Genomic DNA, 144,179 nt, shown 5'->3' with positions numbered 1-144,179 from the left:
TCTGATGTCGTGAGAATGAGTAATATTCGTTCTCTCAAACTTGAGGATATTTGCAGATTTACCAAAGAATCTGGAAAATTTTCACACGACTAACTATCTCTATCTCTGTCTCTATTCTTTCCTATCTCTTTCTCTGATACTTTTCTTCTTCCCTCCTTGACTACCTATCCTCTTTCCAGAGCTCTAAATACAATGGGCTTTTAGCCTGAGAGTGTTTTAGGAGCCACCAAATCTCTTGGCCGTAGCCGAATGGGTTGGTGTGTGACTACCATTCACAGAGAGAACTTAGGTTCGAATCTCGGTGAAACACCAAAGTTAAGGAAAACATTTTTCTAATAGCGGTTGCCTCTCAGCAGGCAATGGCAAACCTTCGGCTTGAAACTGTAGGTCCCTCCATTTGTGGAACAACACCAAGACGCATACCACAAATAGGAGGAGGAGCTCGACCAAACACCCAAAAAGGTCGTACACGCCAATAATATATACAATATATTGGTGCTCCTTGGTTCGACCTATTCAAATTTCAACTTCATTTTCAAAGGAAGTATAGCACAAAATGAAAGCCCTTATATCCTTTATTCATTCATTTTCTTAATTTTCATGGTTACAAAATGATCGAAAAATGGTGCAACTAACGAGTGGATTACATTCTGAATCAGCAGGAATGGAGTCACGGCTTACTGAGCTCTATTTCTATAAATATCTCAAACCCAGCGTCACCTAGCGGAAACAAGTAACTCAAATTAACTTTGTATTTAGTAAAATCCATTTTTCAAAAAGAAAATTCCACTATTAATTTTGCGCCACCTTGTAGGTATATAAATAATATATAATCTGTAGCTGCATGCTCTTACTTATTATTTTAACTGTAAATTTATGTATGTAAATGCATTCTGTCCTTAAATGCCTGCAGGCTGCAGTAGCACTGCTCACTGAAGCTCATAATGCGGAATTTATATTCATTCTCGGATGGATGTATTTTTTTCGCGGTCGGCTGCGAATTTACTCTCTTTTCCTTTTTTATTTGGATTTGGTAGTTTGGTACTTTCTTTTTGCAGAAATACTTCATTTACCGTAATCTTTCACATTTACACATCCATTGAATTAGATATGCATATATTTATGTATGTATATATATGTGTGTGTGTTTTTTTTTTTTCTTGCATTCATCCAAATCCCTGAGATTTCATTCTAATAAGATGATAAATGAGATTTTGGAAATTGAGTTCTCGATTTAATTGAAAAAGTATGACAGCAATGGCAGCAATTATCTTCATCATACACCGTTATGTACGAATGTGATTGTGTGTGTGTGTGTGTAAGTATGCACTGGCATTACGTAAAAAGGAGTGAAAAGTGCTTTGCAGCTGCTATGAGATTATTGCAAGCTACTTTGTCAGCATGACATGTTGGCAATTAGTCGCCAGATTGAATGAGCGGGAATTTAAAGAATTTGGGAAATATGAAATGGGGAACAAGTAATGGCATTTTTGGTAGATAAGAGGAGTGTGTAGGGCTTTTTGTGCACTTTTTCAATGTGAAATAATTCTAATGAAAGCCAATCCGATGTTAATCACTTTAAGCTATTCAAAGCATCAACATAATTTTTGAGTTTATACTGGACGCAGGAAAAGATTGCGGAATTCATATTTATTCAACATTTTTTTCGCAACTTAAATTGACAGAGTTCAGAAAGTCCTCAGCAGGTTTCTAAAGCACACAATCGAGTACATAGAAGGCGTTTGAAATTATTAAATGACAAATTACTTCCGAAATTCGTAGGATGTCTTTGCGGCCTCCACTGGTTTTTCAAATGAATACTATTATAAATTGAAGCTTTTGAAGCACAAAGAGGGTACCTTTGTTCTCCAGCATAAAATATAAATTTTTGCCGTCAGTCTTTCGGCTGTTCTGCTTAAAAATTGTTTTTCGCTTTCCTATTCTCCCCAGTATTGGTATTCAACAAATCATCCATCATGATCATCATTGTTTGATTGAGTTCCTAGCGGGACATATGGCATCAACAGCTCCTTCGCGCCATCTCGTCCGTATACTGGATAACGCCTTCATCTGCTTCCAGTTTATCCCGAGTTGAGCCATCACGTGATCCACAGTTCTCTTTCAGGTATACTTAGGCCTGCTCGGCGCGCTTTGCTGTGAGTGGCTTCCACTGCCTTCTTCGCAATGTTACCGCCTTCATCTGCTTCCAGTTAGCCCGAGTTGAGCCATCTCGCGATGCCCAATTCTTTTTCTGGTATACTTAGGCCTGCCCGGCGCGCTTTGCTGTGAGTGGGTTCCATTGCCTTCTTCGCTATGTTACCGCCTTCCTTCACCCACTGCCATCTCTAGCTTCTAATCTAAATGTCTAGCGGCTCTGTGTTTGGTTTTTCGAGTAATTTCTTGATTGGCATTATTTTTGGTTAGCAAATTTTGAATATAATTCTTACACAGCGGTTGACAAAAACTTGTAAGCGACTGATTATAGTAATGGTGATTTTCCAGGTAGAGCTACTGTACAACAGAACCGACAGCACACTCGACTTGAAGAGCCTAAACTTTAGACTGGAACTCAGGTTGTTGTTTCTTCACACAGCGTACAACATCCCGAATGGCCCCTTGGTTTTTTCGATTCGGGAGCGTATGTTTACATACAGCGGTGCCACCGCTCGGAGCAACTTTGGGAAATAGATTCTTCCCCTCTTTCGATAAGGTTACCTGCAATCTCCACACACCCACCCATCTTATTTGCCAGGCTCATCAGCTTCGTCTTTTTTCAAGGCTGGCTCAGAACAGACTGCAAATCTTCTTCAGCTTCTTTTCAATGCAATCTGTGAGGATGAAGAGCTCCACGATGACTGGTTACGAGACATATTAGTCGTCATTTGTAGTCAAAGAGAGGTGACCTATCACTCTGCAAAACTACAGAGGAATTATGCGGCTGTCAATAGCGTCTAGGAGCTTGTCCAGTGCGCTGTAAAGGGTTCTTTTTGATATTCAAAGAAAAATTCTATTTTTTTAATATAAATGATCGGATGTTTATTTCATTATAAAGAGGAAGATATGCCGTTAATAGTGGAAAATAATATCAGGTAAATGACCACCACGTCCACGCTTACAAGCCGATATCCTTTTCATGAAATTTTCCATAACATAATCGCAAAGTGGCGACCCTACGTCCTCGATACCTCACAAATTCCACCTTTTAGGTCTTGAATCGACCCTGAGCTGTTGGCGTAGACCTTCTCTTTCACGTGGCCTCAAAGAAAAAAGTCACAAGGTGTTAAATCACAAGATCTCTGGGGCCAATTGTGATCACCTCTTCGAGAGATAACACGTTTCGCAAACTTTTCTCGTAAAAGATCAATGGTTTTGTTGCTTGTGTGGCACCGTAGCGGCGTCTTGTTGAAAATAAACGTTGTCCAGATCAATACCATCCAATTCCGGTCATAAAAAATCGTTAATCATCTCTCGATAGCGCAATCCATTCACCTGTAACACTTCTTATTCGAAAACCATTTATTAAAATCACTACCGATATCTCCTTGGGAAATGAGCAACCGTTCCTGTGTAGATCAAATTAACACCCTACGTATCATTGTGGAGTAAGTACAGGAATGGTAGACAACCCTCCGACTAAAATTCTTAGATTACAGTACAGCTTTTGATTGCATTTCTGGGAACAGCATATGGGATGCGTTACACGCTCGAAGGATCCCGGCGAAGCTAATAGCTCGCGTACGCGCACATTACAACAACTTTAAATGCAGGATTTTCTACAATTATAATCTGTCGGCAAGCATTCCCAGCGGTGCCGACGTACGACAAGGCTGACTATTGTCTTCGACATTGTAGGCGCTTTGTTCGATATCCTCGAAAATTTCGGAAAGGTATGTCGGCATACGCGATTGTTGGGTCTGATCTACTAAAAAACTTTCCCGATTTTACTTCGTTTTTTATAGCAAAATGGAATGACAAGTTGAAGACTGACCAGATGTGTAGAGCTTCGGGGATTTTCCAGCGGTTAGTGTTATCAGAAGTTTACTTGAATTGCAGAAAGAGCATGCGGGCTTCGATCTTGTGTTCACTTCATTTGCCCAGATTCGTCGTTGATCGATTGGCCTGAAAACTCTCCTGGTATTCGCTTAAAATTTATTCCGCGGCCTGACGGCTGGAATGCTCAAGAAGATTTTGTATATGGTGGTTTTCCTCGTGTTACTTCCTGGTAGTTTCGCAAAGAGTTTTGTGCCCTTCTTTAAATATAGGAATTACGAGGGGTGTCTTTTATTTGGCAACCCTGGTGTTGCAATCTGGCAACTGACAGCTGTATCGCAAAGTTTGACATTTTTTGGCTTTTACGTACTCAGAACGTTTTGAAATACCAGCGCTATTTGTGTTGTTTAGAGTAACTTAAAAGATTCATCTCGGTCCAAAAATGGAATTAAATCGTGAACATTTTCGTGCGATTACTTTTTACAACTTTCGACGTGGATTAACTCAGCAACATTGCATGGATGAACTTAATTCATTTTTTGGCGATGAAGCTCCATCAAGGACCAGTGTTTATCGATGGTATGGTGAATTCAATCGTGGTCGTAGTTCACTCCAAGACGAATTTCGTGAAGGTCGTCCAAAATCAGTTGTTGTTCCGAAAACCATTGATGCTGTGCGCGAACTGATATTGCAAGATTGTCAGGTCATATGAGATTGAGACAATCTTAGGCATTAGTGGGACTCACATACATTCAATATTGCATAAACATTTGACTGTCAAAAAAATTTGTTCGCGTTGGATCCCACACAATTTGTCAATCGCTCAAAAAAAGGCTCGTGTCGATTGGTCGAAGGAAATGCTCAAAAAATACGATCGCGGGGCTTCGAAACACGTCTATGACATCGTGACAGGTGATGAATCATGGATTTACGCGTATGAGCCTGAAAGTAAACAGCAGTCGACTGTATGGGTGTTTCAAGATGAGCCAAATCCAACAAAAGTTGTTCGCGCACGAAGCACTTCCAAGCAAATGGTCGCCTGTTTTTTCGAAAAAACTGGACATGTCGCAACCGTACCACTAGAACAACGCAGAACAGTAAATTCTGAGTGGCACACAACCATTTGTTTGCCAGTTGTCTTTCAAGAAATTAGGAAAACCAATCGGCAAAGACGGATCACTCTTCACCAGGACAATGCGAGCTCTCATACATCGGCTCAACCAACTGTATTTTTGAGCACCCAAAACATCGAATTAATGGGTCATCCGCCGTATAGTCCTGACTTGGCACCGAATGACTTCTTTTATTCCCGTACGTAAAAAACGAACTGAGAGGTCAACGTTTTTCGACACCTGAAGAAGCGGTTGCGGCATTCACAATGCATGTTTTGGAGGTACCTCATTCAGAGTGGCAAAAGTGCTTCGACAATTGGTTCAAACGCATGCAAAAGTGTATAGATCTTCATGGAGAATATTTTGAAAAACAATAAAGTGATTTTCGATGATCAAAATTTGTTTTTGTTCTCTAATCCCGAAATATAAAAGGTACCCCTCGTACTAGTCCCACTCACCAAGCTTCTGGTATACAATCTTGCCATCAAATACGCAATATGTAGCGAAGGATAACTTGCAACACATCGTCACATAATGCTTTTAGTAACTCAGTAGTAAGACCGACCTCTCCGGGAGCCTTGTCACTTTTCATGTGTTTAAGTGTTTTACGCAGTTCTTCTAAAATTGGCTCAGATTCCACTTCATCCGTTCCAGGAGGGTGTCCATGTGTCGACTCGGGGTTGTACAGTTCACTGAAAAATTCCTTCCAGCCTTCGTCAGTGCTGTTCTGCTCACTGAGAAGGACGTCGTTCTTATAGTTACACATATCAAATCGGAGTTGCCATCTTCTTGTTTCCTGACACTTTTTGTTTACCACTCCATGGTTTATGGAAGCCCATCACGCAAAATCTCGCTTTTTCAGGAATCTGAAACTATTTTCGACCATTCAGCATTATTAACTTAATAAAAAAAAGTCTCACGATCGCCACTTAAATTTCAATGTTTAATTACTAGCATTAACTACTACCAACTCATAAACAATAATCAATCACAATATCTACAAGTCCCTATTGGGTACATCTGCGTCAGTCGTGCCTACCTGCCTTGGCGTACGCATCTGCAATTGTGCGAGAATCTCGCGCCAGCTTTAATTGTAAGCCATGAATTTAAAACAAGCGTCATTAAAATGTAATTAATAGTAGTTAACTCACAACCTTACACGTGCCACACGTCCACCTGCTTCATGCCGCCATTCTGATTTGGCTCCACCTCACGCTCGCAGGCTGCACGAAGTCACGGGTGACTGGTGACAAGCCTGCCTTCATTGTTTGTAATGCCGCAGGGTGGCATTGTCATTGCATAAATTCCTGCCCTTAGTTACTATGTTTGTGGTAGTGTAACTGTAATTGCAATGTTCAACTGTCGCAACAGGACTGCCACATTTATAGCCAGGTTGGCATTTTCTTTTGCCAATTTATGCCGCTGATATGGCTTTTTTATGGTCAGTCAATATTTGCAAGGCTCAGAATGTTTTATCAAATTATATCTGACTACAAACAGCAAAAACGGCGGTAAGTGGAAATCCTTTTTATTGTAGCTTCTTAAATGAAAAATCTGCGACATGCCAAAGTCTGATGATTCGTTAATTAAATTACTTTGTTGTCATTTATTGTTTTTTATACAAACTTTATACACACGTCAAAGAAATAAATGAGGAATGCAAATAAGTGCCTGAACACTTTTTGATGTCAGCAGACGCAAGGGGCTCCTTTTTTAATGCTTGGCGTACTGCGTACGTGCAACGCACGATTTGATTTATGCGGGTACCTCTCGATGCCGGCCTTCCCAGCGGTGCTCAAAAACACAAAAGCAGATGAAATCAATGCATTGATCAGCGCATCCAAAACACACACTTACGGTACCAATTGGTAGTGTAGAATAAACACACTGGCCTTTTTTGAGGTGGCCTATTGATGCCTATCTAAACCTCTGCCATACTTTGGGTTCGGTACTCGGTTGCAATGCAGCTTAATATCAAGCCGAAAACGGCTCTACCCACAACCAACGCGATACTTCCCGACCACATGAAAAGATCGGAGCGAGTTCCGCGCACTCCTCTTCACCGTGGCACCAGATTTAAGCCTCCGGCCAGAGTTCATAGTCAAGATTACTACCAGTTGAGCTTTCATACACCTCTGGGCTGATGGCTTGGGCAAAAATACTTCATACCCAAGAAAATAAAAATATACAACCCTATTCAATACTCCATCCCACAATACTCAGCGCGTTTATGGAAGGAGCTTTGAGTTTACTCAGCAATTGAGCCCCAGACTGCAGTTTAAGGGTAAGCTCAAGAGAAGCAGAACTGCTGCTATTCACTAAGAAAACCAAGATACTAGACAGCAACAACAAGCAAAATACTTATGTAGGCTCCCGGTCACAGGAATATAGAGGGTAATGAGAAAGCAGACGAGCTAGCAAGAAAAGGTTCGACACTAGACATAATAGAGGCGGTTGCAGTCGCCATCCCATTCAATATAATAAAAAACATCCATTCCGTCACACTGCTATGCTTTAGCCGAAAAAAGGTGGAAGTAATTAAGGCACTACATCAAGGAAAACATGGACTGGCCGTCGTACAACATCCAGAGGACGAATTACCTGTTCGGTTGCTCTCGCTCAAACATATCACATATTACTGCAACTCTTACAAGCCATTCGGATGCAGGGGATCATGCAGCCAGACTCAACCTTCCTTTCAATCCAATCTGCCGAAGCTGTCAGGCGGAGGGGGTATAAAGGAGTCTTTTCCACTATTTATGCGAATGTCCAGGTTTAGTCAGAACAAAACTTCGCTCCTACAGCAAATTAATGAAATCTCAGACATAGAGATAAAAAATGACTGTCATATCTGGATCTCATCTGACTCATACAAAGAAGAAAATGCATCACACGAGAACAGTGGTAACAAAACGGCGCTAGTCGCTAATAAGTACAAATACTCAACCACCTCAACAAAAACAACGACAACATCGAATACAACTACTAACTAATCAACTGGGCGCTCAAAATATCTTCGTCGTCTATACTCTTAACTCGCTTACTGACCTACCATTTCGACATCCCGATAGTTGGAGGCATCCCTACACCACTACAAATGCAGTATATACGGTTTTATGCCACATCCAAAAGCCAGAGAGTTTTTAAAAGGAGAAATATACGTAGAAATGGAATCAGATATTTGTCATTACCTGCCGAAGGGCCCCTTTTTCTGTCGAGGGGCGACCACTATTAGAAAATACGTAAATTTTGGTGTATCGTTTCGGGCGTTTTTTCTATTGGCCAGCATGCAAAGCTCCTCGTACTCACGTATTTCGGCCTCTCGCTTCTTCATAAGTCTCATAAAACGTCCCTTCATCTTTTTATTCTCCCGGTAGTGATTCCACATGGCCCGCGTTGCGCCCGATGGCAGTGTGCGTCCTTTCTTTGGGCGACAACCTAACATTCCTCGTCGTACCGATATTTTTTCGTGCTCGCCCAAAATCCGATTTCTTCTTCGGTTCTTGGTACGCAAAGAACGTGAAATGCTGCTTTTCTTCTAGGGCATGCCGGTTTGCTGGTCAGTATTCTCTGAGAGCAGAAGTGAGAGCATCATCCGAGCTGGAAGTTTCAAGGACATCCGTCCTCATTTCCCATCCAAAGTAGCCAGCTTGACAAACTAGCGTGACCACCTACGCCAGGCCGATCCCGGGAATCCCCACATAAGGGATCTCAATTTGGAGATCCGGCAACTGGTAGATTAACGCAACCGGACTAAATGGGTTGAGCACTTGAAGACCTTTAACTTCACCTCTGGGGCGAGTAAGCTCTGGTCCACCGTTAGGTCCCTGTCGAACCCGACGAAGTTCAACGACAAGGTGGCCATCACCTTCAACGGTTGTACTTCGTTGGACCCGAAGAGATGCGCGAGCTATTTTAGCTGGCTTTTTATACTGCATCCTCTGGCCGACAGATCCAACGGTCGTGCTACCAGAAGGCTGTACAAACTGACGAACGACAGTGTGCCACTTACTTTCTCCGGTGATGAGGTTCAGGGGGCCATCAACAAAGCAAAAACATCTAAAGCCATTGGCCTTGACGGACTAAACGCGCTGATGCTGAAGCACCTGGGACCATTGGGAGTAGGATTTCTCTCAAGGGTCTTCAATCTGTCCTTGGCCACTCTCATCATCCCTGACAAGTGGAAAGCAGGGAGAGTGGTCCCACTACTGAAACCTGGGAAACCCGCCAACCAAGGGGAGTCCTATCAACCGATAACTCTTCTTTCCCCAGTAGTGAAGACACTTGAAGCCCTCCTACTCCCACTCTTCACGAAACACCTGCACTCCTGCACTCGGTTGCCTCCTGATGTCTCCGGTTCAACACCTACATAACGAGGCACAAATGCTTCCAATAATGGAGCATAACAAACTGCTCAGCAAGCAGTTTCTGCTGGGATGTTACCGCAGGTTTCACCCCTGGAGACACCTGCTTGAGCCTGAGCCGCCTCCCAGGCACGTCAGGAGACATCTCTTAGACTACGCGGGCGAAATCCAGGACAAAACTGACCGAAATCTACTGCAGATGAAGAGCTCCAACTTCCTCGTGAGACACGTGTAACACTGGCACAATTACGTTCTGGATACTGTAGCAGGTTAAGCTCCTACTTATCCAGAATCGACCCCGACATTGCATGTGAAGGCACCCCGCACGACACTAACCACCTTTTCACATGCCCCGTCAAACCTACTCATCTAACACCCCTCTCCCTCCGGACCCATCCCATCGAAACAGCATGTTTCCTGGGCCTACCTCTAGATGAGCTAGACGAAGACGACCGGTGATATGCCCGATACTGGCGGGGCTACTATTACTGTTAACAAACAAACAAACAGCAGAAGTGAGAGTGGAGGTGCACATTTTTTACTGCACAGAGACGAGAGTGTCTTTCAGCTGCAACAATATAATGATCAGTGTCACTGTTGCAAAACTCGGAAAACAAGCGTCTCTTACATCCATCTCAACATAACCGATCTGATTTATCGTTTTTCTATAAGTGTTTTTATGCTGGAATCTGATGCTGCAAACTGCCATATTTCGGGCTCCGGCGAAGTCGACCAGCCTCAGTGCGTTACCGGAAGTTTCGTTATGTAGGCTGAATTTTTCGACTGTGAGATCAGAAACTCCCTCGTTGCCCACACTGGTATTGAAGTCGCCAAACACGATTTTTATATCGTGGCGGGGGCAGCGCTTATAGGAACGTTAAAGGCGGTAATAGAAGTAATCTTTTGGATGCATGGACCTGTTCTCCCGTCGCGCGTGGGAGCAAATGCGACGAAGTCTCTCTCCCACAACAAATCCAACACCGAATTTGCGCAACTTTACATGGCAGCTGTAATATACGTCGCAAGGTCCTATGTTTTTCTTGCCTTGCCCCGTCCATCGCATCTCTTGAATGGCAATGATGCCAGCCTTTACTCTCACGAGGACATCAACCAGCAGGGCAGAGGCACCTTTCCCCCGGACATTGGAGGTGCATGCCTTAAAATCATAGTCCTTAGTTTGTTTGCAGGGGTCGTCAACAGTATAGGAAGTTCTCATCCGAGACTTTGTACACCTTTTCATTGGGGGGGATTTTTAAGTGGCGTTTACCAAACCCAGCGCACAACCAGGTATTAAGGGGTTTTTCGCCTTCTCACATATTCAAAAGTTATACAGAACAGATGATGCTTGAGCGAAGTCTGGGAGTTGTAAACTGCTTGAATCGTATGCAGTAGAATCGTCGTGGCGACTCCCAAGGGAATGGCGATCAGTGAATGGGGATCCCCACTTGCATGAATGAAATGACTGCATCCATCATAGTCGAGATCTATGATCACAATTGCATGAATTGCTGAGGTTGCAGCTCCCACTTATCCAGCTATCCAGAGACGATATCACTAAAGTCATAAAATTCGAAAAGAAATTCAGAATTGAACTGGATGATAAGTTAAACTGGAGTAGGCCTACATTTGAAAGGAAACTCCATGAGTTTACTCTGTGTGCTGATACATACATAGATGGCTCGAAGACCTCACAAGGCATAGGCGCTGGAATATATGGGCTCAGAACCAAGGGTTCTGAGCTGATGGGTTGTTTTCCAAGCGCCTTTCAAGCGGAGGCGTACGCCATCTGTCTGTGTGTGCAGGTATCAACTTAAACAGAAATTTCCGGAATAAGTGAATTGTCATTCTGAGCAGCAGTCGGACGGCACTCAAGGCTCTATCATTTTGTGAGGTTTAGTACACGCTGGCTCTTGAGTGTATCCGAAAATTTAGTATCTAGGACACAGGGGTATAACTAGGAATGAGGTAGCAGACGCATTGGCGAGAGCGGCTGGGGCCTCGCCTTTAATACGAATTCAGCCCTTCTTTGCTATGAGAAAACACACTACCAAGGAGAAGGGGCTGTGCCAGGAGAAATCCTTATTGGGAGGGTACAACCAAAAGAGGTTTTAAAGACTCAAGATCCTCTCCGAGGATAAACTGAGAGTGCTCACGGGCATTCTTTCACGTATTCTGCGTATTTATCTACACACTATCGGGATATGGGCCGCCGTAGCCGAATGGGTTGGGTGCGTGATTACCATTCGGAATTCACAGAGAGGTCGTTGGTTCGAATCTCGGTGAAAGCAAAGTTAATAAAAACATTTTTCTAATAGCGGTCGCCCCTCGGCAGGCAATGGCAAACCTCCGAGTGTATTTCTGCCATGAAAAAGCTCCTCATAAAAATATCTGCCGTTCGGAGTCGGCTTGAAACTGTAGGTCCCTCCAATTGTGGAACAACATCGAGACGCACACCACAAATAGGAGGAGGAGCTCGGCCAAACACCTAACAGAAGTGTACGCGCCAATTATTTACTTTTTTATTTTTTTTATCGGGATATGGTACACTGATTCTTGCCGTTTCTACGATCAATCCCAGGAGACTACAATGCACCTTCTCCATGTATGTAGCGCTATAGCGCGGAGAAGGTTGAGACATCTCGGCAAACTACAGCCAGAAGAAAGGCCATAAGCTCAGTCTAACCCAGCTCTATGCTGAGTTTAATATGTGAACTAGGTCCAGATGAGGTACTGTGATAAGTAGCGGGCATAAACGACCATGACGTCAAAGTGCAAACCTCGTAGAAAATCTATCTATCTATGTATGACCACAAATATTGACGTTCCTAGTAAATACAAATTGCTCCTAATGTTTTGCGTCATCTGGTGGTGATATATACATTTATTGTTGGTGTATAAATATAAATTAGAATTAACCATCACATTTGCATAGAGCGAAGTGCAGAACAGTAGGTAGTTACTGGACCCCCACTGATATGCGTCAAGTTTGAATTAAAAGTTGTAATCGTTAAAGCAACGTTTTTGTTTTTTTTGCTTAGATGTGCGGACAGATGTATGAATTTTGCTGCATAAAAAGTGGCGAAGAAAAATGTCCTGTTTGCATGCAAATTATGTGTCAAACAAATCAAAGGAGAATGAAGGTAACGGAAACATCAGCGCAGGCGCTGGAAGTCAAGACATTTGCTACATTGTTGTTGTTGGCAACGTTTTCTTTCTTTTGTGGTGGTAAATCAATTGACTTTGGTTGGAGAAGTTTAAAAGCTGAATCATAAGCCAATACTAACTTCGTACTTTGGCCCTCATCCTCACTCACACACTTTGTTGCGTTCAGCATTGATGCCAAGGTAAATATTTGCATATTTTAATTATTAACAGAATGCTAAGGAAAAAAGCAAAATATTCCGGACGTAGCTGGTATAGCTGGTGTAGCTGGCACAGCTAAATACATACACACATGCTAATGCAACACATACCACAATAATTCACACAAAGAGTACACACACACACACACGCGCACTTCACCTTCTAAGGTAGCTATGCAAAACGAGAGTGCTATGAATTTCAGCTGGCGACGGTACGAGGAAACCAGCGCTGCTGCAAAGTGTGTACAACTTTCTTAAAGTTTCGGCATCGTCTCATTTCATTTCTATCTATATTACGCACGCACACTCATACACGCCTGTTGACTGTGACTCTGACTCTTTTCAATGTCTCAATAGCTGGCACAAGGGGGCAGCATATACCTGCGTATGTATGTGTGAGTATATATGTATGTATAGCTAAGGTTGCTGGCATTGATTGCATTTGTGTTCGAGCTGGCTGACTGCTTGCTTGCACACAATCGGGCGATGTCGTGGAGCAATGTCCCTTTGCCTTTCTAAGGACCTTCCATCGCTGACGTTTAACCAATTTCTTCGTACTAGCAGGATAAAGTCAGCTATTCTCCTTGCCAGTTAGTTCAGTTGTCTGTGCTTGTGTTGCTTTTATATATTTAATTTTCCATCGTTTGGATATTTTTACTTTATTTATTTGAATTCCTCACATTCATGCGAGTATTAGGTGCATGCCACATTAGAGCTATCCATTGTATGGCTTATACAACTGTAGCATCAGCTTCTTCGCTAACTTCGCTAATGCCCACGATTGTGGGGTATCTAAGTGTTTCTTTTCTTACATAAGTTTGTATAACTGTACATATGTTGCTGCCATCTGCTGCATGTTGCAGTGGTTGCTTATTATTTTATATCTCTTTAACCTCCCTCACTGCCACACCTGATCGGGCGTACGCCCTTCGGATTGTCAGCTGCTAGAATGTTTGCCAAGCCACGCAGTAATACTTTCATATGTGTGTGTGTATACATTGGAAGTACTTACCCACACACATTTTCATACGTATGTTTGCTGCAAGTCTTAAGGTCTTGCCCTTTTCTTGTCTTAAAAATTTTAAATAAAATATGTCAGTCTAAAAGTGTGAACATAAATGTATAAAATATTAGCTTGACTAGAAAAGTATGCGCAAACAAATTGTAAATACACGGCTTTAAATTCGAATAGATAGATCGATTTGAGCCTTACAATTCGACCTCATGGTCGTTTGTGCTCTCTACTCATCACACCCTTGGGGGAACCTGTTATCCTTATAGGGCGCATCCCCAGGTGGTGGATAGGGGAACGCCTCCCAGATATGGAAGGTAAGAGAGTAGGTCTCTCGCGAACCACACAGGTCGAAGACGTAAACTTCGTTAAAAAAACTCCCTCAACCCAAGGTGTGATGCGACCCGTGCCTATTAGGTGGGTTTGGCAGCCGGAGGACTAAATAAGGCTGTCTTCGTACGGAGCCCTCCTGATATCAGGGCGCCTCAGGTTGTAACGGTGGCCTTGCCATGGTATGGGGCGCTGCCATGGTCGACCGGATATTTCCCCTTTATCTTCTTTGGTCACCGCGCATGGCGACATGCGCAGCTCCCTTGGCGGGGCAGGTGACCGTACGAACCAGATGAAATGCTGAAACAAAAACTTAAAAATTCGGATGACAGGAAAACAAACACGGAACAAACGGACAAAATGACGGGAAAACATACTGACGCATCGACAGCACGGACTGATAAAAAACCAAACACGCGGACAGAACTACAGACAGACAGGAGGAAGTGGCGGACGCACTTAAAAAACAGTCAGACAATTGGACAAGACGTACGAGCAAGGACGAACTGAGGATGACGGGGTCACCCTCAGAGGATGAGCTCTTGGCCTCCAGCCAAGAAACAGTTGAGGGCAAAGCTGTGGGCCACAGTACGCCAACAACTATAAATGAACCAACAACATCCGCTAAAGCCATGGGGCAAAAGCGTGGCAATAAAGGTCCCTCGAGGTATAAACTTTACCAGAGGTCTCTCGCTATCCTTGGCAGGATTCGGAAAAACGAGACCGAAGGTAAAGTTCATTCCAAAGATGAGACCGACAAGGCAAGATGCCAAAAGGTGGTTGATGAATACTTGGCATTCCAAGCCGCCAACAGGACAGATGCCAAAAAACGAAACCGCTCGCATGACGAAACTGGGAAGGCAATAAAGAAGCACAAGATATCGGATCAGGGTGCAGTTGCCTCCAAACCTATCAAGCGATTTAGTAGGGTGGCCGTATTAAACTTAGGATAGAGCTGGATTGGGCTGAGCACATATGCTTTTCTTCTGGCTGCAATGGGCCCGAGATGTCTCAACCTGCTCCACATTATACCGCCACATTCAAGGAGAAGGTGTATTGGAGTCTATGGCGATTAGTCGCACGCAGTCAGTGGACCATATCTGTACTCGGCGCAGATGACTGCACAACCTGTAATGGCCTGTGCGAATGCCCATGAGTATTCTCAGTTTATCCTTACAGGAGGTTACGAGTTTCCTAAACCCAAGAATCCCTATTGGATACAGTAAGTAACATTTTTTAACGTATCATATAACAGGTGGCGCTAAAGTAATCCTCCTATCAGAAAATGCTATAAATTTTGCGTTTGGCCCCTAATGTCAGTTCTGTTTTGACATTTGTGTAGTAAACACATGCGAAATACACGTTAATAAACAATGTTACGCTACACTGCTACAGAACGCGGAATATTGCTGACTATTTATTTGACCAATAATCGGTCGGTGACTTTGGCACAACGTGAATTTCGTCGCAGATTTCCTCGCCGTCCAACGCCTACTGGTGAAACACTGGGACGTTTAGCCGCTCGCCTCAAAGAGACTGGCACAACACGAGATGGTGCCAGGCGTGGCAGACCCCGGAGTAGCCGTTCTGCAGAGAATATTGCTGCTGTAGCCGAGGATGTCATGGAAGTGCCGTCGACATCGACCAGATGGGTATCAGTCGACGGTCTTTACAGCGAATTTTGGTACAAGATTTGAAGATGTTTCCGTACAAAGTCCAGACGGTGCATCACCTGTTAGCTGCTGACCGCCAATCCCGTCTAATATACACTCAAGCCACCACCAAGAGGAAGATGATTTTTCATTAAAAATAATCATGAGTGATGAGGGCCCTTTCCATCTTAGCGGGTACGTAAATAAGCAAAATTTACCCTTCTGGGGTACTGAAAATCCGCGTGTAACCCACGAAGAGCCATTACACCCGCTCAAAGTCACTGTATGGTGTGCTGTTTTCGCTGGAGGAGTCATCGGACGTTTTTTCTTCGAAGACGCCGCGGGCCAAACGATTACTGTGAATGGTGAGCGCTACAGAGCAATGATCAACGAGTTCTTTTTGCCGCAACTTGATGAATTGAGATTGGAAAACATGTGGTTCCAACAGAACGGTGCAACGGCACACAATGCACGTGCCACAACCGATATGCTGAAGGATGCATTTCCCGGGCGCCTAATCTCCCGTTTTGGCGATTTGCACTAGCCAGCAAGATTGCCTGATTCGACCGCCCCAGACTTCTTTTTGTGGGGCTTTTTGCAGTCGCGGGTTTATCTCAACAAGCCTCAGACTCTTGCGGCTCTTAAAGACAATATCCGTCAAGAATGTGAGGACCTATCGCCGGAAGTTCTGGCCAAAAGGGCTCAAATGACAATCAACTGTGGCGGCGGCCATTTACATGACATCATATTCTCGACTTGATGTAAAAAAAAATTAAAAGACCAAATAAAAATAATCCACAAGAAGAATCAAAGTTTTTCTTTTTTTTAAATTACAGCCAAAAAACATCGGAAGGTTACTTTTGCGCCGCTGCGCCTCTTTTCCGGTTACTTATGATTGCCAGCAGGAGAATAAAGAAAGCCCCACGGGCCCTCTACTATGCAGTTTATTTTCTGACGAGCAAGGTCAACCGTCACAAATATTGCTCGGCAAAGTATCAGCGCGGGAAGCACCTTCATGAAATATTGCGCAGGCATCACATTGGATGTAAAAAAATGCTTTCAATTCCGTAAAATAGTTCAACATACTTCTTCTTCTTAATTGGCGCGATAACCGCTAACGCGATTTTGGTCGAGTTTAACAAAGCGCGCCAGTCGTTTCTTTCTCGCGCTAACCGGCGCCAATTGGACACACCAATTGAAGCCAAGTCCTTCTCCAACTGATCTTTCCAACGCAGAGGAGGCCTTCCTCTTCCTCTACTACCACCAGCTGATACCGCATCGAATACTTTCAGAGCCGGAGCGTTTGTATCCATCCGGACGACATGACCCAGCCAACGTAGCCACTGGGTCTTTATTTGCTGCGCTATGTCTATGTCGTCGTAAAGCTCATACAGCTCATCGTTCCATCGCCTGCGATATTCGCCGTTGTCAACGTGCAAAGGTCCAAAAATCTTACGCAAAATCTTTCTCTCGAACACTCCAAGCGTCGCTTCATCGGATGTTGTCATCGTCCACGCTTCTGCCCCATACGTTAGGACGGGCATGATGAGAGTCTTGTAGAGTGTTAGTTTTGTTCGTCGAGAGAGGAATTTACTACTCAATTGCCTACTTAGTCCAAAGTAGCAAGTTCAACATACTAGGGACCTTAAAACACTTGACGAAACCATGCTATCTTTTGCGCTTCATCAGAAGCAATCGTGTTTTACAGTACGATACCGGGAATGGGCCAAAGGAGTGAGAAGTGCTGGTGCGGTTCCGCAAGCATCGGTTCTGGCGCCAACACTTCAACTTCCAGATAAGGCAGAGATCGTGGGATATGCAGATGGGATTGCGCTGGTAGCTGTACCCAAATGGCTAGATCATCTGGATGCAAAATGTAACGATGCAGCAGCGATGGCTCTGTAATTGGTAGCTCTGAAAACGGAGGCGTTGATGGTGTACGCAAGAAAAAATAGTTATGAGGATTACGGCTGGTCGACCCGAAATATTTTCGCGGAAGGCGATTAAATATACCGGAGTTATGCTCGGCACGAGGCTAAGCTTCAAGCATTATCTGGCATCAGTTAATTGCCAAGCAGCGGCTGTCAATGGTACACTTACAAGAGTCCTGCCTAATATAGGTGGTCCGCAAGGAGAAAAGAGACGACTCATACCAATACGCAGCGCCGATATGGGCTGAGGCTAAACATAGCGATATGCGTGAAGTGGTCTGTAGCCACGGACGTGCTTCATGCGCTTCTAGAATGGTATCAGACGACAAAATATGCCATCCCTATCGGATGGAAGCAGAAAAAGCTGCAGAAAGAACGTGATTGATGGCAGAATGACCAAGATGATGGGATGAATCAACCAAAGACCGGTGGATATTGAAATTAATACCAAATCTTGAAGGGCGGCTGAGTAGGAAGCATGGCGGTATTGACTACTACCTAACGCTGATATTCATCGGTTACGGCTACTTTTTGGAAAACCTACATCCTTTCCAGCTGGCTGACAACCCTTTTTGCTTCTGTTGCTCGAATATAGTGGTTGAGAGCGCAGAACTCGTGGTCTTTCACTGCAAACGTTTTAGTGTTCGAGCAGTGCTGGAGAAGGCATCCGCCGTCTCTCACAAGACCTGTTGTGGATATGTGCTCGTGCATCCCTCAATGGGACGTCGTAAAAACGTTCGGGGCTACAGTCGTGATGAGGCTCAACCAAATTGACTGGGAGAGGGAATCCTAGAAATGGCAACAAGAGTTGCAACTCCAGCAGCAACAACAACGGCAGAAGCAGTCGATGAGGTGACAAGGCCAACCAGGATAATTTTATTGAAGTTTTATTGAGCATATTTTGCTTCAGTTCCGCTGGATATTTTTGCAAAAAAACTATATCTTTTTTTTGAAGTTTTGTAAGCACCTTTGTCAGCAGCTTGGCAGTGGAGGTGAACTGTTTTGTACAAACCGTCGACAGCTACAGACGATTGAGTCAAATACTCACAACAGCATCAAACAAAAGACAAGGCAATAGTTTGAAAGTATCGAACTAGTGCACATTCTCCGATGTTTCATTTCCTCCACATACACGCTTATGGATGCAGTGGGAGGAGTGGATACTATCGATGGTGTAAAGTCTACATAAGCCCAAAAAAGTGGAACCTGGACGCAAGAACCTGTTGTGTCAATAGATATAAGCGCGGCTCCAGCTCGAAGAAATGCTAACGCGGTTCCAGGGTGGAAATCAGCCGAGGACGAGGGATATTATAATGTTAGTGGAAGCATACCCCAAATGCCATTAGTGTCGTGGGGCGCTCGATGGTACTTCGACCACTGTTGGTCGTCATACTCTAATCCAAACCCCCATTCTTTCTATCATATTTCCACTTGTTTGGTTCTTTTCCTTCTGATTTTTTTTTTGGGGTGAGGAGGGTTCAAAATGCCTTCGCACTTATACCGAACGTCGTCAAATGCGTCGAATGGTGTAGCCACTACAAAAATCCCTCCTCTTCTTCTAGGGAGACTCCTAGCTAGAAACTACCTTGCATTACTTCGGGCAGGCCCACAACAGTGTCCATTAAGTGGACCAATACTATTCACCCACGTCTGGGTCCTCCATATTTGTAGCCCGCTTCATGCTATAGGCTCGTCTTCTAATGTCTTTGTGCCGTCATACCAATGGTATGTGTGGCATGTTCTCAGGTTCCTCTCACATGAGCGTATGGAGGTTATACGCTATCGATGTTTCTTTTGCATTTGTAGCAAAGAAGATGCTGCGGTAATAGTATACCGTCGTATGCCGTCGTGAGCTCATGACTCGACCATCTTTGATTTGTCGTCAGGTCGTAGACAGTGCACCTCTTGTCGAGAGTTGATTTGTTTTTCTCTGAGTTTTACGCGGCCACTCCGCACGTTGCAGGTGCAGCATAATCCTCTTTGCAAAACTTTTAACTGCGTTCCAACAGTCATGCGATGCACACATGTTATTGATTAAGCTGTCTGGGCTCAGCTGTTCGTCCAAGACTAACTCAAGCGTCCGGCGTTCTTCGTTGAAACGATCACAGAAGAAGAACACGTGCTTCGCGCTTTCTATTGCATTGCTGCAGTTTGGACAGAACGAAGTGTCCTCCATGTGGAAACGATGGAGGTACTCCAAGAAACATCCGTGACCGCTCAATATTTGGGTTAAATAGTGGTCTACGTCACCGTGCCTTCTGGTCACCCATTCGCTATTTTTGGGGATAAGTCTATAGGTTCAACGGCCGTTAACAGACGAGCCCCATCTGCCTCGCCACTTTTCTAACGTATGCAGACGTTCTGCAGCTATCTATTGGGAGCTTTCGAGCGATTGTCTAATAAGATCTTGTATGCGCACGCGACTCTTAGTGCATTTCGTCGCTGCACTTGATCTACAAGTGTAACATGCGATGGCTTAGCTCCTGCCCATATAGGAGCAGCATATAAGAGGACTGATTGCACCAACCTTGGTAGGAGGTTGCTTCTGGCGCCTTGCGGTCCGTCTGTGCTTGGAAGAATTCTTGTAAGGGCACCGTTGACTGCCGCTGCTTTGGAATCCACAGTTGCTGAGTGTTGTTTAAAGCAGAGCCGTGCATCTGCATCTACTTTATTGCCTCTTGCGACAGTATTTCATGGCCACCTATCCGCAATTTCATGAACTGTTTTTGCCTTTGCGCAGTTAAGAGGACGAGGCGTCTGTGTTTTGTACTGCCCACTTTAGCCCCGCTGCGGAGAGCCATAGTTGGACTCTAGCTGCTGTAACATTGCACTTCTCCTGCAGGTGGTCTAGCTTCTTGTCCGTGACCACAAGAGCGATGTCATTGGCATAGCCTACCAGTATTGCTCTATCCGGAAATTTTAACCTGAGTACTCTATCGTACATGGCCTTTCACAGTGAGGGTCCAAGGAAAGATCCCTGAAGGACGCCACCAGTGATTTTATATGTTTTTAGACCTGTCACACTGCAAGATTCTATCGCTAAAGTAGTTTCGTATTATGCGTATTATATATCCAGGGACTTGGAGATTTCCTAGAGACAGCAACATGTTTGACCACCTCGCCGAATTGAAGGCATTTTTGACATTTAGCGTGATAATACCGTTCTTTCTGCTTTCCATCCCTTAAGCTGGAGGTACGTGAAGATCAAAAGTAAGGTTTCCATCCAGCAAATGGCAACTGTTTTCCAAACGGAAGTTTTTGCCATCCTGAATGTAGCCGAATGGATAATCGAGAGGAGAGGAAGCGGGAAACAGATTGGAGTTTTCAGTGACAGTCAGGCTGCACTGGAGGCCCTGAAGAACGCGAATCAAACCTCAAAGATTGTTCAAGAATGTAAGAAGAAGCTTAATTCTGCCGCAAGACAAAGCAGGCTTGTACTTACATGGGTTCAAGGACACTCCGGCGTTCAAGGAAACGAGATTTCCGATGAATTGGCCAACGGTGGATCAGCGGTTCCCCCACAAGGACCAGAGGCAATAATCGGAATCAGTTCCGCAGGAATCGTGACATGGATCAGTGATTATGTAGGCGATCTACATAAAGAGCGATGGTCCGGTCTAGAACGCTGCAGAACTGCAAAGTGTTTTGTGACAAGTCCGAACAGAAAACTGTCAAACTTTCTACTAAAACTTGGAAGGAAAGACGTTCGGTTGATGGTTGGTATCATTACAGGACACAACCTATGGGGTCAGCATATGACCACCATTGGCATCATTGAGTGCCCAAAGTGCCTGTCTTGCTTGGAGGAGGCGGATAGCACTAAGCACTTTCTCTGTGAGTGTACTGTCTTTGCTAGGGCACGGCTACGAGTTTTGAGTAATATTCGTTTTCTAAAACTGGAGGTTATTTACAGATTCGCCAAAATTCTCACAGTACTAACTATCTCTATCTCTGTCTATATTCTTTCTTATCTCTTTCTCTGATACTTTTCTTCTTCCCTCCTTGACTATCTACCCCCTTTCCAGAGCTTTAAATATACAATGGGCTTTATAGCCTGAGTTCTTTAGGAGCCACCAAGTCTCCTGGTGCTCCTTGGCTCGACCTTTTCAAATTTCAATTTCTATTTCAAAGGTTCCATCACTCAAAATCATGTTTTTTCTTTTAGTAAAAAAGTGATTCAAAAACTGTACTCTCTTCTTCTTAATTGCCGCTATAACCGCTTACGCGATTTTGGCCGAGTTTAACAAAGCGCGCCAGTCGTTTCTTTCTCGGCTTAACCGGCGCCAATTGGACACACCAAGTGAAGCCAAGTCCTTCTCCACCTGATCTTTCCAACCCAGAGGAGGCCTTCCTCTTCCTCTACTACCACCAGCTGGTATTGCATCGAATACTTTCTGAGCCGGAGCGTTTGTATCCATTCGGACGACATGACCCAGCCAGCGTTGCCGCTGGATCTTTATTCACTGCGCTATGTTCATGTCGTCATAAAGCTCATACAGCTCAATGTTCCATCGCCTGCGACATTCGTCGTTTCCAACGTGCAAAGGTCCAAAAATCTTACGCAGAGTCCTTCTCTCAAACACTCCAATCGTCGCTTCATCGGATGTTGTCATCGTCCACGCTTTTGCGCCATACGTTAGGACTGGCATGATGAGAGTCTTGCAGAGTGTTAGTTTTGTTCGTCGAGAGAGGACTTTACTGCTCAGTTGTCTACTTAGTCCAAAGTAGCACTTTTTGGCAAGAGAGATTCTGCGCTGGATTTCAAGGCTGACATTGTTTTCGGTGTTAATGCTGGTTCCTGAATACACGAAGTCTTTTACAACCTCGAAATTATAACTGTCAACAGTGACGTGGGTGCCGATAAGCGAGTGCGCCGACTGTTTGTTTGAAGACAGGAGGTACTTCGTTTTGTCCTCGTTCACCCCCAGAGGATGGTTCCATATGCAGAAGTCCACGCAAGTGGACAAAGTTACTGATCGCCATGCACTTGGAAGTAGCCAGGACGATTCTTCTGCATGTGGTTCAAGCAGCTCGCAACGTCCGGGATTAGCCTACGTATCCTCTGAGTAGCTTCCGAATATCCGTTGGAATTGGATGATTAATTTTGCGCCACCTTGCTCTATTCTTCTAAATCCACCCTCGTGAAGATCAAAATTATGGTTTCCATCACTCAAAATCATGATTTTGCTCTTAGTAAAAAAGTGATTCAAAAACTGAATTGGATGATTAATTTTGCGCCACCTTGCTCTGTACTGTACTACTTCTAAATCCACCCTCGTAGTTCCTTCTCCTCTTACCTCATATACCACCTGGTGTCCTTTACAACCCAATATATACAGCACAATTATTTGACACAAATCGTTTGCGTTTTATTTCAATTATCGAAATGTTACAATTTCTTGCAATAAATAAATAAATAAATATTTTTTTTTGTTTTTAATAAATAAATAAGTTATGGAATAAATAATCGATTGTTCGACAATAAATAAGTAAGTAAATAAATAGTGAGCAAAAAACAAATCTTTGTTCGCTTTTTGTTTTTGTTTTGAGTACACTTTTAATTTCCCATTGAGTTATTTGTTATAAATATCCCAGAAATATGTGGCAACGCTCGTCGCACTTTGTGTTTTCTGAAATACTTAAAGTTACTTTAAGGCGCCAAATTGGCCGTTCCGCAAATTGAATAAATAAATTAGTAGGTAGTTAAAATTACCAAAAAACATTAATTTTCAACTAAATACTAAAATAAATAAATAAATTAAGTATTTCGTTGTTAAAACGAATTTTTCAAATGGCATTTGTTCTTGGGCTGATTGACTGAGACATATTTGTGGACCCTTGGCAAAAGAACGTGCATGGACTTGACACTTTCCAACTATTGGCCAGCACTAAACTCGTAAGTTTCAATGCAATTTAACTTGCACTGGTAACTATGTATACACAGCTGTGAATGTAGTAATCCTACTAAGGCGGAAAATAAATTGAAATAATTTATATTTATTTTTTTTTTCGGTTCTGCAAATTCAAAATGTATGCATCTAAGCGCCAGAACTGTAAAAGTCACATAAGTTATTTGACCAAAAGTCCACAGCTATGTGCCTACAAGTCAACTCCTTCCTCGTTTTTGCTACCGAGAGCTTTATTTTGCGTTATTTTGATTCTTTTTTTTTTTGATTTTTTTTTTTGTATGCAAATAAATAAATTAATAAATACGTAAATAAATATGCTTAATCGCTAACGAGTGGCATCAAATGGTTCATTGTCTTAGTTTTGTATTTTTTTTGCTATCAAACTTTAATAAATAAATAGTTAAATAAATAAATAAATTATTACACTTTTATGACAACTGGTTTGTTCGCTTAAACAATCTACAATAAATAAATAAATAAATAAATAATTATAAAAATATTTATAATATTTAATATTGTTTTGTTGTTTGTTTTTTTGTTGCTGAAATGGCAAACACATTGCTTCGATTATAAAAAAACGTCATTAAATAAATAAATAAATAAATAAATATTTTCTGCTTTGTCTTTGACACTTACACTTTGCAGTTCCTCTAAGCTATCGTATAATAAATGACCCACACCAAAAACATATCCATTTACAATTCGAATTTCCTAAAAGCTAATTAATTAACACATCAGCGTGCATATAAATATTTATATTTTTTATAAATAAATTACCAACTCCTTATTGCTGACAGAAGCTTTGCAGAAAATCAAGATGTTCATCAAAAATTTTTTTTACATTTTAATATTCATAAAATTTGTGTATCAAAAAATTTTCAAGGCAGCATTTCTTAACTTTTTGGTTTTCAATTAACTTTGAAATTGCTATATCTACTATTTTTTCTGTAAAGCGCGCACTGCCTTTTAAAGGACTATGCATGTATATGTAGACCCATATTGAATATTTTTTCTTTAAATTTTTCGCCTCAAAACTTAAAACTAAATTCTTTTGTTCATAGAACTTAAACTGATATATCATAGATATATGGCTTTCCAGTGTTACCGCTACACATAAACAGGTGCATACATTTGTAATATGAAACAGGCATGTGTTGGTGTGAGTGTTAACGAGCATATCTTGCAATAAAACTGACTGACATATGAGTTGTCATCTAATCAATAGCCCTGATGCAGTTTGGTGATATTTTAGATTACTACTTTTAGCAAATTTTTGCGAGTATTTCGCAGAATTTTATTTATATTTTTGTGTGTACAAGTTATTTCTGATGCTTTGCCAACTTACAAACCTCCTTAAAGTACTTACATATACTACATGCACTCCTACATATGCATGCGTGCATGTAAAAAGGCACTCAGGCATAAAATTGCATACTCATTACACTCTAATCGACTGTTGCTGTCATTGGTTAGATTTAGTTGTTGCAAATATTTCTGTATGAATTTGATTCTTATATGAATTTATTGTTGTTTCGTTCAGTCAGTTGCGTTTGTCTCACTATCTCATATCTTGCTCTGTTACACTTACACTTAGTTTATAAACGGTAATTTACATGACAATAAGTACAAAAATAAAAAAACCGTTATTTCGTTTGACTCTCATCGAGGGTTCGAAAGAAGAGTATTTAGTCACTGGACATTTCAGAGATTCAAGAATTACAAAAACATTACAACTCAATTGTTAGGCTCTGAGCGCAATGCTGTTGTGTTACTGTGTAATATAACAACAACCATAATTGATCAAGAATTATAAGTACATAGAATACAAGATTGCGCCCATCAAGGTGGCATAATTTTTTTGTGACATTACACCGATATAGCAATGTGAAAAAGCGAAAAGAAATGAGAGAAGAGCACGAAATTACAGAAAAAAAAAAAAAAACAAAGGAAATCACTGTGGTGCAATTGTTGAGATTTGTTGGTATAGCGGTATGAGATGAGCGCAATTTTTGTATTCTGTGTTCATCGTGATCATCGATTTGTGTTGGCTTATGAAGTATTTGTAGGCACTTTCTTCATTATCAATAAATAAATAATTTAATAAATAAATAAGTTAATAAATAAATAAATAATTGGGCTTCTCAACATCTGCGCATTCTCGCAATATCTCTTCATAATAAATATGTATATATATGTATATGCATATGCAATAAATAAATAAATAAATAAATAAATAGCAATAAATTATCGATTACTCAATAAGGCCATTCCGGTGGCTGTCATTTCGCTACTTTTTCGCTCTTTGTGCTCGCACTCTAAATTTGCACTTCCATTCTCCATTCTCTATTCTCCATTTCAGTTAAGCAGTCATCTCTCTGCTCAACTCACTACCACTCCACTCCGCTATGTTGTATGGTTCACTTACAACTGATATGGATGACAGAATTGATAGACCAGACGCTGTGAGCGCTCCGTCTTCTTCATGATACCTTTTTTATAGTATTGTCTTATCGAACGTGACAATTTATCATAATTCATGGCAGGACGATTTTTACGCCCGCCCCATAATTTCGCCACTCGTACAGAATCTTCTATTTTGAATATGCCGCGATTACGATCAATCCAACGTATGGCAGTTCCATGTAGTTGTGGTTCAGCCAAGAGTTCCTTCAGGAATTGCCACAAATGTATGTGTGAGCCACCGCTGCGGCCAGAACGCTTAGTTTCTGTTGTTTTTGCAACAGCTAAAGCGCTCGTAGTGGGCAGCATTTCTTCGTCGTCTAAAAGAGTTTAGATGAAAATTTAGCATAAAAATAAACCAAATTTAACTTTTTACTCTTACCATCGCTGTCCGGTGCATTACTGTTGAAGTGATAGCGCCACACCTCCAGTTGGGCATATAAGTCGGACCCACCCTGCGAGACAAAAAAAAAAAAAGTAAATGGTTATAAATATTTCTTAGTGCGCATTTGTATTTATTATTTAATTAAAAAAAAGGTGTTTTAATTCCTGTTGGTGAAGCTATGTAGACACATACAGCTTTGTTGACAACAACAAATACGGAAAACATCTCCTAACGGTGACCTCTATTAGCTGGACAATTCTCTTGAGCAAACATTTTTTTCTTTACCAAATCTAATGTATCAGCAGAAAATACTCTCTTTTGAGTGCACACCTCTCTTGAATGGACAAAAGCTGACTGACGAAGAGAGGTTTTACTCTATCTGAATTTTTGTATGCATTCATATGTCAAGAATCGCAGAAAACTATTTTTTAAATATAGACAACAAAGCGTTTATTAATGATTTGCCACTAAATTTACAACAAATTGAGCAACTGCTCTTCTCGGGATGCGGAGAGCAGATCTCTTATTATTTTTATGTGTAAGTTAAAAATGTGCACAACGCTTCTATAGAAACTCAGTTCAACATCAAGTCATTTTAGTCGTCTAACCATGAACTGGTTTAAAAGTCACGGGGTAAATATTGTTCGAAAGAACCACAACCCACCAAACTGTCCACAAGTGCGACCCATTGAAAAATATTGGGCAATTGCTAAAAAACAAAATTGCTGAAACTGAGAGAAGAGATTAAAAATGAGCGTCATTTTCAAATGAGTTGGCAGAGAGTGGCAGATACCGTAACAAAAACGAATGTCCATCGCCTAATGAGAGAAGTCAAATCTTAATTGCGTCATTTCGTTTATAACAAAGAGAATTGAATTGAGTTTTTTGTTTAGGTGTCGGATACCAAGCACAGAAAAAGAGGTCCCTCTAGCTTTTTAAATTTGACCTATCGATCCCTGCTTACTCATTTCGAAAGAAATAAGTCCGATGAGGGCGCCAGTGCTCTATGAATGGCGCAAACTAATTTATTTTGGAACACAGGAACTGGAAAACAATTGGAATTTTTGAAAATTTCTGAGCTTTTAATAATCAGCCAATGCGGAGATGCGATTCTATTAGACTATTTTCTGTGGGACGCCGTTAAGGATAAATGTTACATCAATCTGAGAGAAATGTTTCGACAGTTGACACATGAAATCGAAAATGCCAAATGTGCAGGATAGAAGAAGAAAGGGGGAAAAAATATTTCGAACTTTGCTGCGCTCAGATAAAATTGCTTAGGCGGTTACAGCGCCAAACATAACAAAAAATTCAGTTATTGTTCTGGGATTACTATTTCGGTCTTAAAGGCCATTTTTATAAGCGTAGCCAAATGGATTGTGCGTGACTACCACTCGGGAGTGCGTAGGTTCGAATCTCCGTGCATGAACATCAAATAATAGAAAACGTGTTTTCTAATAGCGGTGCCGTCTCGGTAGGCAGTGGAAAATCTCCGAGTGTGTTTTTGCGATGAAAAGGCTTACACCTCTGCATTCACTGACGGTTCCAAGATCGAATCGGGAGTCGGAGCAGGGGTTTTCTCTAAATCAGCCAAGTGTTTTTCAAGCAGAAGTCTTTGCGATCCTGCAGGCATGCAAAATGCTTAGGGAACACGGGAGCAAGGGAGATATTAACATTTTCTCTGATAGTCAAGCCTCTCGGGTGTACAGGTCACATTGCTCTGATCTGGGTTCCAGGACATAGGAACATAGAGGGAAATGAAATAGCTGATGAGCTTACCAGGAAGGGGGCTGGATTGGCCTCAGAGACCTCCTACCCGGTCACCGGCATCCTCCTGTCAGTTGTCAAAGGGGAACCGCACAAATTATTTCTCAGGAAAGCGCGGAAAAGATGGAGCTCCATTCCCTCATGTGCTATTTCCAAAACCCTTTGGCCCCAATACGATATAGGAAGGACTCAGAAAGTCGTTTGGACTTCTCGTCATTCACTTTCCAGACTCGTAGCTGTGTTTACCGGTCATTGGATGATCGGCACAAACGCGAAAAAACTAGGGTTACCATTTAATCCCCATAGTAGAAACTGTGGGGACCTTTCAGAGAAGGAGACTGTAGGGCACTTCCTCTGTAAATCTGTAAATGTCTGGGCTTGGTAGCTAGACGACTTAGATCACTGGGCGCTCCTTTCTTCGACAGCCTGTGGGCGCACTGCCCCTAAATCCTATCAATCTCCTCCATTATATCAACAGCTCTGGCTGGCTGTAGATATTTGCCCATTAGAGGTCTCATAATGGTATCAAAACGACGCTTTAGTGCTACTTGAGAAGTGGCAGATTGGGTCTTCAACCATTTCACCTACCTACCTACCTACCATTTGTGGAACAACATCAAGACTCACGTCACAAATAGGAAAAGGAGGAGCTCGGCGAAAAATCTAACAGAAGTTTAGGCATCAATTATTAATTATTTTTATTTTATTTACAAAGTTTGCCCTATCCGAGTTCTTGCCACCTATGCGGATTCTTTGAATATTACTGAGTTTGTGCGTCTTTCTTCTTTATTGATCTTTGCTACAGATCTAATAAGTTTCGCTTCAAGTATTTTGTTTCATTTCATAGTTCTGCATTTTTAAAGGAATATCTTTTCAATATTCAAGTATTCATTTAACTGCGTTAACGGCATTATTATTAAAAAATATTTTATATTTTTTTTGCTACATAATTTTTTTTAATGAAATTTTTTTTTAAATTATACTAAGAAATACCTAAAACCAATTAATTTCATTAAACGGCTAAGCGTTTATACCTAGTTGTTTCGCTATAGCCGCTCAGTTAGTCGCTGGCTTTTGTTTTGTGTCGAAATTCGGCCTTGCCGCGTCGAAAGCCAGCAGCATTCATTTACATAAATTTCATTCGAGACTTAGTCACTCATTACTTATTTGGGGCCATCATTACAGTTTCTGTTTTTGTCTTTCATTTTCTAAAAATTATGTAAGCCCAACAAAAAAAAAAAAATGTTTTAAAAGAAATGGTGTTATTATACAATACGACCACAACTGGATTTTAATTTAAATTTGAAATGCGATTGCCCATATACAAAGATGAAATTGAAAACTAAATAATTTCTGTGGATTTTTTACAAAGCAACGTGAATTTAGCCTTTTTTCTCTTTGACCAATAGGTGAATATGAAAATCTTGAAAATTTTGATTAAACTTTTATTAAAATGAATGATTATTTTCTTGTTATTGGAATGATTACAACATTTGCTTAAGATCTGCGGACTTAGTACTGAGCAGGCAAGGCAATGCAGATCGTTTTGTTAAGAATCCACAGGTTTATTTTAAGTGATACTCAAAGTGTTTTGTTTTGTTTGGAACTATAAACGCCGTTTCATTGGGGCCAAAAGAGATGTATATCCTTGTAGGCATACTGGTCTCTAACACCATCACACAGAGGCTACAATCCTTCATCAACAAATGCCTCCGCATCATTTGCAGAATATTCTGGCCAAACACCATCAGCAACGATGCGCTGAGGAGATAAACGAATGAGGAGCCCATCCTTAGGCAAATCAAACGCAGAAAGTGGCGATGGACAAGTCACACATTGAGAAAACCGCCAGATAGCATCACGCGAATGGCACTGATCGCGGTCGACCAAAAACACTTGGAGAAGGTTGGTGCTGTGGGAACTAGCAGATGCCGACATCTCATGGGACGGTGCAAAAACAACAGCACAGAACCGTGTACGATGGAAGAGTCGTGGCGAGGCCCTATGCTCACGAGAGGAGTGAACAAGGAAAAAAAATACATACCTACACATACATATGTATGTATTGCACATGTATATAGTATGTATGTATATAAGTATATATGTGTGGCAGCTTCTCACTGCCTGCTGGAGAGCCACTGCTATGGAAGAAAAAACTGTCAATCATCTGATGTTTCATGCTCCAACTCTGGATCAACTTATTGGAAGTCACGAACAAATTTATTGGGTCATGGGCGTTGTAGAGTCTTTACAGAAGTATCGAATGAACTGGTTTTTTTAACTTTTAGTTTCAATTTTCTTTAGACTACAAAGGCGCCTTCCGATCTGGGCTATAAGTAGCTGCTGACTAATCGTTAAAAAATCTCTCTTCAATCAATCAAGGCGAATCTATTAAAGCTGGTATCGGTAAATCAGCTGATTTGTTTTTTTCTTTCGTCGTGTCCATGTGGCTATCAGCTCAGAATGAAATAAGGCGGATTATTTTTTTGTTTTCTACTTTGCCAGAACTTTTCTTTGACAATCAAACGTACAAAACATTCTTGTTGCTCTTCAACCAAATAAAGGGTTTGTCAATTGGCGCGGGTCGATTTTGGCGCCCTGTGGCAGCCATTTTGTTTTGTTGACATCTGTCATATCTTTGTTTTATTATTCAGTTGTTCATGCCAAATCATCATGGCAAGTTACACGATTGAACAGCACGTTCAAATGATGAAACTTTATTATTAAAATGAGTGTTCATTAACGCAAACGTTGCGCGCATTGCGCCCATTTTTCGGTAGACGCGGTGGCCCTTCCAATTTCTTATGGCCCATATTGAACCATGTGGACCTAGACGAACTGTGGTTCCAGCAGGACGGCGCTACGTGCCACACAGCAAACGCCATTTTATTCCATTTCAACATCTACCCGCCTTTATTGAAAAACATTATATTTATGATACAGCCCTGCTTTTCCTTGACGTTAATGTCGCAAAAACGATTTCAAAATAAGATTTTGTAGTAATGGCAGGTCTCCTGGGCCAGTTCATAAATTCATACTCGAAGAAATTTTAAATAAAGGCAGGTATAATAAAAGTTACGTAGTCTTTTAAGTGGCGTCCTTGCATCTTTTTTTTCATTTTGTTTATTTATATTAAATTTTTCTTAATTTTTTTCCACATCCACATAAATTTCTGTTTCGATTTCGTTTACTTTTTTCCTTTTACCCAAATCAAAGTGCGAATTGGAATAAAAAAAAAAAGTAACACAATCTCTAACAGTAATAACAACAACTACTAATAAATGTAACGCAAAACACAACGCCGGCGTAGCCGTTCAGTTGAGCTGCACTGATGGAATATTTTCATTTACAACTGACACGGTAACCAACAACAGTCTTAAACTGCAACAGCAAATGCAGACACAATAAACAATAACAATAATAACAACAACAAACCAAAAACCCAAACCAAAACCATTAGCATTGTGATATTTATAGACAAGAGCACAAGAGTACGTCTGCTGGCCGACCAACTGCGCCGAATTCAGTGAGCGGCGGTGAGTGATGGGAAGGAGAGCAGAGGATGTAAGAGCGGCAATAAATTGGCCCAACAACATGGATTGGCGCACAAGCAGCTAAACTTCCAAAAGACACGCAATACAATGCAGTACGGGATAGTTGAAGCACAAACAAAAAAAAAAAACAAAAAAACAACAACATAGTATAACTACAACAAACACATTGACAAAATCGGCTCACTTTCACCTTGCAATGTCGTTGCTGGTCGTTGGCTCAGTTACTTTATTTCCACATCGTCATGCGAGATCTTTTGTTGTTGCTGTTGTTGTTACTCTTGTTGCTGGTGCTGTAGCTACTGTCATTCATTGCATTATTGTTGTTTCTGTTGCCATTCGGCAACTAGCCATGCAGCCGTTGCTCTGTTGCTGCATTGAATTATTATTGTTGATAGCTTCTCGTGTTATGCACATCGCATAAGCTTTGGTAAATTATCACAATTCGGCGCATAATAATTTTCCAGCTGGTTCGCAGCAGCAAAGCAGCAAAAAGCAACAAAGTAACAGCAATGAACGGCCTTTGTGCTGCCAGCACTTCTGGCCAAACCACCGTCCCGCGCCAATAAATGACACCGCCATCAACGACAGTCCGAGCACGGGTAGCAGGGGGGTTCACTATAGCGGCAGCTACAATTTCACTAAACAACCTTCACACTCGCATTCTTTTTCACCTTCGTCCATGACCACGGTTACTGATTTTTTCGTTTCGCTTTTTCATCGATTACATTTCTTCTTGCCGCTCCGTGCGCATGCTTTCGTTTGGCTGAGTGGCTTTGACGTGATCGCGGTCAATCTGTCGTTGTCTGCGGAGCTACCGTGCGATGTACTCTTCCTCTTTTCCACTGCCAAAACATTATCGATGTGTTGTTGCTATTGTCGTTGTCGTTCTTGTTACGATTGTTTTGATTGTTGTGAGAGGTGGTTTTTGCATTTTAGTGCCTTTGCCGGTTTTGTCTGTTTGTTTCTGTTTTTGTTGGTTCTCATTTTTTGTTAGCATTTTTTGCAGTAAAGTCTTTAGTTTTTTATATTTAACTTTATTGCGTATGGTTAATGACAGTGTTGCTTTGTTGTGTATGAAACAGTTTTTAATTTATTTTTAGGTGTAATCAATTTTATTTTGATAAAATTCCAAAATGTATATTTAATTTTTATTTCGTAGTTCAGGTTTTAAGGAAAGGTGGGCAAAGCTGATGCCAAAACAGTAGAAGAGTAAAAAGAAACAAGAGAAGTATTTCGTGCTTCTTACGTACACCCTTTTTGGGTGTTTGGCCGAACTCCTCCTCCTATTTGTGGTGTGTGTCTTGATGTTGTTCCACAAATGGAGGGACCTACAGTTTCAAGCCGACTCCGAACGGCAGATATTTTTATGAGGAGCTTTTTCATGGCAGAAATACACTCGGAGGTTTGCCTTTTGTCTTTAGCCAATGAAAAATTCCGGAGCTGCATGGCGCGCTTGAGGCTCCCTATGCAGCTATCACAGTCTAGTCACATCTTAATTGCATCACATCTGCTTCAAATAATTTAAGTCTAAGGCTTGGGTAATCCCAAAAGGGCCTCCTATTCTGCCTACTCCACCAATCGCTGTTGAGTTGAGTTGTACATAAAAGAGAGACTCCCTGAATTGAATAGATAGAAAAGTAAGGTGACACACGCAGTTGCCAGGTAACTTCTAGGAATTCTTTGGCGTCACACTATTATGATGGACTGCCTAAGGCCTATCAGTCGGATAAAAATGCATTAATGGAAAAGCTTCCGCCAATTGGCTGAAGTAGTCGGGCGCCTGAGCTTGTTTCTGAGGACTACTATTCGGTTGGTCTCAGGTTTGATGCCCACTACGAACATGACAAATTTTATCGAGAAAATGTGTCGAATAGTAGACGGTCTTCAACAGACAATATGAAACCTTGCCATGAAAAAAAAAATTTCTAAAAAAAAAAAACTGCTGCCGCCCATAAAACGTCCAATACAAAGATAAAAGCAGATTCTCGGGCAAACTAAATGTACGCGTGAATTAGGTATATGTTTATATGGATGTACAGGGTGGGCCAAATATGACCTACTAAAGTTAAGCACAAATAACTTTTTTTTTTGACATATTTCTTTTTCTCTTTTTGTAGGTTATAATTGAATTGTTGGAAATTTATTATGGAACTCTACCACAAGACCACCAACAACGACTACAATACGCGTTTTACACAATTAGCCACACAAATCGGTTTTTTAAATAATGTTTTGAGGTCGAATGAAGCGCATTTCCATTTAAATGGTTATGTGAACAAACAAAACTGTAGATTGTGGGGCTCTGAAAATCCAAGAGCAACACACCAAACATCAGTTGCACCCGTCTAAATGTACTGTTTGGTGCGGTGTTATGGCCACTAGAGTTATCGGTCCATATTTCTTCGAAAATGAGCATGAAACGCCGGAATCGATTTCAGGAGCTTCTTACAGAACATTGATTGAAAACTTTTTGCGGCCAGTGGCGGAGCAGTATCCTAATTTGTGGTTTCAACAAGATGGAGCAACTGCGCATACTGCTAAGCAAACTATGGATCTGCCGCGTAGTAGTAGTAGGTCTTATTTGGCCCACCCTGCACATATGTATAATGGCCTGAGGATGGTCAACTTTACTGAAACACAAAAATGATTGCTCGTAGCACTTGATTTGCAATCCATAAGCAAATCGATCAGATTTGACGTTGATGTAGCATTAACTCGGATTATTTCCAGGATTTGGACATAGTCCACATGCGGAGGATTAATCATCTAGTAATGCATTGAAAGCTAGTTGTTAAGAGGCTGTAATAGCTCTCTGCTGCAAACACGCTGCATTATGCCATCATAAACAACCTCTAGATAAGTTCTTGGATTTGATTGTGCGTGAAAAATGAATTGGTTAACACAAAATTTCATGAAAATAAGCCCGTTTTAGGTCCATGCTTCTCTGCGTCACGAGATGTTCAAAGGTCAATAGGTCTCACAGGCCTTACCGTAAACTAGAGACAGTTTCAAAATATGCAGAGAGAGGCCGAGAGCCAAGGTTGCGCAGACAGCAAAGGAAATATGGCCAATAATTAATTTGAAAATGATTATTTTTCTTAGTTCGTAGTTACTACTTAAATGATGTTGCTGAAACGCAACAAAGCACCGTCACGACGTTACTTTTTTCTCTGGCTAACTGACGCCACTCACTCAAATCTTTCTCCACTTGCTACTGTTGCACTTATTTGTAAAACAGTCTGCGGTGCTCATTTACTTTCGTTTGCATACTCGTTTATAGAACAAAAAAAACAAAACAAACAAAAAAATCAACAAAAAATCACAACAAAAATTAAAAAAAAATGATAGCAGCGAGGAGAAGTAGTTGAATTGTTGCCGCTATTCAACTGCTTCTCCAAAGCTCATTTGACGCTTTTGCCTACTCTCTCTCTCTCACTCTCTCTCTAGCACGCTCTTCCTAAATCTCTGCCTAGCTAACCGCTTTGCAGTTAATATATACTTTTTCTTCTAGTTGTCCTTATTTACTTTTGATCTTCCATTTTGCCGTTCCAAAAATAAAAATTTAACACATATCTGTTATGTGCCTCTCCTCTAGCCGGTGTCCAAGCCACTTGTGGTGCGTTAAAAGCTTACTAATGGCTGATTTGTTGTTGGCAGCGTTTGCAGCACCTTGCCATTTAACTCTTGCTGTTGTTGTTGTTGTTGTGGTTTAGTTATGCCTTTTTGCCGCACGCGCTGCTTCTTCGTTGAGAGCGCATGCGTGTGTGTGTGTGTGTATGCCGCGCGGCTCAGCGTTGTAAATGACGTCAACGCAGTTACGAAACTTGTTTCTTTGATTTTCTCGCCTCCTCTTCGTTTATATGTATTATATGTGTGCATGTGTATTTTTTTTACCTTCAACAAATTTAGCTATACCTTTTTGTAATTGTACGCTTTTCAACTATCCATTTTTGTGCAAATTTTAATTTCGGTTTTTTGATTTTGTAACTCTTTCGTATTTACATATACGAGCTAATTTATTGGTTATTTTTTATGGTCGATTTAACAAATTTTTTTTTCATTTTCTTTACCTTTTTTCTACTAAATGCTCAAACCACTTTCAATGCACATTCATTTGTGGGTCTCTTATTGATAACCGATTTTCGTGTTTTTGTCTGCCGCCACCATTCATTATTTTCCGCTCATTTCTTACCCGCCCCTGACTTTGGTAAGCCGCCAATTAACTGTATTTTTGGGGCAAATGCATCTTGAAGCTTACGAAACGTTTGTATAATGGAAAAGCTTGTTTGTATGTTGTATTATTTTCATTTGATCTACTTGGCAAACGAGGTGCTGTTGCATAATATGAATTTACCATGAATTTGTAGGTAATCATTCGTAGACACAGAAATGCTCAAAAGCCTACTTTTAAGCTTTCTTTCACACACTAAAGCAGTTTTCGTTTTTCGTCACTTACCTCTGGTACTCTTCGCTTGAATTCTTCCTCGCTCAGCAAAATCAGTGCTGCGCCATTTTCCGGAAATTTCGTCTCCAAATCCTCGATTTCCGGTAATTTAAACTGCTCTACGGTGAAACGTAGCCAGGCGTGCACTTGAGCAACTGACCAATCGCAGGAATCTAAAAAAGATGGAAAAATTTCATTTTACTGTTCCAAGTGAAGGATTCTTGAGCGGTTGACTAGAGAAATGGTAGAAATTTCCAAAGAACTATTTCTTTAAAATACGGCTTAAAATACGTCGCAAAACTCTGAAAATGATATTGAAATACTCAAAGGATTAAGGCAGAGGAAATACTTCTATTTTGAATTTTGGTGAGTCTTCTCTTACAGGGTTTGATTGAAAAGTAATGAGCCTTATTTTTTTTAAGCAGTTTTATGAAACCTTTTGGCTTATACAACTAATATTCTTCAAAATAGGACCCTTGAGCGTCAATACACCGCTGGTAGCGGTCCTTCCACTGCAGGCAACATTTTTTAAACTCATCCGCCGGAATCGCGTTCAATTCGGCTGTCACAGTTTTTTCGATCGCCTCGATGGAGTCGAAACGCCTCCCCTCCAGCTTTCTTTTCAGGCGCGGGAACAAGAAGAATTGCGGAGAGGACAGGTCTGGGTTGTAGGCAGGGTTGGGAAGCACCGGAACCCCCATCTTGGCCAATGCAGAGGTGCAGAGGAAGGCGGTGTGCGCCGGCGCATTGCCATGATGAAGGGTGCAATTGTTGACGAGGTCGGGCCGAACCCGGGCGACGTGGTTTTTCAGCCGAAAGAGCACTTCTTTGTAAAATGACGGCCAATGTTCAAAAATTCACGAACTCGGTTCACATATTCATCTGTTTGCGCCGTCGAAGGCTTTCCAGATCGCTGTTCGTCTTCGACGTCCTCCCGGTCTTCCTCGAACGACTTGTGCCACCGTTTTTCCTGGGCACTGGACAGAGATTGGTCCCCGTAAGCCTCCTTGAGTAGCCCTATGGTTTCGGTACTCGTTTTGTTTAGCTTTACGCAAAATATGATCGAGTAACGTTGCTCCAACGATCGCTGCATTTTCGCCACTGCAAAATCCTAAAACACTTTTAAAAAAACCTTTCACGCGCGGAGCGATGTTGACTTCACCGCTGTTGCCAGCGAACTGGGACCGGTTTCTAGTGGAAGGGGAAGATCCAGCGATCATTTTCCCCCACCAGCCGATTCGGTTGATCGCTTGGCAGACGCTCCGCGCGGAAAGGCTCATTACTTTTCAATCAAGCCCATGAACGCTTTAAACACACTTTGCTCGAAACTAAATTTTTCAGGTCGAACAAACTCATAACGCGAATTGTCCGATTAGCTTGAAATTTATGTATAATCTCATTTTTAACAATTTTCGTACATTTTTTTTTGCAAATTTCGGATTTTGGACTAAAATTTATACACAAAACCCTGCGTCTTTTCATAGCCATTCCCATATAATATATAATCGAAACAAAATTTCATTCACCATTAATTAGAGCTTGCAAGCGTAGTAGGCCGCGGATATAAAGAAAATAGGCTTCACCGAATAAAAACTCCGTTGATGCCATTTTTTATCATAGTAAAAAATAGTAACTTTTTTTTATAAATTTTGTGATATGTGGGATATAAGGGACCATATACAGAATTATGATTTACTCGATTATCTCGTAGAAAAAAGTCTCAAAGTTTGTCTATTTCTCCTACCGCTACAGTGGCTTAATTATATCATAGATTTATGGAGGGTTGGACAAGTCCAAAACTCTCTCTCTCTCTCTCCATTGTACTATACACGCATAGGCTACGGTTGATGTGGTAGAACAGAGAGACTGGATAGCTATTATATGGATGGAGAGACGGAACAGTTTTCTTTCAGGTCACTCTTCCGCATATTTTTTTGATTCATTGATGGATCTTAAGAGCCTTATCCATACTCAGTACATTGCAACCCAGCAGCCTAAGTCTGATTCTAGACGCCGGATAGCTACAGAGAAAATGCTCTGCAGAGTCCTTATTTTCAAGACTGGATAGGCATATTGGGTCGCCAATGATTTCCAGAGTAGTCATATGCTGACCACAGGCGTTCTGCCCTGTGATTACATCCACCAGTACTCTCAAGTTTTAGAAGAAAGCTCGCTTATTTCTTGTTGTTTGGTTTTTTCACAAAGCACTTGGCTACTCTGCACGAGTCCAACTCAGACCAACGTCTTCTATGGTTAGACTCCATGAAGTCGTCAATCTATAGTAGAATTGATGCAGAATTGACACCCTGAAAGCTGAAAGGGTTCAGGGCCTGGTGGTATGCCTGCATAATCTTCTATAGTCAGTTTGTCAGCCAACTCGTTCCCTGGAATACTATAATGTCTAGCCACCCAAATAGAGACAAACTTTGTTGTGTTTTGTAACACTGTTCAGTTTTGTCTTACATTCACCGATTAATTTCGAAGAGCAGCGTGGGTTAGCAAGGGCTTTCAGTGCCGCGTGATTGTCGCTACAAATTCCAATACTACTACTCCGCCACTTTTTCTCAATGTGGGCTAACTTCTTAGAATTATCTACGATGAGAGAAATTTCGGGTCAAGACGAAATTGGTATCCAAAAGAAATTGAAACGTATGCAACAGGCTTTGCTACTTCAGATTTTCTATAAAAGGCTAATGGTTAGTTTATAACTTTTGCTGGTATTTCGAGGCGAAATAGAAGTATCATTCAAGTAGTAACAGCAGCACTTTATAAAGGGCCATTACGGTTAACAGAGTCCCTTTTGAGCTGTGGCGGAAAGACTCATAATCACAATCGATTGAAGTCTTTCCTCTTCAATTAGAAGGGACTTTCTTCGGAATACCTAAGAAGACATCTAACGCCATTTATACACTCGTACAAAGTGGCGCAAAATTAATCACCTTATCGAAAGATTTGTAATTTTTGCAAATTGCGTCGTACGTCAATCATATTCGCAGCATACAAACGGACAAGCAATGGAGAGCGAAAAGGTCAAAAAAAAAAAAAGATTTCCGGTATTCAAAATCTTGTTTTGTATTTAGCAAAAAAGTAATTAAATTGAAAAATGTATGATTAATTTTGCGCCACCTTTCATGTATATATCTAAAAAACAAAAAAATAAATAGTTGGCGCGTACTTTTCTGTTAGCTGTTTGGCCGAGCTCCTCCTCCTATTTGTGGTGTGCGTCTTGATGTTGTTCCACAAATGGAGGGACCTACAGTTTCAAGCCGACTCCGAATGGCAGATATTTTTATGAAGAGCTTTTTCATGGCAGAAATACACTCGGAGGTTTGCCATTGCCTGCCGAGGGGCGACCGCTATTAGAAAAATGTTTTTATTAATTTTGCTTTCACCGAGATTCGAACCAACGATCTCTCTGTGAAATCCGAATGGTAATCACGCACCAACCCATTCGGCTACGGCGGCCGCCTCATGTATATATCTACTTATGCTAAAAAATGTTCTGCCAAAACTGAAAGCATTTCTGGAAAACTGGAGGAGTTACCTCTTTACTCGTCAATCTTAAGGGAGCTGAAAGTAATTGCCACAATCCTGAGGAGCGTGTCTATGAAAACTTTATGCTCTCTATGGGACAATAGTCCCCTCAAATGAGGATTTATTCGATTTCACATAAGATGTTTAGCTCATCCTTACGGAAATAATCTGGATTTTTATTTAGCCAAAGTTTGTTATATTGACAGTTTTATCCGCACAATAACGTCAATAAGTTAACTTTGGCTGGGGTAGAATGAACTAAATTTGCTTTAAAAAATAGGGAATGCTATAGTTGATATTTCGAACTTGGTATCAATTGATCAACCCGTATTCCTATTCCGTTTGCTAATTTATCTCTTACAAATGAATACCAATGCAAAGGTCCCCTATCAAAGAATGATTGCCGGTTATCAGCAAGAAATCAGCACCGGTCGCTAAGCACAGTACTCACCTTGAGATATTCGCAATTTGGCACAGGTCTCCACTGCCTGACTCTTCGTATCCTCGAGAGCCATTGAGATCACTTGTTCGATATTGCCGCTAACTTCGTCCATGCTACAACCCATTGGAAAACGATTCTCTTCGAAAAACTGCCGAAGCATTTGATGATCTTGACTTTGCTGATTATGCTTTTGCTGCTGCTGCTGTTGTTGTTGTTGTTGCTGTTGCTGCTGTTGTATAGGCATCGTTGTGTGTTGTTTTAACTGGCACTCGGTTTTATCCAGCAACATATTCAAGTCTATTAACGCCTCAACATCAGCATCAATGGGCTCCGACTTGATATCGGGCCACGATGAATGCGGCGATGGCGTTTCGCAATTGGACTCTGGCGGTGAGGGAGGCAGGATGTGCAACTCTTGCTTGATATTGCAGGCATCTAACAAAGGATACGGCGAAGCGGGATGCAGCGTTGAACGCGATGAGCTCACTGACTCGTAGCAACTGGCAAATTGTGATAGTGGAAAACCGTATTCCGATTGAGCAGGACTCGATTGAGGTGACGGATAGATGTGCGGATATGGAGGTGGTGGTATCAGCTGATTGGGCGACTTTAGCATCGGCTGCTGTTGCGGCTCCCGCTTAATCTCCTCCGGCAGGGAGATAGAGGAGCCGAACGACCAAGCTTGTTCGATTTTAATTTCAGGTGGCGTTAAGAGTGCGCTAATCGGCACAGGAGTTGTTGGAGTGGCTGCTAGGGGCGGCGATGTTGGCGTTGGTAAATTGGTCGTATTGCAACCAAACTGATAGACAATGGTGGGTATATTCCCGGTTGTTGTTGGAGCGCAATCTTGAGGTAGTAGTGATAGATCAAAGTTGTTCGCGTAGGCTGCGAAAGGATCGCTGAAGGAAGATGACGCCGAAGCCGAAGACGAAGGTGCTGGCTCGAGAAATGCGTTTGCGGAAATTGCTTGTTCCACCTTGAGTGAAAGCGATAGCTGGGCAGAGGATTGCATCGGCGTTGCTGGGTTTGTGGCAGACGTCAGATGAGGTAGAGTCAAGCAATTGCTTTGAGATAACTGAAAGGAGAAGGATAGAAAAAAATAGATGTAAATCGTTTTCAACATTTCAAGCACACATTTCATTAACCATATTTTGATGTATTTTTTGTTTTGCAGTTTGATTTGAGTAACTTAATTCGTCTTTCACACTGCCTATTTGCGTGAGGAATTTGTTGCTGTTTGGCATTCAGACTCTATTTCGACAAATGAGCCAAGTATTAACTCACATTTGTTTCGCACTATTCAAATAAAACTTTATTGAAACTTTTAAGTTGTTGTTATTTTTAACTTCTTTAATTTGCTTTTATCACAACCACAGCCTTGACTTCCGCGTACGTTTCCATCGAAATCAGATCAATCATAAAATCTGATCGCTGGCGGAGCGAATGCCGCTAAACACACCGCCAACAAAGCGCGTCATTCTAAAACTAGTCACTCCAGCTTCCATGACAGTGCTAAATATTTCTGCTATGCCGCTAAAAAGCAAAGCGATTGTTGATTTTGCCTCACCCGTTGCTTCTACATATTTCCCAAACGCTTGTGAGCAATGCCAATCGAAGTGTTTGCGCGCTTGTCTGTATGACGCCAGCAACACAACAGTGACACCAACCTACGGTACGTAGGGCGACTAAGAGAAAAATCCCAAATGCAATATTTCGTAAACTGTAAAAGCCCGCATTTGGTCTAGCACAAACACCCCCTTGCCAGCGATAAAACCCTCGACGATGCACGCAAACACGACAACCCCGCCGTACACGAAGAAGGGTTCACAAAAGGGTGCAGTGTGCGGCGCTGATGCGGCGGGAAAAGCTCAAATCCCGAGCAACAGAGACCAACTGCTGCGATACGAGTCATGCTGGCCATTCGATCTTTGTGTCTCAATTATGGGTGTATTTTTAGAATTTCCCCGTAGTAGTGCAGTAGAAAAGTTTTTGACTAGAAAAATTGCATTTCATTTTAGAACTTGTTTCGCCGTTGAGCGCTTTTAAGCTGCCTTTCGCTGTCGACTGCTAGTTATGCAAAACTACTTATCGCTTCGTTCTTAAGAGACTTAACGGAAAAGTGCTCAACTTTAGCGCAGCTCAAGCTTAAGTGCAAAGCTGAGCAGAAAGCCAAAATCGAGCTGTTGTTGGTCAAATAATTTATTCTATCTATTTTGTTTAGAATTTATAAAATAAATTATTTTATTTATATTTTCAGTCCATTCGCTAGCACAGAAGCGTGTCGAGCGAGCCGCACAGTGGGCCGTCATCACATGGGAGTACATTTTTTTACATACATTTGCAGATACAAATTTGAAATTTAATACCATTGACTTTTATATCTTTGGACAAAATCATATAACTGCAACACTCAATCAAACAGAACTCAAAATAAAATAAAATTAAAATATTCCAGTAAAAAAAAAAAAGATTCCTCTAATTCCATTCCTCAAACCCAAAAACTTATACTTTCCATCCTTATGCCCGCCCAAACAAGTCATAGCATTACTTGCATTGTGGCTGCTAAAACAAGCAAAAAAAAAAAAGAAAACAGACACAGTGACACTTTGCAACAGTGGCGCCAACAAGAGGAAGCGGGCAGCCGCGGTAATAGCGCAAACACACCATTCTAGCGAAGTTCTCAACCATCTGTGTGACCCTTCTGGTAGAAAAATGTGAGACACAGATGGCGCTCCAAGCAGTGAGAAGGCTTTGTACCTAAACAATGACAGGTGCTCATTCCCACTACTCAGGACTGGTAGCGGCAGGCTAATCACCTGGACTGGGTCTTGTCAAAGCCCTATGTTCCCGAGAGGAATGAACAAGGAAAAAAAACACCATTTAAAACAGCAAGCAAAACTTTATCATTCGCATTATATCTCGATGGAGCGCATTTTTTAGTGTCGTGAAGTATACTTTCTGTTCAAAAAATATGTGATATTTATCATCTAAATTAATCTTATTTGAGCCCTCAAAAAAATATAGTTTTTCTGCTTCTGAGTTGGTACACCTGGCAATTTGTTAAAATTTGTGTGTGTAAGACATTTTTCTGGCGGCCGCCGTAGCCGAATGGGTTGGTGCGTGATCACCATTCGGAATTCACTGAGAGGTCGTTGGTTCGAATCTCGGTGAAAGCAAAATTAATAAAAACATTTTTCTAATAGCGGTCGCCCCTCGGCAGACAATGGCAAACCTCTGAGTGTATTTCTGCCATGAAAAAGCTCCTCATAAAAATATCTGCCGTTCGGAGTCAGCTTGAAACTGTAGGTCCCTGCATTTGTGGAACAACATCAACACCGCCATTCGACTATGAATATGTGACTTTTGACTCATTAATATAAAAATTACTCAATAATAGTAGAAACAAAAATGCGCCCATCAGTGAATGCGTGACGTCACATCGGTGTAGTTGCATGAGAGAGATGTGAGAATGCGACCAAGAATGTAAGTAGAAGAGAGAATTACATTAACAACACAGGAATAAATTGCAAAAGTGCGACGTCCCACACACGCCGATTCTACCAAAGTCGATGAGAGCAAAGTAGCGGATCGAGAGGAAAATCTGCACCGAAGCTTGCACCTCTGTCTTCACTGACGGTTCCAAGATGGAATCAGGAGTCGGAGCAGGGGTTTTCTCTAAATCAGCCAATTTCTTTATCGCCTTTAAACTGCCGAATAATGCTAGCGTTTTTTAAACAGAAGTCTTTGCGACCCTGCAGGCATGCAAAATGCTTAGGGAGCTCGTGAGCAAGCGAGATATTAATATTTTTTCTGTACTCAAGCCGCGATTAAGGCTCTGATGACGCCATGGTGCATAATGAAATTAGGAAACTCCTGTAAGGAGGAGGAGATCAAATCTCTTAGGTGTACAGGTAACATTTCTCTGATCTGTGTTCCAGGACATAGGAACTTTGAGGAAAATGAAGTTGTTGATGAGCTTGCCAGAAAGGGGACTGAATTGGCCTGAGAGACCTCCTACCCGGTCACCGGCATCCTCCTGTCAGTTGTAAAAGAGGAACTGCACAAATTATTTCTCAGGAAAGCGCAAAAAAGATGGAGCTCCATTTCTTCATGTGCTATATCCAAAACCCTTTGGTCCCAATATGATATACGAAGGACTCAGAAAGCCCTTTGGACTTCTCGTCATTCACTTTCCAAACTCATAGCTGTGTCACCGGTTAACCCCCATAGCAGAAGCTGTGGGACATTTCAGAGAAGGAGACTGTAAGGCACTTCCTCTGTAAATGTCCGGGCTTGACAGCTAGAAGAGTAAGGTCACTGGGCGCTCATTTTTTCGACAGCCTGTTGGCGCACTGCTCCTAAATCCTATCAATCTCCTCCATTATATCAACAGCTCTGGTGGGCTATAGATATTTGCCTGTCAGAGGTCTCACAATGGTATCAAAACCAAGCTTTAGTGCTACTTGAGGAGTGCCAGACCGCCACTTCAACCATTTTACATACCTACCTAAAGTAGCGGTACCACGATCGGTGCCCCCTCATTATTATCTTCATGGTGGAAACTATCAGCTTGATTTAGACTTAAAAAATTGCAGAGCTTTATTGCAACGAAACGTTTCAGAAGGGATATCAGGTAGACAACACTTATACTCACTTCTCGAAAGCCCTTGATACAGTCTCACATACAATTCCACAGCACAAGGTTGAATGCTTGGGATTCCATTAAAATGTTTCTACGGACGTGTTGGTAAAGAAGCTTCCTAGGAGAAGCTTCCTATCAATATCGAACTCAGGCTACCGAGCCACTGCAGAGTGTTCCAAGGAAAGTACGCATTTACTCTGACACCTAAGCTTCAATTACAGCCTCGGGCTCGATGATGGTTCATATGAAACTAGTCGAGAAGTACCTGACTTACCTTTCGACCACATCCAAGTATGCTTCGATATTCGGCTCATTTGGGCACCTGGACATTGCTGGAAATTTCTGGGCATTTGAGATATTTAAACAGCGGATCCGTGAGGTGTTTTCACCGAGAAATTTGAGAATTGAGATTCCTTTGAAAATCTGCGATCATCTCCTGGAAAGGTGGAATTCACGTCCCCTTAGCGTCCTCTGAGCTAACCAATGTGAAAAACCATGAAATCCTTTTGGCTACAAATAAATCGGAATAGCTCAGTGAAACTTATAAGACTAACAAAGTCAGAGTTATTGAATTTTGTCAGTGTTCTTTCCGGACAATTGGGCGTTAGGTATCCATGCGGTGAGACTTGGTATTACTTTGCGTTCTTTCTACTGCGACTATCAGTTGTGCGATTCTTACGGTGCTGAGATTTAAGCACTTCACTCCAATTTTTTACTGACCGTGCGGATTTTGCTGGTTTAGATATTAGCCAACTTTATGACTTTCATCAGTGAGTATTGTGAAGCGACTAACACAACCGTAAATAGACGTCGTTTGGTCTTCTCCATAACAATCCTAATTTTCCTGTCATTTTCCCTTTTAGCCTTGAAATAGTATCCTAAGGGCAAGTTTTTGATTGCTCGTCCAAGTGGCTCTCTCATGGGCAACCATATAAACCAGCCTAACCTAACAAAACCGCATCATTACGTTGGGATTTACTTTATCCTACCAAGGCACATAGGCCATTTAGGTTAGATAAGGTTGTAGCGGTTGCCCACTATAGGGTAGGTACACTCGGTGTTATAGCCCCTTGAGATGCCACAAATGGGAACTGGTGCTGATCTCTACTAAAACCAATGGATTAAAAAGTTTGGTATATCTCTGATTTCCGCAGTGCTGCGACCCTTCACACGCTGCTCTTACAATTCCTTCAAAAATACCATAAGTAGTTTACAAGTCTGTAAGGGTATGCCTATATCATTGCCTGTGTACGCATTAGTCAACTTGGTGCCGAGTCTCGCTAGTTCATCGGCTCTACAGTTACCCTCAATGGCACAATGGCCAGGAAACCATGTTAGCTTTAGCTAAAATAGCGCAGCCATCTCTTTAAGAGATGTGCGGCATTTCATGTCTACCTTCTAGGTTGCCAACTCTTTTGTGTTTAGTAAAAACGTTTCCCTCATTCGATTATCAGTTGGCATATAATTTTCTCACTCATTTATGCAAACTCCACTCACTGTGCGAGTGTTCATATTGTTGCTATTTTTTTTTTTTTTTGTTTGCGTGCATTATTTTGCTGGCTAGCAGTTGCCAGCGGCTGATTTTTAAACTGATTTGGGGCTTTCCAACTCAAAGCCAGTTTTCGCGCTACGCGGCTGCCGCCGCCAAGCCAAGTCTTGCCTTTGCTGCTAAGTTCTAAGCACACACATATGTATGCATTTATGTGTTCACACATACGTATGCGCATATGTATGTGTGCAATGCTGTTGGCACTGGCAATTTCATTTAAATATTGTTTGGAGCTCATATGCGCGAGTTCACTTACAGATTGGATAATATGTGTGCATGTGTGTGTGCGTGCGTGTGTGTGTGTGTATGTAAATATCTAATAAAATGCAGATATAAATATGTAAATGCTAACTAGTCACGAAGTTATTACATTTTTTATTGTGCCAATAAATAAATACAAAAAACGAGAAAATTAAATAAAGAGAACAAAAACACAAAATCTGGGGAATGTAGAATAACCCAAGCGCAGGGAAAGGCTTACGCTGGGGCTTTACAACAACACGTCAACTGCTGGCAGCTGGCAAATGGCAATTCGACCTGGAGTATTGTTTGTTGTGGGCAGATAAGGTATGCCATGAACTGTAGCTATAACAATATATTTATTTTTGTAGAAAAAAGGCAGCCAGCAAGTTGTTAAACAAATAAATACAACAACAAAGCGTGAAATATAAAATTGAAAACAGAAACAAGAAAGAAGAAAAACGAAAAAAGAAAAACAACACAACTATCAGAACTTGTCAATTGTGCAGGCCAATTAATTGATTTAAATTATCTAAAAATAGCTGGCTGGCTACACGACTGTCCGGCCAAAAGGCGTTTGCATGGCGAGCCCGTCAGCCACTAAGTCACTCAGTCTGTCTGTCAGTTGTTGAACACATTTCATACAACCAAATGAATTGTGTTTCTCGCGCGAAAATTCCAATTCGATTTATGACGTTTCCAAGCTGAATTTAAAATTTATTAGCAGCAACATTAGCAGGTGTTAAGAGAAGTAGCGAAGAAGAAGAAGAAGCAGAAGCACAAGCAGAAGCAGAAAGATAGAAAAACCAAAGCAACAATCGCTTTTGTGCCGAAGCTTACAATTGTTTATGCCTTATTTTCTGTGTGCAATTCACTTTTTTCCCAACCATTCGATTTACCAGAGATTTGGAATATTGCTGCGATTGTACGAATGTTCAGAAAACGTGAATTGAGTTGGGTTTTCTGTTTCGCTTGTTTGCCCATGTATAAGTGCCTCTAAGTATGTGGAAATAATGTGGCAAAGTAATAACAAACGCGGCATTTGTGCGAAATTGGAATAGATAAACAGGAAGTCTTATGGAATTTCCATCGTGATCTAATTTTATGCGCAAAACAGTACACCAGGACAAGGCCTAACTAACGTGGGATCAATGCGTATTCATATACACATACATGCTACTGTGGGCAAAAAGTAAGGTGAATTTATTTGTCAAACTTCGCGAGACTAAAATTTCGCTCTAGTTACTTTTTTAATGAGTTGACAGCACTGTTAGTAACATCTGGGCCAACTTTCATGTGAATGTCATTATCAGTAATATATTTACGCTTGTGTTTACCAAATGACCAAGAATGCATTTTTCGATTTTTGCAATGTCTGACTTGATTGAGCAGAGAAGTGCCATCAAATTTTGTTTGCGGAATGAAATTTCAGCTACGGAAACGTTTAGCATATTGCAGAAGGCATTTGGTGATTCGACCATGTCGCAGAAAAATGTTTATAAGTGGTACAAAGACTTCAAAGAGGGTTGAGAACGTGTTGATGACTTGGAGCGCTCCGGACGACCATCGACGTCAACAGATGACCAACACGTCAATAAAGTGAAGGAGTTAGTGCTCAAAAATCGTCAGTTGACTGTTAAAGACCTTACTGATATGATCGGAATATCAGAAGGATCTGTGAAAACCATTTTGAAAGACCATTTGGGCCTACGAAAAGTCAAATCTCGTTTGGTACCGAAAACTCTCAATTTCTTGGAAAAAAGTCGTCGCGTTAATGTGTGTGAAACAATGCTTTCAGACTATCAGGTCAAGCTCAAATGCATCATTACGGGAGATGAGACTTGGATTTATGCTTACGACCCTGAAACAACCGACCAATCAAGCGAATATCGTGCTAAAGGCGAGGCCAGACCGAAAAGAGCACGTCAAAGTCGTTTAAAAATAAAGGTCATGATGACAGTTTTTTTCGATTTTCGTGGCGTGGTGCACTATGAATTCCTTCCACCTGGCCAAACTCTTAATAAGGAATATTATTTGAGTGTTATGCAACGTTTACGTGAAGCAATTCGTCTAAAAAGACCAGAATTATGGGCCAACAACTCATCACGATAATGCACCGTCTCACACTGCACTCGTTCTTCGTGAACATTTCGCCAAAAATTCCACGCATATCGTTCTGCAACCACCGTTTTCGCCAGATTTGGCTCCGTGTGACTTCTGGCTATTCCCAAAACTCAAGAGACCACTCCGGGGAACGCGTTTCGAGTCGATTGAGGAGATAAAAGCTGAATCGAAGAAGGTGTTGATGGCTGTACCGGAAATGTACTATTTGGCATGTTTCGGGGATTGGAAAAATCGTTGGCATAAGTGTATTTCATCGAGAGGGGATTATTTTGAAGGGGATGAAATTGATTTACAAGAATAAATAAAGATTTTTCATTTTACAACCAAATTCACCTTACTTTTTGCCCACAGTAGTACATAGGCGCGTATGTGTACGGTATAGAGTAGCGCAAAGAGATTTTGTATGCTGGGAAATGCTGAGTATTGCGTTGCAGGCGGGTAGGCAAGTAAGAGTGAATGAAGGGTGTCTAGTGTGAGAAATTGATATAGCAAATATCTCCAATACCGATGATGCTGGCACCCTATTTTGCTATTTCCCATAAAATAGATTGCAAGCCTACAATACTATAGAAAAAAATACACAATACACTGTGACTGCTTCATCTCGACAATTTCATGAAGTAAAAAAGCGCATACCTTTTGCGATTTTTTCGTGCAAAGTGATTTTTGTTTCTACAATTCATTGGTGCGCATAAATTGAAAGTAAGGGACTTACGAGGAAACACAGAATCCCTCAGCTAAGTCCAATTATGCTCAAGGGGGAAGCTCTTGTGATGTCAGAAGAAACCAAGTACTAAGATGGGCTCTGAGGCCAACTTCTTTGGCCCAGAGCCCGTTTTGCCACTCCCTTCTGCGGCCATCACGGCGACGGTTAGCAAGTGGGTACTACAAGCCACAAGCGAGCTTGGCAGGCTGAGAGAGGCTGCAGATGGACAAAACTGATGTTACCTGTCATGTCCGATCGACTGTCGCAAACCCTTCTGTCATTAAGCAGAGGGGAGTGCAGACGGCTGGTTGGACTGATGACGGGCCACTTTCTGTGGGCAAAGCACATGGAAAGGTTGGGCATCTCAGACAGTGTACTCTGCCCAGCTTGTGAATAGGAGGATAAGACGGTGGTCCACTTCCTGTGTGTCTGCCCCGCCTTCGCTCGAATCAGGTTTGAGGTCTTTGGCACTGATGTGTTAAGAAGCGATATCTTGGCTCCTTGGCACCACAAGATCTACTCAGATTTCTTCGGAGATCGGGTAAATTTAAAGAAAATTAAAAGGGAATCCAAGTGTAGTACAATGGACTCAATTAATGTCTGAGTGCTGCACTTGCTAGTTGTCCCGACAAAAAAAAAAAAAAAGAAAAAAGTACTTGCGACTAAATATGAATAGTAAACTGGCTTGGAAGTCAAACATCTTAGAAAGAGTTAGGAAAGCGAACCTAGCTTTTTATGCCTGTAAGAGAGCTTTAGGTAAGACCTGGGGAATTAAGCCTAAGGTTGCTCATTGGCTTTACACGGCTGTTGCCAGACCCATTCTTCTATATGGAAATGTTGTCTGGTGGTGTGCTATGCGGAAAAAAACCTATTCTAATCTATTGAATAAGGTGCAGAGATCAGCGGAACTAGCAACATGCGGCGCCATGGAAACTACGCCATCCATGGCTTTGGACATCATGCTACATCTGCCACCCCAAAACCTCTTCTGCATATACCCAGCGGCCTGCTCCGCTTTAAGGCTGAAAGCGAGCTCAAAATGGAGGACTGTCACACATGGACATTAAACCATCTTAGACTCCTTCATGGATATACCCAGTGACTGTGATTATCACCCTCCCATTCTTTGCTTCGAAAGGAATTTCCTAATGAAAATCCCTGCTAGACTGGAATGGCTTGAAGAAGATCCAACACCCAACACACCCGTTAAGATCTACACGGACGGATCTAAAATGGACACCGGTGTAGGATCAGGGTTATTTTGCGAAGAGCTTTCTATTAGTGAACCCTTTAAACTGCCGGATCACTGTAGTGTTTTTCAAGCGGAAATAAACGCTATTCATGAAGCCTTAAAATGGTTAAAAATAAACAGCATATCATCAACGGATATCTGCATTCCATCGGATAGCCAAACTGCCCTACGAGCACTGGATGCATTCCAAACAACATCAAGGAGTGTCTTACGTTGTCGCCAATCTCTACATAAAATGGCCCAGCAGTATCGTATAATCTTATGCTAGGTTCCACCCATGATTTCTGTCGTAGCTGCAGAAATGAGGAGGAGTTGGAAACAATTCAACACATTTTTTGCACTTGCCCAGCTCTAGCCAGAAGCAGGAACCGATTTTGAAAATTCTACTTCTTAACGGATATAGATAATCTATACATTTTAGGTATCAACAACCTTTTACGCTTTGTCAAAAGCTCTGGATGGTTAAATATGGAGAGGGAAATGTAGCTCAGCCCCCGCGGCTCACAACGGACCCATTCGTGGTCTAAGTGGCATTGTTGTGTCTATGTGCGATGCGGCTGCCAAACCTAACCTAAGGGACTTACATGAGCCGCGACGCCGTCTGTGTCGTTGTAGGAAAGCCTCCTTTGAATAAGCTAGCAGAGGAAATGAACAGATTGTACAGCACGCAGGCGTCTCGGCCTAGATCAAATCAAAAAGCCACAAACAATTAGACAATGACAGCAGCTTTGGAAGCTGCCTCGAAACATTCGCTGAACATACAAACTCATTTCGTGCACCGATGAGGTGAGTACCAGAAAACACGGGGACGCAGACTACCATCTCACCCAATTGCTAAGCAGACATGGGCTCTTTCCAAGAATACCTGCATCCGTTTAAGCTGGCAGACATCCCTTTCTCTACTGACTGCCCCAATACGGTGGATAGTGCGAAATACGTAATTTTTATACTGTGACCGCTTTGAAGAAGAAATAGATGCACTAGAAAGAGTTTTGGAGCATCCAATAGCCTTAAACAACTTCACGAGTGAGATAGGTGTTCAATCAGCGGGAAGTGGGGGTCAGCTCGAGCTTTTGCAATAAAAATCGTAATGTTTTCCCGACATATAGATTTGGAGTGCAGGGCTTGGAAGCATCAAAAGTAGCAGCATCAGGCGCCGCATAACCATTAGCAGCAGTGCAGTGGAGGCTGAGCGAAATTAAGGGTCCAACGACAACCACAGACTTGAGTCATTGACTTGCAGTGACGTACTACTTCACGTAGAGACACAAGAAGACGAGTCTATAGCATGAAGCTGGTTACAAATGTGGTTGGCACAGACGAGGGTGAATAGAATTGGTTCTTTACGGATGCAGTTCGGGGCCCACTCGAAGTAGTGCCGAAAGTAGTCTCGGGAATGGTTTGTTTTGTGGGTGAGCACACCCTTCAACGCAGCATACGACGATCACTGTAAGTGCGAAAGCATAAAAGTGTTTTATAGGGTGCACCCAAAAAAAAAAAAAAAAAATTATGAGCTTGCGTTAATGCTACCAGAGACTTCATATCCATACTTGCTGTGTCGTTTGGTCAAAGCAGATATATTATATTTTTTCGTATTCCAATTACTTAGTGCAAGTGCCTAGAACTAAAATCATTTGCGCAAAGTTTCGATTTTCTTAGTAGAAATTTTTCATTCAAGCCATTTGTAAACGCTTGACAGCCTTGGCATCCATAGAAAATCAAGGATAAGCAAAATTTCAAACCTTGTATAAAATTTTTAAGAATTCAGAAAAATTCCAGCAAAAGTATAAACATTTTACTCGGAATTTCCTAACACATTTCGATTATGCAACTTTATAGCTCATTAAATTTTTTTATAGTAAAATTCAAGTTTCAAGTAGGTCCAAAATAACACTAATTTTTCAGATTTTTTTGCGATCTTATATTTTTTTCTTTTAATGCCCGCTCCACATTTTTGTATTATGTAAAAAACAAAAAAAGAAAAAAAAAAAAACCAAAACAGCAGACACCGTCAGCTGGAAAAATTGTCAAAAATCAACGCTATTTTTGAACGACTTAAAACAAGCGCTTTATGACACCGAAATGCAATGGCCTACCACCTTACCAGAAATTTATCTAAAAACTCTACGTAAATAGTTTGAAATTTTTAATGAAAGTACTCTGAATTTTTACAAATTTTATAGAAAGTTCGACACTTTGCTTGCACGAAATTACAAAATAAATACCGGCAGATACCTATGTAATGAAACTCTCAGCTATTAGTCCATAGATGTCGCTAGGAGTATTTTTAAAGCTTCCCAAATGTCTTGTTTTTTTCGTCTGTCATCTGTCAACAATATTCAGTTCATTGTTTGTTACGTTTCATACAACAATGCATTTTTGTCGCTCTTAAAAATGTCGAATTTCATGCCTTCAAACTACGATTTGCGGACATCGTTGATTTTCTGTTATCAATTGAAGGAAAATGCTTCTCAAGCTCATCAAATGCTTTTAGAAGCTTACGGTGGACATGCTCTAAGTAGCGTGGAGAACGAGGACCATGCCCCGCCACCGAAAAAGTTAGAGGACGCCGAATTGCAAGCATTGTTGGATGAAGATGATCGTCAAACGCAAGAAATGATGGCAGAGCAGTTGAGAGTGACCAAAAAACCATTTCCAAACTTTTGAAAGACATGCACATGATTTTAAAGGTCGAAAGATTGGTGCCGCGTGAACTAACTGAAAGGCAGCAAGCGAACCGAAAAACCACTTTTGAAATGCTGCTCTCCCGGTTCAAAAGGAAGTCTTTTTTGCATCGAATCGTTACGGGTGATGGAAAATGGGTGTATTTCTACAATCCCAAGCATAAACGATCGTATGATATGCCCGGCCACAAGCCAAAAACCAAATCGATTCGGCCGCAAGGCAATGCTATGTGTTTTCTGGGATCAGCGTGGTATGATTTGATGCGAGCTATTAAAACCAGATGAAACAGTTGACGGTGCACGCAACCAACGACAATTGGCCGATTTGAGCGCTGTTGGTACACCGAAAACGGCCAGAATATGCCGATCGGCGTCACAAAGTAATTTTTCTTGATGACAATGCACCGACACATCGAACAAGAGCGACTCGGGAATTGGTGGAGACATACGATTGGGAACCGCTGGTGCATGCGGCTTACTCACCAGACTTGGCGCCTTCCGATTATCATTTGTTTGCATCGATGGGCCACACACTTTCCGAGCAGCGCTTCAATTCTCACGAAGAAGCCAAAAAATGGCTCGATGATTGGTTTGCGGCCAAAGACGACCAATTTTTTTTGTCGCGGCATCCCCAAATTGCCGGAGAGATGGGAAAAATGCAATGGCAATTATTTTGAAGATTCAATTTGTAACCATTTTTTTGTTAATAAATGTGTGAAATTGAAAAAAGGTCTCATTTCATAGGTATCTACCTTGTAGAAGTCAAAGCTTGTCAATGTGTGGTGTGCACTTTCTTTTGACGCGGACAGTAAATACTTCTGCTTTCAAACTGACAGCCTATCTAAGTTTTTCTTACGTTCTTAAGTGTGTGGGCCATAGAGCGTTGCTTTAACAGTGCTTTGAAGCAGCAATTTTTCTCTGTAAATGTGTAGTTTAAGACCAAAATTCAATTCTGCTACTAATTTGCAACTAAAGAAGAGCCTGTGGTCTAATTACAAAGCTAGGTTGCCAGTTTATCTTCTGAGCGCGTGTCTAAGATTTTTGATAGAATATGCAAATTATCAGGTCAGTGCATAAGTTTGTGCGTTTTTTAAAGGTGGTTTTAAAATTGTTAAAAAAGATGTTTAAAGTATTTATTAATCAATAATATATTTTCCTTCATTATTTACATTGTCTTCCCAACGTTTAGGCAAATTTTTATTTAATTCCCTGCTCAAAAAATTGTTTGTCCTTGCGGCCAAAATACGCTTCGATAAACTCAGCTAAACTTTTTTTGCATGCACACTAGGCCGGGTCGATTTGTGGGCAGGCAAAAAAATCGCCCATTGCTCTGTGAAAATCATATTCTAGGGATCAAAATAAGAAACTTTGCCGAAGGAACCATACCTCTAAAACGAATTCTGATGTCCCCCAATTTGGGTCGAACTTTTTAGTTCTTTTCTCATGTAAAGGCTAAAAATGGTGATATTTTGAAGTGATTGTATGGGGAACCCCCCAGGGGAGTTCCAGGGGGTGTGCCACTGGCATGGGTGGATCGGCCGTCCAAAGTTAGTGGGGGTCGGTCATACATTTGGACTCGATTGGACCACTCTAAATGGGTCAAAGTCGGATTTTTCGTTCGACCCAAATTGGGGGACATCAGAATTCGTTTTAGAGGTATGGTTCCTTCGGCAAAGTTTCTTATTTTGATCCCTAGAATATGATTTTCACAGAGCAATGAGCGATTTTTAAATCGACCCGCACTAATGCACACGGTTAACGTTTTGGAAACTATATGAAATTATATTTCAGTGCCGAATAACTCCTCCTTGCTGTTTTTTAATTATAATTCCTTTGATTCGTTTGCAACGCTTCGTTTTTTACTGCTTTGGTTGTTTTTTTTTCCAACATATTTTGAAAGCCATATCAAAGGCTCTCCATGACCACGCCCACTTCTTGCAAGCCAATTCAATAAGTGTTTAATAGTACGCCTTTAGTATAAGTTTTGAATTCACATAAAAATTCCTTTCACATTCCCCTTCACATGCGACTGAACTCAGCGCAGTGCTAGCGCCACTGTTACCGTCAGGTTCGTATCTTTAGTCTTTCGTTTGGCTTACTCAACTTCAAGTTGATTTCGTTGGATTTCAGATATTCGATTTTAATTTGAATTCCATTAGTTTCAACAGCTTTTAATGGCAATTTGCGGCTGCAGAAGCAGGTCTGACAAATAATATAATAAATGAATAGCAAAAAAAAAAAAAAACGGAAAAAAATAAAATAATAGTAATAATAATCAGCACAGCAAATACTGGCTAAAGTTTGCAAAATACGAAAATGCACATTCTTGAGCGTTGCGTTGTGTGTTGTGGTGGTCTTTTCTTTGTCTATTCTACTATTTTCGTTGAAGGTCTACAGCGAGTGCCGTTGGCCCCTCCACCGCATGAATCATCGTTATGCCTTTGATTGTGACTATTTCAAATGAATTATGCTGAAGGCATTGCTCAACATACGAAACAATCAAATATAACATCTAAAGCAACAACAATAACATAATTGCAATAATACTTCAATGCATTGCCCAAAGCCATGACAAAGAAACCAAAACGGGGGAGAAGCGATATACAAGACAACGTAATAAAATAAAGAACAAACAGCTCACAAATGTCCAAGTAATTTATGTGCACGTCACCAGCCGCAGGAAAATACCATTTCATACTCTCCAAAGATATGCGTTAGCATTACTGATACCGCGCTGATATGTTGTAACTTCACACATACATACATACATATTTGTACAGGAACATACAGCCCTGCGTACTGAAGGGCTTTGCCTTTCGGGCGTCTATTGGCAACTCAAGCCGTCATGTGCGCATGCGTGCTGACAGTGCCAGTCGCCATTGCCCAATCGCACGGTCACTTGCTGTGCATTCGAATGCGTTCTGCTGTAAGCGAAGTGAAGCGCATTTGCTTGGCTGCACATTTTTTATACGCCTTCGTGCGTACTTCTAATTCTGAAAGCGTGCGTTTCGCTGCATTGTTCAAATATGTGCCGCCCCCTTCTCGCCCGGACGTGTTCGCGCTATCTCTCTGACATCGCATTTATGTTATTTTTAAAGCGATCATTGAGTGATTTTGTAGTGCATTGCACTTATTTTGTATGCAAAACTTTATGCTCAATCATAAACTGACGCAAGTTAAGTACTCGTATTTAAATATTTGCCCCATCAGCGCATAAAATCAGTGCTACCATTAGGAGTTGGCCATATACGTGAGTGTTGTTGTTTGCTCAAAGGCCTATTTTGTGGCCTGCTACCAGTGGTGACAAATGGGAAAACAGAATTTTAGAAATATTTCAGCACTACGAGCCTCGTATAATTAGTCATGCGGCATTTTTAGTTCAATTGATATTATTGCAATTTTCATGTCGCATAGATTAATTTAGAGGATTCAGGTTCAAAAGTTTCATTACACAAACTACATAAAATAGCTAAAACTTCATATTATTATTTAAGCTCAGAAGAGTGCTCATGAAAATACATTAAAATCATTTCCCTTTATTTGAGGTAGCAGCATAAATATTTTTTATCCAAAACTCTATAGTCCAAACCACTAAAATATTTACAATATTAGATGAAGCAAACGTCTTTTCACCAAAATGCTCGAAACGAAAATTTTCATAATTATTTTTAGAAATTGTTGGATATTTTCAGGGACACACATGTTACAAAATATACTGGACTTAAGGTGACTTATTCTTGCACATAAAATTAAGCTAATAGCGAATAGGAATGGCCCGGAGTCCATTCTGCCACTTCCTTCTGCAGCCAACAAAGCCACGGTTAGCAAACGGGTTACTCTCACCCACAAGCGACTTTGGCAGGCTCACAGAGGCTGTAGATGGACAAAACTGATGTTACCTGTCACGTCCGATCGTTTGTCGCAGATCCTGCTCCCCTTGTCACTAAGCAGAGGCGGCTGTAGGCAGCTGCAGCTGGTTGGATTGATGATGAGGGGCCGCTTTCTATAGGGCCGAAGCGCATGGAAAAGGTAGGCATCTCAGACTGTGCACTCTGCCCGTCATGTGGAGAGGAGGATGAGACACCGGACCACTTTCTGTGCATCTGCCCGGCCTTCGCTCGAATCAGGCTTGAGGTCTTTGGCACTGATCCGAGTGCAGACTGAGTGTTGTACTTGCTAGTCTGTCCCAACGCAAAAACAAAAAGCAAAGGAACCTCCAGATTTTTGTAACTGCATTTTCATGACAGATAATTCTTTTTTAAATCATTTTCATGACAAAAATGCCACCAAACGTTCGCCATTCCCTATTTCATTTTGTCATTTTACGAGTATTGAATATTCATATCTACCAAACGCCGCTCAGAAGCCGAGTCAGTTAAGAGTGCCGCCGTTGTTAGAGCACCTGCTTGCAGTTATGTAAATAGTTTTGAAAATTTCTACAATACAAAGCTATCTTAGTTTATAAAATACAAATACCGAAAACAACAATAAAAATTAAAATTATGCATTGCAAATAAACGCGCGAGTAAAATCTCAGACGTTTGTGATTGTATGGAGTGGTGTATGAGACAGCTGGCAAGGGGAAATTTCAAGAAAAAAAGGCTAAAATAATTGCCTTTGCTGTAAGCTGAGATAATCTATGTACATTTTGTTTAATTTTCATCAAAAGTGTGCCGAAGTAAAATTTATTTTTAGACTTCATGTCAACTAAAAATATAGGATTCCCTTCCGCAAAATGAAAAATGCATTTTTTGTGGGAATACCTCTAATATGAGTGCAATTGAGTATATTAATGATTTACACAACTAATTAAGATTCATCAATCAGTTAGTCATCAACAATGAAATGCTCATCGGCCAAGAGACAACTACATATATGTAGCTAACTACAGTGAAACCTCCAACAGAAGCACAGCTGCCTTAGTCAAGAGAGAAGATACTGGACCTCCGTATGGTTCGTAAATGGCGTGCAGACTACGATTACTTGTGTCAACTGGTGGGCCAAAGAAACGAGAAAAAACTCAGAGTTGGATCAGGGCGGTAACCGTTATTTTCTGAGTTGGAAGATTGCAACTGGAAATGGATTGCAGGCAGGACAGCTATGGCTTTGGTTGTGCGCAGGGCTGATATTCAAAATTTTGCCCTTCAAACAGCAATTGAATTTGATATATCCACAGAAGAATTTAAAGCATCATCACATCACTGGCTGAACAACTTCCCTAAACGTTATGAACTGTCTCTAAGGAGATCAACAACATTTTTTAAGCTGGAAGACAATGAAGTTGTTAAGCGTGCAATTGCGTTTAAGCGCGTTGTTAATGGCATCGATTTTTCGAAATACCAACTCTGCAAATTGATTGATATAGATGAGGCCGCGGTATTCCTAGGCCAGTGAGCTCAAATGACAGTTCACCACAAGGCTTCGTCAATTACTTTTAAGTTCCTTCTACCCGTTACGTTAGTGCACGTGTTACTTGTATTTTGGCGATTCGTCTAAGTGGCAAGAAAGTATCGCCATTTTCAATCACTAAAGGTAAAAAAGTCCAGATTCAAAGTGTTTCAGGAATTTACGTCATTGAAAGTGAGAAAGCCTAGTACACCCAAGTGGTTATAAGAAAGTGGGTTGATTTTATGCTGCCACCTCTGTTGAGAGGGATCAGCATAGAAGTTTACAAGTTTGGGATTCAGCCAGTACTCAACGCGCCAGTGACATGGAAAACTTTCTTGCTAAGTGGAAGATTGATGAAGTAATGATTCCGGAAGGATCGACTGGTTACCTTCAAATACTTGATATTGCAATAAAGAAGCCATTCAAGGATCATTTGCGGATGGAAGTCAATGAATATATTCAAAACAGAATGGTGAGAAATGGTCGAGGAAATTTTGTGAAATCAGGCTTAGAAAAAGTTGTGAATTGGGTGAAAAATTCATGGGAAAATGCACTACGAACAGGCTACTTAGACAAGAAGTATTCATTTAACGATAGCTACGAGTATATCGCAAGGCATGAGAGATTCGGACCCATGATTCAACAGGTAATGGATTTGAAAGAAAATCAGAATATAAATCAAAATTTTCTGGATTATAGCGCGTATTTTAGACCAAAAAGGAAATAAGGCAGTGTCTTATTTTCGAAAAAAAAAACGGTATAACAAAGTCCACATGAATACCAATTAAAGATTTTGTACAGGATTTATAAAAATACGATAAATTTGCATCAAAATTTAAAGTTTGTTGGGTTAGGTTAGGTTAGGTTATGGTGGTAATGGGTCTCTACGACCAACTCACATTCAACTTACAGGTCCATTGTGATGCCACTGATCAATATGGGAACCTCATTTATTTTTCTTCGCATGATTGGTTCCATACCCACGCCAGACATTTCGATAAGAGAACTGAAAATGTATTTACCTCGAAAACCTGCTCTGATTTTAGCTAAAGCCGGACAATTGCAAAGGAAGTGCTTAACTGTTTCTTTCATTTCCTCATCTCTTGTGCAATATTCATGGAGGGAAACTCCTAGTCTCAGGAATTCTGTCAAATAGTCAATGACCGCGACCTCACTTGAATGGCTAAGCAGCTCCATTGTCGTTTTTTTATTAATTTTTGGCCATAGTAGCCTAGCTTTTAGGCATGTATCTTCATCTCTCCATGGCCTATTGGCCTCTTGGATAATGTTATTATTAATTATTAGTTTGCTGGTGGCCACAGGTATCTCTCTATACCTCTATCACTGAGCAGTTGAAGAGTAGTACTTTTCTTGGCTAGCTCAACGGCTTTACAATTACCTTTAATATTTCTGTGCGACGTACCCCAAATAAGACTGACCTTGAATATGTCACTAACATCATTTTGGGCTGCCAGGCATACCTGTGCAACCTTTGATCTTAGTATAGCCGCACTTATTGATTGAATTACCGCCTGGCTATACGAGAATATATTTATAGTAGTTTTTGTAACGGCATGCATATTTAGACACATAGCTACTTCTCTTTTAGTTCGAACATCTGCCTGATAAACGCTGCAGTAGTCTGGTAGTCGAACGAATAGTTTCAGCCCTAATTCTTTCGAAAATACTCCATAGTCAAGCTTATCGTCTACCTTTTAGAATTTAATTACCCCTGTATAGAAATTGAATTACCCTTCTCCATGACCTTGGGGTCTGCCACGCTCTTCTTGGCGGTATGCTCGTCTTGAAGAGTCTGTGGAAGGTGAGTCTGGGAATAAAGTAGTCTATTTCTTGTTTGTGGCTATTCAGAGTGTGCAAAATAGAGGCGTGGTCAAATCAGCAGTCTTTCCATACTTTTAAATCTATGCGTCGAGACGGCGGCCACATGTTTCCCTACAAGATTGGGTGCAGACAAATTGATAAGCACTTCCAGCGCTTTTTTTGGAGTAGTCCTTAAAGCACCAGAGATGCATAGAAAAGCTGTTCTTTCGACCTTTAAATCTTTGTAATTAAATCAGATCTAATACAAAGCGTCTACTTCCTTTTTTTCCACCTGTATGGCATCACAATGGACGAATTTTCGATTTATAAGTGAGCCTATCGCATGGGCTGCCATTTACCATATCCTGTCCCATCCTATTCTAATCGGAATAAAAAAAAAACACTTAAGGAGCAAATTAGAAACTAAGTTTTATGGGCCAACAATTGTAGAAAAAACATAAAGACGTACACCACAAATTGGAGGAGAATCCCGGCCAAACACCCAAAACGGTTGTAAGCGTCAATTATTTTTATTATAATTACTTATAAATTTCTTGGATATGGGGAAAAGAGACAACACTGGCAACTAAACAAATTATCGACAATTTTCAGCGACTTTCAACTTGCATTTTGTTACATTAAAATTTCCTAGGCTACAAAGCAGCATACCCGATTTTTTAATATATTTTTTTCTGATGAATATTTAAAACATTTTTTTTTGTATAGACTTTGAAATTTGTATTTATGTGGCCTTTTGTTAGACAATAATATAAATAATAATCTGTTGGGTGTTTGGCTGAGCTTCTCCTCCAATTTGTGGTGTACGTCTTTATGTTTTTTCTACAATTGTGTGCGACTTGATGTTTAGGGACCTACAGTTTCAAGCCCACTCTGAATGGTACACATTTTTTATGAGAAGCTTCTTCATGGCAGGAACACACTCGGAGGCTTGCCATTGCCTGCCAAGGGGCGACCGCTATTAGAAAAAACCTTTTCTTTATTTTGGTGTTCAACGGAGATTCGAACCTACGATCTCTCCGAACTCCGAGTGGTAGTCACGTACCAACCGATTCGGCTGCGGCGACCGCCGAATTAGACAATCAGCTACACTTTTATAGAAAATACACAAAGGGTTTTCCTATAACAGGTGTTATTTTGAATAGCTCGCTATTTCGGTAGATGTCACTTTTGAAGCTGTCGTATTTTGATATTTGAAAAGTAAAAAATACGCCATTAATGAAAATGGAACGATACACGCTTAAAAAACGCATTGAAATTATTAAAATTCACTATAAAAATGGTGAAAATTTGGCAGAGACGGTTCGTAAAACTCGAACATATTTGGGTCATCGTGAAATACCTTGTCGGACTGCAATACAGAAATTGGTGAACAAATTCGAGCTGTTGGGAGAAGTTAGTGATGTGAAGAATAAAAGCCATGCACGTCGCTCAAGAACCGCCAAAAATATTGCAGTTGTAGCCGAAAGTGTTGAAGAAAACCCAGGTTTGTCCATTCCTCGTCGTTCTTTGGAATTAGGCATTACACAAACGTCATTACACCGTATTTGGCATAAAGATTTGGGTCTTAAGGCTTATGCAGGTAAAGTCCAGTTAACACAAGAACTCAAGTCGGCCGATCATGAACAACATCGTGTCTTTGTTGATTGGGTCGTTGAAATGCATGAAAATGATCCGGAATTCCATCGAAAAATCATCTTGAGTGATGAGGCCCATTTCCACATCGGTGGCTTCGTCAACAAGCAAAATTGTCGGATCTGGGGCTCAGAAAATCCAAGAGTTATTGTTGGAAATCCTCTCTATCCTCAACGTGTGACTGATTGGTGCGGTTTATGTTACGGGGGACTAGCTATAAAAGAAATGGGTACATATCTAAATACGCACGCCGTAACAAAAACGACTATAAATATATTCTCGGACAACCAGGCGGCTATCAAATCAATGAATGCGGCTTTACTAAGATCGAAAGTTGCACAGGATTGCCGGAAACCTCTAAATGATATTAGTGACGTATTCAAGGTCAGTCTTATTCGGGTTCCGGGAGATAGAGATATTCAGGGAAACTGTAAAGCTGATGAGCTAGCCAGAAAAGACACTCCTCTTCAACTGCTCAGTGATTGAAGTACCATTGGCATACCTAAGACCACGAGCAAACTAATAATTAAAAATAACATTATCCAAGAGGACAATAAGTCATGGAGAAATGAAGATACGTGTCTAACAGCTAGGCTACTATGGCTGCAAATAAACAAGAAAAGAACAAAGGAGTTGCTTACCTCTCAAGAGATGATATCTCGAAGGTCGTGGCTTGTGTCTCCAGTAATTGGCTATTTGGCAGGTTTTTCTTGAGACTAAGAGTTTTCTCCCATGAATATTGCAATAGTTGTAGAGATGAGGAAGAGGAAGAAACAGTTGAACACTTCCTTTGCAATTGTTCAGCCCTAGCTAAAATCAGAGCAGGTTGTCTAGGTAAAAACTGGCATCAATACTACGTTTCATAAGAGCCACAAAATGGTTCCACGAAGGAAGATAAATGAGGTTCCCGTGTAGCTTAGTGATATCACAACGGACTGTAAGGTCTAAGTGAGTTGGTCGTGCAGACCGACTACCACCATAACCTAACCGAACCTATGGTCCGGCGAAGTCATTGGACCTTACTTTTTCGAAAATGAAGCTGGAGCAACAGTAACTGTGAATGGATTGCGCTATCGAGAGATGATTAACGATTTTTTATGGCCGAAATTGGATGGTATTGATCTGGACACCGTTTATTTTCCACAAGACTCCGCTACGTGCCACACAAGCAACGAAACCATTGATCTTTTACGGGAATAACACTTCTTATTGGAAAACTCTTAAAATGAATGTTTAAAAAGCAGGAAAATGGCTGAAATGGCCAAAATATTTATAATTTATATCTTTATAATAAATTTGAATGTACCAGAAAAAATTAATAAAAAAATATTTCATTAAAGACAAAGCGTATTTCTAAATTTTTCCTTATAGAACTATTAGTCCGGCTGTGTGAGGTTTCACTGTACATACATACATGTGTAAGCGCTATAAAAATATTTATTGCAAAAGTAGTAATGATCGAGAGCAATAATTGCAACAATGTTTGTGAGGAAAAATTGGGTGCGCTCCGTTACTAATCATTGAAGCGCATTCAATATGTAAATTACTAGTACTTTTGTAACTAAGCGGGTTTTCCGATTCTATAAAACTAGAGTTTTGGAAAATTGAGTGCACTAATTTATTTAAAATTGCTAATTTATCAATAATAAAAAATTAAAAAAAATTAAACGAGCAACGTGCAAAAATCTAATGTCATAATTGTGTTTTTCCAAAAGATTTTGAAGTCATTATAACGACACCAAAGCAGTTGGAAAATAAAAAGTGACTCATAAAAGTGAACACGCTATGCTTTGTAATGTTTATGTTTAGGCATGTCACTCATTTCATTCCGATACTTTCTGTGTTCCGTGCACAGATATGAACAAACTTGACACAATTTTTATGATGGTAAGTGTTTGAGGTAGCGTTACTTTTTTTTTTGATTGATCTATTTTGTGACTATCGTTCGAGGAGCACCTAAGAAAAAGTATTGAAACTAACGGGAGTACAACTAATTAATTTCGTATTGTTACTAACCTCATATCTATTTATGTAGTCAATATTTTGACAATGACAGCTATTCTATGTTAAAGCGCACCAAAAAATCAAGTAAATTTTATATGTCACAGTGAATATTAGCAAACACACAACATTTTTTTATTACAGTCAAAATGTCAAATTATGTTCCAACAAAACAGCATTTGCGGGGAGGTTGGCTTTTGTTCTTCAATTTAAAGAAAAGTGCAACAGAAGCTCATCGTTTACTCTCAGAAGCTTATCCTGAATATGCTCCAGAGGTTAGAGTATGTCAGAAGTGGTTTGCACGATTTAAAAGTGGTGATTTTGACACAGCAGACAAAGAGCGATCAGGTCCATCAAAAAAGTTTGAAGGCGAAGAATTGGAGGCATTACTCGATCAATATCCATGTCAAACTCAAGAAGAACTTGGAAAACATGGGAAGTCACTCAACAAGCAATTTCTATATGTTTAAAAGCAGCCGGACACATTCACAAACAAGGAAATCGGGTGCCACACGAAGCCGAGAGACGTTGAGAGACGATTTTGCATGTCTGAAATACTGCTTAATCGCCACAAAAAGAAATCGTTTTTGCATCGTATTGCATCGTATTGTCACTGGCGATGAAAAGTGGATTTATTACGACAACCCAAAGCGTAAAAGATCATATGCGAAGCCAGGCAAACCAACCAAATCGACACCAAAGCGGAATATTCATGGTTTGAAGGTAATGCTCTGTATTTGGTGGGCTCAGAAGGGTGTGCTGTACTATGAGCTGTTAAAATCGGGTCAGATGATCACGGGAGAGCTATACAGGCAATAATTGATATGTTTGAAGCAAGTAATAGCCGAAAAACGGCCGGAATGGGCGACCAGATACGAGAAATTGATTTTCCATTATGACAATGCTCGGCTACATGTTGCAGTACCGGTCAAAAATTATTTGGAAAATGTCGGATGGGAAATTCTACCTCACCCGCCTTATGGCCCAGACATAGCTCCTTCTGATTACCACTTGTTTCGGTCGCTGCAGAATCACCTTTCTGGAATGCGGTTCACCAATGTTTAAGGTATTAAAAAATGGCTTGTTGACTTTCTCGGCGCAAAAGATGAGAAGGGTTTTTGGGATGGAATCCATAAAAGATGGGAAAAACTGCCGCTTTCGATGGACAATATTTCGAATAAAATATTATATTTTTTCACTTTTATACTTAAATAAATGGGTTGTTTAACAAAAAAATACGAAATTAATTAGTTGTACAGCCAATATCATTTACGGTCAGGTGGCCACGAATGGACTTTGAAATTGCCTGCTCATTAGGCCGAGGCAAAAAAATCGCCCATTGCTCTGTGAAAATCATATTCTAGGGATCAAAATAAGAAACTTTGCCGAACGAACCATATCTCTAAAACGAATTCTGATGTCCCCCAATTTGGGTCGTTCATTTGGGTCATTAATCGATCATCAGTTAAAACCAAGGGATGTTGAACGTCGTTTTTTCGCTGTGTCGCCTGTGAACAACTGCTCCAGCGGCAAAAAAGGGTGGGGTTTCTTCAGCGTATCGTGACGGGTGATGAAAAATTGTTTTATTACGGTAATCCAAAGAAAAAAGTCAATGGGACCGCCCAGTCATGCTTCTAATCCCGTTTTCGATCATCTCAATGATGTCATTTGGTGCTGCAATTTGACATCGCTAGACCGCTTGTAGAATATCGTTGAATAGCGATGTTATGCATTGAGTCTGAAAACGGTTGGCCAGATTACTAAGGCGAAGGTCGGATTACTAAGGCATCGCCTCTGCTCTTAAATCATTCATGCACTTTGTCCATCTTCTACGTACCGCCGCTCTGCTGGCGCAATATATCGTTCACATTCATATGTTTTGATTTGGATCAAAATAAATTGACTACCAGCGATTTGTAGTCCCCGCTGTTGATGGTAATGGCCTGCCCAACATCGTTTCGGGAGAAATATACTGTGGGCAAAAAGTAAGGTGAATTTATTTGCCAAACTTCGCGGGATTAAAATTTCGCTCTAGTTATTTTTTTCATGAGTTGGCAGCACTGTTAATAACATGTGGGCCAACTTTCATGTGAATGTCATTATCAGTAATATATTTACGCTTGTGTTTACCAAACGGCCAAGAGTGCATTGTTCGATTTTTACAATGTCTGATTTGATTGAGCAGAGAAGTGCCATCAAATTTTGTTTGCGGAATGAAATTTCTTCTGCGGAAACGTTTAGCATGTTGCAGAAGGCATTTGGTGATTCGACCATGTCGCAGAAAAATGTTTATAAGTGGTACAAAGACTTCAAAGAGGGTCGAGAAAGTGTTGATGACTTGGAGCGTTCCGGACGACCATCGACGTCAACAGATGACCAACACGTCAATAAATAAAGGAGTTAGTGCTCAAAAATCGTCAGTTGACTGTTAAATACCTTACTGATATGATCGGAATATCAGAAGGATCTGTGAAAACCATTTTGAAAGACCATTTGGGTCTACGAAAAGTCAAATCTCGTTTGGTACCGAAAACTCTCAATTTCTTGAAAAATTTCGTCGCGTTGATGTGTGTGAAACAATGCTTTCAGACTATCAGGACAAGCTCAAATGCATCATTACGGGAGATGAGACTTGGATTTATGCTTACGACCCTGAAACAACCGACCAATCAAGCGAATATCGTGCTAAAGGCGAGGCCAGACCGAAAAGAGCACGTCAAAGTCGTTCAAAAATAAAGGTCATGATGACAGTTTTTTTCGATTTTCGTGGTGTGGTGCACTATGAATTCCTTCCACCTGGCCAAACTCTTAATAAGAAATATTATTTGAGCATTATGCGTCGTTTACGTGAAGCAATTCGTCTAAAAAGACCAGAATTATGGGCCAACAACTCTTGGTTTTTGCATCACAATAATGCACCGTCTCACACTGCACTCGTTCTTCGTGACCATTTCGCCAAAAATTCCACGCATATCGTTCCGCATCTACCGTATTCGCCTGACTTGGCCCCGTGTGACTTCTGGCTATTCCCAAAATTCAAGAGACCACTCCGGGGAACGTGTTTCGAGTCGAAAAGCTGAATCGAAGAAGGTGCTGATGGCTATACCGGAAATGGACTATTTGGCATGTTTCGGGGATTGGAAAAATCGTTGGCATAAGTGTATTTCATCGAGAGGGGATTATTTTGAAGGGAATGAAATTGATTTACAAGAATAAATAAAGATTTTTCATTTTACAACCAAATTCACCTTACTTTTTGCCCACAGTATATGGATCAATAATGATGAGACCTCCCTATACTGATGACGACCCCTGCAAACGAACTAAGGATTATGATTTGAGGGCATGCACCTGGAATGTCCGGTCCCTTAATGGGGAAGGTGCCTCTGCCCGGCTGGTTGATGTCCTCGTGAGAGTAAAGGCTGACATCACTGCCATCCAAGAGATGCGATGGACGGGGCAAGGAAAGAAAACCATGGGACCTTGCGACGTCTACTACAGCTGCCATGTAAAGGAGCGCAAATTCGGTGTCGGATTTGTTGTGGGAGAGAGACTTCGTCGCCAAGTACTGTCGTTCACTCCGGTGGACGAGCGTCTCGCAACAATCCGCATCAAAGCCCGTTTCTTCAACATATCGCTAATTTGCGCCCACGCCCCGACGGAAGAGAAGGACGATGCGACCAAAGATTCCTTCTATGAGCGCCTGGAACGTTCCTATGAGCGCTGCCCCCGCCACGACATAAAAATCGTGCTTGGCGACTTCAACGCCAGGGTGGGCAAGGAGGGAATTTTTGGTCCCACAGTCGGAAAATTCAGCCTGCACAACGAAACATCCGGTAACGGACAGAGGCTGATCGACTTCGCCGGGGCCCGAAACATGGTAGTCTGCAGCACCAGATTCCAGCATAAGAAGATTCACCAAGCCACCTGGCTGTCTCCTGATCGAAAAACGCGAAACCAGATCGATCATGTTGTGATAGATGGAAGACACGCTTCTAGTGTATTAGATGTACGTACGATCCGAGGACCCAACATCGACTCGGATCATTACCTTGTTGCAGCCAAACTGCGCACCCGCCTCTGTGCAGCAAAAAACGTACATCTACCTACGCAAAGAATGTTCGACATCGAAAAGCTGCAATCACAACAGACAGCCAGAAGATTCGCCACTCGACTCTCACTCCTGCTCTCGGAGAGCACTGCCCAACAACCCGGCATGCGCGAGCAATGGAGCAACATTTCTCGTTCCCTACGTACCGCCGCCGAAGAAGAAATCGGATTCCGGCGAGCCCGAAAAAACAATTGGTACGACGAGGAATGTCATGCTGCCGCAGAAAGAAAGGATGCCGCCTATAGAGCCACGCTGCGATCGGGCGCAACGCGAGCCATGTGGGATCGCTACAGAGAGCTGAAAAAGGAAGAGAGACGTATTATCCGAAAGAAGAAACGAGAGGCCGAAATACGTGAGTGCGAAGAGCTTGAGATGCTGGCCAACAGGAACAACGCCCGAAAATTCTACCAGAAAGTTCGGCGGCTTACAGAAGGTTTCAAGACCGGGGCGTTTTCCTGTAAGAACAAAGACGGCGAACTGGTGACTGACGTACAGAGCAATCTTAGATTATGGAGGGAACACTTCTCGAACCTATTAAACAGTGACAGCTGCGCATGTCACCGAGAAAGTGAAGATCCCGATACCCCAATCGTTGACGACGGAATTGTCGTTCCGCTACCCGATCATGACGAGGTGAGAATAGCGATAACGCGGCTAAAGAACAACAAAGCCGCGGGCGCCGACGGACTGCCGGCTGAGCTATTCAAACATGGCGGCGAGGAGCTGGTAAGGTGCATGCATCAGCTCCTATGCAAAATATGGTCGGATGAAAGCATGCCTGCCGATTGGAATTTAAGTGTGCTCTGCCCAATCCATAAGAAGGGCGATCCTGCAATTTGTGCCAATTACCGCGGGATTAGTCTTCTAAATATCGCCTATAAGGTTCTAGCGAGCGTATTGTGTGAAAGGCTGAAGCCCACCGTCAACCAACTGATTGGACCTTATCAGTGTGGCTTCAGACCTGGAAAGTCTACCATCGACCAAATATTCACAATACGCCAAATCTTGGAAAAGACCCATGAAAGAAGAATCGACACGCACCATCTTTTCGTCGACTTCAAAGCTGCATTCGACAGTACGGAAAGGAGTTACCTGTATGCCGCGATGTCTGAATTTGGTATCCCCGCAAAACTAATACGGCTATGTAGGATGACGTTGCTCAACACCAGCAGCGCCGTCAGAATTGGGAAGGACCTCTCCGAGCCGTTTGATACCAAACGAGGTTTCAGACAGGGTGACTCGCTGTCGTGTGACTTCTTTAACCTGATGTTGGAGAGCATCGTACGAGCCGCAGAACTTAATCGCTCAGGCACAATTTTTTATAAGAGCGTACAATTGTTGGCGTATGCCGATGATATTGACATCATCGGCCTTAACAACCGCGCTGTTAGTTCTGCCTTCTCCAAACTGGATAAAGAGGCAAAGCGAATGGGTTTGGTGGTGAACGAGGACAAAACGAAGTACCTCCTGTCTTCAAACAAACAGTCGGCGCACTCGCGTATCGGCACCCACGTCACTGTAGACAGTTATAATTTCGAGGTTGTAAAAGACTTCGTCTATTTAGGAACCAGCATTAACACCGATAACAATGTCAGCCTTGAAATCCAACGTAGAATCTCTCTTGCCAACAAGTGCTACTTTGGACTAAGTAGGCAACTGAGCAGTAAAGTCCTCTCTCGTCGAACAAAACTAACACTCTACAAGACTCTCATCATGCCCGTCCTTACGTATGGCGCAGAAGCTTGGACGATGACAACATCCGATGAAGCGACGCTTGGAGTGTTTGAGAGAAAGATTCTGCGCAAGATTTTTGGACCTTTGCACGTTGGCAACGGCGAATATCGCAGACGATGGAACGATGAGCTGTATGAGCTTTACGACGACATAGACATAGCACAGCGAATAAAGATCCAGCGGCTACGTTGGCTGGGTCATGTCGTCCGAATGGATACAAACGCTCCGGCACTGAAAGTATTCGATGCGGTACCAGCTGGTGGTAGTAGAGGAAGAGGAAGGCCTCCTCTGCGTTGGAAAGATCAGGTGGAGAAGGACTTGGCTTCACTTGGTGTGTCCAATTGGCGCCGGTTAGCACGAGAAAGAAACGACTGGCGCGCTTTGTTAAACTCGGCCAAAATCGCGTAAGCGGTTATCGCGCCAATTAAGAAGAAGAAGATATGGATCAATAACGGCGTCGGCGTTGTTAATAGAATAACTCACCTAAACATATTGATTTCTGCTTCGTGTATGTATATATATAATTGGCGCTTACACCCATTATTGGGTGCTAGGCAAAGTCCATCGTCTTCTTGATGTTCTCCACATCTTCTTATGCTGCTCCTGAGAGGCATCGATTTTTTATGAGGAGCCAAAATACGCTTGGAGGTCTCCCATTTGTGGCTGAGGAGCTACCGCTACTAGAAAAAACGTTTTCTACCAGTGTTTTTGTCAGGTTTCAACACTTCCGAATAGTAGTCACATCAACCATTTTCATCTCAAAACCCGAAAAGGTTGATAAGGTGATGACAAACGCAGAAAAAAGATCGCAGCTTGTGATTGCTAATAAAGGTGGCCACTTGATTGATATTGCGTTCCAAAATAGTTTTAATAAATTGTAAATAACCAAATCAAATAAAAGTACCTCACTTATACAAATCAGCTTTTGTTTTTTTTGAAAGTTATTCAATTCTTTCATACCGACATAAAATATGGCGCACCCTGTATAAAACAAGATTATATAAGATACAACAAATTGGATGAGATTAAGCGAAGTTCCAGTTTGATAATTGGATACACTAATCGGATTTCGCCAAACAAATTCATTCATTATTTAAAAAAGCGCAAGAAGGTCTTAAAGCTGACTGATGGCAATTAATTTACGAATTTCTTCTTATGGAGTTAAGGTTGCCCTTTGCTTTATTCAACTGGCTGCTGAAGTAGACCAGATCTAGGCCTTTTTTACAGAAATTCCAAAGGGAATGAATGCCTGCGGCGTTCAGTTTCGGCTTCTTTCAATACACTCTAATATGGATTTCGGGTTTTCCAGTTATATTTAAAGCTTGGCAATCAATCAAAAGAGTAGACTGTCATAATAAAAAACTGTATTTTTGTTTTTCGTTTAAATATTGTGTTTTTTTTCCTTGCTTGTAGAAGCTTTATTTTCCTGCACACTGCTGTACATTCTTATGTAGCTGCTCTGTTTATGCAAAGCTCAACTACTCGCTAGCGCTTAGAACTTAAAGATTATGAAATCCAGTTTGGCAAGCCACCCACCAACAACAAAAACAAGTGGCTCGCACAACAATATCAAATATAATAAAAGCAAACGCTTGCTCACGATCGAATAAATGGGTATGTGCTCGCAGAAAAGCGATCGACGAATTTAAAATCAACACAAAACACAAGAAAATACAACGAATAAATAAATGCAAACAAATATAATAATTCTAACAAGATTTTTTTAAACTATAAAAAACATAAAAATGTATTCCTTCATGTATGTGTGTGTAAGTGTACATGTAAGTGTATGTACATGTACCTATGTAAATGTGTACATGACAGGTGAGCGTGTGCGTGCGCACTACGGCAACACTTCAACTTGTTTTTGATTCTTGACTTGGCGTGATCGTCACTGATCCATATGCATACATAGTAAATACACGAACGATTTTTATACCCGTGCGCTTGTGCTCAAGGGTGTAATAATTTTGTTCACATAACGGTTGTATGTACAATAGAAGTATAAAGGAAACGAGATAGATATGGACACACATCAAAATGTGCAGAATAATGAGGGGAGTCGATGTAGTCCATACCTATGATGACTCGAGCAAAAATTGCTATATTTAATATATAAATTCTGTCCAAAACGTACGGGGAATTGCTCAATAAAACGCAAAATAATTGTTTAATCATCAAAATTTATTTTGCCGTCTTCAAAATAGGCTCCATTTGAAGCAACCTTTTAAACGCGTTTGAAGAGGTCGTCTTCAGCTCCTTTAGCGAATTCTCCTCAGTGGCCTCTATCGACACAAAGCGGCGTCCGCGAAGTGGCAATTTAAGATTTAGGAAAAGGAAAAAGTCACAGGGTGCTAAATCCGGTGAATACGGTGGTTGTTCGATGCTATTTGTTGAGTTTTTGGTCACAAAAGTGTTCACAATATGAGCCTTGTGAGACGGTGAGTTGTCATGATGCAAGATCCATGAGATTTCTTTTCACAAATTAGGCCGTTTCCTACGCATATTCGCTCTGAAACGCCGCATCACTTCCAAATAATATACTTTATTTACCGTAGAACGATTTGGAACGAGTTTCGAGTGCACAGCTCCATGATAATCAAAGAAAACGAGTAGCATGACTTTCACTTTTGACCAACTGTGACGTGGTTGTTTTGTGTTTCGGCTCATGTGGATAGCGCCATTCAGTCGCCTGTTGACTGGTTTGCATGTCAAACTCATATATCCACGTCTCATCACCTGTTATGATGCACCGGATAAATGTTGGATCACAATTCATTTGCTAACCTTCTTCCGATGAGTTTTTTAAGTTTAAGTTTAATTCAACTCTGTTGGAACGAGTCGAGCAGCCATGCGTCTCATATCCCATTGATGGTGTAAAATGTTGCGAATTGATTCGTGAGACACTCGAAGGTCATGAGCTACCTCCCTCAAACTTAAATGAGGGTTTTATGGTTTTCCAGCACCATTTCCTTCACTTTGTCGACTTGACTTGACTTTGTTTGACTTTTGGTCCGCTGAAAACGTTGATGGGCGACCAGATTGGGGCAAATCTTCTACGACTTCTCGGTCCTCTGCAAAAGCCTTATACCAATCGTAGACCCGTGTTTTTTATGTTTTTGATAAAGCACACTCGCCAAAGGCTTTTTGCAACATTTTCAATGATCCGGCACACGAAATCCCGTTCAAAACACAAAATTTAAAACAAATTCTTTATCGATATTTTTATCCATAGTAAAAATCGCAGAGCACACCTGCGGTTGACCAATGTAATTAAAGGCCAAAAACAAGCTAATCGACAGATTACGCTCAAACTCTGCGACACTATTGAGGACAGTTGTACGAACATTCCAACAAAAAAATTTAGACATATGTGCAACGCGCGCCTTTTAAATGAACAATTCCCGAGTTTTAATAAACAGTGTAAACTTTCGTCAGCAATTTCCTTCAGAGATGAAAAGCATACCAAACCCAGCAGTTGTAATGAGTTCTGATTAGAGCAGGGCATATAGGCTGTGCCTCCAAAGTGGAAATTTGAAATTTGAAAAGGTCGAGCCGGGGAGCACCAGGCGATTTGGTGGCTCCTAAAACACTCAGGCTAAAAAGCCCATTGTAGTTAACGCTCTGGAAAGACTGATATATAGTCAAGGAGGGAAGGAGACAAGTATCAGAGAAAGAGATCGGAAAGAATAGAGACAGAGATAGAGATAGTTAGTCTTGTGAGAATTGTCCAGATTTTTTGGCCTCCTAGTGCCGTCTTCAAAACTGAGAGTGAGGAATATAACTATGTTCGTCATACTCATCCTAGGTAAGCGGGTGCCTGCCTTAGCAAGCTCATTAACTCTCTCATTTTCCTCTATTTCTTTGTGCCCTGGTACTTAGTCCAAATTAAATTGGTATTGACAGCAATATGTCTCTTCGCATAAATGATGAACCAAAGAAAAGAAACACGACTCAGGTAAAATGTTGAAAAAATGGTTGCGCCACGCCCATTTTTGAGGAAACTCGCTTCAACATGGTATTAGTATTGCTCCTCAACTCAATGAGATCCGACATAAATATGATGTTATTGAGTTTAGTCAAAACCACGCCCACTTGTGTATAAGTTAAAACCAAATTTCCGTGCGCGGTATTGGGTTTAGTTCAGAGCTGCAAGGACGTATATTCTTCTGATTCATTCATTATGAGGAGGCTTTCGAAACCGCTAAATATGATACGCTAAAATAAGATCACTGAAGTAATGAAACATGCGGCAGATGGACCGCCAGGCATTTATAATAGTCTCTGGACGGTAGCCATTGACGGTAGCTTTGATGATGCATTAGGCATTTTAAAGCTTCTCATCCACAAAAAAAAAACATACATGATAATCTTATAGAAACCCCTCAATGTATGGGAAAAGATAACTAAGCGATCCGTAGCATTAGAAATTTATATTGGCAGCAAACTGCTTATGTAAACAATGATGATATTACTACCGAAGGCATATCCATCACACGAGGGGTGAGACTGAGTTGTATGCTTTCACCCCTTATTCAACATATACTCTGAAAAGAAGCTTCGACACTTAAGGTGGCTGATATCAATTGAATTGCGGATATATCGACGAGTTCTAAAAATACCGTGCGCAGATCGCATTGCGAATGATGAGGTTCTTTCTACAGAGAATGAGTTGTGATTGAGTGCGGTTAGCAACCATAAACAGGAGGAAGACATCATACGTAGGCCATATCACGAGAAATTCCAAATACTAAGTATCCCAGGAAGAATCGGAGAATGCCGAGGTATTGGCCGGAAACAATTTTCATGGCTACGTAAGATTAGAAAATGGATCGGAATACAAAATGTTGACAACCTCATTGACATGGCAAGGGACAAAGTGCAGTACGAAGTAGACTTCAAAAAATGTCTTTTTTTTAGTTTTTCTATTAATAAAATGCTTTTAATTTTGTTTTGTGTATAAGCTACATTTAAAAATTGGTAAATATCAGGGATAATATATTATATGACTTGCCATATTCGAAATCGAAGCTACAAGTTATTACTCTCATTTTCTGCATGCATCCACCTTTCACCGAGGAAGAGCTTAAAACCGCGGCAAGAAGCCTCAAAAGAAACAAAGCTCCAGGCGCAGATGGCATCCCAGCTGAAGCTCTCAAACTTGTGGCTGAAAGCCGACCAGATGTGATGCTCGATGTTTACAATGCATGCATTGCTCAAGGCATCTTCCCTGAGATGTGGAAAATACAGAAACTGATGCTGATCAGTAAGGGTAAGGGTGACCCGGCGCAACCGTCTCTTGGCGTCCGCTTTGCATCCTGGACAGCGCTGGCAAATTGCTTGAGAAACTCATACAGCGCAGAGTTGCAGAGTCTGTTGAGAGTGCAGAAGGATTATCAGCAAGGCAATACGGCTTCCGACGCGGGAAATCAACCCTTGGCGCAATAGAGGAGGTGGTAAGCAGCGCTCAAGGCAGACGCCACTACCCGAACCGCATCACCGTCCTGGCAATGCTTGATCTACGAATCGCCTTTAACAGCATACGATGGACAGACATTATAAAGGCACTACGAGAAAGGTTTCGAATAGCTGCATACCTGCTAAGGATTCTCCAGAGCTAACTGAGCGAGCGTGAACTGCTGTGCGACACACCAGATGGCCAGAAAACAAAAGCGATAACGTCTCGCGCAGCTCAAGGATCTATTCTCGGCCCGATCTCTGGAATCTGAGCTACGACGAGATATTGAGCATAGAAATGCCAGAAGATACATATCTAGTAGGATACGCGGACGATAAAGCGGCTTTCATACCAGCTCGTGACACTGAGGACGCTAGAAGGAAGCTGAACCAAGTCATTATAAGGACGCAAATATGGCTTGAGGACCTCAGCCTGGAACTCGCCAAACATAAAACCGAAGTCATCCTTATGACACGAGGTCACATGCCACTCGAGGTCAGCATGTAAGTAAGCGACACGTCGTTAGTGACCTAAAGAGTAGTGAAATACTTAGGTATTCAACTTGACTGCAGGCTTACTTTCTGGGCCCAGATACGGCATGCGGCTATCAAAGCAGCAAAGGTCACGGGTATGCTGAATAGATTAATGGCAAACATCGGTGAGCCAACACAGAGCAAAAGAAAGCTAACTATGGCGGCCACAAGCTCAATTCTCCTGTACGGCAGCGAAGTATGGGGAATTGTGCTAAACTGCAAAGCGAAGCACAAAGCACTGGAGGCTGTACAACGAACAGCTGCACTTAGAGTTCCCTCAGCCTACCGCACTGTCTCAGGTGCAGCAATTTTCGTGATCAGCGAGCAGATTTCCGTCGACCTCATGGTCCGGGAACGAATGGATGCGTGGGACTCCAAGAAGAAACACGTCATCACTAGCTTCTCAGATCGGAGATGCCAAACCATTCTGCGGTGGCAAAGCCGATGGGACACTGAACCAAGTGGCAGATGGACGGCGAAATTTATTCCATCAATTAACAAATCGGTCCAAAGGAACTTCGGGAAGTGAACTACTTCTTAACTCAGTTCCTCTCGGGCCACGGATACTTCCGGAGATACCTATACCACATGGGCAAGGTAACCGATTCCAAGTGCATATGCTGCAAAGCGCTGAGCGATGATGCTGAACATACATTCTTTAGTTTTAATAGATGGCTCGCGGAAAGAATTGCTTTGAGGGAACAGATTGGCGACATCGCACAGAGCAACATAATCAGCAAAATGCTCGAACGCGAGGACAGCTGGAACGCGGTGAAGAAATACATCGAGAACGTACTACGGAAAAAAAAGATCGACCTCGACACAGTGCAGCAAAGTGAAGCTGCACAGATAGAGACATAGGTAGACGAGCCTATAGCATGAAAGCTGGCTACAAATATGGTGTACCCAGACGTGGGTGAATAGAACTGGTCTTTTATGGATGCCGTTCTGGGCCCTCCCGAAGCAATATAGAAAACAGTTCCGGGAAGGGTGTCACCCTCAGAAGGAGAGCAGGGATCGTTTTTGTGGACACACCACACGACGCAGCAGACGACGGTCGCTGCAAGTGCGAAGGCATTTTGAAGCCTACCTCACCCACCAAAAAAAAAAAAAAAATTTATTATTTTCTGTGCATTTGTTTGATTACAAAAATTAACAGCCAGTCGGAATAAAATTTTACTAAAATGTGTGCGTGGGTTGGCCATATTAAACTGACCCATTGAGTAACCCTATAACTTTTTACTGTAATTTGAAATCTAAGGTTTACGTCAACAAGCCAAAGACACTAGGCGCACTTAAGGCCAATATCCGACGGGAAATAGCCGCCATATCGGCCGAGACGCTGGCCAAAACTATGGAAAACGCCGAAAAACGGGCACATTACGCTATACGAGCTAAGGGCGACCACTTGCGCGATATCATATTCAAAAAGTGATGTAAACGAATCTCCTTGAACTAAATTAAATGTTTTTCACAATGAAACACAAAAAAATGTTTCTTTTTCCATATTTTTTTAATAATCACATGGGTCAGTTTAATATGGCCAACCCTGTATATAGAGTATGATTCGCACCGCATTTAGCCTTCCCTACTTGTTTTTATCTACATACATATATTTTCTTTCGCACTATTGGCGTTGCTGTTGCTGTTGCTGGTGCTGCTGTTCTTTTACATACATAAGCTAACTTGTAGGTACAGAAAAATCGTATAACTCTAATTTTTATTACGATTAATTGTTTTGTTATTTTTTTTTCGTTTGTTTTTTTATATTCTTTTATTATGCGCAACTGACCCAGCCCAACCCATCAGCAGCATGCCAAAGTATTACCGACCGATTAGCAGCGATTGGCTTTTGGCGTTTAGAGAGTGTTAGCCGCTGAACAAAGAATTTGAAATTCAACCTTGAACAACAACAGAAATATTATTGCAGAAAGAACTTGCACAAATTAACAAGTTTATTTGTTGCTGTTCTTGTTGTTGTTGTTTTCCATTATTAATGATTTAAATAATGGAAATTGTAGCGTGAAATACTGTGCCGATTTGAAGCCACTGGTCTCACACACAGTTCTTGTGCCTTTCATTTTTTATTTGGTGCGGTGAGTTAGGAGCGTTCAAAGCACTTACAGTGCCAACGCCGATCGTCTAACCTGAAAGCTGTTTGAACCGCTCATGGGTGGCTAATTTGCACAATCCACCAGCGACAATAAGCCAGCATCCAAAGCTTTTATGGTATAATAACAGCAAAATTTGAATTGCATATTAGAAATGAAACACCTAAATATATACAAAAAAAAAAAAACGTACATCTACAGCTGCACATTTGTGCATTTATACAGGGTGTTCCGAGTATAGTTTTCTGCGGAATCAGTGGTTATTTGAAATCGGTGGATATTTTTCTGATCGAAATGAACTTAAAAAATATTCGTACCGCGTGGTGCAAATCGACGTTTTTTCACCTAAAGAACTGTGCGTTTATTGGAAAGAAATGTTGGCCGAAAAGAAGCGCGCATCACGTCTGCAATATCGGGTGTTTGTTTTAAGAGCTTGAGAATTTAAAATGATAAAATAAAATAGAAAATCGTTGGAATACGTTTTTTTTTTAATTTATTTTTATTATAATCTGGTAGATATGTCTGCCGCGGCTACGAGTTACATGGCCCATTCGATCAGTTCAATTTTCGACTACCTTCTCCAATAAGTCGGAATAAAAAAGCCACAGTCCGTTATATAAGAGCATGATCACTGTTAAATAATAACAACAATTGATTTTTCGAAAATTCGCAAATTTATTGATAATTTTGTCGTCAATACTCAATGCAAATACCTCAGTAGCAAGTCCAATCTCCTGCATTGTCAATTATGGCCTGGCACCATCGCGGCATACTTTCCACTAGTTTTTCTGCATATTCTACCGGAAAAGACCTTCAAATTTTCCGAATTTGACGGGAAAGTTGATCTAAATTACATGGCTTACGTCTGCGAAGCTGCATTTTCATCAGAACTCACACATTTTCTATAGGATTTGCATCCGGAGACTGAGATGGCCAATCTAAAGTGACAGCTCCGTTTCGCGCCTTCCACTCGCTACACACTCGACTCCGATGTTTCGGATCGTTGTTCTCTTGAAGATACCAGCTTTCATTTTTCTTGATATACCATTGGTTAGCAGATGGTAACAAAGCCTTTTGATAAATTTTACTCATTTTTTTCGGCATTTAAATTCTCAGGAAATAAGAACAAAGTACCGAAACTTTTGTTTGAGAACCACCCCCAAACATGGACCTTGACGGGCTGTTTAACAGTCCGTTGAATCATCCTACTGGTGGAGGTTGTCCAGGCGTGTTTGATGCTTGGAAATGCCCAGAAGGAGGAATCATCAGAAAAAATTACGTTGCTCCAATCGCGGTCCAAGTTTTCCTTCGCCCATTCCACTCGTTTTTCAACGTGTTTTGCACTCAACATTGGTTTTTCCAAAGTACTGCGATATTTCAGCTTATTGGCAAGCAAGTGCCTGCGAATCGTTCCGTAAGATATGCCAACACTTGCGGGGCAAACGCTCATTGGGTTAAATTTTTCCACGAACTGTTTTCTGTATAGGAATGTAAAATTTTCCACGTAGTCGAACGACAAAGCCCAATAAGCTGGGAACGACGACAAATCGACATGTCGGCGTCTTCTTCAACACTTCGCTTTAAGAAATTCGCGAACCGATTTTTTTTTCAATAAATTTGCACAATTTAGCAGCTTTGTTCGGGCGTTAAATGGTTTCATTGTGTTTTTAACTGAGTTCCTCCTACTATTTGTGGCATGTGTCTTGATGTTGTTCCACAAATGCAGGGACTTACAGTTTTAATTCGACTCGGAACGGCAGAGAATTTTTATTTTTATTTTTATGAGGAGCTTTTTCATGGCAGAAATACACTCGGAGTCTTGTCATTGCTTGCTGAGGGGCGAACGCTATTAGAAAATACTTTTTCGTCATCATTTTTTGTTTGATGCACGGATATTCGAACCAGTGCACCTTCCGAATGATAGTCACGCACCAACCCATTCGACTACGGCAATCACCTTGTCAAACCTTACTGAACAGAAATGCCAATAGGGTTTGCCATTCTCAGCTGCCAAACCATACTTAGCGATATCGACAGTAGCTATCTCATGCAGCTAAAAAATACAATACCTTAGTTCGAGAGACTTGCTAGTGGATTACGGTGCTAGCTTCTTCTGCGGAGCTTACCGGTGAGTTTGTGACTGTTGTGACTAAAAGTGTTGAACTCAGTTAATTGTCAACGACTGGTCATAGTTCAAATCTACAGTTCATTGGCCGGGCTGATGCAAGCGGATTATTTGCTTACAAAGTCAAATAGCCTAGACAGACTGTGGCGTTAATTAGGATGAACGACTTTATTCGGAATTATGTCAACTAATGCGGATTGACAACTAGACTTAATTCACATAATTTAAGCGGATTAGGGGAATTTTCGTTGGTAACATTGCCGAAAAATTCCAGTTAATAGATATTAAAATGTGACTGAAAAATAAAGAAACTTTTGCAGAGAGGAACAAGAAAGGCTGAGAGCAATCGTTGCTGCATTCAAATTCTGGAACAAAATGTGAACCCAACAGGAGTAAGTATTTTATAGCATTTTCGTTTTATTTTGTAAGTTTAAAAAGGCATTTTTCTAATTTCAGATGGCAAGCAGAAAGAAGCGCTCAAATTTCCCAGATTTATAGTCCTCTTTCTTGTTTTTTTGTTTGCACTAAGGGTTAGAAATTTCATTAATTATTTCGATATTGTGGAGCAGTTTGAGAAATAGCAATTTAAGATTTATTTTAAATAAATTATTATTTTTTAGTACCAGGCCAGCTGGCAGTGTCTGTTGCCAGCGACCCACTGGTAAAACTATCCAATAAAGAAATCAGCTGTTCATTAATCCCCGTAACAACCGTGTGTCACACTACAATTTTAATCAGCCTCAACTGCGCCGGTAATCCCGATTAATTCCGCTGTCTGTCTAGTAGGCTGGGTCGATTTGTCGGGTGTCGAACTTTTCAGTTTCTTTTCTCATGTAAAGGCCAAAAATGGTGATATTTTGAAATGATTGTATGGGGAACCGCCCAGGGGAGTTCCAGGGGGTGTGCCACTGGCATGAGTGGATCGGCCGTCTAAAGTTAGTGGGGGTCGGTCATACATTTGGACTCGATTGGAGCACTCTAAATGGGTCAAAGTGGGATTTTTCGTTCGACCCAAATTGGGAGACATCAGAATTCGTTTTAGAGGTATGGTTCCTTCGGCGAAGTTTCTTATTTTGATCCCTAGAATATGATTTTCACAGAGCAATGAGCGATTTTTAAATCGACCCGCCCTACTGTCTAGGCTATAAGCCTAATTTGCTCAGCGCCGACGGCAATAAAACGATAATGGACCTCATTAAAAATTCGATATAACATCAGTAATTTTTTTTTTGACGGAATGCTTTGAAAGTTTGAAATTATACGAATAATCTAGAAATGATTCAACCATTAAAGTTAATATCATCCCTACTATGCTTGAGATAGAGCCAAGAATCTTCATTAGGTTATGTTAGATTAGTCGAGTTGCTAAAATACTCGTTGGCCCTAGGGCCCATTGTGATGCTTGCATATCATTTCAATCCCCTAACTAAGTCGCTTAAGCCACTTAAATCCTTTTACGAAGGTGGGGCAGTGAGGCATTTTGTAAATTTTCGAGGTCTTCAAAGAAATACATTTTGGCGCGGCTTCTTTGAAGTGTACGACGTTCACAGAGAAGGTGTTGTACCGACTCAATTTCAGCTTCATCTACACAATTCCTGCTGAAGTTATTATGAGGTACACCCATTCTACTGGCTAGGGTGCCAACGTAGTGTAGTGACCCGTTGTAACAGCTGTGCGAACGCTGGTAGTTGATCTGTTGATTCCAAGCAGACATTTTGTCCTTACACAATCAGATCTTCATTAAACTATTTGTAAATTGTGTTACCAGGAGAATGTTCGCTTTTTCTAATAAAGCCATGCAAGTTTTCATAATTTTATTTCTAAAGCGAAACATTTTTTTGGTCCAACCTTTATTCAATGAATTGTTCATTGAAAATCGCACGAGCCGCACACAAATGCGATTGCAATCAGGTAGCAATTGGCCTGCAACCAGTTGGCCTTGGCTGCTGCTGTGGCGGCCTGGTGATGGCAGTGGCAGTGGCAGCGAACTGGTAGCCAACAAAGAATGCAATTATTTACAAATGCAAATAATGTATATTATTTCGCGCTCGAATTGTGCATTTCGTTCGATTTGTGCCCGCAAGCGCAGCAGGCCAAAGCGTTTTATGCGCTAGCGAGTGCCTTACCTATCATACAAATACACTTTTTATGCGAGCGTTACTTTGGGGGCAGGTGTGCAGCTGTCCTCCCAAGCCATGCCACTATACCAGTTGACCGTCCCGTCACCAGCTCACTCATTGCCTCATTCACTTCTCATTCGAACTCTAAAAATCATAAGTTTATTCTTTAGCAGATCATTTGAATGTTTACTTTAGACACTTTATGCTCTGCTGTCATTATTGTTGCTAACTTTGTGGCACGTTTCAGTAATAATCTGAAATAATCGCATTACAAGAAACGCTGCAGGCATGCCACAGCTTACATTGCCCCTGTGGCTTAATTAATTGAAGCCGTGGACATGGTGTTGGCGCGACAAATATACATACACACACACATACACACTTATTATATACACAAAAAACCGAACCAATGCCGGCGGCGGCGTCAACGCGTGCGTGGGTTGAGCCGTCAAAAGTAAGAAAGAAAAAAAATCATACCTACATACACACATACATGAATATGAAGTACTTAGAATTATGCAAACATTTTAGAACCAAAATGCTTCAGCCACTCCACTCAAAAGCCAGAGCTCATGATTTTTTTCCTGCTTACTCTTGCCAAGCGCTAAATTAAGGAAAAAAATAAAAATAATGAAGAAAATTTATGTATCGCGGGTAGCAACGCGCAATCGTGACGTGAAACTTGATAAAATATTAATCTCAATTAAGTGACGACCTTTTGCGATTTCGAAATCAAGACAACACAGAATATTGCATGTAAAATATGTACACAAAATTGTGTCGCACGAAGTTTGCAACAAAATGTAGCTGCGGATTGCATTATTGCTACATGCTTCATGCTGCCACTTTGCGTCTGTTCATGGACACTTTTTGACTAACTGGCCTTTGCTGTCAAGACATTCAACGAAAACAAGCGGCGCATCTTAAGTTGCAATGGAATAGAAAAATGCCAAAATATAGTAAACTCATAGGTTACATTTAACTCTGCAGGTCGCCCTTTAAAGTGTTTATTCTGTGGTATATGTATGTAGTAGGGCCTTGGTTCAACTCCCACTGTATGCAATGATGTGGCTAATTTGCATCGGTTACCCAATTCATTTTCGGCTCAAAACTGTGGCAGAAAATTGCGCATTCAATTTTGTTTTTGAACAATTTTTTTACTAAGTTTGTGGAACAACACCAAGGCGCACACCACAAATAGGAGGAGGAGTTCGGCCAAACACCTAACAGAAGTGTACGCGCCAATTATTTATTTATTTAAGTTAAAATAAAAATGTTTTTGATATATGGAATTCTTTATTTTGACTTTTACGCGCTCCATTGCTTGCGTGTTTGTATGCTGTAGCTGTCTACTTCACAAATGTCAAATATGATTGACGTACGAAATATATTTGCAAAAATTATGTCATCTTCCGTTAGGGTGATTAATTTTGCACCACCTTGTACTTACTGGATTTTTTAGTGCGGTACAAGAATGATTATTTTTTAAGAATAGCTGGGCGCTGTTGGGCATTTTTTATCTTAATAAAATAATTTGCACGATTACTTCAAACAACTAGGCATTTTGGATTGCAGCATAAATATGCTTAAAATATTTTAGAAAATATATTACTTCCCAAATAGAAAATATATTACTCTACAAATAATACATGGGCTGAAAAGTCCCAGGCCAAACACCCCTCAGAGAGTAGTCTTATCCCCTCTACTGTGGTTACTAGTCGCTAACAACATCCTTACCAAATTCAACCGAAAAGGAATTAAAGTAGTGACGTACGTAATTAAGAAAAACATTTTTCTAATAGCGGTCGCTTATCGGCAGGCAATGTCAAACCTCCGAGTGCATTGCTGCCATGAAAAAGCTTTTCATAAAAAATATCTGCCGTTCGGAGTCGGCTTGAAACTGTAGGTTCCTCCATTTGTGGAACAACATCAAGACGCGCACACCACAAATAGGAGGAGGAGCTCGGCCAAACACCCAAAATGGGTGTACGCGCCAATTATATATGCATTGTACGCGGACGACATAGTGCTTATGGTTTCAGGAATGTTTCCAACCACAATCAGTGAGATTATGGAAGAAGCTCTGGTATTACTCAGCAATTGGGCCACAGACTGTTGGTTAAGTGTAAACCCGAGAAAAACTGAGCTGATGCTATTCACCAGGAAAACCAAGGTACCAAACTTTAATCTCCCAAAACTAAACGGCGTCAGTCTCACGCAAACCCAACAGGCAAAATACCTAGGTGCTATCCTAGACCCCAAACTCAGCTGGAAATCCAACGTAGAGTGCAGGGTAAAGAAAGCGAATATAGCACTTTACACGTGTAAGAGAATGTTGGGTAAAAAATGGGGTCACCAACCAAAACTATCCCATTGGTCCTACACAGCCATTGTAGGGTCAATACTAACATATGCGGCACTAGTTTGGTGGCTTGCAACAGAAAAGAAATACAACAAAACTAAGCTGAACAAGATACAAAGAACTGAGTGTATCTTAACTATAGGAGCGCTTAGCACCAGTCCTACTGAAGCGCTCATGTACTACCATTAGATTTACACATTAAAACAATCGCTACTTGCAGCGCGGTGAGACTCAGAGACATAGGAAGCTGGACAACAAGGTCGTACGGTCACAGTAAGATCCTCTTACAGGGACTCTCGCTGCTCAAAAACAGAGCGGACTACACAGTCCCCGACCTTAACTGCAAGAAAGAGTTTACGGTACGTTTTCCACCGAGAGCCGAATGGAGCAAATGGAAAGTGATTGGAAGATACGATATCGATCCCTATACCGACAGTTCTAAGATGAACTTTGGTGTGGGAGCTGGTTTCCATTCGGAGCCACTCAACCTATCTCAGTCAATGCGACTTCCTGACTATGCCAGCGTGTTCCAGGCAGAACTTTTAGCGATCATAGAAGAATGCAAATCACTAAAACTCTACAAGGAAGTCGGTGCAAGAGTAGCTAACTTTTCAGACAGTCAAGCAGCTATAAAGGCCTTAGACTCCAACTCCATTTCATCCAAACTAGTCTTACAGTGTAGAGAGGAGCTGGAACTGCTTAGTCATTGGCTTGAAATTACTCTGATATGGGTTCGCGGTCATAGGAACATACGGGGTAATGAGATAGCGGATGAGCTAGCAAGAAAGGATTTGACACTAGACATAATAGAGGCGGTTGCAGACGCTACCCCATTCAATATAATAAAAACATCCATTCCGGCACACTACTATGCTTTAGCCGAAAGAAGGTATTACAACAAAAACACTTGGCTGTCGGAGAAAATACAAAGGATGAATTACATATTAAGATGCTCTCGACCAAACATTTCACGCATCATTGCAACCCTTATTGGTCATTGGAAAGAAGGGGATTATGCAGCCAGACTCAACCTCCCCTTCAATCTCATCTGCAGAGGCTGTCAAGCGGAAGGGGTGAAGGAAAGTCTTTTCCACTATTTATGTGAATATTCGGGGCGAGCTAGGGCACGACTCCGCTCCCTCGGTAAGCCTTTGCTACAGCAAATTAAAGAGATCTCAGACATCGAGATAAGAGATTTGCTGTTATACTTGGACTTCAGTAAATGGATCTGACTTGAAACAAAAAAAAAAGACATCATCACACGAGACAGTGGTAGCAAAAACTATGCCGGTCACTAATTAGGAGTATTTCAGTGGTAATATTCAACCACTTCAACAACAACAACAACTCATAGATGGCACTAGTAGTTTTATGGCGTCTCTAATATAAACGATAAAATACTGACGATGGCTGTCGACCAACTTCCAGTTGGTTAAAGAGTGCCCATAATTTCTTGTCGCTTCACGACTGGCACAATATTCGCATTCAACATTGATTATTGCCAACGAGAGTGTTAAAATTCATAAGGAAGCTTCATGTTTGCACAGGTGAAGGCGATTTTCCGTACCATTCCTATTTCACTCATATCTCCTGAAATGTCTTTCCTGCCTATTGAAGCTTCGAAGCTTCAAATGATCGAGAAGTTCCATTTCTTGAATACATTTGATATTTCAATTGTATAAAACCAGGTATTTATGGAAAGTTCGTCACAATATGGATTGAGAGGTTACGATTGTTCTTGAAATGCTCTTAAAATTGCCTCTATTAGCTCAGAATTTGAGTGCTCCTTTCTCGTACTTTCCACAGTGTAATAATATAAAGTACGCCAGCCAGTTTTCCGTACGCACATTTGAAGTTTCTTTATTTTCAGTATTGAAATATTCGCTGAGGGGAATAAATATTGAAGCATTACTTCTATAATCTGATAAAAAAAGTGTTGGGTAAGAACCGCTGAGAGACACTTCTGGCATTTTTGACGTTTGTGAGTAATTTAGTCTCACATTTTATTGCAGGTAGACACCTATGAAATGAGACTTTTTTTTCAATTTTAAACGTTTATTAACCATAAATGGTTACAAATTTAATCTTCAAAATAATAGCCATCGCTAGCGACCCATTTTTCCCCATCTCTCAGGCAATTTGTGTATGCCGCGTCAAAAAAATTGGCCGTCTTTGGCCGCAAACCAATCATCGAGCCATTTTTTGGCTTCTGCGTCAGAATTGAAGCGCTGCTCGGAAAGTGCGTGGCCCAACGATGCAAACAAATGATAATCGAAAGGCGCCAAGTCTGGTGAGTAAGGCGCATGCACCAGAGGTTCCCAATCGTATGTCTCCACCAATTCCCGGGTCGCTCTTGTTCGATGTGGCGGTGCATTGTCATCAAGAAAAATTACTTTGTGACCCCGATCGGTCAATATTGCACTGGACGATAAAGTCAGCCGGAGCGCACCTGCATTCGAAAGGAAACTTCAGTATTGCATACTGAAGATGGGTAGTTTTTCCGGCCTCTTCCAAGCGGAGCTGTATGCCATCTGTCTATGTGTAAAGATCAAATGAAACAGAAACCTGCAGAATGAGCGAATTTCCTTTCTGAGTGACATTCAGGCGCCACTCAATACGCTGCCACTGTTTGAGTTAGTTAAGTCGTCTTAGTCTTTGAGTGCATAGAGAAATTGAATTTGCTAGGAATCGCATCTGGTTCACATGGGTCACCGGAAACAGACGTATAACTGGTAACGAAGTAGTGGAATAACTGCGGCCTCGTTATTAATATTGTAAGATCTGAGTCATTTCTCGCTAATGGTACAACACACCATTAAGGAGTAAACTAAGAATCTAAGTGCTAAGGCTAAGTGACATGAGCTGTCACGGGCGGTATAATCAAAGAATGCTCAGGCAACTCATAACTCCCGCTAAGGACAAACTGAGAATGGTCATAGGCCGTTCGGCCAAAGTGAACACACGAGTTACGTCACTCAACCATTCTACTCCAAAAGAAAATACAATTGAAGTGGACTGGTCATCGTAACTCGATACCCAACCAAATAAGTGCCATTGCACTAACGCATTTCGCAAGCGACACAATTAGCTTGTAATGAAATGAGTGCAACGACACTTATGCAAATAATTTTGGAAACTTAGAATAAGCAATATTCATATTTCGTTGATTCACCAAATATTGTATTGTAAGTGAATCAACTATTAGCAATAGGAAATATTATAAATACTAGCTGTAAGCATATAAAAATTTGTAATTGAAAAATACCATTTAATCAATAAAGACGCGTTTCGACGCCGGTTGATTTTTTTTAAGCCACGACTTTCGCATTGGCTTATTTGGCGCAGTCGAAAGGGAATCAATTCCGAAGAATTGATTATAGAACGGAACGAGTCCTGAAGGACCGTTACAACAATTCAACACGGTACACTTAAAATACCGTCGCGGAAATCAAACTTAAGTTGTACACCGCCGTGAATAAATTCCGAAGAATTTATCACTAACACAGTCGAATCCTTAAGGATTATATAAAAAAAAAAAAAAAAAAAAATTGAAATCTAACTTAAGATATACACCGCCGTGAAATCAATTCCGAAGAATTGATTGAAAGAGCTAGTGAAGAATTAGTGAGTAAAAGAACTATCGGCATCCTTAAGGACCGAAAAAGAAAAAATTAAAATTCCTGACTAAAGTCAAGAATTAGTGATTAAAATAACTATCGGCATCCTTAAGGACCGAAAAAGAAAAAATTAAAATTCCTGACTAAAGTCAAGAATTAGTGATTAAAATAACTATCGGCATCCTTAAGGACCGAAAAAAAAAAAAGAAAAATTAAATTCCTGACTAAAGTCAAGAATTAGGACCGAAAAATAATAGTGAACAGTCACAGTGATCAAAAGAAACTAAAAAGACGATTAAATTGGTCCTTCATATTTAAACAAAAGGAAAAGTTTATAAAAATGAACGACCAACCACAACCAGCAATAGCAGTAACCGAACTCATCAAGGAGGCGTCCCGCATTAAAGAGTTCAGAGGCGACAGATCTTATGACTTATCGGCGTTTATACGGGAAGTTGAAATCATCCTTCCGCTATTTAGCCAAAATCTACCGCTGCAAGAGTTCATATTCCAGCGTCACATCAGGACGAAGATCCAGGGACAGGCACTAAACACAATCAGGACATTGGGACAATCACCTACTTGGGACGAAATAAAAAGGGAGCTGATCAGGAATTTCGGCGTGAAAGAAACCTATCACAATCTGTACCACCAGGCGATCACAACAAAAAATTATAATGTAAGTGATTATTTTTCTAATTTAAGAAATATTTTAGACAAACTGAACACAAAATACGAACAGGACGAAAGCAAGCCAGTAGAGTTTGCACCTGAGGTTAACGAATCAATAATTTTAAAGACATTTCTTAATGGGATAGACCCAAATTTAGCTAGTATAGTTTATAGTAGGAATAAAAAGACACTTAGGGAATCTTACTATATACTCGAAGAAACTGGCATGCTCAAGAAATATGACTATAGGAACAATAGGTCAAATAGATTTACACAAAACAACCAACAGTACGAGTCGACACAAAACTATCCTCGACAAGGATCCGGACAAAATACAAGGAGTCACGGACCAACTACTAGTTCCGACACATCAGGACAATTTAAGCAGAATAAACGAAAAAGACTCACGAAGCCTCTCAATTTTAAGACATTGGACGGAAATGTAAGAGTGGATACAAAGATTATCACACCACTCCCAACTGAATTCAACGAAAAAAATTTAATGAGTTGGAAGTTGACAAACTTGAAGAACAAAAAATTCGACGGAATACTTGGACAAAACATTTTAAAGCCAATGGAGGCAATAATTAACCTAAAAGATGGATACATGGAAATCCACAATACAAGGACGAAGTTCATCGATACATGCCCACACAGTTACGAGGACATACACACACTGGAAACTACACAAATGGACAGTACAATTATACAAAAGCTTTCACGTGAAGATATGAACGAGGAGGTAAAAAGTCTATTACAAACAATAGTAGACGAAAATGGCGACCTATTTTTTCAGGAAGGACAAAAACTCTCTCACACACATGAAATAAGACACGAAATCGTCACAACTATTGACAGACCAGTATATTCTAAAATATATCGATACCCTCAAATTCATGAAGAGGAAATAAATAAGCAAATGAAGGAAATGCTAGAGCACGGCATCATTAAAGAAAGCTGTTCTCCTTATAACTCACCATTGTGGATCGTCCCCAAAAAAGTGGACAAATCAGGTAAAAAGAAATGGCGCATCGTTATAGACTATAGAGCCCTTAACGAGATCACGGTAAGCGATAAATTTCCTATACCCAACATAGAAAACATTTTAGAAAAATTGGGAAGAGCCCAATATTTCACAACTTTAGATCTGGCCAAAGGTTTCCACCAGATCCTTATAAAAGAGGAAGACAGGGCGAAAACCGCATTCTCTACTCCACTAGGACACTACGAATTCGTTCGTATGCCCTTTGGACTAAAAAATGCTCCTGCCACCTTCCAAAGACTTATGAATTCAGTCTTGAGAGACTATATCAATAAAATTTGCGTTGTCTACTTAGACGACATTCTTATATTTAGCACTACAGCCCAAGAACACATGGACAGTATCAAGAAAATCTTCGATAGACTACGAAAACATAACCTACGAGTTCAAATTGATAAGAGTAATTTTTTCGCTACAACCACAGAATATTTAGGGCACATCCTGACTACAGAAGGTGCAAAACCAAACCCCACCAAAGTGGAGGCAATCCAAAAGCTCAAGCTGCCGCAAACAGCAAAACAGATTAAATCATTTCTGGGAGCAACTGGATACTACCGTAAATTCATAAAGAATTACGCTAAAATAGCTCAAGCTATGACTAAATACCTAAAAAAGGATGCAAAAGTCAACGTCCACGATACACAGTACATGGACGCCTTTTATAAATTGAAGAGATTACTTATATCCCCACCGATACTTAAGTACCCGGATTTCGGAAAAAAATTTGAAATTGCTACAGACGCAAGTGATTACGCTATAGGTGCCGCATTAACGCAAGCAGGTCATCCCATATGCTACGCAAGTAGAACTTTGAATGAGCACGAAAAAAAATACTCAACCACAGAAAAGGAACTTCTCGCCATAGTATGGGCAGTCAATTATTTTAGGCCCTATGTTTACGGCAGGAAATTTGACTTACTAACAGACCATCAACCACTAAAGTGGCTACAAACAAAATACAGAGGAAAGGACATAAATCCAAGACTACAAAGATGGATACTGAAATTAGGTGAATATGACATCAACATCGGTTACATTAAAGGTAAAGAAAATACCCTAGCCGATTTCCTAAGTAGAATTAATAGCGAAACAGGTGACATCTACCTAACGAATGAGGACACACAAATCGAGGATAACTTAGACAATATGAGTACCTCTGCAACCATACACTCTCAAGAAGAGGACCTTAATGATCATTTTCCAATTCTAGATACAGTAGTCAATCGTTTCCACACACAAATAATATTAGTTGAGCACAAATATAGAGAGATTGAAATTATTGGAAATAAAAGAAAGATATATATTTGCCTAGACGATATAAATAGCGGTTTTATTTCTGATATATTCAGACGATTTCTCAAATCAGGAAAAGTTGGAATTTTCTCTGAGCTTTCTGACAGTGATTACAATACTGTACAGCAAAAACTAATAGAATTATTTAATGGAAATATAAAATTTTTCAAATGCTCTTACCATGCTAAAGACATGCAGAATGAAGACGAGACATTTAGGTATATAAAAAATTATCACTTCACCGAAAGTGGCCATTCAGGCATAAATGAAAATTACGAAGGACTGAAAAAACTCATATATCACAAAAATTTAAAGCAATTAATTCAAAAATTTATAAATAACTGTGATATATGTTGTCAAACAAAATATGATAGAAAACCTATCAAACCGAAATTTCATCTGACCGAAACACCAAAGGATACTAACGAAATAGTACACCTTGATACGTACACAATTAAGAAGCACAACTTTATGACTTTTATCGACAAATTTTCTAAATTCGCAGTAGCTATCCTCTTAGAAGACAGAAATAGCATTACACTTGTTGAAAACCTACGGATGTATTTTGCAATGAGAGGAAAACCTAAACTCTTTATAACTGATAATGAATTCAATTGCGTGAATGTAAAAGACTTTTTAAGAGAAGAAGGAGTTGAAGTCCATTTTACTAAACCAAATAGTCATACAGGGAACTCAGATATTGAACGACTTCATAACACGATAGGAGAAAAATTTAGAATTATGGAACTCCAATCACCAACTCTATCAACAAGAGAGAAAATGTACAAATGTATTCAAACCTACAATAATAATATCCATTCCACACTGAAAGAAAGACCTTCAGATATAGCATCTGGTAAAATTGACAAAGGGATAATCCATGACCGAATAAAAGAAGCTAAAGAAAAAGTTATTAACAAGATTAATAACAAAAGAGAGGTTTTTAACGATGAAAGAAGTACAGGACACGTAAAAAATTATAGAGCACTTAGACATAAACACGAACCTAGATATCGAAAGCTACCACTTCAAAACACTCATGCAAGTAACATTAAAAGACCAGGAAAATTTGCAGGTACTCTTGACATCAATGATGTTAATAACACTGATAATAGGATCGACCGCAACGATAATAACTGAAGACATCAAAAGTGAAGACGGGTTTGCTGAAATAAAACTCGACAACATACAGGTGATCACAGATTTTGACATCATCCTCCACATAATCAAACCAAAGGAAATAGAAAATATTATTGACGCACTTGAGAATTTAGCAAAAGACTCGAAACTGATCGAAAAGGGACAAATTCTAACACAGGAATTTGCAATATTACGAAGCAAACTTTACACATTACTACCTCACAGACAGAAAAGAGGACTAATTAACATATTAGGTACAACAATGAAATGGCTATATGGAAGTATGGACGACGACGATAGACAAAATATAGAAGAACATTTTAAAGTTATTGACACGAATAACCATATTGCCATAGACACCTTAAATAAGAATATAAAGATAAATGATAACTTTAACAAAACATTCCAAAATATTCAAAAAGCTATAGAATCAGATAGAAGACAAATCTCTTTAAAATTAAACTCAGTACAACATCAAAATCAAGACATACATAAAGAGCTTCTACATCTTGACATTCTTTTGAGAATTAGATCACTTAGCAATAGTATAGAGCACATCCAAAATAACTTAGCATCAGCTAGACTAAACTTAATGTCCAGCAACATTCTTACCCCTGAGGAAATAAATACATACAATATAGATATATTTAAACTAGAAAACATAGAATTAGAAGCAGCAACCGCCGCAGATAATATTATATTTTCATTAAAAATCCCAACAAATACAACTATAGCAAAACATATATTCATAACTCCATGTGCAAACAAGAACTCGGAAGAATTACAATTCAAAAGCGAACATCTTTTGGAAATAAATAAAACAAGATTCACTTTTTCAAGAAATTTATACCAAAAAAACCTAAAAGCCTCAAAATCATGTGTAATAAAGAAAAATTGTAAGAAAATCAAAAATTATAAAGAAGAAATTATGGAAATCGAAAAAGGCTTAATAATTGTAAAAAATTCTAAAGGAATTGAAATAAAAAGTACATGTAACGAAAGAACTTTAAATTCCATAGGAACTCAACTTATTTTATTCAATGATTGTGAACTTTATGTAAAAAACGAAACTTATAAAAATATGTAATACGTCACCTTGAATCAAATATAAATAACACACAACTCGAACCTACATTTGACGAATTAATTATTAACCAAATTGAAAACGCTCAAAAAAATCGAAGAACTAACCTTCCACAAAAAAATCATATCAAATTAATATTTGGCTAACAATTTCATTCATCGCAGTAAGCACATTAGCTTTATCTGTAATTTTTATTCATTTCACAAATAAGCACAAAGCCATTGAACTTAACGTAAATGCAAAAACCCAGGAGTGTTTTCAATCAAAGGAAAGGGGAGTTACGTCACTCAACCATTCTACTCCAAAAGAAAATACAATTGAAGTGGACTGGTCATCGTAACTCGATACCCAACCAAATAAGTGCCATTGCACTAACGCATTTCGCAAGCGACACAATTAGCTTGTAATGAAATGAGTGCAACGACACTTATGCAAATAATTTTGGAAACTTAGAATAAGCAATATTCATATTTCGTTGATTCACCAAATATTGTATTGTAAGTGAATCAACTATTAGCAATAGGAAATATTATAAATACTAGCTGTAAGCATATAAAAATTTGTAATTGAAAAATACCATTTAATCAATAAAGACGCGTTTCGACGCCGGTTGATTTTTTTTAAGCCACGACTTTCGCATTGGCTTATTTCACGCGGTACTACACAGGTGTCCAGCTTGGTCCCCGTAGTGGAAGCTGTAGCCTTTTATTCCGCAGGTGAACTGCTTAAATAAGTCGCTGTTCGGTGTGATACCTTTGGTAGTAGTTTAATTTGAGAATGACGCAAGGAGCGAACAGATTTTGTGGGCAGAAAGTAAGGTGAATTTATTTGTCAAACTTCGCGGGATTAAAATTTGGCTCTAGTTATTTTTTTCATGAGTTGGCAGCACTGTTAATAACATCTGGGCCAACTTTCATGTGAATGTCATTATCAGTAATATATTTACGCTTGTGTTTACCAAACGACCAAGAGTGCATTTTTCGATTTTTACAATGTCTGATTTGATTGAGCAGAGAAGTGCCATCAAATTTTGTTTGCGGAATGAAATTTCGGCTGCGGAAACGTTTAGCATGTTGCAGAAGGCATTTGGTGATTCGACCATGTCGCAGAAAAATGTTTGTAAGTGGTACAAAGACTTCAAAGAGGGTCTAGAAAGTGTTGATGACTTGGAGCGCTCCGGACGACCATCGACGTCAACAGATGACCAACACGTCAATAAAGTGAAGGAGTAAGTGCTCAAAAATCGTCGGTTGAGTGTTAAATACCTTACTGATATGATCGGAATATCAGAAGGATCTGTGAAAACCATTTTGAAAGACCATTTGGGTCTACGAAAAGTCAAATCTCGTTTGGTACCGAAAACTCTCAATTTCTTGGAAAAATGTCGTCGCGTTGATGTGTGTGAAACAATGCTTTCAGACTATCAGGACAAGCTCAAATGCATCATTACGGGAGATGAGACTTGGATTTATGCTTACGACCCTGAAACAACCGACCAATCAAGCGAATATCGTGCTAAAGGCGAGGCCAGACCGAACGAAGCAATAGACGAATTGCCAGAATTATTGACCAGAATTATAGGCCAAAAACTCTTGGTTTTTGCATCACGATAATGCACCGTCTTACACTGCACTCGTTCTTCGTGACCATTTCGCCAAAAATTCCACGCATATCGTTCCGCAACCATCGTATTCGCCTGATTTGTGATTCCGTGTGACTTCTGGCTATTCCCAAAACTCAAGAGACCACTCCGGGGAACGCGTTTCGAGTCGATTGAGGAGATAAAAGCTGAATCGAAGAAGGTGCTGATGGCTATACCGGAAATGGACTATTTGGCATGTTTCGGGGATTGGAAAAATCGTTGGCATAAGTGTATTTCATCGAGAGGGGATTATTTTGAAGGGGATGAAATTGATTTACAAGAATAAATAAAGATTTTTCATTTTACAACCACATTCACCTTACTTTTTGTCCACAGTAGTATATTACGAATTTAAATGACTATGGGTCAATTACTGCGAGCCTTCAGATCGTTCTATCACACTTGAGCAAGCTCGTTAGGTATTCAGAGTTCCTTTAAAGGAAAAAAATATCTTTATCGCTTGCCCCACACCTACTACTTCCATTCAAAGGGTAGGCACTATGTATGTATGTACTATATGTATATTGCGACTAAACTATTCAGTGCGCGTCTCATATTCTTCTCAAGTCAATTAATCGAGTTTATGTACTTACTTACTTCTATATGCCTTTGAAAAAGTTTAGCTGAATTTATTGTACAAAGAAGCTTAGTTTATAAATACCGAAATCCTTACTTTTTTTTCAAACTACAGTGTTGCCACCTCAGAACAGATACGTATTTATGTCAGCGTTTTTTTCTTTCCTTTTTTCGCATACCATAACTTTTCTCCGCATTGATGGCGGTATGCACCACGTCTATATGCGTGTGCGCGCGCACAAATACACACACATTCATAATTACTGACAGTATTTATTTTATTACTTCCATAATGAGCGATTTTCACCCCATAAGACAGCCTCCCGTCGCTGTTGGCATTCCCGCCGAACTGCCACCAACAAGCCGTTGGCGTCCGACTAGTACATGGACCACATAGTTGACACCACCAGCGAACGAACAGCCGAACTTGTAGTTTCCACTAGCAGCAGCAGCATAGAATTAGAAAAGTAAGACAAGCATACAAGAAAAACAAAAACAAACAAAAAAAAAACAAAAAATACAAAGTAAATAAAAAGACAAAAATGAAAACGATGGAGGGTACAGCACTGCAATGGCATTTAGTACGTAGGTATGGGAGATTGGCAATCGGCGCGATCGGTGACATTGACGGCCAAGTGTCAGACCGTTTAGGCATCTGAGCGCTGCGCCACAAATCAACATCACAATAATAGTTAGTTCCAGAAATAGCCTCAGCTGTAGCTGGCAAAGAGGGCAGAGCGCAGTGCGGACTTTCAATCAGCAAATCATGATGATCATCAGCAAATCAATCACAAATGGCCAATTCAAGTTTTTTCGCCTTTGTACTTTGAGAAACGAGAATATCCTAAGTAGGTCTTCAAAGTGTCGTATTGGCGGTGCAAAAGTGCTGCAAAAACATGCATTATAAGATGAGGAATGTAGCCGCTTTCTGTCAGCAGCAACAGCAGCAGCAGCAGCATGGAGTAGTGCAACACCGCCACAATCGCAACAACAACAACAACAGCCACATTAATGGCCGCAAAGTGAAAATGTCATTTCGCAGAATTCGCTAATTGTTAGAATCTTTCTGTTGTTGCCCGTTTACTAATTCACTCGCTATTATTATGCCTCATTGCAGTGCTCATTGTGGCCACCAAGCCAACTACATACATATGGTACACATGCATTTATGTACATATGTACATAAATAATATCTGCCTACATGGCTGTTGTTGCGCTTACTGCGGCCATTGCAATGGTATTTAGTATACTGAAAGTTAACAATAATTAAAAATAGTTTTCCATCTGCCAGCCGCAGTCAAGTTATATCTATTATTCCGGTAGCTGTTTAGTCTAAGTTGCTGCTCATAAATACACGCTTATATACATACATACATAAACGCATACTTGAAAATGTGTATAAACGTGTAAAAAAGTGCTCATCTGTATGTAAGCCTGTATGTCGGCTTCTGCGACGCTTCTAAGATTGTTTGAATAACTAACTTCATAGGTGTTGCATATACCAACATACATATACATACATATGTATGTGCGTGTGCGTGTGCTTATATGACGTGGTTAAAAATAAATAAACTATTGCACACAATTTCTATTTTCCACCGATCGCCTTTTTTGTCATTAACAGAATTTTCGCTCTGCACTACATTCGAGCCATTCACTTACTGGCTTTTTGATTTATTTAGTCGATGTTTTCTGCGAAATGAATGCAATGAATTTTGCTTTCTAATACTCGATATTCGAACGCTCTCCCTTGTCGATCAACGCAGCATAAATTTATGGTGTAAAAAGTTTAGTCGAAAACGTCCAGTACTGAGCAGCTACTTTAGAACAAAGATGGCAAACGCATAAATATGTCTGAGTGTATGAGTAGGCACGCCGCTTTCGATTCACCATCGCTAACTAGTCGAATTATGCATACAAATCCTTGGGTTATAATTTTTAGTTGAGAAGCTGCTATCCAAGGATGTGTAAAATCTCTAAAGCTCTGCGTTGACGAGTGGTTTGTGTGAGATTGGTGCTGGGTTTTATGTCTATGACACTGACACTGACAGCTCTCTGGCAGTGCAAATTTGTCTTTGGGCAAACGTGTTGTCTTTCTCCTAACAAGATTCTATAGATCCTACACGGCTATGATAAGACCTATTATCACCTACACATCAGTGGTCTGGATGAGCAGACTCTCTCTTGTGGAAGTCAAAAGCACCAAGGATCAAGACTACAACGCAACGTGGCCATCTGTTGCGTCGGAGATTTTCCGACTACTTCAGGTCCGGCATTAGATGCTCTTGTTGGTCTACCACCACTTGATGCTTTCATCCAAGGAGAGGTTTTTGAAGGTCATCTGCAGATTGAAGCATAATGGGAACGGGTACGGCCCCTGTGCGCCATTAAAAAACAGATCAGGCATGGACTTCGATCCAACGATTCTCTCCTTGCCCCTTGACTCCATTCTATCAAGAGTCGTACTTGAAAAGAGATACAGTGTGACGCTGTCAGAGACTTCATTGTGGTCAAACTCTGAAAATTAGCACGGCAAACACTGTTTCTGCATTTTCACGGATGACTCCAGGACCGAGCACGGTTCCGGCTCTGGGGTGTATTTGGAATTCAGTGCTTTGCTCTTAGAATTCATGCATTTGTGTTTCAAGCGGAGATGTATGCTGTTCAAGAAGCGATGAACTTTGATGTGGCAAATAGATGGAGAGACAGATCTTAATGTATCTGCAGCGACAGCCAAGCTGCGCGTATGGCCTTAAACAGCCCCCCAACAACTTCAAGGGTAGTCTAGTCCTGTAAATCCAGGCTGAACTATGTCGGTAGACATAATAGCCTGATGCTAGCATGAGTCCCGAGACACGTGGGTAACGAGCCCTCTGACTCCTTAGCTAGGATGGGCTCTGAGGCCAACTTCTGGTTTCAGACCATGGAGGCCAACAACTGGTATTTCAAGCAATAACCATAACAGTGGAGGCTGATAAGAATTTATCAGTCACTGCAGTCTATAGTCCCTCAAAACATCAGATCAAATGCGAACAATACATAGAGCTAATTAATAGTCACGACATCCGATTCTTATTGGGCGGTGACTTCAATACGAAACACACACACTGGAGCTTAAGATTAATCACTACAAAAGGTAGAGCATTGGGCAGAGCCAACATCCTGGCCAACGGATCCACAAAAAATAGATTTTTACATTGCCAAAAAAATATCAGCGAATTATATCAGCATAGAAAGCGGGTTGGACCTGAACTCGGTTTATTCTCCTATTTTATTAACATTATACGAAAATGAGCTTATCCAGAAATTGCCATTTACGCTAACAAATAAATATACCGATTGAAAATATTTTAGGTATGTCTTAACCGCGGAGAATTCCAATGCAGAAGTTACCAACACTTCCGATTTAGATGATGAAATATGAAAATTAACTAAACTCATACAACAGCCGAAGCAGCGGAGTAACACTTTGGAAAAAAAGTTTGTTACATCAGGTCATAAATATACCAAAGATATTAAAGGTATGGTCGCAGAAAAACGCAAGGTACGTAGATGATGGCGGCAAACAAGATCTTCATCCGACAAAGAATGACTAAATAAAATTACGAAAGAAATTTGCAAGAAGATAAAAGATTTTAAAAATAGATCTCCGAGTACTTATCTAAAGGGCTTATCAAACGAACGCAGCAATGATTACTCGCACTGGAAATGCACAAAAAAAAACTTTTCACAGCCAGTAACACGTAGATACTGTGACATTTCTTGGGCCAAAAGCAATAAAGAAAAAGCTAATGTTTTTGCTGAGTATCTCGAAGGCATCTTTAAGCCATGTGGACACATCGAGAGCAGCCGGAATGCGGCCACTTAACTATGAAACTGATGCCGAAATTTCCCTTGTTACGGATTCCGAATAGCTTGGTGAAATAAATAAGCTAAAATCAAAAAAGGCGCTTGGGTATGACCTTATTACTGCTGAAATTCTAAAACAACTTCCTCAATGCACAACATCCAAGATTACTGAAATAATGAACGCCACATTCAAACTGCGCCAAATCTGTATATATTGGAAAACTGCTGAAATAATTATGTTTAATAAACCAGGAAAGTCAACGCATGATGTCACATCTTATCGGCCTATCTCGCGCCTACCAATCATATCAAAACTGATGGAAAAGCTTTTAGCCAAACGTTTCAAAATAATTATTAAGCAAAGAAATATAATACCCGTACATAAATTTGAATCTCGCACAAAATACTCTACCACAGAATTACTCGCATCATTGAAAACGCCTTTGAGGAAAAAAGGTGTGCTCTGCTGTCTTTCTGGACGTGTCTAAAGCCTTTGACAAAGTTTGCCACGGTGGGCTCCTCAACAAAATAAATGCGCTTCTACCAACACAATATTTTAATATTCTAAAATCGTACCTCAATCTCACCTTCAAATTTATTTAAATAAAATCTCAGAGTGGACCATTAAATGGCGCATAAAACTAAATGAAACAAAATCGGTTCATTTAGACTTCACACAGAAGAAAGCTTGACTTGTTTACAGTAGCACAGAAAACAAACTATGTGACATATCACGCTGAAATTTGCCATGTAAGCTTATAACAGTCCTACCAAAAAACCAAAAATTTATTTTTGCCATTTGTCATCCGCGGACCGTTTTCTTGAGAACGTCTCGTTCGTACTTGAGCAGAAGCTATGTACTCGCAACCCACCAGCCTTATCCTTATACAATAAAACTCTTTTATATATATAAGCAGGTGCTTAAACCAATTTGGACCTATGGGATCCAGCTATGAGGCTGCTCAAGCTCAACCAATATAAAATCTATACAAAGATTCCAAAATAAGGTGCTACGATGCGCTGTTAATGCACCTTGGTACGTCCGCAACACCGATATCGAACACGACCTTGGCATCGAATCAGTTACCACTTCGATCAACGTAAACGCTAAGTCTCATATGGAAGGACTACGCCACCATGTAAATAGCGAAGCCTCAGTAAAATGGAAAGAAAGGCTGAAAAGAAAAGAAGAAAGCCGCACCAACTCACGCAGTAGCCCACTTCTCTGCAAGCCTTGGGCAGAGTATTAACAAATTTAGTTGTATTGCACAAAATTCAATCCAAATTGTTCGTTAGTTTAACTTAATTTATTTACTTTAATTTATTAACTAGTTACAATGTAAATAATAAAAAAATTATTATTTTAATAAAGTATTTCTTTTAAGAGTTGAAAATTTCTTAACAAAAGTTCTTTGGAACATCAGAAATCAGTAGAAACAAATTTCAAGCGCCAGCCCATGTAAGTGTACTCAAATAATTATAAGTTAAAAATGTATACATTTTATAAGTTAATGAAGAATTGTAAATAACAACAAAAACGATGCTTTTCTACTTAGAAACAATCGATAATTCCTATAGATTATTTTACTGTAATATCACCCGTTTTCAGAATAAATCCCCATTTCAGATGTTGTTTTTTCATTTTGACAATGGCTTTAGGATAGAATGGATTAAGTATTAAGCAAGTGCAGATGCAAACAAGCTGGATATTTACTTCATCGCTCTTAAAACATGCAAGTACAGAGAGGCAACAAAAATCTACATTTTTACTGGTTGCGCTCGCCGGCAATTCAGTGGTCTTAAACAGTTTGCCATTTTTATATATTTGGGGCGGTAATTAGTGCAGCTCTTATTATTATTAAAACCAAGTATTTCCCTAGGCTTTTCAATCCTTTGTTGTTATCGAATTATTGCTCGCCTAGGTAGGTAGGTAGGTAAATCGGCAAGAGTGCCACAGGCACACTTCAAGTAGCACTTACGTGCCGTTTTGATACCATAATGTGGACTATTACCTGTCCTAGAAGTTCACCAGAAGAGAGCGACAGTGCTTTGATCGCAGCTAGGCTATCGGATCCCGAAGCATTTTGCATGCTTGCAGGTTCGCGAAGACCTCTGCTTGAAAAACGCTGTTCGTTTCCCGCAGTTTAAAGGAGACCGAAATGCTGGCTGATTTAGAGAAAACCCTCTCTCCCACTCCAGATTCCATTTTGGATCCGTCGCTCGCCTACTTATTAAAATTCTTGACAATTGAAAAAGTTTCAAAACCATTGAATCATCGGCGTACTTTCGTGTTTTGAAAGAGAACCTTCATATGCATTAATTATAAATATATTTTAATATTGTAAATTATATAAAAACCATAATTTGCTACAAATTTTAATGCACTTATTATTTGTAAATATTTTCTACCCAGTTCTATGCGTTTTTTGAAGACCAACCAAAATTTGATTAAATTTTATGGCACTTTCTGGTTTTATCTCATTGTTGACGTTACTAACTGAATGACAGTCTCAAATAAACTCTCTGGAAAAGTTTATACCTCCAAAAAACACCCATTATTTGTGTACTTAATCTATGTTTGTTGGCTTACAAATGTATTAGGCAAGTACGTACGTGTCAACATTTGACATCTAGACAACTGATAAGGCACGGGCAGCAGCAAGAGGTTATCAGCACTAACAAAAGATGCGTTTGTTATTCGAGCCAAATCTGCTATGTATTGTATTTCGAACCTATTTAATTTGAAAACTTGTTATAATTATAGCTATATTTGTTAGCTATAATTGCTAGCTCTAATTGGTTAGCTATAAAATTAAATAACATTAAACAAAGTAAAATAATTAGTGCATATGCGAAATTATTTGCCACTTCATTTGCATATTGAATTTTCGCATTTCATTATTCGTTTTCAAAAATACTAGGTTGCTCAATAAGTTTTGCGATGCGATAAGAGAGGGCGATGCTATTAGCCTCCTTTTTTTTTTCTTATGTTGATACACTTTTCATATGAGAAAAGCAGAGGAAATTTATGAACGAATGTTGAGAGTGCATGAGAACTCTTCGCCATCAACTGGTTGGTTAGTTGCTGTCTGGGTGACACGCCCCAGACTCAATTAGCGCAAAAAGTGGCATTTTGATGTACCACCAGCAGAACCACTGTCGTTATTTAGTCAAACCATCTTTGATTTGGCTATAAATCTGTCTATGTCATCTATTTTCTTTCTTACAATTCCTACCAAGTTGTTCATTGAGAATTTCCCCAGCATTCTATGTCGTAGAGCAGCCAGATTCGGGCACTCATACAGATAGTGAAATACTGTTTCCCTAGAGTCCTCTTGATTGCAGCTTCTACATCTATTATTGGCCAATCCCTCTTTCTAGTATGGTCTCCGTTAGGCCAATGGCTGGTTATTGTTGTCATAATTTTAAAGATGTCTGTTCTTGGCTTTCGTAACAGCTCGTCAGTTCTCAACTGTGTACAACAGGCCACGTTTCGGTGTTGTTCCATCTGTCAACAGCCTGCTTTTGATATTGCAAAGGGATCTCCCTTTTGTAACCGCTTCGGTGGCAGCCCACTTCTATCACTTCGGATGCACCAGAGGAAGTCCCTTGTCTTGCCAGCTCATCAGCTTTCTCATTTCTATCTATGTTCCTATGGCCAGGTACACAGATGAGAGTGATGTCTGTCATACCTACTAAGACATTTAATTCTACTTTGCATTGTTTGATAATTTTTGAGTTGTTGGTGATTTTATAGCTAAGAAGGCTGCTTGAGTATCCGTAAAAATACGTGCTTCTGATAGTTTTTGTGGGTGATTCTTGATTATCATGCAAGCTTCTCTTATCCCAAGAATGTCTGCTTGAATGATGCTATTCCAGTTCGCCAGGTGAAAGGACTTGGAAGTTTCGAGGTCTTTCGCGTTGGAAACATTATCTAGAAATCTAGTCTGAAGTCTAGGGTAGCGGTAATGTAGTCTGATGGATTGCCATTTAGCTTCCGATTATTAAGAATAGTACAAGATCGAACATCCTAGCATTCCAACGACCATGCTTTAATTATGATGGCGGCATTTGCTGCTGTTAGTCGTACTTGCAAATGTAATGATAATAGGTTCAGTATGACATTCAGTGCCTCTGCTGGATATGATTTCATAACTCCTGTCTAAGCTGGTACTGTTTGTTTAATGCAGGCCACCACACCAACGATCCGCATGTCAAAATCGGTCTTACTATGCCATAGCCATCAATTAGTACAGTAGATGGGTTGCTGAATTTAGACGTGGTCGTGCAAGCCTTGAAGACAATCCACGTCAAGGCCGTTCAAAAACAGTAACAACATCAGAAATCGAAGAAAAAATTCAGAAAAATTGTCGAGTGACTGAAAGAGATTTAAGAGATACCCTAGAAATCTCATTGGGCAGTGTAAGCAATATTTTGTCTGAATTATTGGGTTTCAGAAAGCTGTGTGTACAAAGGGTGCCGCATTCGCTAACAATGGAACAAAAAAACATTCAACTGGGACTTTCTCAGCAACATTTCGAGGGTTTTCGAAAGCATAAAGTGGATTTTTTGTGTCGATTCCTCGCTATGGATGAGGTTTGGGCCATCCCTATGATCCTAAAACAAAACAAGAAACTAAAGAGTGGTATGAGCTTAGTTCTTCAGCTCCGAAGCGTGTTCGTGTCCAGAAATCGACCTAGAATGTGTTAGCATCACTTTTTAGAGATGCGAAAAGATTTTCGTTTATTTCTTTTAAAACAAAAAATTCTGAATATGATTGCAACCTTTTGGACCAGCCGAAGGAAAAAATTCTTAAAAACGGACCGAGTTTGCGAAAGAAAAAAATTATTTTTGATTAGGATAGTGCATCGATTAATCCATGAATCAAAGTTGGAATTGGGCGCAGATTTGGCTCCCAGCGATTTCCATCGGTTTCTAGACCTAAATAATTTCATGCGTGGAAAGCGTTTTTCATCAAATGATGACGTCATAACAGCTGTGGAAACGCGTTTTCCAGCAAATGATGACGTCATAACAGTTGCGGAAGCGTATTTTGCAACCTTTCTAGATTCTCACTTCAGGGATGGACTTCATAAATTGAAATCTCGATGGCATAAGTGTATTGAGGTCGGAAAGACTATTTTAAATAATAAAAAGTATTCGAAACCATAAAATTGAATTTCTCTTAGCGAACCGCAAAAATCATTGCACTACCTAGTAACTATCAACCTGCACTTATCCAATACTTACAACTATGTTACATATCATATAAATTTTCTTACCTTAGTTGCACTCGAATAGAACGACGACATTTTCTCGCTTTCCATATTCCGCACGCTCACTTCAAATTACTGATCGCTCTATCCTGGACGCTAATTTGGTATCAATTTCTTTGCATCTGTAGTCGCAGCAATGGCGTTTGATTATCTCTGGCCCCGGAATGATTGACTTCACTAGCAGCCGTTTTCTGTTTCCTTTTATCTACTACTATTCCTATTCTCAGCTGCGTATTGGTGCTGCTTGAAGCGGGAGTGCGAATGTTGTTGTGGACATTTATTGTAGGCAAAATCAAGAGTGACGAGCGACGGTTGGGAGAATAGTGAATTAGGCGATTTCAAGTGACGTTCCAAGAAAATATGTTTTTGTTTTTGTTTTTTTTTTTAAATGCTTGCTTTGCATCTGCATTCATATGCGGGCACTTGAGCAAAACTGTGCGTGGATCTAAGCGCCTTGTAATGCATTTATTGTTCTTGGAAGAGATCTGCGTATGGCTTTTTCATTCACACACACACATTCATCTGTGACTAGTCGCATGCGCCGGGCGCTGGGTGAGCTGCCAAAAAACAAAAAAAAAACAAACAGAAGGCGGCAGTGTGCGTGCGAAGTGCTACCCTGCTGTTTTCGTTTCAGAATCTTCTAATTGATAGCTGATGAGTTTCGTTCTAAGTAATTTTGAGCGTGTCGATTTGTGCGCCTTAGCTTCAGTTGACTGTTATCTTTTCTTACATATTTATAAAATATTATTTAAAAACATTTCGTTGTTGCCATCAAAGTAGCAAAATTTCTTACTGCTTTTTGCTTTGTTGATTTTCGTAAGTTTTTTATATTTTTTTTTGTTTTTTGCTTTTATTTCAATTTTATTTTAATCTTTTTCAGTTATCACTTGCGCAACTCGCTCTAGTTAATGGCATTATTGTTGGTTTTTGTATTGTTGTTGTTGTTGTTGTTGCTGTTTTCGTTGGTATGGCGCTAGCTTATTTGGGCGCGCTACGACTTGCTCGCTCGTAATAATAGCACGCGCACACATGCACATGCACACGCACACTGACTCACGTAACACAGTGCCGACTGTTGAATTTCTTATATTCGTTAGTCTCTTCTTCAGTTGATTTTTTTTTATTTATATTTTTTTTTATAATTTTGTATTAAATTTTTGTTGCTACTTATTTTGTTTTTGTGTTGTTGTCGCAGCTTAGTAACGTAATTACACCAGTCAATTTCGCACGCATAATTCACCGATTAATTTTTTTTTCAAACACAAATTCAAGAAAATGTTTTTGTTTTTGTTTTTGCTCGCCGCTTACTGTCCACAATTTGTAATGTAAATAAATTGTATCTTGTTTATAATTTAAAATTCCAGTTTTGCGAATAAATTTTATTTTATTTTCGTCTTCTATCTTTTGCTTGTCGTGTCTTAGCCAAATGCCGAAATATGTAAATTATTATTATTTATTTTTTTCGTGTTTTTTTGTTTTTAACTGTACTATGTTTTATAAATATTATGATTTTTGAATGCAATTAATTTTTTTGTACTCCGCTCAGTTTCGCGAAGCCCAACCGTTCGCCTTGACTTTTCGCTCAAATGTGTCCGCTGAGATTTTTAAGATCGCATGTCTTACCTCATTCCAATTGAAAGTGGAAGCTTTTATTGCCAAACTGGTTTTGTTTAAAGAGCGCGAAGTGCGTTTTGTAAATAAAGTTGGCGCTGCGCGTGTTACCAATTGTATATGCGAATGTATGTGGCTAATCAAACAAACACCCAGCAAAACAAGCAGCAAGTCGGCCAAGCAGCCTATGGCTTCATCTGGTGGCTAGTTAGTCGTAGTTTGTAACAGCAAAGTGCGCACACAGAGCTTTTGATCGGCATCGGCATCGTTCTCCAATCACGTTTTTACTTTTATTAATAAACTTTTTATTTATGTATGTATGTGTGTGGGTAGCAGCTGTGCTGTAAGTGAGCTTGTGGTATTTCAAGCTGTGCTTAAAACAAGTTTGACAGTCTTGCTTTATTTCAGCTTTTACAAAGCATCAGCAGAAAAGGAGCTTATTAAAGTGCTCACTTATGTATGAACAGGTGATATTTGGCCAAATAAAACTTGAGGCTTAAAGCACATTTTACACTGACAAAAAATTAAAGCCTCAAAACAGAATTTTTCATTTTTATACTTCATGCCAACTTCAGAGCGTTCGCGCAGCTGATGCGGGCAGAAGCCTTTTGCCGAGAGTAAATGCGAAAAAAGAAAATCAGTAATGGATTTCAAACGTAATGGCATGATTGCATTATATTTGACTGGAAAATCACAACCAGCGATTGTTCGTGAGCTCGAGCACCTTAAAGTAAATCAAGTTTTTGTTTATCGCACTATTACTAGGTAACAGGTGGCGCTACAGTAATCCTCCTATCAGAAAATGCTATACATTTTGCGATTGGCCCCTAATGCCAGTTCTGTTTTGACATTTGCGTAGTAAACACATGCGAAATGCACGTTTATAAACAATGTTATGCTACACTGCTCCAGAACGCGGAATATTGCTGACTATTTATTTGACCAATAATCGGTCGGTGACTTTGGCACAACGTGAATTTCGTCGCAGATTTCCTCGCCGTCCAACGCCTACTGGTGAAACACCGCGACGTTTAGCCGCTCGCTTCGAAGAGACTGGCACAACACGAGATGCTGCCAGGCGTGACAGACCCCGGAGTAGCCGTTCTGCAGAGAATATTGCTGCTGTAGCCGAGGATGTCATGGAAGCGCCATCGGCATCGACCAGACGACGTGTCACACAAATTGGTATCAGTCGACTGTCTTTACAGCGAATTTTGGTACTAGATTTGAAGATGTTTCCGTACAAACTCCAGAAGGTGCATCAGCTGTTAGCTGCTGACCGCCAATCGCGTCTAACATGCGCTCAAGCCATCCTTAATCACCACCAAGAGGAAGATGATTTTTCATCAAAAATAATCATGAGGGATGAGGCCTATTTCCATCTTAGCGGGTACGTAAATAAGCAAAATTTACGCTTCTGGGGCACTGAAAATCCGCGTGTAAACCACCAAGAGCCATTATACCCGCTCAAAGTCACTGTATGGTGTGCTGTTTTCGCTGGAGGAGTCATCGGACCTTTTTTCTTCGAAGACGTCACGGGCCAAACGGTTACTGTGAATGGTGAGCGCTACAGAGCAATGATCAACGAGTTCTTTTTGCCGCAACTTGATGAATTGGGATTGGAAAACATGTGGTTCCAACAAGACGGTGCAACGGCACATAGTGCACGTGCCACAACCGATATGCTGAAGGATGCATTTCCCGGGCGCCTAATTTCCCGTTTTGGCGATTTGCACTGGCCAGCAAAATCGCCTGATTTGACCGCTCCAGACTTATTTTTGTGGGGCTTTTTGAAGTCGCGGGCTTATGTCAACAAGCCTCAGACTCTTGCAGCTCTTAAAGACAATATCCGTCAAGAATGTGAGAACCTATCGCCGGAAGTTTTGGCCAAAGTGATGGAAAATGCCATAAAAAGGGCTCAAATGGCAATCAACTGTGGCGGCGGCCATTTTCATGACATCATATTCTCGACTTGATGTAAAAAAAATTAAAAGACCAAATAAAAGTAATCCACAAGAAGAATCAAAGTTTTTCATTTTTTTTTAATTACAGCCAAAAAACATCGCAAGGTTACTTTTGCGCCACCTTGTACGCCGGTGGTCAAAGTGAAGAAACAAAAAGTGAAGAAACAACTTGAGCGAAATCCAAGATGAAGTGCCTATCAAATACGAAAGTATAGAAAATATCTGACCGTAGTATCCGTCGCATACTGAAAAATGATCTCCAAGTGAAGCCCTACAAAATCCAAAAGGCGCATAATCTCACACTAAAGCAGCAACAAGTCAGACAGCCACACTTGAGAGAGCGAAGTTGTTGATTCGCTTGGCGGAAAGCGGTCAATTTCTGATTGTTTTGTGTTTTCTGAGGAGAAAGTTTTTCAAATTGAGCAATTCGTAAGCTCCCAAAACGGTGGGGTTTGTTTGACCAACCGTTCTTACGAGAATTTGAGTCATGGATTGGCCTCCAGGAGGAAGCCCCCGCCGGCCTCACAGTTAATAGTTTGGGCCGCTGTAACCACAGATGGGCGCTTTCCAAGGGTTTTCATCGAACCTGGCGTCAAGGTATATGCGAAATATTGTCGGGAAAGTATTCTGGAGGTTGCCTTGAAGTCGGTGGCAGACCATGGACGTTTCAACAGGATTTGGCACCGTCATACAAAGCTCGAGTGAACCAGGAATGGCTAAAAAACAACGTTCCAAACTGCATAACGTGCACACAATGGCTCTAAAAATCACCAGATGCGAATCCTATAGATTATTTTCTCTGGACCTTTGTGGAGAGCAAAGCCCGAACTAAAAGATTCACCAGTCTCGAGGCGCTGAAAAAAACCATTGTCCGCGAGTGGGACAAAATACCTGCAACTCACATTCGGGTAGCTTGCGACACGTATAAGGACCATTTCAAGTCCATAGTCAAGGCAAAAGGTGGTCATATCGAGCAAACGTAAATTTACTCTTAATTTTGTATTATTTTCACACATTTTTTACTTTGAATTGAAGAGAAGTTCAAAACTTAGTTTGTGGCCTTTTTAATTGGTTACACTTCGAGTGTCGGATCCTGTAAAATGTACAACCGATTGTTTTATAATTTCAAATATTTTATTTCTTGTACTTTTTGTGAGCGATAATCCTTTCATGCAAAATATTTGCTTTTGGCCATCCCATCGAGGGACAATTAAAAAACGTCGTTGGCATTGGTTTTAGTATGATGGTTCCCTAAGCGAGAACGGTATCCATAAAGGACCAGTTCTATTCACCCACGCCTGTGCCCACCGCATTTGTAGCCAGCTTTCATCCTGTAGGCTCGCTTTATTATGTCTGTGCCTGTGAGGCTTTGCCTTTTTGCACTATGTTGAGATCTATGTTTTTTCCGTAGTACGTCCTCGATGTATCTCTTTACCGCGTTCCAGCTGTCTTCGCGTTTGAGCATTTTGCTGATTATGTCACTCTGCGCTATGTCGTCAATCTGCTTCCTCAGAGCATTTGTTTCCGCAAGCCATCTGTCCCAGTTTTATAACAACTTCAGTATTTTTTTTTTTGCATTTATTAATTTCTAAGCGACCTGGTATAAACTTTTATGCTATCCGAAGTACGAAGTATTTTTATAATATAAATTGTATTTTTCTTTTTTTTTCAATTAGTAATTTGTTAGTGTTTAGGGACATCGCTCAATTCTGCCAAATCTTTTTTATAAATAATATTTTTTTCAGAATAATAATGTTTTATTGTTTCTAGGAACATCCATAAAATTTAGAAAATATTTTTAAACATTATTTCTTAAGCGAATCCTTGCATTATCTTCTATGAAATGAGACTTTTCGTCCATTTCAAACGTTTAACAAAAAATGGTTACAAATTTAATCTTCGAAATTGCCATTGCCGCCGATGCAGTACTCGACGCATTAAGTCGTGACTCCAACTCAGCCTCACCAGTTCGAGCAGCAGCCGTCAACGCTATCGAAACTCCTACAACTCCTACAAATCAATTCACCGTACTCCAAAGGCAAATCGAAATGCAAGACATTGCCATCGAAAAATTAAGCAACAAATTAAGTATGCTTATCTCCCGAAACCGCAGCCGACAAAGTGAACGTTCACGGAGCAAGGCCAAACGGCCGAATACACCACATCGCAGTACCAACGTTGAGCAATTACCGTTGGTGCCATCGTGAGTATGGAACTCAGGCCCGTAAATGCCGAAATCCATGCGATTTCCCTACTAAAATCCAAACTTCAATAAAAAACTTAAATCTGCCGTAAGGATCGAGCTCGATAGTCCTGGCAGGGTAACATCGTCGAGCAACAAATCACAATGCGAACTAGAGGTAAAATTTTCCGAATTCACCAAATCTAAACGTTTTTCATTCCTGACAGAAAATCAACTCAATTAGTTTTGATCGATACCGGCGCAGAAGTATCGGTCATCCCAGCAACTCGTGCGTGTCGCTTGTCAAAATCTAACGGTTCCACGCTTTACGCAGCAAACGGTCCAGCCATCAAAACGTATGGCATGATACGTCGCACACTTGACTTCGGCCTTCAACACAAACTTACTTGTGATTTCGTCATTGCAGAAACAAAGTATGCAATCATCGGTGCAGACTTCCTCCGCCATTTCAATTTAATCGTCGACATCGTAAATTCTACATTAACTGTCAGCACTACAGCACCAAGGCGCGCGAACATATGCGCCTTCGGAAAAACAACAAGCTTCGAAACACAAGGGTACAACACTGAAATCGCAAACCTACTTCTCGAGTTCACTGAGATCTGTAATCCAAACGCATTAGCTCCATCAGCATCACAGACCGGAGTAACTCATTGCATCAAAACGAAAGGCCCGCCTGTTTTCGCACGACCAAGACGCCTTCCTGCAGATAAACTAAACGCAGTTAAGGAAGAATTCGAGTTTTTAGGCAGACTCGGTATTTGCCGCCCGTCGAAAAGCTCTTCGCCTCGCCATTGCACCTGGTCAAGAAAGCAAATGGTGAGTGGCGTCCTTGTGGCGACTATCGAGCCCTAAATGCGCAGACTATTCCAGATCGTTACCCTTTGCCGCACATACAAGACTTCACACACTTTTTGTACCAAAAAAACGTCTTCAGTAAAATCGACCTCAATCGACCCCCATCGAATTCCAATCGAGCCCAATGACATTCCAAAAACGGCAATAGCTACGCCGTTCGGATTATTCGAATTCACGCATATGACATTCGGCTTGTGCAATGCTGCACAAACTTTCCAGCGGTTTATGCACGAAGTTTTCCGTGGACTCGAATATGTGTTCGTGTACCTTAACGATGTGTGTGTCGCCTCAGAAGGTATCGAGCAACATAAAGCGCACTTAAGACAAGTTTTCGAACGACTACAACAATTTCATCTGACGATCAACCTTAATAAATGCAAATTCGCTCAAAAACAAAATTCATTTCTTGGTCATATCGTCACAGCAGAAGGTATTAAGCCATTGCCGGAAAAAGTTAAAGCAATTTCCAATTTCCCTCTGCCAAAGATCGCCAAAGAATTGCGAAGATTTTTGGCGATGATTAATTTTTACCGCCGCTTCCTACCTAACGCTGTAGATCACCAAATACCATTGGTCCAATTAATCCCCGGAAATCGAAAGAACGACAAGACCATAATCAAGTGGACCGACGACTCAGTAATTCATTTCAACGAGTGTAAGAAACAACTAGCAAATGCTACACTCCTAGTTCACCCAGCACCAAACGCCCAAATATCGTTGAGCACCGACGCCAGCGATACCGCTACTGGCGCTGCACTTCACCAAATCGTCCACAACGAGTTTCAACCGTTAGCATTTTTTAGCCAAAAACTCACTGAAGCACAAAAAAGGTACAGTACCTACGACAGAGAGTTACTCGCAGTATATCTGCCAATAAAACATTTTCGCTGCATGTTAGAAGGAAGACCGTTCGAGGTAAGAACTTACCATAAACCACTTACTTACGCATTTCATCAAAAGCTTGATAAAGCATCACCGCGACAGCTGCGCCAGCTGGACTTCATCGGACAATTCACCACGGATATTGTCCACGTTGCCGGCACTGCAAATACGGCAGCCGACACACTTTCACGCATAGAGGTAATCGAACCAAATTTTGTCGACTACAAGCACATCGCCAAAGACCAAAAACAATGCCCAGAGCTGAAAAAACTCATCGATGGCAATACATCCTTGCAAATGAAGTGGATAAGCATAACCAACTCCGATTTTAAAATATGCTGTGATGTAGCTACATCAGAAGTACGACCGTTCATTCCACAATCGCATCGTAGGAACATCATCGAGAGAATGCATAGAATTTCGCATGGGGGTGTGCGCGCAACAACGAAACTTATCAAAACACGTTTTGTCTGGCCGAACATGAGAAAACAAATAGCTAATGTAGTCCAACGCTGTCTAAGCTGCCGAAATACCAAGATCAGTAGACACATACGATCCCCACTACAACCAATTTCATTACCATCGAGTAGATTCGAACAAATTAATATCGACATTATTGGACCGCTACCGCCATCAGACGAATACCAATACTGTCTTACGATCATAGACAGATACACGCGTTGGCCTGAAGCAATCCCAATTAGAAATATTACTGCAGAAACAATCGCTAAAAAACTAGTCAGCGTTTGGTTCTCACGATTTGGTATACCCGCACGTATCACTACCGATCAAGGTAGACAATTCGAATCACAGTTATTCAACGAATGCAAGCGAATGGAATCATCGAACGTTGGCACCGCTCTTTGAAAACAGCAATTACCTGTGATGAACGAGATGATTGGATTAATCGCCTATCTATAATCCTACTTGGTCTTCGTACAGCATTCAAGCCTGACATCGGAGCAACAGCTGCACAACTAGTATATGGTGCTAATCTCCGGTTGCCAGGACAATTTTTTCACGATCGCCATATAAAGCAGCCACAATCGGATTTTGTCAAACAGCTCATTGACGTGATGATAAAAATACGACCAACCCAAACCGCAAATCACGACGCCACGAAAACCTTTGTATTCAGCAAACTGGCAGAAGCAACGCATGTATTCGTGCGCAATGACAAAGCACGACCGGCGTTCGTACCAACATACGACGGACCATATCTAGTTATCTCCAGACACCCGAAATATTTCACCATCAAAATCAACAACCACAACAAAAGTAACATTTCCATAGACCGACTGAAACCAGCCTTTATCGAAACACTGCAATCGGATATCCAACCACCAAAAATGTCAACTCAACAAAATCCAGACCAATCGCAAATAACACCATCATCATCAAATCAGATATCTAGAAGCAATCCGCCAACAAACCGTATCGGACGAGAAATAAGACTTCCCGTACGTTTCAGAACGTGAAGTCTGGGGGGACCTATGTGGCAACCAGACTGAACGGACGACCCGATGGCAACCCTGACAATAACAGGACAATATAAAAACGCCATTGAACAAAGAGTTCGATCGAATCGCCGGCGAGTACAGACGCGTTGTATTAATTCGCATTACAGACATTTATCCTTAAATCTAATTAAATCCTAATTTTAACCTAAGTACTATTGTAATTAAAAAACTAAAAATAAAGATACGTTTTACTGAACCGAAAACAATTAATTGCCACTATACCCACATTCACAATATATACAGTGAGCCAAGTAGCCAAACCAAAAAATGTATACATGACAATTCGTTTGAATGACTTCTTCTCCTCTTGATTGGCGCGATAATCGCTTAAGCTATTTCCTCTGCTACAACCAGCTGGTACTCGACATACCCAATGCGCAAATATCCAGAAATCTCCCCCCGAATCTTTCTCTCAAACACTCTAAGCGTCGCTTCAGCGAATGATGTCATCGTCCATGCTTCTGCGCCATGCGTTAGAACGGGCATGATGAGAGCCTTGTAGAATGTTAGTTTTGTTCGTCGAGAGAGGACTTTACTGCTCAACTGCATACTAGGTTCAAAGTAATATTTGTTGGCAAGAGAGATTCTCCATTGGATTTGAAGGCTGACATTGTTATTGATGCTAATGCTGATTCCTAGATAATTGAAGTTTGAAAACTTTGGTTAGGCTAGATTAGTTTGAAGAGTTTGCCCACTGTGGGTCACACTCAGACTTTTTGTGATGTCACGTGGGGAATTTGTCCTTATCTTTCCTAAAACCTGTGCGTTAGGTTAGGTTAGAGTGGTATGGTTGCGCAAGGAATGAGCACACTTGGACGGAGAAAGATTCGTCTTTTGTGATACCATTATGAAGGAGGTGAGGTGAAAGAGAAGGACCGATGGGATGCAGGGAGAGCAGGGCAGCTAAGGAGAAGGTGCTGAGATGATTCCACCTCATCTTCAATACATCCAGCGCAAAAAAGACTCGAGGTGATTTCAAGTCTCACAGCATGCATTCCTCGCGCATTGTGTCCTGTGAAAGCACACACGAGATTAGAGAGCTGATATTTTGTCAGCCTCAGAAGCTCGCCCGAACGTCTCCGGTCCACACGTGGCCAGAAGGATTTTGCGACTTCGCACGTTTGTGTACTTGTCCAGCGCTCGCTGAGTTGGCGCGATGCCCATCTTTACTGTACGTACTTTTCAAAAATTTCATGTCCACAGATCCTTCAACTCATTAAAGAATTATCTGCCTAAAATGGTAAATTTACGTCTGGGTAGAGCTAGTTAATGGCACAATGGCATCTAGACAACTTCTGTAGAAGTCATGTGCTTGCACACCCAACTTCTTGGCATGCCTGCCGATTAGGCAATGCCGCTTAAAAACTGAAGTCAGTGTGTTAAGACTGTGCTTATTTCAGCCTAGCTAAATATTCTGTGCATTCAGTATTGAGAGTTGGCCAACATTGTCGGGTGATTCTGCAGGTGGCTTCATTACGCCATTTTTCAGTTGCTGCTTCTATAATTTCCTCAAAGATTAAAAGCTTACTCGCTTGTAATTGTATTCTATTCTGTATGTGGCCTATGCAATCATCAGTAATTTAACGCCGAGTCTCTAGTTCATTGGCGCTGCTGCTACTCTTAATGTCACAATGGCCAGGAACTGATGAAACCTTTAGGTGAAATGATTTAGTCAACTCGTTAAGAGATGGGAAGAACTCCATGGCTAACTTAGAGGTTGTGGACTGCTTTGGTAGGGATTTTATCGCCGCCTGGCTATCAGTGAAAATGTAGATATCATCTGCAGGTATTGTATCACACTGTACCAGTGTAACGGCTTCCATTATTGCCATCAGTTCAGTCTGAAAGACACTACAGTAGTTAGGAAGCCGAGAACTAAAGGATATCCGCAGATGTTTGGAATATACACTAACACCCACCCTACCCTCGAGCTTTGAGCCATCTGTGTATACATGGATGGACTCACCCTGTCTTACGTCATCCCGTTCCCACTCTTTCCTCGAGGTTAGGAGGGTCGTGAACTTTGTAATGGTAAGTGTAGGCGGAAGCTCAAGCTCCAAAATGAAAGCCGGACGCAGGATTTTACCGTGACCGTAGTCCGCGTTTGATCATTTACTTAAAGCGTTCAACCTTATTGCGGCACTGCGCGCGATATATCTTGTATGCAGATCTACTGGAAGGAAACAGCTAATATTTGTAGGAAGCATTTCTGTCCAGACGACTTTTCAGCTTCAGGCCGTATCAACGAAGTTTCTTCCACAAACGAACTCAAAACTTGTAAATCAGTAAGAAGTGGCAGCAACGAAAAGCAAAAGCAGGGAACCGAACGGACCGGAAAAATTTTGCATTGGCGCTATGCTCCGCAACGGAGTTCGAGGAACTATAATAATGATGATTGACATATAACGAACCATTTCAGAGGGTAGAAGAGCTGGTAAGTAGTACCCTTACATTAAGCATACGAGTATTTAGTTGTTGTTCTGAGCCAATCAGCTTCTTTGCTCGGGTGTGTGTATTTGTTATACCTATACCTAGTTTTCGTTGATTATGAAAAAGCTTTTGATCGACATAAACACGAATACATATGGTGTGCATTACAATGAAAAGGAGTTCCTGACAATATTGTCGCCTTGAAATTTGAAAAGGTCGAGCCAAGGAGCACCAGAAGAGTTGGTGGCTCCTAAAAAACTCAGGCTAAAAAGCCCATTGTATTTAAAGCTCTGGAAAGGGGGTGGATAGTCAAGGAGGGAAGGAGAAAAGTATCAGAGAAAGAGACAGGAAAGAATAGAGACAGAGATAGAGATAGTTAGTCCTGTGAGAATTTTCCAGAGTTTTTGGCAATCGGTTTTCCGCTCCATCTCCTCTCGATTATCCATTCGGCTACATTCAGGATGGCAAAAACTGACATCAAATTTCCTTCCAAATGAAACTGTGGGTATCAGGTCGTCTTTAGGTGCCAAAAACAGTTGCTCAGATAGCAACTTAAAGACTTCTCTGTGTCTCGAAGTTCCATCTTCGTGTCAGAAACCACATTTATGGAGTCTACACATTGCTTTTATTGCTTCCTGTTGTATCTTAAGATCCAGGGGGAGCAAATCAAGCATAGCATTGAGGGCATCACAAGAGGTTGTATTCATGGCACCCGTGATGCATAAACATACACTTCTTTGCAGCCTGTATAGTTCCCGGGTTGTGGACTTAACCATGCTCCGTCGGCACCAGACCACAGAAGCGTAAGTGATGATTGCTCTGATAAGTGCTGTGTATATCCATAGGACCACAGCAGGTTTCAGACCTCAGGTTTTACCAAAGGCTCTACAGCATTGCTGAAAAATCCTCAATGCGCGATTCACTTTCAGTGAAACATGTGTCTCCCAAGTCAGCTTCTTATTCATGATTATATATTATATATGTAAGCTTGAACAGTTTTTATTATTCTTTTATCCACTTCTTTACGACTGCTTGCTATCTGCCGACGTTTATTTACTTCGCTGTGTTTTGCCAAAGGCTCCACCAACTCATATGCTTTGATCAACTCTTTGTAGGATCGAGCACTATATAATGGATACTTTTGTTCGTTGCGCAACTCAACACCATCAGCTATGTACGTTATAATTGACTGCTCATCAACCTTACCTAGTGCTGCTATTTTCCGCATTTGTAACACGTATTCATGGAAGTTTTCTGTTGCTTGTTTTCGACGTTGAATTAATAGCTTATGTACCTCTGCGCTATTTAGTGGTTTGTCAAATTCCTCTATCAACGCTTCACACAACGAGTTATAGTTGGAGACTGTAATTGTTTCCAACAACAAAGCTGCAGTGCCCTTCATTTTATTTCGCGCATTGACATACTTCTGTTTTGCTGTCAACTCATACGCCTCAGCATTCTCGTCAAAATTAGATATCCATTGCCGAATTGGAATAGATACCCCGTCAAAATTAGGTACGACTTTTGCGAATGCATCAATAGTGACATTACCTTTACTGGCATCATTTTGGTTCATTTTCTCGATCAATGATTGAAAGAAAATTTCCATTTTATCTTCCATTTTGGGTAACCCGTGACTTTTCTCGCTGATCTGCTGCTGTTCGTGTGTAGTAACTCGGCTGTTCGTTGCTTCGCCTTCTCTGCCTGCTTCGACTGCGTTTCGTTCAGCTGGATGTTCTGCCTTTGCGTTTTCTTTTGTGTTTTTTTCTGCTGCTTGCTGCTTATTGGAGGTTTTTGCTATGTTCTGCGTTTCTCTGCTGCTTGACGGCCTTCTGATTTCTTTGCCCGAGCGTAGCATTCCGATTTAGAATGCAAAAAATGTTATGCGATCGGTTGAGCCCCCATGTAAGCTTGAACAGTTTTTATTATTCCAAAATAGTAATTAAATATGAAGAAAAATGTATTACAAAGTTCATTAAAAATGATGGGAAAAAAATGACTACTGTTACTGCTGAGGTTACGCTGACGACTGACTCTTTCCTTCTTCGTACTGGGGTGTTACATACGATTCAGGGCTGCCATCTTACATATATATATATAATATATATAATTGGCGCGTACACCCTTTTTGGGTGTTTGGCCGAGCTCCTCCTCCTATTTGTAGTGTGAGTCTTGATGTTGTTCCACAAAATGGATTATTAATCAAGATTACTTCTAGACCAAGTGTCACACCTTTCAGTGTTGGAAGACTGAGTCCATCCAATTTCCGTTTACTCGTAAACAAGACTATGGTTGTTTTGTTCGGATTAACGGAAAGACCTTGTCTCATGCACCAATCATCGATTTTGTCAAGAATCCTCACACTTTCGTGCAAAACCTCCTTAAGGATTTATCCGTTGTTAGCGCACAGACATCATCCGCATATGCTTGGACATGAAAACCGAGTTCCTGCATCTCCGCTAGTAGAGAGTCTACGACGAAGCACCACAGCAGCGGAGAAAGAACACCCCCTTGGGGACATCCTTGCCTGGCCCTGACTGGGATTTGTTCGTTACCGCTCCCACCAGCGGTTAACAGCCTCGCAGAGAGCATAGAATATATCCATTTTACAATGGTTTGATTAGCTCCGTGCCGTTCGGCAGAAGAACATATCGAGCCGAAAGTGGCATTATCAAAAGACCCCTCAATGTCCACGAACACGCCCATTGTGTATTCGTCAGCTTCCAGCCCGGCTTCAATTTTGCCAACAACATCGTGTCGCCTTAATAAAGGCGCAATACGAAACTTTCGAGTGCCGAAAATCTCAGGATGGAATCTTATCGGATGTCATCGAAACCGACGCTGGCGTAAGACAGGGCTGCATTCTGTCACCGCTTCTTTTCCTTGTTGTCATTGATGAACTACTAACTACATCACTCGACAATGCTGGAAAAACAGGAATACTATGGCAACCGATTTCAATGGAACATCTCGAAGACCTAGATTTTGCTGATTACATCGTTCTATTCTCTCAACCCAAATCGAATATGCAAAGCAAGCTGAATGATCTCGTAAAACACTCTAGTGCCGCTGGACTTAAAATCAATGCAAAGAAAACCGAACATTTCGCAATACACACGAACGATGCATTCTACACTGACGGAGAGGAAAATATTGAACATTTAAACGTTTTTACATACCTTGGAAGCAAAAAGGATGTATCTGCAAGATTGCAAAAAGCAAGATGTGCATTTGCAAATCTTCATGCGGTGTAGCAGTCCAAGCAAATGCAAATTACAACAAAAATACGGATTTTCAACTCGAATGTTAAATCAGTTCTGCTCTATGCCTGTGAAACATGGTGCCAGTCTGCAGGAATTGTACAGAAGCTTCCAGTATTCGTGAACCGGTAATTGAGATGCATTCTACGTATCTGGTGCCCAGGCAAGTGGATATCTAACAGCGAATAGAATCGACGATGCCATCAAAAAACAATCGCAACTGAAATAGGAGAACTTAAATGGAGATGACTTGGCCATACCTTACGGAAAAGTGGCACTGAAATCGGCAGACAAGCGCTGGGCTGGAACCCCCATGGACGGCGCTGAAGTGGCAGACTTAGGGGCTCTTGGCGACGCTGCATTGAAGAGGAATACAAGGGCGTGGATAAAACAATGACCTGGCAGCAAGTGAAAAATATATTCGAGAATCACACAAAATGGAAATATTTTAATTTGGCCCTGTGGTCCGCAACGGAGACGAAGGAATGATGCTGATGATGATGTGCATTTGAAGCTTGCGTAAATTAAAATAGGCTTTTTTCATTTCTAGTACTGAAAAATTTCATTAAGTCGTTATTTATTGCGCGAGTTCTAAAGCAAAATCTTCACCTTGTCATAGCAGATATTTTTCTTTATTGCATTTTATTCTCCATTTCCAATATCTATCTTACAAGTAAAGTTATTTATGGATATAAATATATTCGTGTTTGTATGCTCCAACTTCATCACCGGCTGTCAAGCCGACAGCTGCAATGAGCAAGCAATCTAACGGTTAGACTTCGCTGCCACCGAGCTTAGCAATTGCTGTACAAACGCCCTCCCTCCGTCGCCCAAGAAATATTTGTAAAAGCTGTTTTCATTTTATTTCCATTTTCTATAATCTTTGTTGTACTTGGTATTGCTATTGTTGTTGCTTATGTTATCGATATGGTTGCTTGAATAGCAAACCATGCATTTCGCTGCACCAACTCGTCTCGCTCGGCGATTCTAATAATACTAGACGTGTCACACTCGATTTATGGAAGAATTTATTGAAGCGCATAAAAATAAGCACACAAATCACACGCACACACATAAACATACACAGCCAGAAGCAAAACTCGTACGCACATAAATAGATGACATCTTGATTTGCCCAACGTATTGCAACGGCATCACCGGCGCCATTTCATTGCATTGCATTACACGAGAAGTTGTTGCTACTGTTGTTGCTACTGCTACTCGTATATGCGTGTTTCGCTGTCATACTGATTGAATTGTTGAATGATGTTCACTTATTTATGTATGTGTAATAAAAAGCGCTGTGGCGATCCTCATTCTGCCACATCGATTCAGTGCGAGCGAAGGAGTATATCCTGGGGCTGCCACTCAATTGAATGCCAACATCACGGCGACTAGCGGTATGAGTGGACGTCCTCTCACATTACAATATTGGCGTTGGTGTATTGGTGTCCGCATGTTGCGTACAACCCGCAACCAACTGCTTGCAACGACCACATCAAATTGCAAACGTCATTGTGACATTTATGTTTCATTGCGCAATGACATCGATGCAATTTTTGACAAGTCATAAAAGGGATAACATAACATTAGGGGTGCCCTTATTCTTAAACCTCGAATACAGTTAAATAGTTCCATGTTTGCAGTGTCTATGAAAGAGAGAAATTCTTCTTCTTCTTAATTGGCGCGATAACTGCTTACGCGATTTTGGCCGAGTTTAACAAAGCGCGCCAGTCGTATCTTTCTCGTGCTAACCGGCGCCAGTTGGACTCACCAAGGGAAGCCAAGTCCTTCTCAACCTGATCTTTCCTACGCATTCCTCTTCCTTTGCTACCACCAGCTGGTACTGCGTCGAATACTTTCACAGCCGGAGCGTTTGTATCCATTCGGACGACATGACCAAGCCAACGTTGCCGCTGGATCTTTTCGCTGGGCCATGTCTATGTCGTCGTCAAGCTCATATAGTCTATGAAATTACGGCTATGTAAAATGACGTTACTCAATACCACCTGCGCCGTCAGAATTGGGAAGGACCTCTCCGAGCTGTTTCATACCAAACGAACTTTCAGACAGGGTGACTCGCTGTCATGTTACTTCTTTAACTGATGTTGGAGAAGAACGTGCGAGCCGCAGAACTTAATCGCTCAGGCACAATATTTTATAAGAGCGTACAATTGTTGACACCATCGAGCTTAACAACCGCACTGTTAGTTCTGCCTTCTTCAAACTGTATAAAGAGGCAAAGCGAATGGGTCTAGTGGTGAACGAAGGCAAAACGAGGTACCTCCTGGCATCAAATAAACAGTCGGGGCATCCGTAGTGGCACCCGCGTCACTCTTGACAGTTATGATATCGAGGTTGTAAAAGACTTCGTGTATTTAGGAAACAGCATTAACACCGATAACAATGTCAGCCTTGAAATCCAACGTAGAATCTCTCTTGCCAACAAGTGCTACTTTGGACTAAGTAGGCAACTGAGCAGTAAAGTCCTCTCTCGACGAACAAAACTAACACTCTACAAGACTGTCATCATGCCCGTCCTAACGTATGGCGCAGAAGCTTGGACGATGACAACATCCGATGAAGCGACGCTTGGAGTGTTTCAGAGAAAGATTCTGCAGGCCCGACGAGAGGGGGAGGGGGGGATCGAGGACTTTTTACCCCGGGCCCGGAGTTCTCAGAGGGGCCCGAACTCGAGAGTAATTCGAATTGTATGAATTAGACATAATTGGAAAGGGCACGCATTTTAAATGTCGCCCCGGGGCCCGGATATATTCTCTACGGCCCTGAGATTCTGCATAAGATTTTGAGACCTTTACACGTTGGTGACGGCAAGTAACGCATGCGATAGAATAATGAGCTGTATGAGCTTAACGACGATATAGACATAGTGCAGCGAGCAATGATCCAGCGGCTTAGCTGGCTGGGTCATATCGCCCGAATGAATACAAACGTTCTGGCTCTAAAAGTATTCGGTACCGCATCGAATACTAATAACTGGTGGTGGCAGAGGAAGAAAAATACCTCCGATTCGTTGGGAAGATCAGGTGGAGTAGATTTTAGTGTGCTCAACAGACGCCGGCTAGCACGAGAAAAAATGCGTGCAGCGCTTTTTTAAACTCATCATCGCGGTTAAGCGCTTATGGCACCTATCAAGAAGAAGAAGAAGTACAGATATGGACCACTGCCGGATAATTTTATTTAAGTTACACAGGATGGCCTGGAGGAGGGTTGCCTCCAGAAAAGCTGCAGCCAAAAGACCGACAAGCTCTAGCATTTCAAATTGCGTTTTGTTCTTTTAGGTGCTATGATACATAAACTGACTAGAATTGTCGTTGAACGGAATATCATAGTTTTTTTAGATTCATTCTTCATTCCCTTCGTTCTTTCCCTTTCTTCTATAGCCCGACCGACAAGGGGCAAGAAGAGAATGAGTTCACTCTGTTCTCTCTGAATTTGTACATAAGTTTTCACATCAAGTGCAGGCAAGTCCAACTCGGTATCGTCCTTGCATTCTTTGTACAGCCATATGCGCTAAATGCTCGCTGTCTCATTGTTTTCGCTCAGCTCAACCATCCACTTTTTTTGACATATGTCACTAATGCCAATTAATTACGAGGTGTTGCTGTTAAATGAGGGGAATGACTATGCAAAACAGTTTGTTTTGAGAGCTATGGAACCTACGCCGGCCCCTTCCGCATTTCCTTTACTGTGAGGGTGAACTTTTTGAATGGTCTAACAACTTATAAACTTTTCGGAGAAAAAGGAGAGAATAGTAAATGGTATTTTGACTGTTCACTGCATATTGAAGTCATATTTTCAATTCTATGACTCGACTCCAGATGCCCCAACATATCTGCTGTTGTGATGGCATCTTTAGAATACCAAAAAATATATCGGTCTGGTTGGTTGAAAGAAACGTACATAAATGTCATCCTTCAATGGCAAATCCCAATGCAAGTTTCGTGAGTGAACTGAGTCTAGTTGAAGTATTGTGAATAGCATAGAACACAATAGAATAGGGGAAATACCTGCCTTCCATATAAGTATATTTATTTTTTTCCTTGTTCACTCCACTCGGGAGCATATGGTCTCGCCAAGACTGTTTCATCGTACACGGTTCTTGGCTTATTTTTTTGCGCCGCACGGCATCTGCTTGCTCACGCAACGTCGACGTTCTTTAAGTATTATTTGGCCGACCGGGACCTCTGCTCGCTTGCGGGTTCTAGTCCAGTGATGCTGTGGTTGGTTTCTAAGCATGTGACCTATCCATGTGAAGGGTTTCTCATTCGTTCATCACCACAGCTCGCAAGAATATTCTACAGATGATGCAGAGGCATCGAATTCTAATTTCACACATGAGCTTAATATTCGCAGTTAAGGGGACCTGGAGATTTCCGAAGTCACCCATATTCTATGCATTTGTCCGAGCAGCTTGCAGTTGATATCCTGATCAGATCCACCGTCTGCAGCCGAGGTTGCAGAGGCTTTCGACAAATTCCATCAGTCACGCCTCAATCATTTCGGGTCTTGCTTAATGGTAGTTGACTCGCAAACCCTTCGTATAGGCGATGTTTACCTCCACTCCGACACTGTGTGCCAGCGTGACTAGTCTGCCTGTCTTCGCTTGCATGGTAGCGAGATTGTAAGAGACGAGGAAGATGCTATCGGCGAAGTCCAGGTTCTGAAGAAGTCTGGTGAAACTCCATACGATTTGTCTTTTGTGCATGGTCAATTGGCTCATTAAGGCCGTAGAGACCTACCTTACCTTACGCCTACGTTGGTGGTGAATGGACCAACGGTGAATGAACGTTAATGTTGCTGTTGTGAAGCACTGCCAGCTTGGAGTTCTCATAAAGGGCTCTGACGGAATTATTTTCTTCGCGAGAACTCCCTTTCTACTCAACGCCAGCCAGATTGAGTCTCGTTTGATTGTGTTGAATGCCTTCTTAAAGTCAACGAACACCATGTCAAGCGGGAAGCGCCTCTCAACTGACTGTTCTCCTCACTCTGCAGAAGAAGAAATCCAGCTTGCTCATCTCTTAAAGAGCGTAAGATACATTAGAGTCTGGTTTGTATGATTGTGGTTGGAATTTGTAGACGGTGTTGAGCAGGGTTATTCCTCGCCAGTTGGGCAGCTTCACGATGATGGCTTTTGTCCTGGACGAAGGCAGCTTTTCATTGTGATGTGAGAATGAAGAATTCCTGTTGAAATTTGCGGGGCTATGCATACAAGTACATATATAGTCCATCCTATACGTGGACGGCAAAGTGAACACTAAATGGCTCTCTTATTGTATTTAAAACCTCATTTGGTTTTGAACCGTGTGGAAGATATTTCTTAACTTTGCCGACTTAAGTCATCAGCCGCTTTCAAAACTTTCACTATGCGCGCGCAGAGGGATTCGTACTTCGGATCTGTAACCGCCGTTACGAAAAGAGCTGAAATTACGGCGTTACCCGTACAAACGCACTCAACAAGTATCAGTTAGCACTTTTTATTAGGAACACTTAATTACCTGATTCACTGGATAGCAACCAATATAAAACAAAAAAATATTTCTCTCAAAGTAGAACCCACCTAAAGCACCATTCAGCATTAAATTATTGTGACGTTGTGTGTGATTGAAAAGAAAGTGGTTCCAGCAGCAGGAGTTGACGACGACAGTCGTTGATGTGATACAACATAATGCACTCGAGGGATTTCAAGTTATGCAATTTTAACACCAGCGCTGCACAATTCTTCCCATATTTCTATTTCTCCTTTTTGACATGTTATTGATGAACAACCACACAATTGCCATGCGTATCACTTACTGGATGGACCCCCCACCAAAGCGTACGCTGCTTAGCAGCACCACAGGCCAATACACTTCTCAAGCGTGCATTGACTTGACAGCAAAACAACAATTGATGGGTTAGTGAAAGAGGGAGAAGGGCTGACGAGCATTCCAAATGAGGTCTGAGGAGCTAAAGGAACGGGTTGAAACGTTTTCTGCGTGAAATGCGCCAAATTAAAAAATTCCACCAGCATACGCGAAGGACGTGTGGGATTTCATTTTTATGAAATATTTTTATTTTATTTTTCCAAATCATTCCGATGGAATACATTTTGGGGGAACCTGGAAATGGCTTTTAATTTTCCACTTTGTGCGAAAACATGCAGCAGTCTCCGAATGCACTCAATCCCTCTTAGCTTTGCCCCTAAGTAGCATTCGCCGCAGATATTTTAGCCCAGCATGCAGCAGCAGCAGCAGTAGCAGAATACCAACAAAGCAAGCGCTGATCACATCCAGTGAGTGGTAGGCGACGAAGCTGAGGGAGTGATAGATTTTAGACTGGTGGAAATACATTTCTAATTTTTAGTATTACCCAAGATTCCGATCAGGTGCTAGCAAATGAGTTGCGCCTTTGTGACGCAAAGTATATTCGGTCCAAAAAATCGCTGTCTCCAGTGGCGGCGCTGGCTGATCCAGGAACAGTGCGCGCTTTGCTCTGCAAAAATAATAAAATATTATTTTTCCATAATAAATTTGGCTTTACAAGCAACATTGCTAGCCTCAAAGTATTGCACACCCACCTGATTGCTCTTCTGTATTTGCCATTGTGTATGACTTTGAGTATTGCATGCAGCATCTGTGCCTTGGTCAAATGTGCATCGAGTGGCACATGCACGGCATAGCCGTCGGCAGTCGCTTTTGCCACATTCACGTCATGATCGCAAAACACCGGCAGCATTACCATTGGCATCGCATGATATATAGCTTCGTACATGCTCAGCAGACCGCCGTGTGTGATGAATGCCTTCAGCCGTCGATGGCCGAGTATGTCTTGCTGCGGCAGCCAAGCACTCAGTCGCACATTCGGTGTCAGGCCAGCCAATTGTGTAGCATTACCTTCCCACTTCCATAGCACATGATATTCTGATAATTGGGCAAACACGCTGACCATGGTTTTGTAAAAGTCGTCGGGCATTTTTGCAGTGCGCACTGATGAGCCCATAGAGTAGTAGATGACACCCGTTCGTGCTGATGACATAAAGTCTTCCAGCTCGCGTGGTAGCGTGCCGGCTGGCCGGCAATGGATGCAGGCGATCTCGGCGACATGTGGATAGAATGGACGTGGATAGGTGATGGAAGCATGCCCGTTTTGGAGTATAAATGAAACATTGTGTGCCATGGTGTAGGGATGAGGCACATGCCGTCCTAAGTGGGTCTGCAATACGGCGTGTACCTGAGACACGCAATACTAAAATCGGAAATATAAATGCAAAAATAAATTTAAATTAATCTAAAAATACATTCAAATGAAAGAAGATAGTTTGGACTGCTACGGCATGTTGAGTTAACGATATCTGAAAAATACCAGACATAGGCAAATTTACATCTGTAGCAAATAACACATGGACTGAAAAGTCCCCGGTTTAACACATAGATGTCACTACTTTTATGGCATCCACCTTTCTCCAGTTAGTAATCTTAAGAAGGCAGCTGATAAAATCTCATTCATTAGTTTGTGAGTTATTGTGCCAAGACTGACGCTGCTTTTGTTATTTTCAAAACAATAGATCACAAAGAATTTCGTGTTCTAATTTTATGGGATGCTGCTTCTTTATGGGAAAAAGTACCGTTCAGGCGAAGCAAAATACCGCTCTTTCAAAAGAACGAGTTGGTTTTATATTACATGAGCATTCGACTGTGAGAAAGTTCTGTTCAAAGTGGGAGCTGCGTTTGCTCACCGCACTGACAACGATTGCATGAATTGAACTTCGATTTGCTCCCATATCCACCGTATTTGCCAGACTTGGCTCTCAGCGACAAATGGCTTTTGCCAGACCTGAAAATTGTTCGCCGGTGAAAAATTTCGCTCGAATGAAAAGGTTATCACTTATTATTATTATTATTAGAAGGCCATTACGCACTGCGACCAGAGCTGATCTATTGTGAAAGGCCTATTTTGTAACCCTAGAGTTTTAGGCTTTTTAAAAATTTTAGCACAATTTTGGGTTTGTTGTTCCAAAGATTGGATGGAGATACTACGATACCACCAAGGTGGTGAAGTCTTTGTCTGCCCAACGCAGGACATTCACAAAGCACATGTTCTGAGCTTTCTATGTCCATTTCGCAAAAGCGGCAGACATTGGTTTCGGATAGACCAATATTGTTTAGATGGTACCTCAGGCGGCAGTGACCTGTAAGGTATCCAGTTAAAAGACGCAGATCTACTCTGTTTAGTGAGGGAAGTTTGTCAGATATTCCTTTGTTGGGGCTTAGGAATAGTTTGGCTTGACGCTGACCGGCACAGTTTAGCCAGTGTGCGGCAAGTTTTCTTTCCTCCCATTTCCTAAGGAATTCATTAATGTGGCCTTTTGTCAGTCCATAGAAAGGCTCAGGACCAGTAAGTTGCATATTTGCTCCTTGTTTTGCAAGGTCGTCAGCCATTTCATTTCCCTCATGTCCTTCATGTTCCGGAATCCAACATAGTGTTACTGTGTTGAGGTTTCCTAGCGTGTTTAGGAGGTTTAGGCAATCGTTTACCAATTTAGAGGTGATGGTTGTTGATAGAAGGGCTTTTGAAGCCGCTTGGCTATCTGAAAGTATGTAGATGTGAGTACCTCTCATTTTCCTGCTAAGGCATTCTCTCACACATATTTCAATGGCATGTATTTCTGCCTGGAATATTGTTGGGTAGGATCCCATCGGAATCGATTTTTTGAATTTGGGCCCATTGATTCCTGCCCGTGTTCTACCATTTTCCAATTTGGACAAATCAGTAAACCATAGCTGGGAGCCAGGTTTGAAAGTGATAGAGTTAGTTCTCCAGTCTGTTCGTTCATTGATTATAACTAGGAAGTTCCTGAAGAGTATTGGTTTGGGTGATAGTATATCATCCCTATGAAGAATGGGACTATGTAGGAAGTCTTCTAAGATCTTTAAATGTCCTTTCATATCCCCACTTTTAAGTTCAGATATACCTTTTAGTCTTAAGGCACTCGAGCGAGCTTCCCTTTCAATTAGAATTGGAAGCGGTGGTATGTTCAGGAGCGCACCCAATGCATCCGTGGGACACGTTTTCATAGCCCCTGTAATACCAACACATACCAGGCGATGCAGTTTGCTTAATTCGTTTGCCGCCTTTCTTTGCTTGACCTTGGGCCACCATGCTAAGGATGCTAAGTGACTATGGGTTTTACAACTGTGGTGAATGTCCAGAAGGTCATTCTAGGGCGTAGTCCCCATGTCTTACCAAAAAGCCTTGTACAGGCAAAGAATGCCCTTGTGGCTTTTGAAGTAACTCTCTCAATATGGGAGTTCCACGTAAGCGTTTTGTCAAGACTAACGCCAAGATAGTTCGCTTCTGTCGAGAGTTCAAGTGTTGTTCTATTAAGGGTCGGACATTTGAGATTTATGTTCCTTCTCCTAGTAAACGGTACAAGTGTTGTTTTGGATGGGTTGATGGAGAGCCCTTTTTCCGTGCACCATTTGTTTATTATTGTAAGGGCTTGCTGCATGCGATCCGAAAAGGTTATCACTTAAGCTGAGACTTATTTTGAGGCAAAAGATAAATCTTTCAACGAAAGTCGTATTGAAATGGTAGAGCGGCGCTGGAGTGATTGCATAGAAATTACGTTGATGAATAAGGCTAATTTTCAACAAAAAAAAAAAAATAAAAAAAAACGTGTCTTTTTTGCCATGCCTGGGACTTTTCGCCAATGTGTTATAAGTATGGTATTTTCCCAGTTGGCATTTTCCAGTGCTTATCGATTGAAAGTACTTCTCAATTTTAGCGCTAATTCTGTATTAGTGCATAGAACAGCCTCTTAGAAAGATTTCTCTGGCCAGTTTTCATTTTCCTGCAAACACATTTGCACTTTGTTATGAATTTAATTTCTTAACCAATACACATACGAGTATAAACCATGACCTACCTTGTGCAAAAGCTCAGCCAATATATGCGTAATGGCATTCTGAAAACGTTGAAAGAAATCCATCGATTGTGTCAGTGCCGTAAGGACATGTGGAGTTATTGCGTACACATTCGGATTACCAGCCATCGCCAAGCTGCCTGTGTACAAGCCAACTGTATTGATGTACATAAATGGCATAGCTAGCCGGTGGACCAAACCGAGCGCACACTCTGGAAATGCGCCATCAAGAATAGCCAAATCAAATTTTTTCGCCATCAGAGTGTCGATTGTGGCGCTGTCACTGAGTAAGCTGTCGCAGGCCTACCGAAAAAAGCGAAATGAACTTTAGGATAGGGCAAATATCTTCAGATTCTTAACAAAACAACTTAAGTGGCTTTGAATTGTTGTGCCTTGAGTTCAATACATTTTGATTTAGCAGAGAAAAATTTAGTGTTTTTTTATAGAGTTTTAATTTAGATGGATACTTAAGCTGCAACTATGAAAGATTAACTGATTAAATATTTCGAAAAAATCATGCAATTTTGGGACTACGTGCAAAAACTGCTCAGTCGACTTAAGGTGTTTTTATCGAAAATATACAATTAATTCATAAACAAAAGTCTGAGTAAAAAAATACTGAATATTTAGCAATATAATAAAGCTTAAGTATGCTGGTTGTAGTAAGTCTTTGAATTTTTACTGCACGCACCTCGGCGGGATAGCGCAGCGCTCGCCATACAGGTATCGGCGATTTTCCCTCGTAACGCGCACCAACCAGATCCCAATCCATATAGTTTTGTATGTAATTAACAAATGGTGTTGGTGTAACTTCCTCGAGACCATTGTGCTGCACCTCAGGTTTAAAGCCGCTTAGGAAAGTAATGTGATGACCTCTGCAGGAGTGAAAACATAAAACATATTTGAAAAATTTTTGTTTTTGATGCAACTAAATTAGAACTGCGCACCTGTAAGTGCATTTACCTGGATATAAGTCCATTTGCTAGTGCCATAAATGGAATCTTGTGTGACTTAGTGCCGCACATGGTAATCATTAAAATATTCTCCGCCTGAGTGCTGGCAAGGCAAATCAGCAGCGATGAGAGCAACGTTATTAGATTCATTTCCGGTATTATGCAACGCTTTCTTCAACAACCCTTGAATGCTTGCAATCAACCCGAAGTACAGTTATTAAATGATTTCCATATCGCCTTTCAGTTACGGAAAGCGAATTCCCACACTCACATGAGCGTCCCGTACACGCAATCGACTTCAAAAATAAATCATACGCAACGTCGCACGCAACATAATTTCATTTTATATACCAGGGATTTTTAATTACTCGTATAAACCTTGTAACTTCCATAAATAAACATAACTAAACGCCTATTTTTAGGTAATTTATAACCAATTCTACGAATTCATGTAAAAGAACCGAGGACAACGTAAATTATTCCATAAGTGGGCGAAGCGTCAAGCTGACATCGCCCTACGATGTTTAAGTAAATATACACACACACCAGCTTACACAGGAGCGACAAAATGTATGTGGCTTCAAATAGTTGTTTTTAGTAAATTTGCTAAACCAAAAATATTTATATTTTGAATTTTGGCTGGCAGAGAGACAACACGACATCGATTATTTGAATTTAAAATTTTCTCCAAACTATTACAAGTTTATATGTTATTAGCCTAACATATGGGCTGAAAAGTCCCGGGCCCAACAGAGAAAATACTTGTTTTTTGTTGTTCAAAATTAGCTTTATTCATCAACGCAATTTCCAGCAAGAACAACGCAATCATTCCAGCGCCGTTTTATCTTTTGCCTCAAAATAGGTCTCAAGTTCTGCGATAACCTCGAGCAAAATCTCTTACCGGCGAGCATTTTTTCAGGTCTGCAAATAGCCAGTAGTCGCTGGGAGGCAAAACAGGCGAATGCGGTTGAAGTTCAATTCATGCAGTTTTGCCATTATTTTGATCGATTTGTGACACGGTGCTTTGTCTTGATGAAACCAAACAGTGAGCAAACGCGGCTCCCACTTTGAACAAAGCCTTCTCATAGTCAAGCGTTTATGCTAGTATATAAAGCCAATACGTTCTTTTGATATCTTTACGATGTCAGTTAACTTACGCAACTTCACTTTTCGATCATTCAAAACGATTTTGTAAATTTTTTTGATGTTTCCTGGTGTTACCACCTCATTTGGCCGTACACTGCGTTGTGCATCGTCGGTGTCTCTACAACCATGTTTCAAGTCACCAAACCATCGTTTTATTGTTATTTCTCATAAAGCGGAGTCCCTAGAACACTCTTTAAGTCATTGCATCGCCTGAACGGTACTTTTTCCCGTCAAGAAGAGGAGCAAAATTAAAACAGGAAATTTCTTTTGATCCATTGTTTTAAAAATAACAAAAGTAGCGTCACTCTTGGCACAATAACTCCCAAACTAATGAATGGAATATCACGAAATTTTAACAGCTGCCTTTATAAGGTTAGTAATAACTGAAAAAGAGGTGAATGTAATAAAACTAGCGCCATCTATGTGTGTTAGGCCCGGGACTTTTCAGCCCATGTGTTATGTGGGTGGGCCTTTGAGTTTGGATGTCTGTGACTCAGTCACACGAAAACGACTGACGGCATTTGCAGGTAATTTTGCACATTGATTCATGATCTGTATTGAGAAAAGGCTATTTTTTATGAGAGGTGCCACCTGGTAAACGAGTTGAATATAATTTAATTAATAAGTTCAACCAAATATTACAATGCGGATGTGAAATGAGAAAATGTTTAAAGCAGCTTAATTTCGAAAATATTTTTGAAGGTGGCTGCCATCTGCTTAGAAAATTGAGCCCAAGTGAAAAAAATAAAATAAATGAAATATGACAAAATGGTTGTCAAAGAAGGGAGGAATATATTTAGTCTTAATTCGGATTATATTTTTGAACAGGGTTACCAACTGTTTAAAAATTATATTCATTAAATTAAACAAATATGATAATTCAGCTTATGAGTCAAATGAAAAAAAATAAAATTGGAGATTGCAAGGGTTTCTAAATAAGTTTAATAAAATCTGAAAATCTTGATAATTCTTTATTTTCTATATATATTTTTGAATAGGGTTGACACCTGTTTAAAATTATAATATATTATAATAAATTAAGTATTTAAAATAATACACAGTAATTAAAATAAATAATAATTAATAGTGTTGCCACCTGTATAAAAATTATATTAAATAAATAATAATTAACATAAATAATATCCAATAGGGTTGCCACCTGTTTAAAAATTATATTCATTAAATTAAGTAAATATGATAATTCAGCTTATGGACAAAATGAAAAAAAAAAAAAACAAATTGGAGATGGTGACCATCCGTTTGAAAGGATTTCTAAAACAGTTTAATAAATAAGTTAAATGAAATGCCACTACAGAGGTATGGAAAATCTTTAATTTCCATATATATTTTTGAATAGGGTAGACACCTGTTTAAAATTATATTGTAATAAATTAAATATTTAAAGTAATGAACAATAATTAAAATAAATAATAATTAAAAGGGTTGCCACCTGTATACAAATTATATTACATAAATAAAAATTAACATAAATAATATTCAATAGGGTTGCCACCTGTGTAAAAATTTCATTAAACAATTAAAATAATTCAGCATGTGTTCCAACTGAAAAAATTTGGAGATGGTTGCCGCCTGTTTGAATGAGTTTGTAAATCAGTTTAATAAATAAAGGACGCCGAACGAAAGAGATATGAAAATCTTTATTTTGTATATAAAGCACATATTTTCGAATAGGGCTGCTACTTGCTGGAAATCGAAATTCAGCAAAATGATCACACTCATGAATACTAGAAGTTCTCTAAATTACTCAAAGTTTTCCCTGCATAATGTATAAAAAAGAGATATATTAATACTGTACTTACTCGTATAGGTATATAAATCAAAACGGCAGTTATAGCCGCATAGATTGGCGCGTGACTATCATTCGAGCTCCATCTCCAATTTGTGGTGTGCGCCTTAATGTTGTTCCACGAATTAACTAACAGTTTTATGCTGCTTCCTAACGACATATGGTTTTTTATGAGAAGTTTTCTCCTGCTGATAATCCAAGAGTGATTGCGAAAGAATCAATGCACCCACCAAGAGTGACTGTTTGGTGCGGTTTATGGGCAGGCGGTCATTGGGCCGTATTTTTTCCAAAATGAGGCCGGCCAGGCAGTTACTGTGAATAGTGTTCTCTATCAAGGGGTAATAACGAACTTTTTATGGTCCGAATTGGAAGATATGGATGTGGACAATATGTGGTTTCAACAGGACGGTGCCACTTGTCACACAGCTAACGAAACAATGGCGTATATACCCTTTGCGGGTGTTTGGTCGAGCTCCTCCTCCTATTTGTTGTGTGCGTCTTGATGTTGTTCCTTAAATAGAGGGACCTATAGTTTTGAGACGAGTCCGAACGACATATATTTTTTATGAAAAGCTTTTTCATGGCAGAAATGCACTCGGAGGTTTGCCATTGCTTACCAAGGGGCGACCGCTATGAGAAAAAACTTTTTCCTCATTTTTGGTCTTTCACTGAGATTCGAACCTACGTTCTCTCTGTGAATTTCGAATGGTAGTCACGCACCAACACATTCGGCTACGGCGGTCGTCAAAGTACCTACATTTAGTCGTAATATTATCAGCCGGCCCCCGTATGCATTAGCATATCTTTGCATACACAAATACATACAACCTGTCTAATATATTTCCTTTGAAAACTATTAAATACGTCCCATATTCATATAGTAAATATGTGCTCGTGTACTCATCCACTCACATAAACATACATATGTATACTCGCACGTGTGCTCATATTTAATGCATAATAAATAGAGCGCAAAGAATTGAATGGACTTGGCCAACTTCTGCCGAAGGACGTAATTGGCTAATTAACTTGCCATTTGACTTCTGCGTCTACTTTTAGAAATATCCACTTGCTTTTCCAATACTACAAAATGTCGATTTTTATTATTTATATCACCCTTTCATATGTAAATAACAAACATTATGATTGCCGAAATTAATTTCTTTGTCCATATTTCACACTCGATTAATTTGTTTCAATTATTATTGTATTTACTTAATTACGGGGCGATGTGCAAACAAGTTGAAATAATGTAAATAGCCAACCGAAGAGTTAACAACGGGCGGACAGAAAAACTTTAGCGCATACATTTGTGTACAGTTCAAGTATATACATAAATACATATTCCGTAATACAAACATTAATAAATATGAAGTTGTCCTTTTCAATATAAATATTAATTTCTTGATTTGGCGCAGAAAAGCGGCCATATAATCTATTATTTCAGTCATTACGTCTCATTCAAATTTTCTGACAAATACAATATTTTCGTAGAACATTTTAGTCCCCGCATGCCCTATTGAAAGGAGTTTTTGAACCTTTCTTAAAATTCAGGTAAAATTAAAGGCCAATAGGGAAGATGATGTGTTAAAATGTTGCACAGAAATTAGCTTCGTGAAGTTCTGTAACAGAACATTGACAATAATATTCTTATCACAAACCGACTTACAACACATTTTATATTTTACAAGATTTCTATGATTAAAGAAGTGCTGGACTAACTAGAACGTTGTGCCAAATTATTCATCCAATTTTGTTTTTGAATAACTTTTTTACTAAATAAAAAGAAATGATTTTGAGTGATGGAATCTTTGTTCTGCTCATTACGCGCATACTTTTTGCCCATTGTCTGCGAACATTACGCATATATGTATATGTCCAAATATTTTTTTGATGGAATGTTGGTACAACTGTCCTCAATAGTATCGCAGAGTTTGAGCGTGATCTGTCAATCAGCTTGTGTTTGGCATTTAATTATATCAGGCAACCGCAGGTGTGCTCTGCGATTTTCACTATGGATAAAAATATCGAACAAGGAATTTGTTTAAATTTTGTTTTTTTTCACGGGATTTCGTGTGCCGAATCGTTGAAAATATTGCACAAAGCAAACACACGGGTCTACGAGTGGAATAAGATTTTTGCACAGGATCGAGAAGTCGTAAAAAATTTGCCTCGATCTCGTGGCCCATCAACGTCTTCAACGGATGAAAACGTCGACAAAGTCAAAGAAATGGTGCCGGAGAACCATCATTTAAGCTTGTGGGAGGTAGCTCGTGACCTTCGCGAGTCTCACGAATCAATTCGCAAAATTTTACACGATAAATTGGGCATGAGACGTATGGCTGCTCAACTCGCTCCAAAAGAGTTGAATTTCTTTTAAAAAACTCATCGGAAGAAGGTGACTGAAGACATGCTTGAACAAGTGAATTCGGACCCAACTTTTATCCAGTGCATCATAACAGGTGATGAGACGTGGGTATATGAGTTTGACATGCAAACCAGTCAACAGGCCGCTGAGTGAAACTATCCACATGAGCCGAAACCCATAAAACCATGAGAAAGTCGGTCAAAAGTGAAGGCCATGCTACTCGTTTTCTTTGATTTTAATGGTTTTGTGCACTCGGAATTCGTTCCAACTGTTTTTATCAAGACATTTTACAAGAGTGTACTTGAAAAAAATTTAAAAAAATACTAAGCAAATCAAAGAAGAACTCTGCTTTTGTTCACTCTCTTAAATGGGTTTGATTCATTTCGAATACAATGATTTTTTAAACCCACAATAACATACTGCGCTACAATAACAATCCAATAAAAATTAAATAAAATTCAAGGATAAATAAATGTTTGTTTTTATTGTACGAGTACAAGGGCTGCCTTTTATAAAGGGTGGTTAAGTTTTAAGGGCCGGTGTTGATTTTGAACAAAATACAAGTTTTTTAGGAAATTATTGTCATTTATATTTATTATGATAATATTGGTATAGCTCAATTACGTATACAACAAAATATTGGCCAAATCGCTGCCGCGGTCTCGGCGGCACACCATCCGATGGTTCAAATTTTCGATGACGCTGAGGCATAATTGAGGTTCTATGCCGTTCATGTGCCGAATTATCTCATCCTTTAGCTCTTGAGTTGTTACTGGCTTATTGACGTACACCTTTTCTTTCAAATAACCCCAAAGAAAGAAGTCCAACGGTGTCGCTGACGTTTAGGTGTGGTTCACATTCAGCATCAACATTGAAATTTAACCACTCTTTATTTGGCACTTTTGCAACACTGCGTGCCCTGAGCAGCAATTCGATATCGCGAAGTTAACCAACTTCAGACCGCTCGCGCAGCTGTCTGTTAGTTGGCTAAATGACAGTTCAGAGTATTATTTACGGAAGCATTTTGCCGAGAGTAAAGGCGAAAAAAGAAAATTAGGAATGGATTTCAAAAGTAGTAATCGTTTGATTGCATTATATTTGACTGAGAAATGACAACCAGCGATTGTTCGTGAGGTTGAGCACCTTAAAGTAAATAAAGTTTTTGTTTATCGCACCATTACTCGTTACAATGATACTGGTAGCATCGCGAAGCGTCATGTATGTATATGGTCATCAAAAGACTACAACGTCGCGTGAAATGGTTCAAAAAGTGAACAAGCAACTTCAGCGAAATCCCCAACGAAGTTCCAATCAAATGGCGAAAGTACAGAAAATATCTCACCGTAGCATCCGCCGCCTACTGAAAAATGATCTCAAAGTCATGCCTTACAAGATCCAGTCAGACTTGAGAGAGCGAAGGGTTGCTTCGCTTGACCGAAAGTGGTCGATTTCCGAACATTGCGTTTTCTGAATAGTCAAGGCAAGTGGTCATATCGAGCAAAGGTAAATGAATTCTTAATTTGGTATTATTTTCAAACATTTTTTACTTTGAATTGAATAAAAGTAATTTTCCATACTAAATTGATGGCCTTTTTAATTGGTTACACTTCGAGTGCCGGATCCGTATGCATACCGTTTTCACTTACGAGCTTTATTTGTTCTTTTTCAGTGGGTTCAAAAATTTATTTCGCAAAAAAGAATTAATTCGTGAAGGTTTTCGTGTAATGACTTATTACGACTTTTGACGTAGATTACCGGGACAGAAGAGCTGTGATCAATTTAGTTCAACGATTGGCGTTGAAGCGTTGACTTAGTCACTGTGAAGCGCTGGTACAATGAGTTCCAACGTGGCCGTCGATCCTTGCAGGATGAATGCCGGAAATGCCGTCCAAAAACGATTGTTATGCCAGAAACATTTGATGCTGTGCATCTAATTCATCTATCGCAAGTTAGAGGCTTTCTTATACATTAGTGGGACCAGCATACATTCAATGACTGCATGAATGTTTGGTCGTCAAGAAGATGTGTTCTCATTGGATGACGGATAATTTGACAATCGCCCAATAGAGGACTTGTGTCGATAGGTGTAAAGTTGGATGTTAACAGATTAACCGTCGGTAAACGTCTGCAGGCGATAGGAATGGTCCAGAAATCAGGTAATTGAGTGCCCATCAATTGAAGGAGAGGGATATCCAGAGACGTTTGGTGACGGGTGTGATGCTTCTTGAATGGCAGAATTGAAAAGGTTTTCTACACCGCATCGTCACTGGCGAAGATAAGTGGATCTGTTATGATAACCGAATCGAAAAATTTGGAATCTGCCCAGTGAGCGAGGTCCATCGACAGCGCAAGAAAATGTCATCTTTCAAAGGTTATGCTGTGCATCTGTTGGAATCAGACGGGCGTCATCTGTTATGAACACCTTAAACCATCTGAAACCAACACTGGCGACCGTTACCGACTGCAACTAATGTGTTTGAATCGAGCTCTCAAAGAATGGGATGGTAGACGTGATAAACTGAGTTTGCTACATGACAACGCCAGGCCGCACGTTGCTAGATTAGGTTAGGTTAGCCTGGTTGGCAATAAGCCACATATAGACCATTTGGTCCCTAGCGATACCAGATGGAGACCGACCTCTATAAATACTGAAAGTAGACACTATGTAGGATATCAGCGCTTTTGGCGAATCTAAGCAGAGCTGGGAGATCCGCTTTTGAGACGTCCTCCAGATCCTCAAACAATGGGGCTCTCAGGCATTTTAGACGCATTTTTAATAATGCCGGACAAATGCACAGAAGGTATTCTAAAGTTTCCTCAACATCCTCTCTCCATTTCCTGCATTTGTCCGTGTTAGCAATCCTTATCTTGTACGAATGTGCAGACAATAGATTATGACATGTTAGTATACCTATGATAGTTCTGTCCTCCTCTCCTTTCGCGAGAGTCGTTAGTTCTACCCATGGCTTTTGCTGTTTTGCATGTGGTCAGATTAGTCCACCTAGCTTCCACTCGCCTTTTCATGTAGTCGTCCATTTTATTGTATATTGTATTTAGCGATTTTGGTGTGTCGTTCTCTTGTTCAAAAGGTAGTCTAACAGCACTTTTTTTGCTATCTCATCTACTATTTCGTTCCGTCTGTATAAATGTGAAAAGTTCTATGGCCAGGCTTCATGCCTTTGTGCCATCCCTCCTCTTCAATTGTAGTGCGAAACCTTCTCTCCCAATTGAAGTATGGAGTCATGTAGTCTGTGCAACCTGAGCTCCACTTTCCTATTGAGCTGTGCTCGAAAGTTCTGCAGGTGAATACTCCAGTAGCCACTAACGTTCTCGCTAATTTCGGTGCCAGGTTTTCCGCCATAAGGTCAATAGGTGGAATGCTGAGTATTATTTCAAGAGTCGCCGTTGGAGTGGTTTTCATTGCTCCTGTTATGCACAGAGCAGCGAGTCGTTGAATCCTTTCCACTGGTGTTAAGTATGTTAGTTTTCTTGTCGCAGTCTACCATACCAAGGCCCCATACAGCAATATCGATCTAACTACTGCCGTGTAGCACCAATGCATCAGAGAGGGTGATAGACCCCAAGTAACGCTCAGCATTCCTTTACATGCGTACAGCGCATTACTGGCCTTTTTCACCCTTTCCTTCGCATTGTGCTTCCACAGCAATTTACTGCCTAGTAAAGGGTGTTTTTTTTAGAGATTAGGTTTTCAAGTTGGCACTACTTTTTTCGTAGATGGTCTTTTTGACAGCTGTCACTTGATTTATGCTCAGTTTGGTTTGCCATTTCATAATGAATAGACTTACACCTGAACAACGTTTGCAAATCGTGCAAATTTATTACGAAAATAATGGTTCGGTTCGCGTGGTTCGAAAATAATGGTTTTTGTTCAGCGATGAAGCTCACTTTTGGTTGAATGGGTATGTCAATAAGCAAAATTGTCGCATTTGGAGTGAACATAATCCACAAGCCATTGCTGAGACGCCGTTACATCCTCAAAAAGTCACTGTTTGGTGTGCTCTATGGGCAGAGGGAATCATTGGTCCATATTTCTTTAAAAATGAAGCCGGCCATAATGTTAGAGTCAATGGAGAGCGCTATAGAGCCATGATTAATGACTTTTTCGTGCCTGAATTGGACGATGTTGATATGGACGACCTTTGGTTCCAACAAGACGGCGCTATATGCGATACAGCCAACGCAACAATCGATTTATTCAAGGAAACTTTTGGTGAGCGCATTATCTCGCGCCGTGGACCTGTGGCGTGGCCTCCAAGATCGTGCGATATAACACCGCTGGACTATTTCTTGTGGGGCTATGTGAAGTCGCTTGTCTACGCAGATAAGCCCGAGACGATTGACGTCTTGGAAGAGAATATTCGGCGCGTTATTGCTGACATACGGCCCCAATTGCTGCAAAAAGTGGTCGAAAATTGGGCCTCTCGGCTGGAATTTATTCGAGCCAGCCGCGGCGGCCACTTGCCCAAAATCATTTTTAAAACATAATGGCAAACCCTTATCTTTATAATAAAGCTAAATTCTTGGCCATCACATTAAATTATATATGTTTTATTTCATCTTGAAAACCTAACCTCTAAAAAAAACACCCTTTATTACTCCAAGGCACCCCGCATTATCTTTGAGAAGTAGTTCGTTGTTGCCTAGCTTCGGGAGGTTCCACGTCGGGACCTTGCACTTCCTGATGAAAAGTACCATGTCCGTTTTTTCCGCCCGTATATATTAACGTTATTAAAACACAAACTCACTTCTCGGTGTCTGCGAAATAACTCCATTCCTTTATTCAAATTTATTTACAGTAAACCTTATTTATCTAAAGCTTACATCTAACGAAATCTCTTAAAGTTCTACTCTTACTCTAATTTCTCTTATTGCTAAATTTAAGATTAATATTTAAATATGTAAGTTAATAATATATGTTTGTGTATGTAAGTATGTACGTATGTAGATATGTATTCAGGTATTTATATGTTATACATGTATGTAGGTATGTATCTTATGTTACACCTCCACCCGTAGACTAAGCAGTCCCTGCTTGTTCAAAATGAACTTATTTAAGGTAAATGTTTAATCATATTTTTTATATTGGTATACATTATTGCAATTATTTATTTTTATATTTTTAAACATTATTCACATTTTCTAGTTTTTCTGAATATTTTTTTTTCTTCCTTCATTTTTCTTCATGTTTTTCGTTTTACTTGGGATTTATATATTTTTTTAAATTTATTATCGTTTGATACTAAGTAATTTCCATCTTGTTTATAATTAGTAATTTTCTTATATTTTGGTTTTGATTTGCTAACCCTGTTATTATTAACAATGTTGTTGGCAAAACTGTCTGTGTCAACTCTATTGGCTTTCTGATTCAATAAATTTATTTTATTAACTTTCTTTTCATGTACTTTTTGTGAAAGCTTGGATATTTCTTCTTGTGAAATCATATTATTCAAAAGATCGCTGGGTCGAAAATTAGTAGTAGTATGAATTGTATTGTTGTATGATATTATGGCTTTATGTACATTTTCGTCAATATCATCTTTATTATTTGGATCCGCATTAAAAAGACGAATGTGCTCATTAAGGGTTCCATGTAGCCTTTCTATATCTGCGTTGCCAGTTTTGAGATACGCTGTGGTAGTGTGAAATTTTATTTCTTGTTCCTTTAAAAATTCCCTTATTACGGCAGTATCTAGTTCGTTGTCGAATACTAATAAATTTGGCTTTCCTAAATATTGGATTCTTTGCTTAAGTGCTTTTAGTATTGACACCCAAGTTCTATCTTCTAAATAGTACGCAGTTGCGTACTTCGTTAACTTATCTATGCTTGTGAGATACATGGTGCCTCGTTGTGGGTACCATATATCTGCATGCACAATATCATTGTGCTTTACAGGGGTGGGCGTAATATTTAAATTGTATTTAATCGGAGACCTGTCATGTTTTGCCAGCTTGCATGTTTCGCAATTGTTTATGTATTTCTGAATTTCTTTTTGTAATTTGGGATAAAAATACAATTTTCTTAATTCTTCGTAAACCTCATTAATACCCCTATGATTATTTTTAATGTGTGTTGTTTCAATTAACTCTAGGAGCCTGTCTCTATCAACTACATCTTCCAAAAATAAATTTGCTTTTAATATTTTGAGATTTTTGTTCCTGGCAAAATATTTAATATACAAAGTTTGGAATTCTTTGTAGAGCTCAATATTTGGACAAAAAACTACTACAAGACCTTTTGAAGAAAGCTTATCCTTCAAAAATTTCAAAATACCGTCTGTATTTGCTATTTTTAATATGTGTCGAATCTTATTTTTGAACATTATTTTCGTCTTACAAGAATTTTCATTTGACGTTTGTATAAATATTTGATTTTTAAACATATTAATAGGACATTCCGTGATTTTAATAAAGTCAGCATCATCAGTATCTGCGCTGTGAACTGTATTGGCATCTTCGTCAAACAATTCATTTAAATTAATATCAATTTCACTATTTGATGCCTCATAACTTAATCTACTAAGGCCGTCAGCTATTACATTTTCCTTACCTTTTATATAATTAATTTCGAAATCGAACTCATTTAGCTTGATTTTCCATCTTTGGATTTTTGCATTAGGTTCTTTTATATTATTAAGCCAGACTAAAGGACGGTGGTCGGTTTTAATTATGAATCTACGGCCAAAAAGATAAGGACGAAAATATTTTGTTGCCCACACAATGGCTAATAATTCTTTCTCAATTGTGCTGTAGTTTCTTTCATGGCCGTTTAAAGTGCGACTTGCAAAGGATACTGCTTTATTTCCCTGCATAAGTGCTGCTCCCAATGCAAAATTACTTGCATCGGTTACAAGTGTAAATGTTTTATTAAAATCCGGATGAACCAGTATAGGGTCATTCTTAAGTAATTGTTTCAATTTTTCAAAAGCTAATCTATAATCTTTTTCATTTATACTAATTCTTGCTCCTTGCTTTAAATATTTAATAAGGTGATGAGCTACTTTTGAGTAGTCTTTAATAAAATGCCTATAAAAACCAGTTATGCCTAAAAATGACTTAATTTCTTTTTGTGTTTTGGGTAAAGCTATTTTCTCTACAGTTTTAAGTTTTTCAGGGTTTGGTTTGATACCTTCGGCAGTGACAACATGGCCTAAGAATTCAGTTTCTTTTGCCAGAAACGTACACTTATCTACTTGCAATTTCAAATTGGCCTGGCTTAAACGTCTTAATACTTTATCTATTGCTTCTAAATGTTCTTCAATACTTGTCGAAAAAATTAGAACGTCATCTAAATACACTAAACAGATTGAACCAATGTATTCTTTCAATACGTTGTTAATCAGTCTCTGAAACGTCGCTGGCGCATTACGGAGGCCAAAGGGCATGCGCAAAAACTCGTAATGGCCAGTTGCTGTCGAAAACGCGGTTTTTGGAATGTCGTCTGGATGAACTTCGATTTGGTGAAATCCCTTCGCCAAATCAAGTGTAGAAAAATATTGGCATTTTCCTAGTTTATCAAAGATATCATCAATGTTAGGCATTGGAAATCTGTCTTCAATAGTAATATCATTGAGTTTACGATAATCAATTACTATGCGCCAGTTTTGTTTATTGGAGGAGTTTAATTTTTTCGGAACGATCCAAATTGGGCTATTATAAGGACTATTAGAGTGTCTGATTATGTTTTGTTTTAGCATGTTTTCAATTTGATCATTCACCTCGTCTTTATGCACCTCGGGATATCTGTATAACTTCGAGTAAACTGGCATATCGTGTTTAGTTAAAATCCTATGTTTTATTTCACTAGTAAAACTTAAACTGTCGGCTTTATCATAGAATACGTGTTTATATTTTTTAATAATTTTTAGTAACTTTTCTTTTTCATATTCTTCTAGGTGGCTCGTGTGAATATGGGATATTACATTAGCCCTTTCAACTTCACAATTAAAAAAATAGTTATCCTTATAAGCTAAATCGTCATAGACTTCTTCTTCTTTAGATAAAAACATAGTAATTACTGCATTACTGGTAATTAATTGACGATTGGGTAAATCGATGATGCAACTTAATTCTTGTAAAATATTATTACCGATAAGTCCATCAAAATTTTTATTAAAAGCATATTCTAAAAATTCACAATGATAATTATTTACATTAAACTCTTTAAATATTGGAAATTTG

General features: G+C 40.5%; 2 protein-coding genes across 4 annotated transcripts; both read right to left on the bottom strand.

Annotated features, from left to right (window-relative positions):
* Positions 1–25,627: 25,627 nt before the first annotated feature.
* LOC129236461 (DNA-binding protein D-ETS-4) lies at positions 25,628–105,563 on the bottom strand. 3 transcript variants are annotated; one of them, XM_054870867.1, is made up of 5 exons: positions 105,060–105,563; positions 40,258–41,323; positions 36,285–36,445; positions 26,505–26,577; positions 25,628–26,442 (listed from the first exon to the last, which is right to left on the bottom strand). In XM_054870867.1, exons 1-5 carry the CDS (start codon positions 105,102–105,104, stop codon positions 26,084–26,086), a joined length of 1,704 nt encoding a protein of 567 aa, XP_054726842.1. In that variant the 5' UTR covers positions 105,105–105,563; the 3' UTR covers positions 25,628–26,083. The 3 variants fall into 3 exon arrangements, with proteins under 3 accessions (XP_054726842.1, XP_054726843.1, XP_054726841.1); XM_054870868.1 differs by lacking the exon at positions 105,060–105,563 and adding an exon at positions 41,533–41,859; XM_054870866.1 differs by lacking the exon at positions 105,060–105,563 and adding an exon at positions 41,394–41,522.
* Positions 105,564–125,963: 20,400 nt separating this feature from the next.
* On the bottom strand, positions 125,964–130,809 carry LOC129237735 (UDP-glucuronosyltransferase 2A1-like). Its single transcript, XM_054872656.1, has 6 exons — positions 130,670–130,809; positions 130,398–130,581; positions 129,710–130,009; positions 126,362–127,029; positions 126,154–126,276; positions 125,964–126,096 (listed from the first exon to the last, which is right to left on the bottom strand). The coding sequence occupies exons 1-6, from the start codon at positions 130,807–130,809 to the stop codon at positions 125,964–125,966; spliced, it is 1,548 nt and encodes a 515-aa protein (XP_054728631.1).
* Between the last annotated feature and the right edge of the window lie 13,370 nt (positions 130,810–144,179).

Source organism: Anastrepha obliqua, chromosome 1 (genome assembly GCF_027943255.1).
Source record: "Anastrepha obliqua isolate idAnaObli1 chromosome 1, idAnaObli1_1.0, whole genome shotgun sequence".
In the NCBI taxonomy this organism is placed as follows: domain Eukaryota; kingdom Metazoa; phylum Arthropoda; class Insecta; order Diptera; family Tephritidae; genus Anastrepha; species Anastrepha obliqua.
Note: the sequence above shows the minus strand (reverse complement) of the source record. Positions and strands in the feature narration are given on the sequence as shown.

Coding starts and splice junctions, on each gene's coding strand:
- LOC129237735 (XM_054872656.1), bottom strand. CDS start 130,809: ATGAATCTAATAACGTTGCTCTCATCGCTGCTGATTTGCCTTGCCAGC. Junction 130,582..130,669: donor GCAAATGGACTTATATCCAG/GTAAATGCACTT, acceptor TCACTCCTGCAG/AGGTCATCACATTACTTTCC. Junction 126,097..126,153: donor GCACCTGATCGGAATCTTGG/GTAATACTAAAA, acceptor TCACTCCCTCAG/CTTCGTCGCCTACCACTCAC.
- LOC129236461 (XM_054870866.1), bottom strand. CDS start 41,492: ATGCCAAACAGCAACAAATTCCTCACGCAAATAGGCAGTGTGAAAGAC. Junction 41,324..41,393: donor AAAAAATACATCAAAATATG/GTTAATGAAATG, acceptor TTCTCCTTTCAG/TTATCTCAAAGCAATTGCTT. Junction 36,446..40,257: donor CAAATTGCGAATATCTCAAG/GTGAGTACTGTG, acceptor CATCTTTTTTAG/ATTCCTGCGATTGGTCAGTT.